Source organism: Leucoraja erinacea, chromosome 35, assembly GCF_028641065.1.
Source record: "Leucoraja erinacea ecotype New England chromosome 35, Leri_hhj_1, whole genome shotgun sequence".
NCBI classification, from domain to species: domain Eukaryota; kingdom Metazoa; phylum Chordata; class Chondrichthyes; order Rajiformes; family Rajidae; genus Leucoraja; species Leucoraja erinaceus.
This window is the reverse complement of record NC_073411.1, coordinates 7,387,697-7,521,821: the sequence shown is the minus strand read 5'-3', so window position 1 is coordinate 7,521,821 and position 134,125 is coordinate 7,387,697. Positions and strand designations below refer to the sequence as shown.

The window sequence follows — 134,125 nt, the reverse complement described above, 5'->3', positions numbered from 1 at the left end:
GTAGAGGAATCGAGGACCAGAGGATATAGGTTTAAGGTGAAGGGGAAAATAATTAATAGGAATCTGAGGGGTGACTTTTTCACACAAAGAGTTGTGGGTGTATGGAACAAGCTGCCAGATGAGGTAGTTGAGACTGAAATTATGCCAATGTTTAAGAAACAGTTAGCCAGGTACATGGATAGGACAGGTTTGGAGGGATATGGACCAAGCGCAGGCAGGTGGGACCAGTGTAGCTGGGACATGTTGGCTGGTGTGGACAAGTTGGGCCGAAGGGCCTGTTTCCACACTGTATCACTCCACGACTCTATGACTATGACAGATCAGTTAATGGAATTCAGAAAGACATGGGAGTCGTACACAAACCACAAACTTGACAAATTAAGTTCATGTGATAGGAGCAGAATTTGGCCATTCGGCCCATCAAGTCCACTCTGCCATTCAATCATAGGTGAACAATCTTTCCCTCTTAACCCCATTCTCCTGCCTTCTCCCCAAAACCCCTGACACCTGTACTAATCAAGAATCTATCTATCACTGCCTTAAAAATATCAATTGACTTGGCCTCCAGAGCCTTCTGTGATTTCCTCTGTGAATTTGGCGGAATCCAAGATCATGAGGCCAGGAAGTCTAAGAAAAGAGCACAGATTTTAGAAGCTGTGTCCATCATCCAGATCTGACATAATTTCTTAGATTAGTCCAGTTGCAGAGGAAGGCATGAATGTACAATGTTTCCAACTAGAGTAACCTAACCACAGAACCAAAAATAAAGTCTTTGTTGTTCCATTTACTTTCCTCATGCACCACACGCTCAAACTTTCTGATTGTTTTGACTTTACTTTGCCTCCTTTCTTGCCCTGCCTTAGAATTATATTTGATCATTTGACCAACATTGCTGGGTGTGGAATTCACACAGGAACTACGAGTCTTGGCTGATGCGGTTTGGTCTTCATATTTAAAGGGGAATAAAAGAGGATTATTGCTAAATCATAGACTGTTTCAACCAGAAGAATAAAAATCTATCACAGCGCAAAGGGGGGGGAAATGAATAATATAGGACCTCAAACATTTAACTCCCTGAAAACTGCTCCGCCTTGTATCCACATCACTGGACATTAAATAATCAAAGACTAAACTTGACCCATGCGTGGATTAACAACGCACTATTTGATCACAGGAACTGCAGATGCTGGTTTAAACCGAAAATAGACAAAAAAAGCTAGGGTAACTCAGCGGGCCTGAAGACTGCAACAACCAGGTTCAGGAATAGCTACTTCCCCACAGCCATCAGGCTATTAAACCTGGCTCAGACAAAACTTTGATTATTAATAACCAATCACCTGTTTTTTGCACTTTATCATTTTATTTATTCATGTGTGTATATATTTAGATTATAGTATATGGACACATTGATCTGTTTTGTAGTAAATGCCTACTATGTTCTGTGTGCTGAAGCAAAGCAAGAATTTCATTGTCCTATCAGGGACACCTGACACACTTGAACGTGAACTTGGGTCAGACAGCATCTCTGGAGAAAAGGAATAGGTGGCGTTTCGGGTCGAGACCCTTCTTCAGACAGGTGAATCAATGCTGCTTTCATCGAATAACCAATTTCAGTCCAAATTATCTGGCAGAAACACCAGGTGGCATTCCATCAATTAATGTGTAAATGATCATATCTGCACATTAAGTGATTGTACTCACAACTTTGATTCCCATTATGATCAAGCCAAGCTCTGTGGTTAATGGAATCCATATAAAAACATGATTGCTGTTAAGGAAACTTGATAATTTTATAATTGTAAAATAAAAGGTGTGATTGTAGAAACGATTTTCACACTGAAATTACAAAATTCTTTAAATGACCAGTGGACAGGGGAACCAATGCAAATAAAATGCCATTTGCCTTGAGCCACAATCGAAAAATTGTCTTTGTGTTTCACTGTCTGTCTCTTGATATCACGGACAGTGGCATTTGTTTTATTGTCCTGTGTCAGAAACCTAGCAGCCAGTTAATACTCTTGACTGATCCAACCCACCAGAAAAATAATCTTGTCTTATCCACACCACCAACAATGGTGGGGGAGTTGGGAGGTGGGAGGAGGCGAAGGGAGGCAGAGGGGAAGGGAGGAGGAAGGAGGGGAAAAAGGAGAGGGGGATGCGAAGGAGGAGGGGGAGAGGGGGAGGGGGGAAGGGGAGGAGATCAAGGGGGAGGGGATAAAGGGAAGGGGGAGAAGAGGGAGGGGGAGAACACCAATAAAAGAGGTTGCCCCCTAAAAAACACTTTGTAAAAGTCCGTGACTTTCAATGTGTCTTCCTTATGGTTCAAATGTACATTTCATGTGATTCTGCAGCTTAGCAATTCCTCATTATTTGTTTTAGTTCGTGGATCTCAAAAGAGGTCTCTGTCCTGAGGCATGCATAAAATAAAAAATAAATAGAAAATCCTTAAAAGACACTCTTCCCACTATTTTCGCTAATAAAACAAGTACCTGGTATGACTTTCACAGTTCTTTAAATAGCTTGAAAGTAATTTGGCCAATACATGACAATAAAAATAGTGACAATATTGTTAAGATGGAAAGAATTATAGGGATGTTGCCAGGATTTGAGGGCCTGAGTTATAGGGAGACGTTGGACATAGAAACATAGAAACATAGACATAGAAATTAGGTGCAGGAGTAGGCCATTCGGCCCTTCGAGCCTGCACCGCCATTCAATATGATCATGGCTGATCATCCAACTCAGTATCCCGTACCTGCCTTCTCTCCATACCCTCTGATCCCCTTAGCCCCAAGGGCCACATCTAACTCCCTCTTAAATATAGCCAATGAACTGGCCTCAACTACCCTCTGTGGCAAAGAGTTCCAGAGATTCACCACTCTCTGTGTGAAAAACATGCTAGGGCTTTAATCTGTACTGTGCAGGAGGCTGAGAAGTGATCTTATAGAGGTGTATAAATTCGTGAGGGGAATATATAGAGTGAATGCACAGAAGCTTATACCAAAAGGAAAAAAGATCTAGAGGACCTAAGTTTAAGGAGAGAGGGGATAGATTTAATAGGAACCTGAGGGGTGACTTTTACCCACGTATGCTGGTGGGTATATGGATGAGCTTGCAGAGCAGGGAGGCAGGTACTAGACATTTGGATAAATGCATGGATAGGAAAGGTTCATAGAGAAATGGGACAAATGCAGGCAGGTTGGACAAGTGTAGGTGGAACATCTTGGTTGCCATGTGCAAGTTGGGCCAACGGGCCTGTTTCCGTGCCGTACAAATCCATGCCTTGTAAATACAGCAGCCTATTTGCACAAAGCAATACCTCTCCAACCGCAATGATAAGTAACTAGGCAATCTAATATGTTGAAGATAGACTCAAAATGCTGGAGTAACTCAGTGGGACAGGCAGTATCACTGGAGAGAAGGAATGGGTGACGTTTTGGGTTGAGACCTTTCTTCAGGTCTATCTTCAGTTTAAACCAGCATCTGCAATTCCTTCCTACACAATCTAATATGGATATTGGCCAGCATATTCAGAGATTGGTCAGTCCATTGGGAGATGATTTTAATGATTCTTTGATAGCCTTGAGAAGATCAATTGATTGAATGAAGTCCCAAAATAAAAGCTAGGATCTTCTGATATGTATGATGGAGTCTAAATTTGATGGAGCTAGCAATGAACCTAAGCAACTCATAGATGAAGTCAAGGTCCAACTCAGCTGCCATGGTCAGAGAGTTCTTTAACCCCTCTGGTGATTATGCCTAGAGAGGATAGTCGTTGGCGTTTGGGATTCAGGAGGACAATTGGCAAACAAGAGAGAATGATCTGAAGGTTGGAGGCAAAACAATAAAAATGAAAAAACAAAATCACCTTGTAATCTTAAATAGTTAATTGCTGTTATTTATCAATGTCACATTGCCATGGGGTGCCACCTCTATTCCGCAACAGAGGTAGACACAAAATACTGGAGTAACTCAGCAAGTCAGGCAGCATCTCTGGGGAAAAGGAATAGGTGACGTTTCGGGTCGAGACCCTTCTTCAGACCAAGAGTCAGGGGAGAGGTTTGACCTGTTTGTACAAAATGTTAAATGGTCAGCTCGACATAGATTACAAGACCTACACCAAACCCAAACCAATTAGGAGCAGACGAGGCATTCGATCCAATTTGTGAACCCAGCTACAAAGACAGATGTGTACAGCAATTCGTTCTTCCCCCGCACAATTAAAGCATGGAATAATCTCCACCCTACTATAGTTACCCAACCAGATGCAACTAAATTTAAAGTAGCTCTTTTTTCCCAATAACCCTTTCTGGCTTAAGTCCTCCCTCCACCACCTCCAGTTTAAATTCCATTTGGAATATTTTGGAGGACCAAGAAACCAAGAACCAAGAGGGAAACTGGAGGAATGACAAGGTACAGCTATGCCTCAACACTTGGGGGCAGGCAAACCAGCCAGCCTTTTTTTTGGCCATTTGGATAACTAACCAAATGAAGCTGGAAAGAGATGGAAATTTCCACCTGCCATTTGGCCAGGTTTGGTGGGGCAGGAAAATGACACAACTCATGGGACTTTGAGTCATCTCAGTACATTTACTCTTCAGTCTCTGATCAATCGGTGTGTTTATTCCTCTATTGCCGTTCTAATTATGTTTACCCCATCACTTCTCACACCTCTACGCGCCCCTTGCAATCCTTTCCTTGCATCTATTTTTTTTCCAAGAGTGTGTGTTTATTCTTCCAACTCCGTTCCACCTTCTTTCCTTAGGAGATGGAAGATTAGACATAACCAAATCCTCATCAGTTTCCTAACAACACCACCAGTCAAACGTGCCCAATCCTTTCCAAACTTTCAATGACTATTTTCAGCTGTTCCCTACGCTCATGATTCATTCCTTATCTGTACTAAGAAGGACATTATGCTCTAATTTCAAGGCTTAATCTTGGGGTTAAATTCAACCAAAAATCTTTGATGTGGACTGTTTTTGTTTGTTTATTTGTTCACAGGGTACATTGTAACAGAACGCGCCACATTTATTGTCCGTTCTTAATCGCCCATGAATCGAGTGACCAGATAGTGGCTCTGGTTAGACATAAATAGACTAGATTATTTGAAGAGGGCACATTTCTTTCCCTTGATAATATTGAGCACCAAAAAGATTTGTGCATGGTAGATATGTAGGGAGGAACTGCAGATGCTGGTTTAAACTGAAAACAGACACAAAAGGCTGGAGTAACTCACGAAGGGTCTTGATCCAAAACTTCATCTATTCCTTTTCCCCAGGAATACTGCCTGACCTGCTGAGTTACTCCAGCCTTTTGTATCTATACATGGTCGATAGTTGGGCAGTTTTGTGTTATTTTTAAACTCTCAATATATTTACTGACTTGAATTTAAAATTTTCAGCTGCCTTGGTGGAATTCAAACACTTTCTGAATCATTGTTCCAGAACTCTTGGGCTCATCTAGTAACTTACGCATTGTGCTACCATGCAACTATTTTCAGAATTAGGCCTGACCACCAAACAAAAAATCTATCACAACTATATCAATGACTTATTCTACAGACTGAGGACTTCAGTATCAACTGGCATCTGATCAAGATGCCCCATTCACTATACAATCAGGTGACAACTGACTGGATCCTGTCAAGAGAATGAGGTGTATAAATCATGAGGATTAAACTATTCATTTCCACAAACCAAGAGCTCCACATTGAATTCCCTTCAGTAGATCGCTGCCTCACAGCGCCAAAGACCCTGGTCCGATCCTGATCTCCGGTGCTGTCTTTGTGGAGTTTGCACATTCATCCTGTCACTGCAAGGGTTTCTTCCAGGAGCTCTGGTTTCCTCTCACGTCCCATAGACGTGCAGGTTAGTAGGTTATTGCCCTTAATGTATAGTGGATGGGAAAGTGGGATAATATAAAATTATGTGAACTAGGTGATCGATGGTCAGTGAGCTGAATGAGCTGTTTCCTGCCGCATCTCCAAAACTAAATATCCTGCCTTCAAATTTTGACTCAAGGGGGTGAATTAGAATTCATAAAGTTCTGCACTGAATTATGCCGATCTGAAGGAAAGCAATGGTACGGTATTGAACCAGGAAGTTCATAACATCAGATTTCAAACCCTAAGTGACATGTTTGTTGATCAAGAGATGAATAAACTCTGCTCATTCCAGCACCTAATTGGAGTCTCAAATCCTTACTGAGTCAGTCTTCCTCTGTTACAAAAATGTATCTTCTCTATTCTTATCATTCTCTGTTCACGCATCGGGATTTTCCCTGGATCTTTCTCCTTTGCTCTGCAAACCCCTTTTAGGATAATTGCTTTTTCCTTCATTGATAGTTATTTAGTGAAATGGTTGTTTGCAGCTGCTGTGACTATCTATCACAAGTTAAAAGTTTCACAGTACTGGTTGTAAGAATTGGATATAGATCCTTTGAATCAGAGCTTCATGGGTATATGTGACCAAAAGCCCCATCATATTCCCACCTGTTTCGTTTAGTTTAGTTTAGAAATTACCTGCAAAACGTAACATAATTTTTAAAATTATACTAATGCAGTGTCAAACAAATGGATTAAATATATATGCCAGAATGTATTATGTCTGAATAAATTGTCATGAAAGAAAAATAATTCCATCACTTTTGTGAATCTGTGAAATAAATGAAAGATAAATATGTTTTTAATTCAATTATTACTTTGATCTGCAAACTATAGTTATATATTGTGAGACAAAACAGTGCATTTACAACTTTCAATGTGCTCCTCACTACCCATTATACTGTATATGAAGTATCTAAACCACTTAATACATTTAATGCTGAACTCACTCCGTTTATTAATGGTCTAACACTCTAAATTAAACTGCAGCCTGCAACCTATTCCCAGATATTATTCACTTAATCTATAAAGGTTCTGCGGCCATGAATGAGATTCCAGTCTGCGACATTTCAAGATATCAAATAATAAAGTGGGATCGATTTTCAACAAGATACTAGCTGTCTGAAGAAGGGTCTGGACCGCAAATGTCATCCATTCCTTCTATCCAGAGATGCTGCCGAGTTACTCCAGCATTTTGTGTCTATCTTCGGTGTAAACCAGCATCCGCAGTTCCGACACATACCAACGTTTAACTTGCATTCCAAGACACAGTCGTCTATGTCTAAATTATTTGAACTCCTCAGTTATATAATATATCCCAGATTCCATTATTCCCCTTTCAATGTTCAATGTTTTGCCCAAATTTTGGTAACTGCTCTGCCTTGTCTCTACATGTTCAAACATGCCTATACAACTCTTAGCGATAGTTCCTTGTCTGAATAAATATTTGTTTTAAGAATCATAGGCCTTTCAATGTTGGGTCAGTCCCAATTCATTTGGAGGAATGTTTGTTCCAGTGTCTTTATGATTTAAAAATATAGAAGAACTGATCAATTATAAATATAAATCGGAATTAGCTACATTAAATATCTACCTCAAAATGATAAAATATAGCACATCTATGGTTTATAATGTGAATAAAACTTACTTTTAATGTTATTTATTATTAATCGAGAACTTAATATATTTACAAGGAAATTCTAAAATCCACACATTGTGGTAAACAATACCATTTGTTGAGGATAGACACAAAAAGATGGAGTAATTCAGTGGGTCAAGCAGTATCTCTGAGAAATGGAATAGGCGATGCTTTGGGTTGAAACCCTCTAAAGAAGGGTTCTGACCCAAAACGACACTTATTCCTTTTCTCCAGAGATGCTGCTTGGCCCATTGAGTTAATCCAGATTTGTGTGTCTATCTGCAGTTTAAACCAGCATCTGTAGTTCCTTCCCACACAATACCACTTGTTGGTTAGCTCTTTAGCTTCAGCAGTCTAATAAAATGCTGCCCTCATTAGAAACGTGACATGTACGTGGTGAGCAGCGAATGTTTTGTAGTGATGAGGTATTTCCTTTAACCTCTTGCTAATTGATTGTTTCCTTGAGATCGCTTCCTCAGTGACACCTCTTCAGTGCCCCATGCCAAACTTTCCCATGGTATCTTCCAAACCTGAACAATGAACATTTCAGGAAATGCAAGCACAGAAATGCTCATTAGGGTCCAGCTCTGGTTTTGAGTTGCTGATTGGAATTTTTGAAGGGGGCACAACTTCCAAACAGGCTGCGTTTCCTTATCACAATTCTTGCCAATTATTGGTGGTCTTACATTAACAACTTGACATAATTGATGTCGGGAGGAACTGCAGATGCTGGTTTAAACCAAAGATAGGCACAAAATGCTGGAGTAACTCAGCGGGACAGGCAGCATCTCTGAAGAGAAGGAATGGGTGATGTTTTCGTGTTGAGACCCTTCTTCAGTCTCAACCCGAAACGTCACCGATTCCTTCTATCCAGAGATACTGCCGGTCCCGCTGAGTTACTCCAGCAGTTTGTGTCTATCTTGAAATAATTCTTTCACAATGGTGGTCTTAAATTAGGAACTTGAAGTAATCGTTTCACTATTTCTTTTTTAATAGTTTTTTAAAGATAATTTCTTATTAACTTTTTTATATTAAAATACCACGAGCAGAACTGACGCCACCGAGGTCAAGAGGTTTCTGATGCTATCCTTTGGGAAGGCATTAATTGTGCAGAAAATTAATACAGTGTCTTGGATTTAATTGTTAGGCACGAAGAGGGCAGTGCCTCCTTCAAAGCATAGAAACCATCCTCTCCATTAGCCAGGAACCAAACGAGAGAGTGTTTACAGAATGCTCATTAAGGAAGAGGATTAGAGATAAGAAAATCTAGTTGCACTGCATATACCAGATAGATAGATAAGGGGGGGGGGGGGGGGGGGGGGGGGGTGGGTGCCATGTGAGATCACACTGGCCAATTGCTGGGAGCTGGCTTCTTTGGACAGTGAGAGACCACAGACGTAAAGGAAGGTTTTCCAAAAAATTGTCAGCATTGCATTTGAATGACACCAGCCTGGTCCTCTGCAGAGGATAAAACAGCAACGCTTTGAGAAGCTGTCAAACACAGTCCAGATTGTCTAGGGTCAGCAACAGCAGACGGGAAAACACACACACACATACAGCAATAATAATGTGTTCCCTGTCACTGCAGGTTTTTGCTTGCCTGTGCCTTTTGCTACCTTTGGCAGCCGGCAGTCCCATCGACAACCGTGCAGGCGCGACCGAAGAGGAGAGCAGGTACGTGTTGCAAGACGATATTCAAGAGGAGGACTCCGTTGATTTCAACACGCTGCTGGCGAGCATGAAAGGAGAGTTTCTGAAGAGCCTGAATCTATCGGGAAGTCCACCCATCGATGCAGCGAAAGTGGAAGCACCCGAGTACATGATTGACCTCTACAACAGGTTCGCAAATGATAGGACCTCCATGCCTTCCTCCAATATAGTCAGGAGCTTCAAGAACGAAGGTAGGCAACATGTGGACAGCGTTTTCAATGCCAGAGCTGCATAGTCCCTGTGGCTTCTCTGTTCCCCGACAATCTTTTATCTTTCCCGAAAGAAAGTTATTGAGATCGGATCGATGGTGATGGACATATTATAGATAGGACCTCTCCAGAATCAAACGCTTTTTTTGTTTTGCAAGTCATATGCTAACAGTAAAAAATTGAAATCATTAATAAAATTAATTAGGCGCAACGACAATTCGAACCAATCTGCTAACTCCCAGCTCCTCCCCACTAAACTAATATGAAAACGTCCCTTATAACTTGTGGAAGAAATTTTGAAGGATGACTTTGCGGTGAATGTGTGTGTGGACTTTTTTTTTGCGTCCTCACTAACTCAGCACCGCCAAAGAAAATCGAGCATGTTGTTATTTTAAAAAGTGCATCACAATATGTCACATCGAGAAAACATTTGGTTTTGAAAAGTTCTGATTTCATTCTGCAAACGACAAACGTAGCAAGCGATCACCAAATTCAGTCTTGCTACAACTTTCCAAAGAAGATGGGTGGGTGGGTGGGGAAAGTGTAGGTTGTGTAGTGATAAATGAGCCGCTATCGAGGATGACATTTGCCTCTTGCTATGAAATGAAAAACACTGCCTGGACATTGCCGCGATGGTCCAATAATTGAACTCCTTTCGCCTCTCTCGCTTCTGACATTTAAAGTCTATTATCAATTAAACTGTTCGCAAACTGCAATGAAAAGTTGTTTGTATAGAGGCAGTGTTGTTTATACACGCATCGGCTTGTAGTTAAAGCACGTAGGAATTGAAAGTAGTCGGAAGATAGACACACAATGCTGGGGTAACTCAGCGGGCCAGGCAGCATCTCTGGAGAAAGGGAATAGGTGACATTTCGTGTCGGAACCCTTCTTCAGGCTCGACACAAAATGCTGGAGTAATTCAGCGGGTCAGGGAGCATCACTGGAGAAATGTTTCGTATGTTGCTCTTTAGTTAGCCTGCAATTGTCTTACCTTGCTAACGCAAATATTGATGTTTCCAGCAGGGATTTTCCTCCCGGTTCAGCCAGGGTGGGAAGAAGTTATAATTCACACGTCCAATCTTCAGGCTTAGATTTATCAACTAGAAGCAGTCTTTCAGTAAAGTGAAACAAGGCGACCTTACAGTGGTCTCATTCAACAAGTATGAAAAAACTGAAAGATCAAGGGGACGATGTAACTCCCATCGTTGGTTTAACTCGGAGTTTGCCAAAGTCCTGACGCATGCTTTTCGGTGTGTGTCGCGCTGAGTAACACTACCGCTAATATTCTGTCGAGTCAATGTTGGCCTTGTGGGGAAAATATACGAGTCAGAAAAGGGGAAATGAAATAAGGAAATAGGAAGCGGTTGTAACCTCCACGACTAATCCACGTCCCATTTATTCAGCACGCACACAGAAGCTGAATATCGAATGAAAATGTAGGAACAGGGAATTGCAGATGCTGGGAATTGCACATACAAAATGATACAAATTGTTGTCACAATGTGACGTAAATAACAATATTGCTCGTTCATATTGAAAAAGGGGTAACATCACGTGCCCATGTTCTCCAGAGATGCTGCCTGACCTGCTGCGTTTGATTTTAGTTTACGACTTATGTTACTCCAGCACTGTGTCCTTTTTAATGGAATGAAAATGTCAGTTTTCCTTGCGATTCTGAATCCAACCATGTAGCTAGTAGTATAGGGAACTGAATGATTATAGTCTTGCCCCATCCTGGATCTAATGCTTTCCATGACACTTCACAAAAGGTGTTCATATTCAAGTTAACAGCCAACAACAACAGTCTTAGACTAAGGATGTAACCCAGCAAGAGGAGCCAATAGTTTCCTAATCAAAACATTGAAATACTTCCGTTTCCGCCCTGTCTGCCCAAATCATTGTTTGTAATGAGAATGCTTAAGAACAACCATCTTTTTGTGTAGCCCCTTTAATGCAGCTAAAACACCCTGTGAGTCTTCATGGGTGTCAAACACGATTCAATAGAATGACAGCCATTGAACAGTACTGGACAGGAACAGGCCCTTCGGCTCACAATGTCTGTGCTGAACATGCTGCCAAGATCAACTCTTATCCGTCTGCACACAACCCATATTCCTTCCTTCCCTGCATCCCCGGGGAATCATCCTATAACAATCTAAGATTCTCGTGATACAATGAGTGCGTAATATATGCAGCCATTACAGTTGCTGTAATGACTACAGATTACACTTTAAATGTTTTTTTTTCTCAAAATATTAGTCTATTTGTACTGTGACCTTACAAAAGGATTCTTCAATGAAATACTCTTGATTTCCACATGGAATTACGCTAACATTTGAATCTTCGGTTCTGAAGCTGACCCTTTGCCCACTATTTACACGCCAGCCAATTTTAGACCAGGTTAATATCACTTTCCAGCTCTTGATCCTTTCTGCTTATCTTGTCTGGGACAACGTATAAGAAGGAAGTGCGAAGTTAGATAAAAAAATGCTGGCTATGATAGCTTTATACGCCACAGTTAATTTTAGTATTTTTGCTTCATTTTATTATATTATATACTGTATTAGAGGCAATTAGTCCATCATGTCTATCTGGCTCTCTAGGGCTTTGCCACTCCTGTAACTTATTCTCACTCACACAGCAATTAACACCACCCTGACTTTCCTACAGTGGAGGTGATTTACAGCGGCCAATTCACTTATCGACCAATACATGTCTAGAAGGTGAGAAGAAATCAGAGCCCATCAGGGAACCCCACCGGGTTGCTGGAGCAGCATAGCAGTATATCAGTGTAGCCAGCAACAAATTCCCCTTGGACTCCTTTATTGAAAGGAAAACCAACCTCGTCTACAAAACTTCATAGTATAGTGGCAACCCACAAACCATCACTTATTTGTATCAAATGATATTCTACAGAGAGGTTGCTGATCCCTTCAATAGATCTGAAGAAGGGTGTCGACCCAAAATGTCACCCATTCCTTCTCTCCAGAGATCGGTCTGTCTTACTGAGTTACTCCAGCTTCAATAAATTCACCTAACATTGCTTGTCTTAACTTTCAACTCCTATCTGAAGCTTGAACCTAGTCTCCTTCAGTTGTCACCCAAACCTCTCCAACCATGTGCCCAGTAGAGATTATTCTGTGGCCTGAAAGTTTCTTATAAATATTTTAAGTAAGATGTAATCTCAATTTTGCAATTCTCGTTTCATGTTTTGGCAAACCATTTATGTTTTCCAGACACTTCAGTCTCCAACCAAACCAACGATGTGAGAATCCATTCTCTCCTGTTCAACGTGTCTGTGCCCCGCCATGAAGAAATCACCATGGCCGAACTACGGCTGTACACCTTGGTCGATAGAGACAGGAGAATATATGAAGGTGTGGACAGGAAAGTCACCATCTACGAAGTGAGTGAAGGGGAAGTTGAGGGGGACACCGACGAAGAGCATCAAGGAAAATTACAATTGGCAAAAAGACAGATTTATGGCAGAGACAGTGGCTGGGAGACCTTTGATGTGACGGAAGCTATCTTGAGATGGTCAAAGTCTGAGCAGACCACTCACAGACTTGAAGTGCACATTGAAAACATGGAAGAGGAAGAGAATGAAGATGGAGATCTTGATATCGACATGAAACCCGAGACCAAGCACGTGCCATTACTAATAGTGTTCTCTGATGATAGAAACAGCATTAAGAAGGAGGCCATCGAAGAACTGGAGCAGATGATTGACCACGAGCAAGACGTGGTGTTTCAGAGCTTGGAAAACGGGAATCTTGGCGCCGAATTGAACGAGGAGGCCATGTTGCAAAGACGGTCAAACATGCTCTACGATACCTCCTCAAGGATCAGAAGGAATGCCAGGGGGAATTACTGCAAGAGGAGTCCCCTCTACGTGGAGTTTAAAGACATCGGGTGGGATTCCTGGATCATAGCCCCAACCGGATACGAGGCTTACGAATGCAAAGGCTCTTGCTACTATCCATTGACTGAGCATGTCACACCAACTAAGCATGCCATTGTGCAGACTCTGGTGAATATTCGCAACCCTAAAATGGCAGCTAAAGCCTCTTGTGTTCCCTCAAAATTGGACCCCATCTCAATCCTCTATCTAGATGATGCAGGTGTGGTCACGTACAAGTTCAAATATGAAGATATGGTGGTGGCAGAATGTGGCTGCAGATAGTCCAGAAGGGCAACCAGAAAAATAACTCTAATATATGTCAATTTCAAAGTATTTAATGAATAAGATTGTAAATGTGTACATCTCGTGCTGCCTATTTAAGAAGTTTATTTAAGGATGTACAGCTGGATTTCTAGATTTATAAAGAGTGCTGTTGCTGGGAAAAAAAAAATGACTGTGTTTATAAAGTCACAGAAGCTAGCTTCACTGAGAACATGCTCCCGATAACCTTACATAGAAACAGGAAGAGTGTCGGAGCATCAGTCAGTAACACAGAGGTTGGGGGATTGGAGAAGGCAACTTAACTCTTTGCCCGTGCTCCACATTGGAGTTTTTGCTTTATTCCAAGTACAGACTTTTTCTCCAACCCCTTTAAACATTTTGTATTTTACAAAGGCTAAATGAATTCTGAAATGTTCTGGTTATTTAAATTTTAAGCTTTTGTTTTGAAGTAAACAAATTGTTTCACTCTTCGATCTCCTGACAATCAGACTACCATTTGTACACCGTTAGTTAAATTTGCAGGGTTAGGATAAAGAAAGTTACCTTTCGGTTCCCATAAATGGCTAGAGTCCGCGTTCATTTTGCAAGAACTTGAACTGGGAGGATAAATAACCATTGATCGCAACAGTTTAGCAATGGGGCTGCATGGCATGTAGTTGAATTGCTTTAATCTATCTTTCAGATGTGAATTTGCAAATTTTAGGATATTATAAGCCAAATATTATTCAATAATATTATTCCCAACATCAAACAGTAGAGGAAAACTCCTACCTGTAGTAAAGAACCAAAGAATAATTGCATTTATTTAGCACGAATGCTAAACAAAAAGATGTAGAAACAAGGAACTGCAGGTTCTGGTTTACCAAGGAAAGGCGCGAAATGCTGGAGTAACTCAATGTGTTAGGCAGCATCCCTGGAGAACATGGATAGGTGACGATTCAGGTGAGGTCTGAAGAAGGGTCCCGACCCGAAACGTTACCTATTCACGTTCTCCAGAGATGCTACCTGGCCCAAAACAGAAAGAAGTTGGAAACCTGCAGTATAAACAAAATATTCTGGAAATAGTGGGGCAATTAACAACTAAGGAGCATGAAAATGTGTTTCTAAATACCTGCACATGCTGGAAATCCAAAACAGAAAATTCAGGAAGCACTCAGCAGACTGGGTGATATCTGTGGGATGGAACAGAGTTAATGTTTCAAGTCTGAGACACTTTGTCAGAACTGAGCAAGAGAGGTGAAAACGGCAATTTGAAGTTGCAGAGAGTGTGGCTGGTGGGATAAACATGACCGAGGGAATATCTAAACATGAGAGAAACAGGAATCAGATTAATGATTCAGGATGATGACCCAGTTCTGATAAAAGGATTTAAATCTGGAGCGTTTAATTGTTTCCCTCATCACCTGCTGAGTAATTCCAAGATTTCTATATTTTTCCTGTTTTATTTTCCACGTAGTAAAATATTCCATGGTAATAACGGCAACAATAACTATCAGGATAAAAAAAAGAACGTATTCAGATAGTGACCAAAAGCGTGGTCAGGAAGGTTTCACTGGAGTTTAGAAGGATGAGGGGGGATCTTGTAGAAACATATAAAATTATAAAAGGACTGGACAAGCTAGATGCTGGAAAAATGTTCCCAATGTTGGGCGAGTCCAGAACCAGGGGCACAGTCTTAGAATAAAGGGGAGGCCATTTAAAACTGAGGTGAGAAAAAAAGAGTTGTGAATTTGTGGAATTCCCGGCCACAGAGGGCAGTGGAGGCCAAATCACTGGCTGGATTTAAGAGAGTTAGATAGAGCTCTAGGTTATAGTGGAATCAAGGGATATGGGGAGAAGGCAGGCATGGGTTGTTGATTGGGGACAATCACCCATGATCGCAATGAATGGCGGTGCTGGCTCGAAGGGCCGAATGGCCTCCTCCTGCAGCTATTTTCTATGTTTCTATGTTTTAAGGAATGTCTCAAAGGAGGAAAGAGAAGGCATGAGGGAGGTGTTTTATTTTGCATATAAAGTCAGGGAATTTATAATTCCTGGGCATTTGCAGCATTGGGGAGAGTTATTGAGAAATTGGAGAATGTGGACATGGAGAGACTTCATCATACAGAAGTGAACTTTAAGATTAAGGAGATGCTGGAGCACGACTCAATGTACGTGAGTGAGCGGGAGGTGATGATTGAAGGGATTTGGTATGAAGTTGGATGCAGGAAGGGAATTTTTTTAATGCATGCCAGCAGAAATTGGGAGAATAGGAGAGGATTGGAAACATATGGTCTGAAAGAAGAAGATAATTTAACAGCAGATAAACTGGGTGGCACGGTGGAGAGGCTGGTAGAGCTGTTGCCTCAACGCATCAGAGACCCTGGTTCAATCCTGACCTCGGGCGCTGCCTATGCGGAGTTCGCACGTTCTCCCGGAGACCACGTGGGTTTCCTTCGGGTGCTCTGGTTTCCTCCCACATCTCAAAGACGTGCAGGTTTGTCTCTGCAAATTGCCCCTAGTATGTAAAACGTGAATGTGAAAGTGGGTTAAATAACATAGAACTGTTGTGAAGGGGTGATCAAAGGTCGACGTGGACTCAGTGGGCCGATAGGCCTGTTTCCATGTTGTGTCTCCAAACTAAACAAGACTACATGGAGTTGTAGTAAAACTATATCGACACCATTAGCATTTTTATGGGGAGAACCGTCTGAGTTCAAGTCTGTGTAGGTGGGGTTTACTTTCCCAAAGGTTGGGAGCCATTGACGTTCAGTGACTAGGAAGATATTAGATCAGCTCAGTTGTCCAACAACACCTTAAGATCACAAACAGTCTGGGATTGTAAGTGGGGAAAAACAGCAGGTCATGGGAATTGAAGAAAGTAGCTTCAATCTTTCCTACACTCGAGTGGAGGCAATGTTGACGCAATTTGGGCTGGATATAGAGTGGCACAGAAGCTGGGTTGTGCCTGGACGTTAACAACGTGATGTTGAAACCAGCTATCTATGTGGTGTTGCTGAGAAGCAGAAGATAGACGAGAAACAGGTACAAGGATTTCAGTGATTGCAGAAGACAACTCTGCCTGACAACAAAGCCTTCACATGGAATATTTTGCTGTATAACTGCTATCATTTCCTATGCTTCAAACCCATGAGATTATTTTCAATACAAATCAAAATACCTCTTCTGCGGGACTCTCGTTATGGGGACATGATACCCCTTCCCCTTGACTGTAAATGAAGATGACTCTCAGAAAGGGTTTCTGTGACTTTATTATGTGTTGATTTTGTATATATTTGTAAAGATAAAATGTCTTTAAATGTAAATCCATGCATAAACTGCTTTGCATTATACAAACAAAGCTATTTTTTAAATGGTAATATCATCATATTGGATTAGTTTCGAATGATAATGAGACTTGTTCAGCCTTATTCTGTTTCAAGGGAGAGACCTCCAACAGCACTATAACATGTACAGCACTGTAATAGCACTGTACCTAATAACCTCGTTACAGACCCTCGGTATCAGTAAACTTTTCACAGGGAGAGGCGCTCACCTGCTTGGTCCTTTAAAAGTAACATCATAATGGAAGATTATTGTTATGGTTTTGACTGAATGTATTTCTGCTCAATTAAGAAAAATTAATATTGACACATGTACTTCCATTTCTTCTGGGTACCATCCAAGCAGAGTAACAGGCAACATACAAACAATAGATGGACTGACCCAAGCTATTGATGATGTAGATTCACATCATCATCTTCTCCTCCAAAAATGGACTCAGTGAGAGCACCAAGCCAGATGATGCTATCATCACTTATTGATCGATGCTTCTTATCCGAAATCTATTGATTTTGATCCATTTTCAACACAGCAGGATCACGTGTTCAAAGCAGTATGTGATATTAGTTCTGATAGCAACATGGTACATGGCATCAGCTTGTTTGTTGCTCTTTTGACCATCAGCTGGCCTGCGATACTGTAGAAAGCATGTCTGTTTTATCGTCTCACCCCTTTAGTCATTGACCGTCCAATGCAGAAATTCAACCCAGAACATTACACATTTATAACAATTTTCATTTAATTCTAATTGTCGTTAATTTGTCAATTTAATGTTAAAATATATTGGAATCAATTTAAATTGCCACCCAGTCATTGTTATAACAATTTAACAAATTTTGACAAGAATGTTGCACCGTTCACCAAGATTCCTTTTTTATTTCCATAAAATCTACAAACAAGAACTCATTCATGTTTATAATCCATCTGGTGAAGTTATTATCAAACAGCTATCAAAGTTGTTAGGGAAATTAAAGATCATGGCAGGATTCTGAAATCCAGATTCACTCTTCCGACTACCCACTGTTATAAAAAGTAACATTGGCAATTCCACAATAGCGAGGAGTGTGATGAATGGCTTTGCTTCTTCACAGACTAGTGAGGTGGACTCCTCTTTATATTACTACAATTCCACTATTCCAAAATCCTTGTGTTTAAAAATCAAGTATCCCTGTTCCATTCCTGAGAATAGCCTTCTTGCAAACGTTCTTGCACAACTACAGTAATAGCACTTCCAGGTATTTCATCTGCTGCAAGATACTGCAGAATTGCAGAGCCTTCAGACCCACTGGATAATACTTTAATTTTCATGGATCCTAACAGCGATTATTTAGGAGGACGGGAATTTTCTTCTGCTTGGGTTGCCTCTTTTAGCTTCTTGTCAAAGTTGTTTGTGCACAATCCTTTCCGTCAGTTTAAAAGCAACTCTGTGCTATCACATGCTCTTCCCGATCCCTGCCAACCTGGGAACTGAAGCACCAGATAAGGAGGCGTTGGAAGCTGAGAAACACTGGGCGCTGTCACGTTATTTATACTGAACCGCAAAGTTGTCAAATTCTTGGAGAAGTGCGACTGACGTTAGCTCTTCTCTTCTACACTATACTGAGTCGCACCACTTTTGTACAAGCAGGCCAAAGCTATTTGCCATGGGTGATAAGGGAACAGCTTGTAGTGCATTCTGCACAATATGCGTGACATGGTCTGAATCACTTGAGTGAATACCAACCCCATGTAACCTTGACTATGTCTGTGTCAAAAATCTGACATCCCACATCATTTATTGGATGGTAGGATGAATTAAGATAATATCAATAATGTTATTGGTTATTATTATTTGTGTATTATTGTCACATGTACCTAGACATGATGGAAAAATTTGCTTGCGTGCTATCAAGGCAGATCATATCATGCATAAGTATGCCAATGGTAGTGGAAGAGAGAAAAATAAATCATGTGAAGAATACAATATTATAGCAACAGGGAAAGTGCTGTTTAAAAAAATTGCAAGGGCTGCATCAAGGTAGATTGGAAGACCAGGAATTCAACCTTACATGTATGAGAATTGTTCAAGGGTCTAATAACAGCAGGGAAGAAGCTGTTCTTGTATCTGATGGTACATGCTTTCACGCTTTCATATCAAAATATTTCATTTTACAAATCCAATCAAAAATCTATTTTGGGTCATTTTAAAGCAAAATCTTTTGACCTGTTATGTTTGTACAATGAATCTGAGTGGCTTCAGAAAAAATCCTTCAAAATAAATGGTTTCACGGTTACATGGACTATAGTGGAAGGTTTTTTTCCCTCTGTAAGTTCAGCCATCAACAAACTGCAAACACACTAAATTGTGGAGTCTCTATTGGACTTTGATTAAACATAGAAACCTTCCCTCTTCATATATATATATATATCTTCTGCAGACAAAGTTAATGTGCAAACTACCCTTACATTGACAAGACCTTTTGGGTAAACATTTTTCACAGGTAGAAATAGGTTTGATTACACACAATAGAGTCATGGAAACAAGCTCTTTGGCCCAATGTGCCCATACTGACAAACATGCCACATCTACACTAGTCCTACCTGCTTCTGTTTGGCCCTTATCCCTCTAAATCTTTCCTATCCCTTGAAAGGATTGCAGTATCTAGTAGTGTTACCAGCTGACAAAAGTTTAATGCATTTGTGAGGTGCCACTGTTTTCACACCAAAATAGTCCACAGTGAGGGTTACACAGAAAAGCTGGAGAAACTCAGCGGGTGCAGCAGCATCTATGGAGCGAAGGAAATAGGCAACGTTTCGGGCCGAAACCCTTCTTCAGACTTCCCTCTTAAACACTAGTCCACAGTGAGAATGTGTTCACCTGCCAACATTGCCAATAGCAGATCGCAGAGCTGTTTGATCCAAATATAGACCAGTCTACAGTACCCTCCTATCAACCATTCTGGTGGACGGCATCATTATTAATATCCTTCCCTCAGCTCCAAGAGATTATCCCTTTTCCTTACAGATTCATATAAATTAGCTGCTGGCTGGAGGAAAGTTAAATGGCCGTCGACTCTTTTTTGGATGTATTTCGAACGATGAACACCAAGAAAAAAAAATAGTGAGAAACATTAACCTTGATTTACAAAAGAACAAAAGTGCAAATTTGCAGGCCTTGTTAGATTTATTTCCAACAGATTAACAGCTGGCTAGAATAGACTACACATGAATATTGTATCAGTGCTTTAGGCTCAATGATAATTTCTGGTCTATTCGCATTTGCCTGAGGCACACTGTTACCCTCCAGATTCTAGGAGGTTTTGTTCATAAAGCAAGTATTTATTGAGCTTTTATTTTTAAGACCTGTTAAATATGAAGTGAGCTGTAAGTTATTAAATGTAAATTGTTTTCCATGGGATGAATGGAGAAAGATATAACATGATGAGAGATCTTTATTCTGTGTATAAAAAGCAGCATTACCTGTGTACGTGCACTGTTTTGATATAAAAATCTATTTTAAAACATGCAAAAAACTTTCTTCTTTATTAAACACAACAATTATTCAGTGTGTCAGAGTCCTGCAACTCATTATAGGTTGCCTCTACACCAATGGGTTCCTCATTTTGGAATTGTTTCCTCCCAGCCTAAGGAAGCTTGTTGCCTCTCCAGTCTTGATCCCCCTGCTACCTTCATCCCATTTGCAAATTACTACTATCAACAAATTCCCAAGAGTGTTTTATTGTCATATGTCCCAGATAGAACAATTAAATTCTTAAGGGCCTGTCCCACTTGGGCGACCTAATCTGCGAGTTCTGGTGAGTTTGCCCTCGACTCATACTCGCAGCATGGTCGACACGAGGTCGTAGGAGGTCTTCGTAACTCTCCTTCATGCTCGAGAGTGGTCTCCGCGTACTCGAGGCCTCAGCTAGGTCGCGACGCTTTTTTCAATATGTAAAAAAATGCCTGCAAGTAAAAAAAGGTTGCCATGGAAAAAATCGATCCTTTTTTACTCGTAGGTTTAGTCGTAGTAGGTCGGCATGTTAGTCGTAGGTAATCGAGGGTAGTCGAAGGTAGTCGTAGATAGTCTTCATCATAGTCGAAGGGAGGTCGAAGGAGGTCGTCTTCACTTTCCACTATTCGGTGTCCAATTTTCCCGAAGTTAGTCGTAGCTAGTCGAAGCTGGTCTTCAACATAGTTGTCTTCAACATGTAATTTTTTCAAACTCTTCTAAACTCGCCAATTAGGTTGCCCAAGTGGGACAGCCCCTTTACTTGCAGCAGCACAACAGAATATGTAGCCAAAGTACTCTGTAAACTATATATATATATATATATGTGTGTATGTATATATGGATATACCCATATATACATACACAAAACGTACACAAACACACACATATATATACACACATATATGCAGATAAATGCAAACAAACAAACAATAATAATGCAAATAGATAAAACCAATGCCCCTAAGTCTATGTAGTTCTCCTGTCGCTAAACACTTTAATTCTCCTTCCCATTCCCACACTGACCTTTCTGTCCTAGGTCTCCTCCATTGTCAGAGTAAGGCTAAACACAAATTGGAGGAACAGCAACTCATATTTCGTTTGGGCAGCTTACAGCCCAGTGGTATGAATATTGATTTCTCTAACTTCAAGTGACTCTCTCTCCATCCCTCCCCCACTCAAGTTGCATCAGCTTCTCGTTTACATCCAACAAACAGCTAACAATGGCCTGTTTCCTTTACCATCGTTACTTTTTTACATCTTTCATTGTTCTTTATCTTTCTACATCTCTCGTTTTCCTTTCCCCTGATTAGTCTGAAGAAGGGTCTCGACCCGAAACGTCACCCATTCCTTCACTCCAGAAATGCTGCCTGTCCCACTGAGTTTCTCCAGCTTTTTGTGTCTATTGTCGGTTTAAATCAGCATCCTACACATTGTTCAAACCTCATTTGGAGTTTGAAAAGTTTAGTGTGGGGAAGAAACTTTTCACCAAGGGACTGGATCTTTCTGGGTGGGATTGCTGGACTGTTGCCCCTGTTTGTGCCTCAAGGTGATTTTACCCCTGTCACTATTGTTGGACCAGGACTGCAGTGTTGTTATTCCCCATGCCTTGCCTCAGTTGAAGTGTTAATGCACTTAAGTTTGCCTGGACTCCGTCCCAAGTGTCTGGGCAGCGCTGTAGCTATGTTGACATTGGCCGATAACTTTTGCTTGCTCACTTGTGTTGACAAGAGTATGGGGGTGGGGTGAGAAAGTCACTAATTGTTTGTACATTGACCTGGGAAAGGCAATTACACATTCATGAGATTTATTTTTAACTCAAACTGTAACAGCCCTTCTGAATTAATGCTTGATATCATCCAAAAACCAAAGGTTTGGAAATACTGAATAAATGGATATTCAGTGACGTCTCTATAATTATAGACATTGGCTAATTATACATCTTGGGTGAAACACATAAATCAGTCCCATACCATCAAGTGCATGAGAATCTGCTGAAATAGAGAAAAATCAGGATCCGGTATCATATACAACACAAAGAGAAGTCCTCAAAGGTCCTTAATTGTGGATTATTTGTAAAACCATTTTTCCTCCTTAACACTTAAACCTCTTAAGAATTTGCAACACTTTCTGTTTTCATTGTTCATCAAAACTGGAACCAAGTGCCCCAGACCCAAAGGTTCCTCTTTCTCTGAAACACAGTAAATAGGAGATCCTAAGCTGATTTAAAACATATTAAAATAATCAAATCTTACTAAAGTGCATACTAATTGACAGATTCTGTACTGGGCGACACAGTGGCACAGCGGGTAGAACCGCTCCCTTACGATGCCGGAGGCCTGAAGTTCGATCCTGACCTTGGGTGCTGTCTGTGTGGAGTTTGCACATTCACCCTGCAGCCAGAGATGCTGCCTGAACTGCTCAGTTACTCCAGCAGTTTATGTTCTACACAAGACTCCAGCATCTGCAGTTCCCCGCGTCTACTTCTCACTAGATTTGCCTGTTTAATTTCATATCGACTCTGCAGTACATAACTGTATTATGATTTAAGTTCCCTGTTGCCACATCCTGGCAGTGCCCTGCCCAGTTCATTCTCGGCTCCAAAACCTTGGTTATCAGAATGGGTCAAGGAATGAAATAAAAATTATAAAAGAGGAGGGCATTCAATTGGATACCAAAGACAGATGCAAAAAGTTGGAGGAACTCAGCGGGTCAGGCAGCATCTCTGAAGAAAAGGAATAGGTGTCGTATCGGGTCGAATGCTGCCTGACCTGCTGAGTTCCTCAAGCTTTTTGTGTCTGTCTTCGGTTTAAACCAGCATCTGCAGTTCCTCCCTGCACAACTGGATATGAAAGAGGGTGCAGAGAAAAGTGGGTGCAATTTGGTTATGTGTATATTGAAGCTGCTATATTACGCACGAACGTTAAGAGAAAAATGCGGAATTAAACCCTGCATGAACATCTCTTGAGATGACCGTGCTTTCATTAAAAGAACAATCATACAAAGTAAATATTTTGCTAGGCGCTGGGGTGGACCCACCAGTAGGAATAAGGTCAGGCACAGTAGCACCAATAGCACATGGTCCGAGTATTGCAAAAACACATCAGATGTGCTGATAAGCCGCCACCTGGTTGGGGAGAGTTTGGGACAGAAAATAGAAATAAGGGAATAAATATAAGCTCTAGAACTGGATGGAAACTGAATTGGACATTGACCACCTCCCACCCCCTCCCCAATCCAAGGATGATTTGAGGTTTGTTGAAGGTCAGGATTTGTTTTTGTGTGTAGTTGACCATTTCTCCTGACACTCTGCATGTTCTGCAGTTATCGCTTTGTTTATGGGTGTTCCCACTATTCAGCAGCCCACTGGACAAAAAGTTTCCTCCTTGCAGATTGTAAACTCTTTCTCAACAACCTTGTGCAATGATGCACCACCACCAGGTGGCCTTGACCTGCCGTGCATCTGTAAAGTGCTTCCGCCGTTAAGGGTCTGTCTTTTTTACTCGTGGACATTTTTCATCAGGCTAGAAAAAACGTCCGACCTACTTGATGCCACAAGTACCTACGACCAGCATCACGGCCTGCTACGAACAACCTACGACCTCCTACGACCTCGTGACGACCATGCGAGTATGAGTGAAGGGCAAATTCGGCAGAGGTCGTGAATTAGGTCGTGAAAGTGGGACAGGCCTTTTAATGTGAGTGAACAATGCGATTTCATTTAGTGCATGCAAATGAAAATCTAATTAAGATCTAGATTTGATTGGACTCTGAGTAAAAACAGAAAATGCTCGCAAGACTTTTACGAGGATGTTGCCAGGACTCGAGGGTCAGAGCTTTAGGGAAAGGTTGAGCAGGATGGGACTCTATTCCTTGTAGAGCAGGAGAATGAGGGGTGATCTTATAGAGATGTATAAAATCATGCAAGGTGGATGCACTGATGTCTCTTGCCCAGAGTTGGGGAAAGGATAACCAGAGGACATAGGTTTAAGGTGCACGGGGAACGATTTAATATGAATTTGAAGGATAACGTGGTCACACAATGGGGTAGGTGGGTGTATGGGATGAGCTGCCAGAGGAAGTAGTTGAGGCAGGACTATTGCAATGTTTAAGAAACAATTAGACAGGTACAGTGATAGGACAGGTTTAGAGGGATATGGGCCAAATGCAGGTAAGTGGGACTCATGTAGATGGGGCATTTTGGTCGCTATGAGCAAGTTGGGCCGAAGGGCCTGTTTCCATGGTATATGACTCTATGACTCTATGCCTCAGCAGGTCAGGCAGCAAGTAAGAAAAAGAAGAGCTAATATTTCACGTCGAAGAGCTATATGAAAAACATTTACTCCTGAGTTGCAGAATCTGCAGATTTTTTAAATGTCTCAATTGAATGAAACTGACCTATTGGGTTCATAGACCACTTATCATCAAAGCCCAAGGGAAAAGTAAAAAGGCAAAGTCAATGGTCATCCTCCTCTTAAAGGGATAGAATACTAAATGTATGAAGGTACCGTGCTGTTTGATCACGTATGGACTATCGGCTTTAATAATTTGCAATTCTTTCTTTGAAGATCTCCATCCTTTCACGCTGGAGAACCATGCGTGTTCCTAATGCCCCTGTCCCACTTAGGAAACCTGAACGGAAACCTCTGGAGACTTTGCGCCCCACCCAAGGTTTCCGTACGTTTCCCGGAGGTTTTTGTCAGTCTCCCTACCTGCTTCCACTACCTGCAACCTCCGGCAACCACCTGCAACCGCACGGAAACCTTGGGTGGGGCGTAGAGTCTCCAGAGGTTTCCGTTCAGTTTTCCTAAGTGGGACAGGGGCATAAGATCCAGAGAGCTAAATTGTTTGAAGCTATGTTCCAAGTAGGGTCGTCCTTGGCAGGCAGGTTGAGAGGAAGGTTCCTGACAAAGCGCAGACCAAGAAGAAGACCTCGACTGTGAAACACGGGGAGGATGGTCGGTTGGTAACACAACAGCAGAGAAGGTGGAAGAAGGCTGCAACAAGGAGAGACTCTCAATCATCGTGGAGTTCATAATATTGGACCTGGGTCTATCTCTGTCAAGGACAATAAAAATATCCAAACTTATATGAGTGATCTGATTAAATGCAGTATAAGCATAACTGATCCCAATTCACATAATACTTACATTTACAAAACAATTGACTTCATTAAACATCGGATTACATAGAACAGTACATGGAACAGAACATTACAGGAGCAGATCCTTTGGGCCATAATGGCAATGTCAAACGTAATGTCAAGTTACACTAATCTCCTCTGCCTGCATATAATTCATTCCACCACCCCCCCCCCCCCCCCCCCCCACCCCCCCCCGCACTCCCCACCATTCCCTGCATATCCATGCCTATCTAAAAGCCTCTTTAATCATCACTTTTGTATCTGCCTCCACCACCACCCTGGCAGTGCATTCCAGACACCCACCACTCTCTGTATAAAGCATGCCCCTCACATCTCCTTTAAACTTCTACCGTTTGACCTCAAAAAGCTATGCCCTCTCGTATTAGACATTTCCCACCCTGAGAGAGAGGATCTGGCCACTTTTCCTGACTCTGCCGCTCACAATTTTATATACTGTAACTACATTATTATTATTAACATAAATAACTTTGTTAAACATAGAGTAAACTTATTTGTACAAACATATGATCTCATTGGATACATGATATAAATAGACATAAGAAACAATTGTAATCTCACTGTTCATTCCCAATAATGTGATCTATGGAACTTACAAGGCATTTTAAAGAAAATTGAAGAAAAATGTAAAATGTATCAGCGGGCAACAATATTTGGTTAAAAAGAAACTACTCGAGGATAATCTGGAGGAGGAGCCATCTTGGGGAGCGTCCGTTTAATTCGCTTTTTTTAAAGTTTTTAGTGAGTCCTGTGTTTCGTCCGTTGGAGAAATGGACTTTTTAATGTGGGGGTTAGGGGGCAATTTTACTTCTAGGTCCGTACCTGGTCGGTGAGGCAATTTTTCTCCGGGCTGCCCGTCGACCTGTCCTCGTGGCCTACCAGCGGGCTTGGAGCGCCGTTTCCTGGCGAGGACCACCCAGCACCTCGGCCTCGGTGGCGGCTGGAGCGCTATCGTGGAGCAGAGCGGGCGATGCCTTGCCTGGGTCGCCGCGCTGGATCGATGCGCTGGAGCTCCGGTGAGCTGTGACCGCCGAGATCAACACCTCCGGGCTGCGGGTCTGCGGAGTGGAGCGGGCGGCGCCGACTTCACAATCGGGAGCCTGGGAGCTCCAAACCGGCGCGGCCTTGTCGGCTTCGGAAGCCGCGGTCTCCAGCTAGGAAGCGGCCGTTCCCGGTAGCCCAACCGCTGAGAGGACTCTCCCGACGCGGGGGCAAGACCACCCGGTGAGAACGGCCAGGAACATCGGGCCTCCGTAGAGGCAATTGCGGTGGCCTCAATAGGCCTGACTTTGGGTGAACTTGGGGTTGGGGACTGGACATTGTGCCTTCCCCCACAGTGGTATCCATAGTGGGGGGATGATTTTTTTTGTCTGTAAGTAATCCTGTTAGTCTTTGTCCAAGATGGCTGTCAGAAGGGAGAGTGGACGCTGGCGCGCTTTAGCTGCCGCTGCTCTCTCTTCACATTGCGTTTTTGATTTTTTGTTTTTTGGATTGAATTCTGTTTTTAATTTGTGTTTCTGTGATGTCTTTATCATTTATTTTACTCTGATTATATGTTTTCTATTCCTGTTAATCTCTGTAAGGTGTCCTTGAGATGGCTGAAAGGCGCCCAAAAATAAAATTTATTATTATTATTATTATATTATAATTGACAAGTTCCACAGTTTACAATGATGTATCCCTCTTGGGATTACTGTCCCTAGCCAACAATTGGCCTACCAGGGAACCACCCTGCCAAAGATCATCTGTTGCCGGCCCCAATATGTCCTGGTCTTTTCTTGTTTCCCGTCCGCCACCACCTCCCAAAATCAGTCTGAAGAAGGGTCCTGAACCAAAACATTACCTATTCATTTTTATCCAGAGATGCTGCCCGACCCGCTGAGTTACTCCAGTTTTTTGTGTCTAATCTGCTGGATGAGTTCTGCATATTCAACTCTGACAGTCCCTTGTGTCCCAGCAATACTTGACAACTGAGAAACAAATGAAAGGAAAACCATAAATGGCAGGCCGCATTGCTCCTTTCATTAATAGGCGTTGTCTGAGTATTTTCAATGGAATTTCAATCAATATTAATAATATTATTAATACATGACATTTTTTTTTTTTTAAATTTCAAAATAGACTTTATTCAATTGATAAATATATACAATTCCTGAACCATTCAAACAAACAAAATTCATCCGACATTTTCGGAGACTATACAAATTTTTTCCAGTACAATTTTTTACATTTGTCAAATTTCACCAAACAGTCCCCCACCCGCGCCACTCTGTGGCCCCTGTCCAAGTAATAAATATATACAATGTTTACACAGTGCAAAAATTCCATCTGACATAAGCTTAAAATAATAACAACTTTCACTTTCTTTCAAAGTAATTTAGAAGATATAAAGACGGCCATAAGGTGGGAGACATCCCTTTAGCCCGGGATGAGCAGCAAATATCCTTCTTGCGTTTGCTCAAACTGTCCAGGTACTGTCCCAACTGAAAGGCCTGGATAGAGTGGATGTGGTAAGGATGACTCCAGTCTAGAACCAGAATCGGGAGGAGGAATTTCTTTAGCTAGAAGGCGGTGAATCTGTAGATTTCATTGCCACAGATGGCGGTCGAAGCCAAGTCATTGAGTATTTTGAAAGCATAGATTGATTAGTAAGGGCGTCGAAGGTTATGTGGAGAAGGCTGGAGAATGGCTTGAGAGGGAAAAATAGATCGGCCATGATTGAATGGCGGAATGGACTCGATGGGCCGAATGGCCTAATTCTGCACCTATGTCTTATGGTCTTGTTCAACCTGCCCAGGTACTAACTTCACTGCATTTGCTCAGACTGTTGCAGACTGACTGGAGGATTGAGAGCGCATCTACACCCCCACACTCTCCAGGAACTTTTAAAAGTTTGAGATTATTGTTTTGTTTGGGAGTTAACTGAAGGAGGTAAAAAACACCTTGGCAATTCCAATCAGTCATAGCAATTATTATATAATAAGATTCTGTCATTTTGAAGAAGATCTTACAATAGATTTCAGATCAGACAAACATTGGCGCAGAAAACATTTGGAGTTATAATATATGGGAGTTGGGAATTTTTGACGATAATCTTCAGATAAAATAATGATAAATGTCATGATGCAATCTGGGATAACGTTCCAGGCATCATAGCTGTCTTTGTCTACAGATAATGCATCAGGGGGCTTTACAAAACTAAATCTGAGATCAGCCAGCTAGCAAAATAATATATCATTTAATCTTTCAGCTTTTATTTGGCCTGGGACGCTTCAAAAAGTCTGATGTCCCCTCCCCATATATCATACAACACATTTAACCTCGCCCATACTTTGACAGCTAGGCACCTGTCAAAGCAAAGCCACTGTTCGGTCTGAATGGCTGTTTTTATTTCAATTTTTAGGCACATTTTAGATATGATAATTTTAATTTTTTAAAGCTATATGTATTTATTCTGTTTTTTATTAACCGCCCTGATGGGAACTGATTGAGAAACAATGTTTTCGTTTCATCTGTGTATGTAAGTACTCAGTTAAAATGACATTAAAGCAAATACTGATACTGATGTTTAAAGATGGTTTTGGTGAAAGTTGTCACCTGTTAACTCACTAGGTCTTCAACATTGAAGGAATTAGTAACATGCTTGGATCAAGGTGAGAATGTATTCTACTTATATCTCCTGGCATTAAGTTAAGGTTGTTGCATAAGTCCATCCCTTTCATAACATGAAACCTGTTGACCTCAAGGACATTTGATCACCAGAAGAGAGATTGTGTCTTTAAGTGGGTGGTGTTTCTTGCAATCAAGCCTATCGTAGCATCTTCTAATCATACGCTGGGTCCAGTGATCTTGGCATGATTGTTAATGTACTGTTTACAAGCACAGATAAAGGAAAAGGGGAAATTATACTAGAGAGAGGATTTCCTTGAAGTCATTCAAACTTCCTTTCTTTATCCCCCAACGTCACTGGTTGACTTTTACGTGAGAATGTCAGTGTAGGCATTTTAACTTATTAATTTCCAGGTCAAATTGCTTTCAGGCTTTTAAGTGTCAAAAACTATAGATTAACTATTTGAAGCAAGTATATTGGCTTCGAAATGCATTGCTTGTGCATTGAATGTAACCTGAACAGAAACCTCTGGAGACTTTGTGCCCCACCCAAGGTTTCCGTGCGGTTCCTGGAGGTTTTTGTCAGTCTCCCTACCTGCTTCCACTACCTGCAACCTCTGGCAACCACCTGCAACCTCCGGGAATCCTTCTAAACCTACCCTATTCACATACCTTTCTAAATGCTTCTCAAACGTCTTAAATGATAAAATTCGCGTCATTGTCCAAAGAGCCTCAACCCAAAACGTTGCCTGTCCACCTCCTCCAGAGATGCTGTCCGACCCACTGAGTTACTCCAGCATTTTTTTTGTAAACCAGCATCTGCGATTACTCTTGTCAGTCAATTAGCAGGAGCAGGTCCAGGTCTATCTGACTGTTACATGTCTGTCTGCGTGTCAGTAACATGAGATCCCAGTCAATCTTAGTTTGGTTTAGTTTAGTGATACAGCGTGGAAACACGCCCTTCGGCCCACCAAGTTCGCACCGCCCAACGATCATGCCTATCCACCGAATTACAGAAGTCATTGACCCACAAACCTACACATCTTTGGAATGTGGGAGGAAACCGGAGCAGAGGGAGGAAACCCACAAGGTCACAGGGAGAGCGTACAAACGCCATCCAGGTGCACCCAAGGTCGGGGTTGAATCCCGGTCTCTGGCACTGTAAGGCAGTGACTCTACCACTGCACCAATATGCCGCCCCTTATTGAGCAATCTCGACTCTACAGTTGTATGTTTTTAAATGGTGAACACAGCAAAAAGCAACCACATTTATCACTTTAGCTGCGGAGGGTGAGTAGCATCTGGAAAGCAGAATTTTCATGATGGGACAAAATTCCTTTCATTGCTCATCATAACAATCAGTCCATGGTGATATCACAAATCTTCATATCTATCCACTGTGTTTTTGATGGAGAAACGTCCTATTTTCGATCAGTAACTAGCTGACCACAGAACTATCATGTGCGCTCACAGGAATCAGCCTTCACACTGTGTTATTCCACAGTGTCCACGTTGAATGGTACAGAAAACTGATAATGAAACTCCCAAGTACAAGAACTGAATGCAAAGGCAAGGATCCTCTCCACAGCCAAAGCAAAACGTCCAAATGGACATTGCAGTTTGTGGGATCTTGTTGTGTCAAACTTGGCTATTGTGTTTCCTATGTCAGAACAGTGAGTTTAGTTCATTATTGTGTTTAAGAAGGAACTGCAGATGCTGGAAAATCGAAGGTACACAAAATTGCTGGAGAAACTCAGCGGGTGCAGCAGCATCTATGGAGCGAAGGAAATAGGCAACGTTTCGGCACGAAACGTTGCCTATTTCCTTCGCTCCATAGATGTTGCTGCACCAACTGAGTTTAGTTTAGTTTAGTTTTGGAGATATAACTTGGAAACAGTCCCTTCAGCCCACCAAGTCCACGCCGACCAGCAAACACCTGTACTAGTTCTATCCTACAAGTTCTACTGCAGTTGTACAGGGTCTTGGTGAGACCACACCTGGAGTATTGCGTACAGTTTTGGTCTCCAAATCTGAGGAAGGACATTATTGCCATAGAGGGAGTGCAGAGACGGTTCACCAGACTGATTCCTGGGATGTCAGGACTGTCTTATGAAGAAAGACTGGATAGACTTAGTTTATACTCTCTAGAATTTAGGAGATTGAGAGGGGATCTTATAGAAACTTACAAAATTCTTAAGGGGCTGGACAGGCTAGATGCAGGAAGATTGTTCCTGATGTTAGGGAAGTCCAGGACAAGGGGTCACAGTTTAAGGATAAGGGGGAAATCCTTTAAAACCGAGATGAGAAGAACTTTTTTCACACAGAGAGTGGTGAATCTCTGGGACTCTCTGCCACAGAGGGTAGTTGAGGCCAGTTCATTGGCTATATTTAAGAGGGAGTTAGATGTGGCCCTTGTGGCTAAGGGGATTAGGGGGTATGGAGAGAAGGCAGGTACGGGATACTGAGTTGGATGATCAGCCATGATCATATTGAATGGTGGTGCAGGCTCGAAGGGCCGAATGGCCTACTCCTGCACCTAATTTCTATGTTTCTATGTTTCTATGTTTCTCCACACTCCAAACAATTTACAGAAGCCAATTAACCTATAAACCTGCACGTCCTTGAAAGGGTGGAAAAAAACGGAGCACCCGAAGAAAATCCACACGGCCTTCCATCACAGTGCGCTGTGGTGGATGTTTATGTTAAATTTTATGTAGTTGTGTGTCTATTGTCTATTGTCTTGTTGCTTTTTCTTGGTATGACTGAAAATAGCAAATCAAATTCTTTGTATGCTCTTCTTACATACTTGCCTCATGAATTTCCTTGTGGTCCTTGTAAAGAATGACCTGGTTGTAAAGAATGAGGACATCTCCGATGACCTGGTATGGAACACCTCACCCTATACCTGGTATGGAACATCTCTTATATTTACGAGTCTTGGTGACTTTGTATCATTCCATAATCTGTTCGAGGTGTGGACTCCTATACATCGGCGAGGCCAAGCACAAGCTCGGCGTTTGTTTCACCTAAACCTTCCTGAACATCCGCTAAACTTGCTAAACAATTTAACTCCCCCCCCCTCCCTTTTCCCACAAATTGGAGGAACAACACCTCATATTTCACTTGGGCAGCTTACACCCCAGCCGTATGAACATTGACTTCTCTAACTTCAAGCAACCCTTGCCTTCCTTCTCTTTCCATCCCTCCGCCCTTCCAAGTTCTCCGATTAGTCTGACTGTCCTCGTATACATTTTATCTCCGTTTGTTTTGTTGTTACCTTCTCCTAGCTAACAACGACCTATTTTCCTTGAACTCCTCCCCTTTGTCCTGTTTTCACACCTTACACTTCCTTATCTCTGTATCTCCCTCTCCCCTGATTCAGTCTGAAGAATTGTCTCAACCCGAAACGTCACCCATTCCTTCTATCCAGGGATGCTGCCTCTCCCATTGAGTTACTCCAGCATTTTGTGTCTATCATCTTGATAGTACAGATCCACCACCGATTTTCCGGCAACTGATGGTCCAGTACCTCCTTTAATCCGGACAAAATGACGGGAACGCACTTGAAGTTCACTGGGCGGCCACAGGTGGCACTGCATGTGGTGCGCGCGCTTTTGGGACGTGTCCCTGTACCCCGAAAGAGTTAATCGTTTACAAATGCTTCTTAAGTTTACTAGACTTGGTGCATTTGTGTCATTCCACAACCTTGATAGTACCAGTGTCAAGAATGTCTTGTGAGTCCTTCCACTGCAAGAGATGTTGCATGAATCAACGATGTCTCAGAGATGAGCTGGAGGTGTTATCTCATATTTGTCATTTCATATTTAACAATGTGTTACTGATGAGTGGAATGTGGTACTGCCACTCCCCCCTTCCCATTGGTCTGTAGGGCCGTGATGATTCAGGATTGGAATTCCACACATTGGGCACGTCAACAGATTTTCTCAGTGCTAGAGAAGGCTAAGCCCACTGCCATTGAGAGGAAGAGGAATGTATCCTAATAAGAGAATAGGAGACAGTCACACTGCACCCTCTCACCGACACTCAATGTAACATTCAGCACAAACCCACGTGCCATATTATTTTAATAACCAGGCAATTAATGCCCGGATTCAAACGGAAGTGAGAATTACCACAGCATTACTTGGGTACTGGTCTGAGAAATGGATGTTACTCCGAATTTTCACTCTTCTTATGCCTGTCTTGAAAACGCTTAACTCTGGAATGATTTGCCTAAAATAAGAAGTTTTTCATGCAAGGCACACACATGTAGGGGCATGATTTTATTAGTTATGGGAATCTGGGGAGATGGCAGGGGAGGGAGAGAAAGAGAGGCTCTTTTTCATCTGAATTCAATGCAAATTAATTTGGTTTAGTTTAATTTAGAGATTTTGCCACCTAGAGGCAGGCTGAGTTTATAAAGCGCACAATCTAAATGCAGTCTATCTTTTCAAGGTAGATTTTAAATTGGCAAAGCCTAAATTGGGGTTGTAAAATTGCACATTAAACTCGGACACATGCAGAGAAACTAAATGAATGCTTAACAAAGGAAATTACCTCATAATTCATTTTTGCTAATGTTGATTGAAGAATAAATCTTGGTCAACAATTGGGGAACGCAAACCTTTCTCTTCTGTGAAATGGTGGTGTGGAATCTTTGGAATTCAAGTGCCAAAATGTGCAGGAAATTTACTGCAACAGTCAATCACTGCGTGCAAGTGTTCAATTTGCATTCAATTGTTCTGTGTATTTTAGTGCCAGATTGTCCATTTTAAATGGAAAATCTCATAACGTTTCTTTCAAGTTGTACAAACTCAGCTACCATTTGATTGCATCTATGAATAAGTGTATTATTGGTAGCCATAAGTTCAGGGCAAGTACACAGTTAATATTAGTTAGCTTATGCATTCATTAGAATAGGCTAAAGAGCAGAGTTGGACACTATCCCTCCACAATAAACAATGGATTTTACTTTAAGGCACGGTGGTCAAAGGGAAACCTGGGCTTAAAGCAAGAGAGGGTTATGTTAGGCTGAGAAATGGTTGTTGATAAAATCTGATACAGTAGTTGGGAATGTTTTCTGGAATTGGATGACAGCCCAACTGTTGGGACTGGGACATAATGATAGAAGGGGAGATGATAGCATGAAGGGTGCACCATTCATTAATCTTCCCCAGTTGCAGGTAGTCCCAGTTCCAGACCCATTTCCCAAACACACACGCGGCCGACATTACAATAGTGATTACATATCACAGAATCAGAGTGGTTGTATCTTCATATGACAGTCCTGCCATCCCGGGAATTAACCTCGTGAACCTACGCTGCGCTCCCTCAATAGCAATTAGCAACTCGCTCAATTATAAATAATATTACATGATAACATAAACCTAGGCAAGAATGGGATAAAAACACAAGTAGCTAAAATCTCTCCGGACATTTTTTGCACCCACAGCAAGACAGATAATGTCCCATGACATTAAATCCCCCTTTACGAAGTTTGACGAAAGAATGAGCAGTCCAACTATTCCCACTTTGCCTTGCCCTACTCTTTCCCCTTTACCTCTTTTGACCAGTAATCTCTCCTCTACTCCATTCATGACAAAGGCAAGTCTAAGCCCAAGTCGACCTGCCACATTTCCCTCATCAGTCCTTCTGTTAGTTCCTCAAAACACTTCATACTTTATTGTCTGTAAAACACATTGGGGCATTTTAAAGTCATGAAACATGAGATATTAAATGCAGGTCTGGCTTTATGAGTGAAGAGAGTGAGACAGAGTGAGCGTAAATGAATGGTTATGTGGAGCATAAACCCCCTGTCCCACTTAGGAAACCTGAATGGAAACCTCTGGAGACTTTGCGCCCCACCCAAGGTTTTGTGCAGTTTCCGGAGGTTGCAGGTGGTTGTCGGAGGTTGCAGGTAGTGGAAGCAGGTAGGGAGACTGACAAAAACCTCTGGGAACCGCACGGAAACTTTGGGTGGGGCACAAAGTTCCCAGAGGTTTCTGTTCAGGTTTTCTAAGTGGGACAGGGGCATTAAATTTTGTTTAACTAGTTAGACTGAACGATCAGCTCTGGTGCTTCAAATATGTTGTCTTTCTTCAGCGTGGACAGTGTGAATAACATACAAGACATCAATTTGGTGCTCGTTACATTCAAACGATCGATTGGTAATTTGCAAAGAACAGGATTGCCCTTCTGATTAATGGGGATTAATCTAGTCTGAATTAGGTACAAGCACCTCATTGGAAATAAATTGGGCAGCCCATGTCTGCTCTGAGATTGGTCTCCAGGCAACTGGTGTTATGGGGCACTCAATTCAACAGTTGAAAGGCCATTAACTAAAGATGTCACTAACCAGACCTTCATGTGACTTGACTCACCAGCGATCCCTGGGTCCTGTGCACACAGCTGAGTACATTTGGACAAACTGGAATTCTCCAGCTCGATGCTATCTCCGGGCTAAAGAATGTTGCTGTCAGCTCGTCCCTTACACAGTGTTCGCCTGTTAATTGGAAACTGACTTTTGACAATGTTTCAAGCACTTATCGGGAGTAGGCACTTAAAGTAGTAGATACAAATAATGCTGTGTTATATTTGCAACAAGTTGGGCCGTTTGGATTTGCAAAGAATGAATCTTAATTTGGGAAAACATCTCTGCTCCCTCCCCCCAATATCTTTAAATTGAGAAGCCTTTGTTTAGGATCAATCCACCTTATGAAGACCATCATTGAATTGAAAAAGCAGATAAGAACTAGCGATAGATTAAGTTTTAAGATTTTACGTCGATTTTAGAAATCCTAAATCTAAGCACAAATGATTCTACATTGTGAAATCCTGCACAATGGATGAGGAAACTTTGGGATTACTGGGCAAAGTTTTTTGCATTACTTAATTGAGTTTTGTTCAGGTTTAGTTTAGAGCAACAGTGTTGAAACCTGCTCTTTGGTCCATCGAGTCCACGCTGACAACCGATCACCCCGTACACTAATATTATCCTACATACTAAAAACAATTTACAATTGTTACCCAAGCCAATTAACCTACAAAGTTGTCTGTCTTTGGAGTGTGCGAGGAAACCGGAGCACTCGGGCAAAACCTACGCGGTCATAGGGAGAACGTACAGACTCCGTACAGACAGCACCCGTAGCCAGGATCAAACCCGGGTCTCTGGCGCTGTAAGGCAGCAACTCTACCGCTATGCCACCGGTTCTGCAGCAATTAAACAAGCAAGTTATTGATTCTTCCCTGTGTTGTTTCTATCTGGTGTTTTGCCAAGAATCTGGTGTAACCCCCCCCCCCACCCACCCAACCAAATATATTTCCACTTTCAAACAATATTACTGCAATTCTGCACGCAGACAGAAACTCAAAGCCAAATTATGTTTTTTTTCAGTGCAATCTGGCCTTCTATTTTTAGCACCAATACCCCCCAAAAAGCACACATTTAGTAAACTTAGTGTATTTTTAGCAATGATGTCTTGTTCAGGAAACAACGGGGGTCTGGAATTGGAACGGATTAGCTGAACGTGCTGGGAAGCATTTGACATCCTTGAGAAAAATACTCTATCGGTAGTGTGGATTTTCTTTACTGCTGATAATTCTTTTTTTTTTTTTAATTGTGGGTGAACAAACCAACACTGTGCCACCAGGTGTGGTGACCAACAGTACATTGTCTATGGGACGCTGGGCAGGATCTAACCACAGTCTGTTTAAAGAGGCATTCGGGATCTTTCTCCACCCATGCAAACTGGACACAGCGACTCACCAGAATGGAAAGTTGGAAAACGTCCTGCCAGAGGTCACCTAGGTTTGCACATGGTGCCTGATGCATGTCATCGGGGAAGATAAGGATGTTTAAATCTGGAGGTCTGGAAAATAGTCTTGAGCAGCTAGATACGTTATGCAGAATGACAAATATGTTGTCAATTGTTGAAACCGTTCATTGTTCTTTATTGATACAACAGTGAGAGGCAGAAAGGCAATCATTTTTTTAAAGAAAGCGTGATACAATAGGGTCGAATTCCAGGAATGGGGAAGCAACGATTCAGGACTTACCTGGACTTTACCTTGTCTGAACTTCTGGAAACCCACAGCAGTGGCTGCGGAGGGTTGAGGTCCCGACCACGGGGGAATGGAGGAGGACTGGCCAAATTTTGTGCCTTCCACCACAGTGATGAATGCTGTGGTGGATGTTTGCGTTAAAAATTTGTTTTGTGTTTTTGTGTGTTCTTTTTCATTGTACTGCTGCTGGCAAATTCATTTCACTTTATGTGCAAGTGACGAATAAAACTGATCTTGATATTGATATTGATATACAAGTTTAGTTTAGTTTAGTTTAGAGATAAAGCATGAAAAATGGCCCTACGGCCCAACGAGTCCACACCGGCCAGCGATCCCCGCATATTAACACTATCCTACACCCACCAGGGACAATTTACACTTACGCCAAGCCAATTAACCTACAAACCTGTACGTCTTTGGAGTGTGGGAAGAAACCAAAGATCTTGGAGAAAACCCACGCAGTCACGGGGAGAACGTACAAATTCCTTACAGAGAACACCCATAGTCAGGACGGAACCTGGGTCTCCAGAGCTGCAAACGCTATAAGGCAGAAACTTTACTGTTGCGCCACTTGCCATACAAGGGGGCTTATTTGATGAAACAGCATGGAGGGTATTAAACCTATTCCTTTCACATGGTCATTGAATATTATTGTTCACTAGAGCTCTCCTTATCAATAATAGTCCACACATAACTCCTATGGCCCATATTTTCACCCTTGTTTCAAATCCCTCTGTGTCTTCCCCATTTCTGTCCCACCATCCCAACAGCACCTACAAGAAATTAGTGCATCATATCTGAGTTGCGAATAAACTGTGAAAACTCATAAAATATCAGCCAAAGTCTTTCCAAAAGAATACTTCTGACACCATGTATGAAGTAGTGAAACAACGAGTCATTTAACATCATGTAAAGTTCTTTAACATCCATATAAAATGCAGTGAATACATGAAAGCCTCCTCATAGTATTACATCCGTATCAAAACTGACTGCCTTGCCCAGCTAACCGCATACCACAAGGTGGCATTGTGAAAACCCGACATGGATCATGGATCAGGTCAGCAATATAGTAAAACCGGGCATGGATCGGATCAGATCAGTAGTGTAGTGTTTGATCCACACAAACCATATAACCATATAACCATATAACAATTACAGCACGGAAACAGGCCATCTCGACCCTTCTAGTCCGTGCCGAACACATAATCTCCCCTAGTCCCATATACCTGTGCTCAGACCATAACCCTCCATTCCTTTCCCATCCATATAACTATCCAATTTATTTTTAAATGATAAAAACGAACCTGCCTCCACCACCTTCACTGGAAGCTCATTCCACACAGCTACCACTCTCTGAGTAAAGAAGTTCCCCCTCATGTCATGTCCCCTTGTTTGAATCTTCCCTATTCTCAGTGGGAAAAGCTTTTCCACGTCAACTCTGTCTATTCCTCTCATCATTTTAAAAACCTCTATCAAGTCCCCCCTTAACCTTCTGCGCTCCAAAGAATACGGCCCTAACTTGTTCAACCTTTCTCTGTAACTTAGTTGCTGAAACCCAGGCAACATTCTAGTAAATCTCCTCTGTACTCTCTCTATTTTGTTGACACAGTGGGTCACAAAGCATGTACAAATTTTAATGTGTAGGAAGGAACTGCTAGTTTAAACTGAAGATAAACACAAAGAGCTGGAGTAACCCAGCGGGTCAGAAAGCATTTCTGGATAAAAGGAATAGGTGATATTTCGGGTCAACTGAAGAAGGGTCCCAACAAGAAATGTCACCTATTCCTTTTCTCCAGAAATGCTGTCTGACCCACCGAGTTACTCCAGCTTTTTCTGTCCACCTACAAATGTTAATTGTTTTACTTTTGGTGGCTATGCCTTCAGTTGTAAATCCCAAAGCCCTGGCATCCCCTCCCTAAGTTTCTCTTCAACTGGTTCGTGAAAACCTTTTAGGCACATCACAAAAAAAATGCAGCTTCTGCTATTGAGCGATGCCCCTTTAAAAATGGTAAATCAATGCTCAGGTTGTAAGTGAACTCAGTGGCAGGTCACAGTGGGTCATACAGCCCCATCTACTGGAAGCAGAATCCTAATTCATTCACTTGCACTGATCACCAAACAGGTTTAGTTTAGTTTAGAGATACAGTGTGGAAACAGGCCCTTCGGCCCAGCGAGTCCTCACCGACCCGTGATCCCCACACATTAACACTATCATACACACACTAGGGAGAATTCACGCTTGTACCAATCCAATTAACCTACAAATGTGTACGATTTTGGAGTGTGGGAGGAAACCGAAGATCTTGGAGAAAACCCATGCGGGTCATGGGGAGAATTTACAACCTCCATACACACAGTACCCATAGTCGGGATCGAACCCGGGTCTCCAGAGCTGCAAGCGCTGTAAGCCAGCAACTCTACCGCTGTGCCACCGTGCCGGACAGGTTCTGTCCATTGCCGTATCCAACCTCTTATCCTATGCCCTGTAGATTTTGAGTCTGAAGAAGGGTCCCGACACAAATGTCATTTATCCATGTTCTTTAGAGATGTTGCTTGACCCGCTGAGTTACTCCAGCACTTTGTGTCTTTTTTTTGTAAATCAGCGTCTGCAGTTCGATGTTTCTACATTTCTTAAATGATACTGGTGCCTGACCTCTAGTCTTCCTTGAGCAGGAATTGAAACCAAAATCTGGGGGTATAAAACAGGTATTGTCTTCAAGTGATGAAGGAGTAATGATGAACTTTTCAAAACGCGTGACTTCATAACTAGAGTAAAATCTGTGACACAAAAAAACCCTTTGATACAACTGTTGTGAAGATGTGATATTCATCATAAATTAACAATGCACTGTTGCTAATCAATGGCATAATCAGTAGGAAATAGACATAGAAGAATGAAACATGACCAACCTTATTCATGGATGCTGGTCACAATCCAGACAAAATCGAAGCCACGCCAAACCCTCTGTCTACATTGGCCTCTTTCTATGTTGGTTCTGAACAGCTATAGAGACACAGAGACATAGAATGATACCGTGTGGAAACAAGTCCCTCGGCCCAACTTGCCCACACCGGCTAACATGTCCCAGCTACACTAGTCCCACATGCCAGCATTTGGTCCATATCCCTCCAAACCGGTCCTATCCATGTGCCTGTCTCACTGCTTCTTAAATGTTGGGATAGTCCCTGCCTCAACTACCTCCTCTGGCAGATTGTTCCATACATCCCCTCAGATTTAGCATAGACCAGTTTTAGTCATACAGCATGGAAACGGGGGGCCCTTTCACCCAACTCATCCATGCCCACCAAGATGCCCATTTACGTAAGACTCATTTCCCTACCTATGATCCATATCACTCTAAACCTTTCCTATCCATCTACCTGTCCAAATGTCACTTAACTGGTGTTGGTGCATCTGCCTCAACCACTTCCTCTGGGCAGCTCGTTCCAAACCCATGAAAAAGGTGCCCTTCAGTTTCCTAATGAATCTTTCCCCTCTCACCTTTATTCACCACTATAAGATCACCCCTCAATCCCCTACGCTCTAAGGAATAAAGTTGTCCTTGCTTCTACAAGCTTCTCCCTGTAACTCAGTTGCTGGAATCTTGACAACAGTCTTGTAAATCGTCTCTGCACTCTTTCCAGCTTAATGGCGCCCTTCCTGTAGTTGATTGACTAAAAATGTACGCAATGCTCCAATAGCGGCCTCACAAACATCCCAACTTCTAACTCGATAGACACAAAATGCTGGAGTAATTCAGTGGGTCAGGCATCATCTCTGGAGAGAAGGAATGGGTGACATTTCAGCTCGAGACCCTTCTTCAGACTCTATACTCTATGGCTTTACTGATGAAGGCCAGCAGGCCAAGAGCCTTCTTCAAGAGTCGAGAGTCAAGAGAGTTTTACTGTCACGTGTCCCAGATAGGACAATGAAATTCTTGCTTGCTGCAGCACAACAGAATATGTAAACATAATACTGATTGGGGATGATCAGCCATGATCACATTGAATGGACCGCTGGCTCGAAGGGCCAAATAGCTTACTCCTGCACCTATTGTCTATTGTCTATTGTCTAATACGGAACAGGAGATAAATGTTCAGTGTGTCTATGGACCATAGACCATATATATACACCTGACATATATATATCTATAGACCATATCTTCACCATCCTTCAGTGGTGCTGGCTCAAAGGGCCAAATGGCTTACTCCTGCACCTATTGTCTATTGTCTATCCTGTCTACCTGTTGCACCACTTTCAGGGAACAATGCATACTCCTAGATCCCTCTGTGCTGCATCACTCCCCAGGTCCCTTATCATTCACTGTGAAAGTCCAACTGTGAACCACCTTCCCAAAAAGCAACACCTACCCCAGATAAAGCGTCACAACAGGGAGCATCACTGTCTTACTTACATCGCGGCAGCAATGCAGACAGTAAAACCGGCACTTACCACACATCAACACCAGGTGGCAGTATGCTGGAATGCCAATGACGTTAAGGGAATGAGGCGGGAATTGGCTCGGACTGGCAAATTACGGTATATAATACTTAAAGGGTTGACAGTGGAGATGCAATGGTAAAGATTTAAAGACCGCATGGATGAACTCCAAAAATTGTTCACACCTGCCTGCGAATAAATTAATAAAGGAAGACGGCTCAACCGTGGCTGACGAGGGAAATCAAGGATAGTGTTAAAGCCAATGAAGAGGAATATAAATTGGCCAGAGGAAGAAGAAGAACTGGGGGAAATATAGAACTCAATGGAGGAGGACAAAGGGGTTAATTAAGAGGGGGGAAAAGAGCATGAAAGAAAACTTGGGGGGAATATAAAAACTGACTCTGAAAGCTTCTTCAGATATGTAAAAAGGAAAAAGATTAGTAAAACCAATTGCTTTGGCCCACTTTGTCCACGTTAAACGACAACCCGATCATTAATACTATCCACACACACTAGCGATAATTTACAGAAGCCAATTAACCGACAAACTTGTACGTCCTTGGAGTGTGGGAGGAAACCGGAGAGCCTGGAGAAAACCCACGTGGTCACAGGGAGAACGTACAAATTCTGTGGGTGAGGATCGAACCGAGGTCTGTGATGCTGTAAGGCAGCAACTCTACCACTGTGCCGCTATGTCACCCCGCAACTCTTTTCACAATTGTTGTTTGACCTGCTGATAGTTTCCAGTATTTCCTGTTTTATTTATTAAAGACCAAGGTCAGTCAGTATTTGTTTGGTTTCATTTGGAGAAACAGCGCGGAAACAGGCCCTTCGGCCCACCCAGTCCGCGCCGACCAGCCATCATCCAGCGGCTGCGTCAGCAGGACTGGTGGGCGGCAGCTTCGACCACCCCGGGGCGCGGTGATTGAGCCGCGGGACTGTTTTTAACATCGCCCGGTGGGGCATCGCCTCAGCGCAGAGGGAGAAGAGGAGGGAAGAGACTGCAGACCTAAGACTTTTGCCTCTATCACAGTGAGGAGATGTTGGGTGGACTCACTGTGGTGGATGTTAATGTGTGTTTATTGTTGTTTTTGTTGGTTTTATTGTATTATATGTATGACTTCTGAAATTTTGTTCAGACTTCGGTCTGAATGACAATAAAGGCTGGCTATCTATCTATCTATCTATCTATCTATCTATCTATCTATCTATCTATCTATCTATCTATCTATCTATCTATCTATCTTTCTATCTATCTATCTATCTATCTATCTATCTATCTATCTATCTATCTATCTATCTATCTATCTCTATCTATCTATCTATCTATCTATCTATCTATCTATCTTCAAATCCAGTGTTAAAACACATTTGTACTCCCTGGCTTTTGACCATGCCTGAGGCTTTGCTTCTATTTGTGGTGTTTTTGATGTTTCTTTATTTTACATGTCTTTTCCTATTATTTCTTTTGATTGTAATTTTTTTGGTGTGTATTAACCTTTTTGTCAATGATTAGTGATGTTTTAAGCACTTTGTTGCAGCTATGTTTGTTTTTAAAGTGCTCTATAAATAAAATTATTATTATTATTATTATTATCTATCTATCTATCTATCCTGTATGCTAGCAATATCCTACACACTAGGGACAACTTACAATTCACAGAAGCCAATTAACCTACAAACAACATACAAAAGTACAGCTCCCCTTATACTTCCCTGCGATTTGATGGTCCAATCATAACTGAATTAGTGGCTGTTTAGAGCAACCAGTTTCTATCTGTGCTGACTCAGAAATGGCACGGCAGAAATAAGCTATGAATAGTGGAGATATTTAAGGATTTATAAGCCCCCTTTGACACCTTTACCATCCCAAGCATACCAGTTGTAATATGTATCATCTCAAGTTATTGTTATGGCAATGATTAACATAATTAGCAAATAAGTCATACACACTGCATTATATATGAGGCAAATGGTGTTAGCGGTCATTTATCAAAATTTTGTTTATCCGATAACATCATTACATAAGAGTAACTTTTTCTGTTGCATTACAGCAGTCAGACATTACAGCAACAGCATTTTGTAAATGTATAATTTATAATTAAAGATACAAAGGTTTGCATAGTGACGATATTGTGTAAACCAGGGAATAGACATGAGAATCACAAGGGGAAAATGGGCAGGTGAAGAAAAACTCGGTGAAAGGGGAAGACTTTAAGGATTTTATGGTGAGTAGAATTGGTGGCAAGCTAATACCGTTTCGGGACATTTGACAATCAAATACTCTTGACTTGATCACACAATCAAAGACAATACATTTGATCTTCCCAATATTCAGTCAGAGAAAGTTTTGTCCTGCACAGTTTTGGATATTGGACAATTTGATGGGAGCAAAAAGGTGTTGGTGTTCAGATAGAACTAGGAGCCTCCACGTGTGGAAACTCATATTGATCCGAAATGATGAACTGGAGCAGCAGAAATAGGGAAATAAAGGATAATTATGAGCAACTTGCCGGAGATCAGTACTGAATGTGCTTAGCCATATTCCATTCCAGAACAGCACTCCTTGACTTTATTAGAAGACATTTAAGCACACATAAGCACCAAATATTAACACACTTTGAAGTAGGTGTATGGGAATTGTTTTACAACCAACTATTTGCTGATGGAATGCATCCCTTCCACAGTCAGTACTGCAGAATTAATGTTTCAGTGCCTCTGTGTATAATGTCTCCCCACTTTGATAAGCTTTTGACAGAAAAGTAAAAGTGACACATTATTATTTCCCCATTTGGAAACAAAGAGCTCAGTCCCTTTGAAGGAGTTCTTGGGTACAAGCAGTGTTGGAGGTTTAAGCTGAGGCTTTGTTCTTCGCCTGCAAGAAGTCCTTCAGCTCCTTCTCCAAGCTCATCTTGCGTTTCTCAGCCTCCTCTAGTGCACGTGTAGTGTCACACAGCTTCACTTCCATAGCTTTGTACTGCTTCTTATCCTCCTCCATCTGCTGATTGAGTCGCACCACTTTAGCCCAGACTTCGTAATTCTCTGTTAAAACGCTGTAAACAAAAGTGCATCGATTTTGTAAGAGGCATCAAAATGTGAATCGTATCAGTTTAATTTAGTTTAGAGAAACAGCATGGAAACAGGGTCCACGGCCCACCGAGTCAACGCTGTCTATTGACCACCCATTCACATTAGTTAGACTTTACTTTACTTTAGACTTTGGAGATGCAGAATGTAAATGGGCCCTTCAGCCCACTGAGTCCGTGCCGACCAACGTTCACCCATTCACACTAGTTAGACTCGTTAGATAGTTGTGAATCTGTGGAATTCTCTGCCTCAGAAGGCAGTGGAGTAAATTCCCTGGATGCTTTCAAGAGAGGGAGTTAGATAGTGCTCTTAAAGATAGCAGAGTCAGGGGATATGGGGAGAAGGCAGGAACGGGGTACTGATTGTGGATGGTGCAACTCCAGAGCAAACAAAATCATGAGAGACCTCTTCCACCCCTGCAACGGACTGTTCCAGCCGCTACGGTCAGGCAAACGCCTCCGTTGCCATGCAGTGAGAACGGAGAGGTTGAGAAGTAGTTTCTTCCCAGAGGCAATTCGGACTGTAAACGCCTTTCTCACCAGGGACTAACTGTACAGAACGTTTTTCCTTCTATTATTTATTATGTAAAATAATATGTGTGTTATGATTGTGTTGATAATTTGTTTGGTAGTTTTGTTGTTCCGCGAGCATTGCCACTTTCATTTCACTGCACATCTCGTATGTGTATGTGACAAATAAACTTGACTTGACTTGACTTGACTTGACTTGAATGATCAGCCATGATCACTGTGAATGGCCGTGCAGGCTTGAATGGCTGAATGGCCAACTCCTGTACCTATTGTCTATTGTCTATAGAACGATTGTATGCTGTAGACTTACAGTGTAACATGTAACAACACTGATGGTACATACAGGGTGTGCCATCTTATCGAACTGATGGGTGATACAAAGTGCACCAACTAACAGGATTGGCAGCACCCATGTAGTAATCACTTGGCAGTTGGCATACAGGCACCATTTTTCTGGCCCATGACTGACAGTGGGGTGGGAGATTGCAACCTTCACATGGTCCGCCCTGTTTCGACGAATGCAATCAACCTGGCATGCACAATCAAATAAGATCAAATAGAACAAGTTGTCCTACAACTTTAGGCTGTGCACGCCATACGCAAGAAGCAGAAGATGACTGACAGTAGGCACATGGTGCACAATCTAAGTCAATTGATGATTGATCTGCAGTGCGCTATCCAAAATATTTCAGAATCGACACAGTACACTATGCAGTGATAGTCAATAACGGATCCTAAAACTGAACTGATTGTAGACAGTGCACCATTTAACAGCATTGATGCTAGATACACAGCAGGTCACTGGCCAGAGAAACAAAGAACCCAAGCTAACAGTATTGCTCGTAAACACAGTGTTTTTTCTGAAGAAGAGAGATAGTAGATATGCCTGTCAACAATTGAACATTAACCCAAATTTAAAGTAGACACACACACACCATCCAATAGGCTTAATAATGGACAGCGTGGTCTCTAACAGGTTTGATAGGAGATGTACAGTGTACCATTTCATAAGTTTGACAGTAAATACATGATATACCAACAACCAAAACTGATAGTGGGTACACAGTGTTTAAGAAGGAACTGCAAATGCTGGAAAATCGAAGGTAGACAAAAATGCTGGAGAAACTCAGCGGGTGAGGCAGCATCTATGGAGCGAAGGAAATAGGCAACGTTTCGGGTCGAGACCCTTCTTCAGACAGAAGAACACAGTGCATCATCTGTTTAGAACTGGTGTTGTATTTAATGCAGCTTCGAACAATTTAGAGGCATATACCTAGTACAACATTCAGCAGAATCAACAGTGGAAATGCAGTCTCTCTTCTAACAGAAGTGACAATAGATACAGTATATCATATTTAGACACAGAAATTCTGGAGTCACTCTGGAAAGAAGGAATGGGTGAGGTTTTGAGTCAATACCCTTCTTCCTACTTCAACCGAAAAGTCACCCATTCCTTCTCTCCAGAGGTGCTGCATGTCCTGCTGAGTTACTCCAGGATTTTGTGTCTATCTTATAATAGTTGTACAGTGCACCATCCAACAGAACACAAAAAGCTGGAGTAACTTAGCAACTTTGGGTCGAGAGACCATATCAAACCAAAACGTCACCTATTCCTTTTCTCCAGAGATGCTGCCTGACACGCTGAGTTACTCCAGCATGTTTGTGTCTGCCTTCGGTTTAAACCAGCATCTGCAGTTCCTCCCAACACATCTAACAGAACTCATGATATACATACATTGTACTATCTGATGGGGTTGATAGTGTACAGAGGGTATCATGTGTTCTAATGTACTGTTTCAATTTCCAAGTATGACGTACGGGGACTGATAGTAGACACATAATGTGTTCCTTAACAGGACCCTTTGACAGGTTTGATTGTGGATAAATAGCAGGCCAGCTAACAGGGGTGTGAGGACATGCAGAGTGCACCATCAAACAGATCTAATGGCTGTCACAAAGAGCACCATATACTGTGATAGAAATGCAGGATGCCACCAAACAAGACTCGTAATGACAGTCAAGCAGAATTGAACAGAATAGATGACAACACACAATACAATTCTTTATCGGAACTGATGGAAAGTACACAGTGAACCATCTAACAAGATTGACAGTAAAAACACAATTTAGACATAGAGTGTGAGTAAGAATTTCATTATTCTGCTTTGGGACATGTGACAATAAAACACTCTTGACTGTTGACTCTCTTGACCTTATCGATTGGATGGCAAACACTATTTAGCCGGATTCATAGTAAGTACACAGTGCGTTTTCTGACAGGACTGATGGTGTGCCGTCTGACAAGATCGATGATAGCTACACAACGGACCATTTAATAAGGCTGGTGGAGGAAACATAGTGCCATATCTAACATGACTGATCCTAATCACACAGTGCACCATCCAACAGGATTAACAGCAGGCAACCAATGCATCAATGTGTAGGAAGGAACTGCAGATGCTGGATTAAACTGAAGATAGACACAAAATACTGGAGTAACTCAGCGGGACAGGCAGCACCTCTGGAGAGAAGGAATGGGTGACGTTTCGGTTCAAGCCGGAAGAAGGGTATCGACTCGAAACCTCACCCATTCCTTCTCTCCAGAGTGACTCCAGAACTTTGTGTCTAAATATGGTATACTGTATGTATTGTTACTTCTGTTAGAAGGGAGACTGCATTTCTACTGTTAATTCTGCTCAATGTTGTACTAGGTATATGCCATCAAAATTGTTAGAAGCTGCATTAAATCCACCACCAGTTCTAAACAGATGAAGAAAGGTCTCGACCCGAAACATTGCCTATTTCCTTCATTCCATAGATGCTGCCTCACCCGCTGAGTTTCTCCAGCATTTTTGTCTACAGGCAGCATCTCTGGAGAGAAGGAATGGGTGACATTTTGGGTCGAAACCCTTCTTCAGGTTGACGTCAGAAGAGACGGTAGGCCGAGGAAACATGGAAGAGGGGAAACATAGATAAGGAAGTGTAAGGTGTGAAAACAGGTCAAAGGGAATTGAAATGAAGGGAAATGTACATTAGATTAATGTTGGCTGCTTTTTTAAAAATCTCTGTTCAAAGAAAACAGATATTGTCTCAACAATGTTCTGTATTAATGTTCTGTAGTAGACACTGTGTGAAATGTCTGATCGTCAACATAAATGGAGTTGCTAAAGGATTAATGATAGTCACACAGTGCATCCTCCATCAAGGCTAATAGAATTCATGATCGATTGCTGATACTCAGTAGATTCTCTGCCAGAACTGATGCTGGGCTTTGCCTAACAACATGAATAGCTGACACCCACTAGACACTCTCACAGAATTGATGGTAGTCTCATAATGAACCATTTAACAGGATCGATGGTATGTGCCCAGAGCAACATTTGAGCGGAATGGAAGTAGACACAACAGCGCAGCATCTCAAGGGATTGATAGAAACACCTTCACAGGATTGATGGATATACTCAGTACCCCATCTAGCAGAATTGGCAGCATGATGCAGTGAAGCACCTAACTAAAGTGACAACAGGCACACAATGTACCATCTAACGGGACTGATGATGAACCTGGTGTACCATCTAATGAGAAAGAAAATAGATGCAAAATGAACCATGCAAATGGATGTGTTAGATATGCTCTTTGCCACTTATCACCAAAGTTCTCATTCTGTGTTACCTTGCAGTCCCACAGCCTACATTACTCAACAACAGACAGCTGTTCCTTTAGCTATTAACACCATAGGTCTTGAAATTATTCCGCCCCTCTGTTATTGCTTTGGTTGTCTTATCTGTTGTCTCTTCCTGTGACAAATAGACACATTCTGCTTGATATTCAACTCCGAGAAATGCTTCAGGATGTTTTGTTAACAATGTATAGGATGGAACTGCAGGCGTGGGTTTACCGAAGATAGACACAAAATGCTGGAGTAACACAGTGGGACAGGCAGCATCTCTGAATAGAAGACATGGGCGCCGTTTTGGGTCGAGTCCCTTCTTCAGTCGTTCTTCAGATATTGACATTATGTGAATGTATATTTAAGAGGGAGTTAGATGTGGCCCTTGTGGCTAAGGGGATCAGGGGGTATGGAGAGAAGGCAGGTACGGGATACTGAGTTGGATGATCAGCCATGATCATATTGAATGGCGGTGCAGGCTCGAAGGGCCGAATGGCCTACTCCTGCACCTAATTTCTATGTTTCTATGTTTCTATGTTTCTGTTATGTTCTTAGATTTGCAAGGCTCAGGGATAAAAAGGGGAATTTATGTTGACAGTTCTTGTGGTTATTGCTCTCTTTGCTGGATAGTTAACCCTTTTATAGCTTTTTATACAAATTAAAACCATCCAAGGGCCCAGTCCGCAATCCTGGGACACTCCACTACCAATAGTGTGTCAACTAAGAATGGCCCCATTATTACCATTCTTTATTTTCTCTCTTTAGGAAATCCATGTGGTTCAAATTTGGAAATTTCCCAAAGAAACACTTGGAAAAAATACAGTATTACATTAAAAGCCCCACTCCTGTTGTCTACGTGTGTGAATTATTATTGAAATATTGCACGAATATTGGAATTATTTGAAAATGGCACTAGGTTAACATTGAAGAAGATCGAGGATCTGAAGCCATAGCTCTGTGTTTCTCTGGCTACCTCTTTCTTCATTTCTGTTCCATTTTCTGTATTTATTCCTTAATCCCTACTTACCGACTTTACCCATTAAACGCTTGCAAACTTGCGGGGAAGTTGAAAGAAAGATTTGAATTTCGGTAACCCACTCAGTATGGCCTATAATACTTTATACCACAGGAGGTATTTGAATTGTATCTGCTGCTGTAGGCTATGAATTTCAACAGCTAAATTGCAAACAGCAGGCTCCTACGCACAATGCAATAATGCTCAGATCTATTTTTAGAAGCCTTAATAGCAGTTTGAATATTGGCCAGATCTCTAGATATAATTATGCTGCTCTTCATCCAAGTAGTGTTGCGGGATCTTTGGTATTTCATCTACAACAGTGCAGCCCATCCTCAGTACTGGAATAGAAACTTGAGCTACAGGCTGGAAAGGGACTCCAACAGGGAACATTCTACTTCAGGGAGTAGAGTACTGCCCACTAAGCCAAATCTACCTTGGAAAAGTAGAAATAATAGGCAATAGACAATAGGTGCAGGAGTAGGCCATTCGGCCCTTCGAGCCAGCACCGCCATTCAATGTGATCATGGCTGATCATCCCCAATCAGTACCCCGTTCCTGCCTTCTCCCCATATCCCCTGACTCTGCTATTTTTAAGAGCCCTATCTAGTTCTCTTTTGAAAGCATCCAGAGAACCTGCCTCCACCGCCCTCTGAGGCAGAGAATTCCACAGACTCACCACTCTCTGTGAGAAAAAGTGTTTCCTCGTCTCCCGTTCTAAATGACTTACTCCTTATTCTTAAACTGTGGCCCCTGGTTCTGGACTCCCCCAACATCGGGAACATGTTTCCTGCCTCTAGCGTGTCCAAACCCTTAACAATCTTACACATTTCAACGAGATATCCTCTCATCCTTCTAAACTCCAGAGAGTACAAGCCTAGCTGCTCCATTCTATCAGCATATGACAGTCTGGCAATCCCGGGAATTAACCTTGTAAACCTACGCTGCACTCCCTCAGTAGCAAATAAGGAACGGCAGATGCTGGTTTACATAAAACAACACAAAATGCTGGGGTAATTCGGCATCTCTGGAGAACATGGATAGGTGATGTTTCGGGAAGGGGACAGTGTCTGAAGAAGGGTCTCAACCCAAAATGTCACCTATCCATGTTCTCCAGAAACGCTGAGTTACTCCAGCATTTTGTGTCTTTCTACTCTGGAAAACTCAGCCAGTTGTAACAGATGCTTACCTTTCAATTCTCTCCTCATAGCTCTGCTTCTGCTCCGTCAGGTCCTGTCTTAATCCGATAACATGGCTCCGAAGTTGTTCTACGCTCATTTCTCTCACATCCAACTCTGCTTCTTCCTTTTTTCTTTCCCCCTTTGGCTGGTCCTTTTGGGTGTTTGTAGAGAGGTACTGGCTTACCTTGAGGCACGGGTTACCAGGACTCCCCGGTTCCACGTTGGGTAACGTACTCTGTTCAGGAAGCCACTCTGAGCTCGCTGAGTCCTTTCTCTGGGAATCGTCAGGATGTATCTTGGTATCATGAACGGGAGCCTTCATAATGTCCTGGGAGTAACTCCTTTTGTGTCCCTCGGTGATATTGTCTTGGAAGGACTTACGTTTGTCAAAGAGGTCAGCACCAGAACTGCCTGCAATGACAGTGTGGGCCATCTCTCCAGCTGAACTCAAGATGCAGCTACTGGCTGGAAGTGTCTGAGTCCTTTTCCTGGGGCATACATTCAAGCTGTCAAAATCATTCTCCAATGTGAAGCCAATCTCATCAACTTGGCTGGACTAGGAACATAAAGAAATTATTGTAAATACTATTAATGTTCCCTTAGAAATAAACATTTACATTTATATTAATGATAAAAGGTAAGGAATCTGTGGAATTCATTGCCACAGCTGGCTGTGGAGGTCAAGTCAATGGATATTTAGAAGGCGGAGATTGAAATATTCGTGATTAGTACAGGTGTCAGGAGTTATGGGGAGAAGGCAGGAGAATGGGGTTGTGTATGAAAGATAGATCAGCCATGATTGAATGGTGGAGTAGACTTGATGGGCCGAAAGGCCTCATCCTGCTCCTAGAACTTATTAACATAAGAGCTGAAGGGCGTGCAAGGTGTCCAGGACATATGTTGGAAGGGATTGGGCAAGGGAGGATAGGATAGTATCGATGTAAGTGGAGCAGACAGCTGTATCGAAACACCATTTGAAATCTAAATTTTCACTGCGGTTATAAGCATGGCCTGTATTGCAGGGATAATTCTCCAATTAGACCATCAGACCAGAAAACAAAGGAACAGAATTGGGCCATTCCGTCCATTCATTCTGCCCTGCCATTCAATCATGGCTGATCTATTTTCCCTCTCAACCCCACTCTCCTGCCTTCTCCCCATAATCTTTGACGCCCTTACTAATCAAGCACCCATCAAACTCCACTTTAAAAGTACCCAATGTATTAGCCTCCGCAGCTGTCTGTGGCAATTAATTGCACAGATTCATCATCCTCTGGCTAAAAAAAACCTCCTCATCTCCATTCGTTTTATTCTGAGGCTGTTCCCTCAGGTCCCAAACTCTCCCATCAATGGAAATATCCTCTCCAAATCCACTCCATATAACCATATGCACGGAAACAGGCCATCTCATTCTAGTCGTGCCGAACACATAATCTCCCCTAGTCCCATATACCTGCCTCCCATAACCCCTTCCCTACCCATCCATATAACTATCCAATTTATTTTTAAATGATAAAAACGAACCTGCCTCCCCCACCTTCACTGGAAGCTCATTCACACAGCTACCACTCTCTGATAGGTCCCCCTCAACCCCTAAACTTCAGTCCCTTAATTCATGTCATGTCCCCTAACTCTTCAAGGGATCTTTTTCCCCTGCCCTCTCAGAAAAACCTCTATCAAGGCGCAAAGACCCTAACTGGTTTTTCCATTCTATATCCATTCCACTCTATCCATGCCTTCATTATTCGGCAGGTTTCAATGAGATCCCCCTCATCCTTCTACACTCTGGTGAGAACGAGCCCAGAGCCGTCAAACACACCTCATAGGTCAACCTAATCATCTCCAACGTAACTACAAGGATCTTTTGCCCCTGCCAGAGGGGGCAGACATGGTTTTGAATTATAAGGTCACAAGATCATAAGGAACAGGAATAGCATTAGACCATTCGGCCCACAAAGTCTACTCCACCAGTCAATCATGCCTCCTAACCCCATTCTCCTGCCTTCTCCCCATAACCTCTGACACCCGTACTAATCAAGAATCTATCTATCTCTGCCTTATCATCTTGTATGAAAGAAAACAATGACCCCTCAGTTCTTTCACTCGGACCATTGGCTTGGATTATGTCCCCAAAATCATGGAGTTGGATTCAAACTCATGACTTCTGAATCAGAGCCATGAGTGTTCCCACTGAACTGGATAACCCATTAACTGGATTGCATATTATCACCTTGATATGTTTCCCAATGCCCACTGACCTCTTCTTCTTCCTTTCATGTCCATCTTGTTACAGATGTTGGCTGAATTCACAAATATATGGAGGCAAGCGTGTGAGTGAAAAGATTACAGACCAGTCACCGACTTGGTCGACCCCAGCCCACCTTCTGGCATTTGCTTAGTTCGTTCTTTCAGTCAACGTTCTTGACCCCACAGACCATCAATGGCTCACGTTCAGTGCTGAGTACCGTTAGCTTAGTTTGCCTAACCATGGACAAGTTGGATTTCTGTTTTGCGTCTACAACCTGGAAGCATTAGCCAATTCATTTTGCAGCTAAATGAAATTGTGCTGCTGGTCAGCTGGGAATGGGCTCGTTGATGACAACGCCCTATTTTGTCTGCAAGAGTGAAGACAGATAGTGTTGGTGGGTTCCTCATATCTATGAGGCATGAAGGCTATATGGTAACTATCAACCAATGTCCTAATCTGTGAACCAAACACACAGCCACTGATGATAAGTTGAGGACCTGCCCATCCCCTATCTCGATCTTCATCTCCTGGTGTTCAACCACCATTGAACAATTGCTTTCAAACGTGACTGTATGTGCACTCCCCATTTTCCTTGCCCAAACATTAGGCTCCTTGCATTCAGCAATCTAGGCTTTGGATCTCTCTTCTCGATCTTGGCCTCGCAACTCCTCCCAAATATGCTTCCCACAACCTACCTCTTTTGACTGAAGTTTTCATCAAATGTCAAATTTTGGCTGTTTCTTCCAACGGAAAAAAATTGACCATTTTGCTATTTGACCATAATCACCAACTCAATGTTAGGAAGGAACTGCAGATGTTGGCTTGTACCGAAGATAGACACAAACTGCAGGAGTAACCCAGCATATCAGGCAGCATCTCTGGAGAAAAAGGATGGGTGATGTTTCGAGTCGGAACCCTTCTTCAGTCAATGGGGTCAGAGGAAGGGTTCCAACCCGAAACATCACCCATCCCTCTTCTCCAGAGATGCTGCCTGACCCATGGAGTTACTCCAGCACTTTGTGTCTATCATCACTAACTAAATAGTAGTTGTTGACAAAGAACCTGATGTGTGAGTGTTGGACTTCTGATGGTGATTCAGAATGATTATTGTCGGCTGGTTATTGATGCAGATCTTAGACAAGTGTACCGTGTAAGCATCAGTCGTGGATTCTTCGTCAATCTCTGAAGCACCCCAGCCAACCATGCTTCGCTGCACGGAGGCTTTCTTGCTGTCTGACGTCGAAGGGGAAGGCGGTTTATCCTTGTGCTTCGGGAATAGTTCATCATGGTTGCTGATCATCACAGTCATCAGTTTCTGAATCTGTGGTGCACCTGTCACAAAACAAAAAAGATTGAGTCATTTCACTGTGCGGCATTTCTCAGGCAAGGGTTCTGTGAGACTCTCACTGCTCCCCCTTTGTGATTCTTATTCCTCACCGGCTCAATGACCTCCACCATTCCTTGGTCATCTGCTGCCGGCCCATTGTGGACCCCACCATTCCTTGGTCATCTGTGGCAATGAGCCGATTTCTTCTGACTTTCTCCAACCCCTAGTTCCCTCTCCTCCCCCCTCTACTTTCAGTCTGAAGAAGGGTTCCAACCCGAAACGTCACCCATCCTGTTTCTCCAGGGATGCTGCCTGACCCACAGAGTTGCTCCACGGCTTTATGTCTATCTTGAGTCATTTCACTGCCGAGTTTTATACCCGTGAAATTTTCGCTTGGTCTTTAGGTAAAACTAGGGACCCAAGTAACAACATACTCATATCGATCAGATATGAAATACCAAGTGAAAACTGCAAAATAAATGAGGTACAGGATCAAGGGTCTAAAAACTAAATCTCCAAACTCAATTGAAACTAAAATCTAGTGGGGCTCACATGATCACACGAATCTCGAGGCTGCAGACAGAACTAGGCGTATGTTGAAACGATCGTTGTAACTGCTTTAAGGGCCTGTCCCACTTTCACGACCTAATTCACGACCTTTTCTACTCGTGGACATGTTTCATCATGTTGGAAAAACGCCCCAACCTACTTGATGCCACGAGTACCTATGACTAGCATCACGGCCCGCTACGACCTACCTACGACCTCCCTACGACCTCCTACGACCCCGTGCCGACCATGCTGTGAGTATGAGTCAAGGGCAAACTCAGCAGAGGTCTTGAATTAGGTCGTGAAAGTGGGACAGGCCCTTGAGGCTTCCCTGATAAAACTCCCACCTTTGTACAGACTGTAGACAGTTTCCCCTCAGTAGCTTCTTCAGGTACTGGCATATTAGATGATGATTACTCAGTAATTGGTTCAGTTTGCTTAATAACAGGGCTTAAACAATAGAATACATTTTTTTGTCATGCATCCTAACAATGGCCTGGTTCCCTTTATAAATGAACATCACTTCCTGCTAAACAAACTAACCTGCTAATTCATATTATTCAAACCTTAAAAAACAATAGCTTTAAGTTCATTATTGTCAAGTGTACCAACGTTCAAGGAAAAACTGATCCAATCAGATTAGATAATATGATAGCTAAATACAATCACTTCAGGGTCAAGTGACTAGATGGGCAAAGGGGAAGATACAGAGTGCAGAATATAGTTCTCAGCATTGTACCGCGTCATTTCCGCAGATATCCTGTTCATTAAAGTGGCAACATCTTCCTTTAGTCCATGTGTGCACGACACATTAATATGTCAGCATAAACATCGAGCATTTTACTATTTTTACATTAGCGAAATGTATTCATTTAGACAATAGACAATAGACAATAGATGCAGGGGTAGGCCATACGGCCCTTCGAGCCAGCACCGCCATTCAATGCGATCATGTAGTTTGTTTGCTTGTTTGTTTGTTTGTCTTTTTGCACGAAGTCCGCGAGCATTGCCACTTTTCATTTCACTGCACATCTTGTATGTGTATGTGACGAATAAACTTGACTTGACTTGACTTGACTGATCATCCCCAATCAGTACCCCATTCCTGCCCTCTCCCCATATCCCCTGACTCTGCTATCTTTAAGAGCCCTATCTAGCTCTGTCTTGAATTATCCAGAGAACCTAGCCTCCACCGCCCTCTGAGACAGAGAATTCCACAGACTCAAAACTCACAAAGTTGTTGCTAATGTTGCTAATAGGAATATCGACCATAAAAATTAGACTTTTTTCGTTCTAATTCCTCTCGCGTCCCCAGTTAAGTCAGGATTTTTCTCATGAAAGCGACATTTCTTGGTCACAGATGGAAGAGATCGTGGAGTAAAATCCAGAGTATGTAAAGGTAGAATCTATAGGTATGGTCAGACTTCCCAAAAGCCATTGGTGTGGCCAGACATTGAGCAGGCAGGAGCCATCTCCTGTCCATTATTCCATTGTTGTTCAAGCAAGAACAGCCTTGAGTTATTATTATTGAGTCTGTAGAAGGGTCTCGACCATAAACGTCACCCATTCCTTCTCTCCAGAGATGCTGCCTGTCCTGTTTACATACTCCAGCTTTTTGTGTCTATCTTGAGTTATTATTCATGCTGAAAAGATAACATTCAGAAATGGCTAGTGTTTCACTTAAGGCCCTGACTTGCCTCTCATGATGGCCACTGGATCCTCAATCTTGGGCCTGAAGAGATTCACCCCGATAACAGTGGCCAAATTGTCCACACTCATCTTGTTAATGGCAGAGTGCAGCTGGACTTCATGGAGAAACCTGGTCAAGAAAGATAGCAGAAATATATTCACTTATCACATCATTATAGACTTTTTTGCTCTTTTTTGTTTTGTATGGATATATTGACATTTGGTCTGTTCTTTAATTTAATCAAACTCTGTAAAGCACTTTGGTTCAAATACTGGTTTTGTTGAAAAGTGCTATATAAATAAAGATTATTATTATTATTATTAACTATGTAAGGTAATACATATAAACAGGGAAACGTAATAGGTGCAGGAGTGGGCCATTCGGCCCTTTGAGCCAGCACCGCCATTCAATATGATCATGGCTGATCATTCAAAATCAGTACCCCGTTCCGGCTTTTTCCCCATATCCCTTGATTCCCTTAGCCCAAAGAGCTAAATCTAACTAACTGGGATCAAATTATCAAAGTTATTTTGTCATGAAGAAAGAATCTTCGCATCAAACTTCCATTATTCCAGAATTGTATATCATTAGACCCTGCACCCTGTGTTGTCTGAGACGAATCCTACAAAGACCGATCTTGTTTGTTCTGTTCCCAAAGTCTTCCCAAGTCAAAGAAGAAAAAATAGTTAAATCTTATCCATTTCTCTTTTTAAGGCAACATTTCAATCTGTTTTTACCACAGTATTAAACAATACATTCTAAACCCTAATCATATTGCATGAATATTAATTTTCCTATTGTTTCATCTAGTTATTTTGTTCATAATTTAAATTCATATCCTCTAGTTATTACTCTTGTCACCTCCATTGATATATGTACTGTATCACAGGCAGATGTATGAATGAGGAACATCCTTGCTGATTTTAGCTTGGCCCATCGTTAAGGTCTGAAGAAGGGTCTTGACCTGAAATGTCACCCATTCCTTCTCTCCAGAGATGCTGCCTGTCCCGCTGAGTTACTCCAGCATTTGGGTCTATCTTCAGTTTAAACCAGCATCTGCCGTTCCTTCCTACACATCCATGATGATTGGCTCAATTGAAGTCATAGAGCCATACAGCATGGAAACAGGTAACATTTAGACAGGTACCTGGATAGAAACATAGAAACATAGAAATTAGGTGCAGGAGTAGGCCATTCGGCCCTTCGAGCCTGCACCGCCATTCAATGTGATCATGGCTGATCATCCAACTCAGTATCCCGTACCTGCCTTCTCTCCATACCCCCTGATCCCCTTAGCCACAAGGGCCACATCTAACTCCCTCTTAAATATAGCCAATGAACTGGCCTCGACTACCCTCTGTGGCAGAGAGTTCCAGAGATTCATCACTCTCTGTGTGAAAAAGTTCTTCTCATCTCGGTTTTAAAGGATTTCCCCCTTATCCTTAAGCTGTGACCCCTTGTCCTGGACTTCCCCAACATCGGGAGCAATCTTCCTGCATCTAGCCTGTCCAACCCCTTAAGAATTTTGTAAGTTTCTATAAGATCCCCTCTCAATCTCCTAAATTCTAGAGAGTATAAACCAAATTTATCCAGTCTTTCTTCATTTAGACAGTCCTGACATCCCAGGAATCAGTCTGGTGAACCTTCTCTGCACTCCCGCTATGGCAATAATGTCCTTCCTCAGATTTGGATAGGATAGGTTTAGAGGGATATTGGCCAAACGCACACAGGTGGGACTAGAGTAGATGGGACATGTTGGTCGGTGTTAGCAAGTTGGGCCGATGGGCCATTTTCCATGTGGTGTGCCTCTATGACTCTGTGACACTATATTCTGATTTCCACTGTAACAAACTGTGCAATCAAAGGGTTGGCTGGTAGGTGTTTCTGGTGGACTGGCGTACCTGCAGATATAACTGAGCAGGTTGTGGTTTGCCTGAGGCAACAGCGATATTTGTTTCATCAGCTCCTGGTGCCCCTGTCAAGAAAAAAAACTTAGCATTGATCACAAAACATCAATTTTTTCTCTTTGCAAAGTTGCCATTTCTTGATTAAAAACAAGACAGAATAATATTCGTTGACACCTCGTGTGACTTAATATGAACTGTAGAGAGCAATTGATTAATCTTAGTGCCACCCCATGCAAAATGTACAAGCACTATTAATTGTTTAGCAAATTTGGATAGCATATTGAATTCATATTTTTCGATGATAATGGAAAACAGCAAGGTGGACGATCAAGTACAGGGAGACTGACAACACACCAACTTGTTATTGCTGCACATCATCTGACTGCATGCAAGGAAGTCTTCATATTGGGACCAGGGAACGACTGGTTCTGGTAGTTCTCGGAAGTACAGCTTGAACAATGAGGCCACAGTGTGCACATCTGTATCTCTGCAAGACAAGTTTCAATATATGACAATGTCGTCTAGAAATAAGCAATTGCAGAAGCTGGTTTACAACAATAAGACACAAAGTGCTGGAGTAACTCAGCTGGTCAGGAGCATTTATTATTAATGTTTAATGTTTTATGTGTCATTCCTAACTGTCACTCTATGTCATGTTGTCACTTGCGGGCAGAGCACTAAGGCAAATATAGAAAACATAGAAAATAGGTGCATGAGGAGGCCATTCGGCCCTTTGAGCCAGCACCGCCATTCATTGGGATCATGGCTGATTGTCCCCTATCAATAACCCGCGCCTGCCATCTCCCCATATCCTTTGACTCCACTAGCCCCTAGAGCTCTATCTAACTCTCTCTTAAATCCATCCAGTGATTTGGCCTCCACTGCCCTCTGTGGCAGGGAGTTCCATAAATTCACAACTCTCTGGGTGAATAGGTTTTTTCTCACCTCAGTCTTAAATGACCTCCCCTTTATTCTAAGACTGTGGCCCCTGGTTCTGTACTCGCATAACATTGGGAACATTTTTCCTGCATCTAGCTTGTCCAGTTCTTTTATAATTTATATGTTTCTATAAGAGCCCCCTCATCCTTCTAAACTCCAGTGAATACAAGCCTAGTCTTTTCAATTTTTCCTCGTATGACAGTCCCGACATCCCAGGGATCAATCTCGTGAACCTACGCTGCACTGCCTCATTCACAAGGATGTCCTTCCTCAAATTAGGAGATCCTTGTATGTGAATACTTGGCCAATAAACTTATTCATTCATTCATTCATTCATCTCCTGCATTGGTGAGACCCCACAGTTTTGATATAATTTTGTTGTTAAGTGTTTCTTAAAACGAACGTATGTAGCTGGAAAAGCACATCAAGTTTCAAATGTAGCAAAATCAATTTACTCTGATTGAACCTACTGTACCCACACACCTTTGTAATCCGAATCCATACTTCAAGTTACATTCTTGCTCTCCAGAAGCTGTCATTTATGATGAGTGAGATATGTTACCTAGAATTACCTCCTTAGTTATTTTGGCCTCCATGTTTTAGGAAGGGCAAACTTGCATTGGAAGCAGAGGGAAGGTTTACGAGAACAATTTCTGGGATGAAGGGGTTACTGAATGAAAAGAATTTCGAGGAATTCAAACATGTTGGATTCTGTCAGGCATTTACAAACGATGTTGAGAGGATATTTCTTCTCATAAAGTTGCCTAGAACTAGGGGGCATTGCTTTAGAAATGGAAACATTTAGAAAGGGGGCATTTAAGGTAAAGACAAGGAGGAATTTCTTTGAGGATCATAATTTTTTTTTGGAAGACTCTACCGCAGAGATTTGCAGGGGCAGTTATTCAATATATTCAAGGGAGAGAATGACCAATACTTTGACTACAAGGGAACAATAGGTATGTGGAGAGCGAGTGGTCGAGGCCAAGACTGGATTAACTATGACTGAATCACTAAGTGGTTTAAAAGGTTATTCAGCTGACAAAAGGCTTGAGAAATGTAATTCTGTCATACTCATGCTGTTACGCTGGAGCTCATTTTGACAGAGTAGATGACGGAAAATATATTTTTCATCTTTCCTTTATTTTTATTTCTGGTGACTTCAATTGACAGGAAAGTGGAGAGGGGTGTAATCTGATGTTGCTAATGCACACAATTGCTGAAAGATTAGATCCAGTGTCCGATATGGCATCACCCACCAACCACGAGTGTGTTGTTGAATAGTGTGATTATCTGATGAAGTGAATGCCCGGCTCTGTGGAGGAGGGTGGCAATCTAGGGTCCTTCGGCTGCTGCTGGACATGGGGGAGCAGGGTGTGGTGGAGATGCCCCTCAAAATAAAGGTAGGGATTTCACGCCAGTGGGCCACATGAGTGGCAAGGGAGTGGGGTAAAATTATGATTTGGGGAAACTGGATTGTATGTATGTACATAGCCTCCGAGAATGTCAGATGGAGTTTTTTGCAAGGTACAGGTATTGTATATATTTAGAACTTGAATAAAGTCTATTTTGAAGAAAAAATAATGCACAGAAGGAGGCGATTCTTGCCCACTTTGCCCGTGCTCATTGTAAACGCATGGGCTAAATTCCTCCTGCTTCCCATCTCATGGTCTATGGCTTTTTTGAGCATCTCCAATGCGCATCCAACCAATTTGTAAGTGCATTAATTCGCTCAGTGATAAGTTCCATTTATCCTTGACTCTCCCTTCAATCTTTGTATTAAGCACCTTAAAACAGTACCCTTTAGTGATTGATCTGCACCCCATGGAACAAGTTTATCAAACTCATCCTATGTTATCTTCTCATAATTTTAAATACTTTGATTAAATCTCCCAGAGTCCACGAAAATATTATTTCATAAGTTATAGGAGCAGAATTAGGCCATTTAGCCCCTCACATCCACTCCACCATTCAATCATGGCTGATCTATCTATCTTTCCTTCTCAACAGTATTCTCCAGCCTTCTCCCCATAACTCCTGACACCCGTACTAATCTAGACTCTATTAATCTCAGCCTTAAAAATAACCATTGACATGCTGTCTGTTGCAATGAATTCCTCAGATTCACCACCCTTAAATAAAACAGCCTATCCCCAGCAATATCCATGAATGAATGGACGAATAAGTTTATTGGCCAAGTATTCACATACAAGGAATTTTCCTTTGTGCTCCGCCCGCAAGTGACAGTTAGGAATGACACACATGCTAACTTCTTCCATGCCTAATTGGGTATTGTCACATCCGTTCTGAAATGTGTTGGCGTTATAGGAATAATGTTCTCACAGTAGTGTTTTAGATGCATACCGGTTAAAAGATGGCCGCTCTCCCGCATCGAAAGCATCCCTCAGCTCCTTCACCAAGTTGTCTTGCCCGGGTAAGCGGAAGATTCCTTCCTCCTTCAGCCCGTGCTCCCGCATGAAGTCTGCACATTTCTCCACAATAATGGGCACCAAATGTTGGCCAAACTTTTGCTCATAACTTAAAGTGTCTGTCAGACGCTGGCCAAAGACAGCTGAGGGAAGAGAAATGATGAAGTTGATACTCGTTCCAGCATCTTAAAGAGTTCAAAGATCATAGGTTTAGATTCCACCACCTTCGCAGAGAGCTGTTGGATCTCAAGGTGGAAGATTTCTTCGCATCTCCAACAGGGAAGATGAGTTTACTGCCACTACTTTTGACTTCTGATGAGAGGAATGCTGAAGGCAATTTGTGGTGTTCCTGCAAAGTTAGTGGCTAGACTGCCAACTGTGCACAAATATCGTCTTCATTGCAAATTGCAAAGCTACCAGCACAGCAGAAATAGTAACTAGGCCATTTGGCCCATCTGCTCCATCATTTGATCATGGCTGATCTATTTTTCCCTCTCAACCCAATTTTCCTTCCTTATAGACAATAGACAATAGGTGCAGGAGTAGGCCCGTTGAGTTACTCCAGCTTTTTGTGTTAATTTTCGGGTTAAAGCAGCATCTGCAGTTCCTTCCTATAGACAATAGACAATAAACAATAGACAATAGGTGCAGGAGTAGGCCATTTGGCCCTTCAAGCCAGCCCACCATTCATGTGATCATGGCTGATCATCCCCAATCAGTACCCCGTTCCTGCCTTCTCCCCATATCCCCTGACTCCGCTATTTTTAAGAGCCCTATCTGGCTCCCTCTTGAAAGCATCCAGAGAACCGGCCTCCACCGCCCTCTGAGGCAGAGAATTCCACAGACTCACAACTCTCTGTCAGAAAAAGTGTTTCCTCGTCTCCGTTCTAAATGGCTTACCCCTTATTCTTAAATCTTCTTCCTGTAATCTTTGACATCCTTACTGATCAAGACCCTATCAATCTCTGCGTTAAACACACCCCATGATTTGTCCCACACAGACATCTGTGGCAAATAACTCCACAGATTCACCACCCACTGGCAAAATAAATTCTTCCTCATTTTAATGCCATTTTATTCTGATGCTGTGCCCTCTGGTCCTAGGCACTCCCACTACGGGACACATCCACCCTACATCCACTCTATCTAGGCCTTTCATTATTCGGTAGGTTTCATTGAGATCCTCCTAAACTCTGGCGAGTGCAGCCCAGAACCAACAAACGCTACTCATTAGTTAGACACAAAAAGTTGGAGTAACCTAAACTGAAGAAGGATCTCGACCTATTCCTTTTCTCCAGAGATGCTGCCTGACTCCGCTGAGTTACTCCAGCATTTTGTATCTATCTTTGGTGCAGTTCCTTCCAACACAAACGCTACTCAGACATTAACCCAATCATCCCCAGGGTCAGCCCAGTAGTGGGAGAGTTAAGTATTTTCAAGAAGTTGTACTAATGCTTCCTTCTGCTGTTACAACTCTGCACCATACCAAGCTTCCAGTTTCTTTCCTGGAAATCGACGGGACATCAGCTTCTGTAAACTGATGTTTATTCATTGTAAATAATACACTTCTGAAAATACTTTCTGATAAATCGGATTACTTGGAACTAAGAGTAAAGCTAGAAACCTCTCAACATTTAATGTGACCAAGCCCTAGATGTTGAACAATGCTAACTAAACTTGGGTTCTCTCAACATACGATAGACCATGTCAGGACAGGCATTCGAGCTGAACGCATTATTAAATTGCAGAAGTCTTTTATCAGACGATTAATGAAAATGCTTTCCTCGCATATTACGTGGTTGCTATTTAAAGGAAATAGCGGAGGAATTAAGTTTCTATCCTAGTAATCAAGAGGCCAGCCTTTAATTTTATTTAAAACAAAAAGCAGAAGTTGCTAGAATGACTCACAAGGTCAGGGGTGCAATTTTGGAGAAAGAATGTTTCAGGTCAATGATCCTTTATTGGAAACGGGGAAGTTAGAAAACAAATTCTTGTGGACTAAATGGAGATGTTCTGTAGAGAGTTATCCAATGTGGAAGACACCCACTGTGATGGCTGGTGAGCTGGGCAGAGGCTGGAGATATCAGCCTGGAAATCTGACGTAAACGTATTATATTAGTCTGGAATAAAAGCATTGGGGTCAGCCCATCAGCCTACCACTGTGGGCTGTACCTGAGATGCTTGTCTAACATGTATTAAAGTGCTTATGTATAGTGATCCATACTGAACTGTATACAAAGATGAATTTCACTGCACCTCGGTACACATGACAAATAAAGAACCATACCATGCCCAAGCTGATTATCAATGTTCCTATCCATTTTAATCGCTATTATCTGTGCTTGTCCTGGAGTTTTTAATGTCATGTCGATTCAAATGTTCATCTGGATACTTCTTAAATGTGGTAGAGTATTATCTCTGCCCCACACAGACACCACAATCCGGATTCCAAGATAGGATTAATACGGATGCTTGCCCACTGGTCACCAGGGATGTTTAGGGCAGAATGGCCTGCTCTATGTCTCTGGTTCTGATTCCAAACATTCTCAGAGTAAAAATGTTCCTCTTCAAACCCCTCCTACACCTCTTGCCCCTTACTCTAACCAATGCCTTGTGGCTTGAGACAACTCTGCTCAAGAACAGGGAGGCATATAACCTTCAGGCAGACCAACTTGCCCAAGCCAATGTCCTCTTTTATAAATAGTGCTTTGGGACCTTTCCACCAGAGGACATGAACTCCGTTTGAAGTCCCACCTGAAATTGCGTACCATCGACATTGTTGCAACTCCCTTACCAGTCAGTAATATGGTGTAAATGATTGCATGCACATTCATGTGGATCACTTGCAGGATATTTTTGTCACAACCAGAATCTGTTTTAAACGGCAATTCAGGAAACGTTTGTGTGGATGATAGTACCTCCAGTGGAAAGATTTCCCATTGTCCTACGGATAGCTTTCACCCATTCTTCCATTTCACTCTGCGAATTGGCCATCAGCATGTGAGCGTCCTGGACGTTCCCCATCCGATCACGGTCACCATAACCTGTTGAAAGGCACCAGACGGCAGAAAGATTCAGGGGAATGTTTAGTTTAGTTTAGAGGTACAGCACGGAAACAGGCCCTTCGGCCCACTGAGTCCACGCTGAATATCGATTGCCCGTTCATACTAGCTTATTGTCCCACTTTCCAGTCCCATACACGAGGGGTAATTTACAGAAACCAATTAAACTCCAAACTTGAACATTCAAGATTCAAGAAATTCAAGAGAGTTTATTGTCATGTGTCCCAGATAGGACATTAACATTCTTGCTTTGCTTCAGCACATCAGACCATAGTAGGCATGACTACAGAACAGATCAGTGTGTCCATATACCATTATATAAAATATTTAAGAAGGAACTGCAGATGCTGGAGAATCGAAGGTACACGTAAAAGCTGGAGAAACTCAGCGGGTGCAGCAGCATCTATGGAGCGAGGGAAATAGGCAACGTTTCGGCCCGAAACGTTGCCTATTTCCCTCACTCCATAGATGCTGCTGCACCCGCTGAGTTTCTCCAGCTTTTTTGTGTACCTACCATTATATAAATATATACATACATGAATAAATAAACTGATAGAGTGCAAATGATAATGGGCTATTAATGTTCAGAGTTTTGTCCGAGCCAGGTTTAATAGCCTGATGTAGCTATTCCTGAACCTGGTCGTTGCAGTCTTCAGGCTCCTGTAGCTTCTACCTGAAAGTAGCAGGGAGATGAGTGTGTGGCCAGGATGGTGTGGGTCCTTGATGATGCTGCCAGCCTTTTTGAGGCAGCGACTGCGAAAGATCCCCTCGATGGGGATCTAAACATCTTTGAGATGCGGGAGGAAACCACATAATCTGGGGGAGAACCCACGCGGTCACAGGGAGAACGTGTAAACTGACAGAACTCGAGGTCAGGATCGAACCCCAGGTCTCTGGCGCCATGTTTATTTTAAGATACTGTTATTTGTTTTTAAATCTCTGAATGGGCTCGCCCCGCCTTACCTCTCTGAGCTGCTCCACCCATAAGCTCCTGCCCGGTCCCTCAGGTCAGCTGGTCAGCTGCTCCTGGAGGTACCGAGGTCTAGTCGGAGGCTCAGAGGGGATAGAGCCTTCTCTGTTGCTGCTCCGGCACTCTGGAACACCCTGCCGTTGCACATCAGACAGGCCCCCTCACTGTCCATCTTCAAATCCAGTGTTAAAACACATTTGTACTCCCTGGCTTTTGACCATGCCTGAGGCTTTGCTTCTGTTTGTGGTGTTTTTGATGTTTCTTTATTTTACATGTCTTTTCCAACTATTTCTTTTGATTGTTATTTTTGGTGTTTATTAACTTTTTTGTCAATGATTAGTGATGTACAGCACTTTGTTGCAGCTATGTTTGTTTTTAAAGTGCTCTATAAATAAAATTATTATTATTTATTATTATTATTATTATGTTTAGTTTAGTTGCCCTACCAGCTGTGCCACTGTGCCGCTCAATGTTAATTCATGCTTATACTTCCTCATGTCAGAGCATTCATGTACCTTATGGCTTCACATAGCCTAGATTAATTTCCAACAACAGCAGCAACAAACAAAAACAAAAGAAGAGCTCAAAATCTGAAATAAAACCAGAAAATATTTAAAAATTTCAACAAAACTTCACGAAGGTAGAGGCAGAGAGGCTTACTTTAGACTTTTACACTTCAGATTTTAGACCTTGGAGATACAACGCGGAAACAGGTCCTTCGGCCCACCGAGACAGTGCCAACCAGCGATCCCCGAAGACTATCATGATCCTACACACTAGGGACAATTTACAATTTACGGAAGCCAAATTAGACTAGAAACCTACGTGGTCAAAGCCTTGTCTCCTTTTGTGTAAACCAGCATCTGCAGTTCCTTGTTTTGACTCAATGCCATCTCTACCATTGTGTTCTAAGCCTGACGGCTGCAAGGGGCCTAACATCTGTTTTAAGCAATTGGGGCGCAGCTTGTCTGAACAACGCCCAAGTTGGTGTTTTTCATATTGCACCTCTAACACAGAGGATTCGGCAACCCACAACAGTCTGAAGAAGTGTCTGGACCCGAAACGTCACCCACTCCTTCTCTCCAAAGATGCTGCCTGTCCCGCTGAGTTACTCCAGCTTTTTGTATCTATCTTCAGTAATTTCCTTGTCATTTATTTTGGTCGCCCAATTATAGGAAGGATGTCAACAAAATAGAGAGAGTACAGAGGAGATTTACTAGAATGTTGCCTGGGTTTCAACAACTAAGTTACAGAGATAGGTTGCAGCACAGGGAGTTCTGAAATATTTGAAGGCTCTGAGCCTGTACTCCTTGGAGTTTAGAGGGATGAGAAGGAACCTCATTGAAACTTACCAAATAGTGAAAGGCCTGGATAGAGTGGGTGGAGAGGATGTTTCCACTAGTGGGAGAGTCCTAGTCTAGGACATACCTTTATAATGGAGATAAGGAGGAATTTCTATATTCAGAGGGAGGTGATTCTGTGGAATTCACTGCCACAGGTGGCTGTGGAGACCAAGTCATTGGATATTTTTAAAGTGGAGATTGACAGATTCTTGCTTAGTAAGGGTGACAAAGGCTATGCGGAGAAGGCAGGAGAATGGGGTTGAGAGGGAAAGATAGAACAGACATGACTGAATGATGGAGTAGACTCGATGGGCCGAATGGCCTAATTCTGCTCCTATGACTTACGAACATGAACTAAACTGAATTGCAACTTTTCTTGTAGCACTTTGAAGAGCATCACTCTTGGAATATATTTTCTGCATTTTGGTGATCAAGATATAATTTTAGTTTAGTTCACAGGGAGAACGTGCAAACTCCGTACAGACAGAACTCATAGTCAGGATCGAACTGGGTCTCTGGTGCTGTGAGGCACCACAGCAACTCTACTGCTGCGCCTCCACCCATATTTGGTCAACAGCTGTGATAAACCTCATCGACATTTGATTAAGGGTGGGAAACCGGTAGAGGTGCATTCAGTTCACCCCTGAGTGTTTGAGTGATCTGCAGCAATGTGTAGGTGGGATAATGGATCACAGCATACATTCTGTGCAAACATTTCCGACAGTCATAGACCCACGGTTTAGTTGCCTAGAGGCTCAGCTCAAAACTGGTCTCTCAACCAGTACGTAGAGGATGTGGTGTCCATGGGTGAGTATGAGATTATGTCAAGTTTCATTCAGCGCAATGTAGCAAAACTCTTAAACTTCGATGGTGCAAAAGATAGCATTAATGTTAGTGGGTTTGATCACTCAAAGATAGTATTGATGTAAGTGGGTCTGATCAATTTTTCCCAGTCATTAGGATTTTAGATAAAAACATTCTTGATCTTCCTTTAATCCTACATTTTACTATTTTTACATTAGCGAAATGTATCCATTTAGACAATAGAAAATAGACAATAGACAATAGGTGCAGGAGTAGGCCATTCGGCCCTTCGAGCCAGCACTGCCATTCAATGTGATCATGGCTGATCATCCACAATCAGTGCCCCGTTCCTGCCTTCTCCCCATATCCCCTGACTCCACTCTCTTTAAGAGCCCTATCTAACTCTGTCTTGAAAGCATCCAGAGAACCAGCCTCCACCGCCTTCTAAAGGCAGAGAATTCCACAGACTTTGTGTGAAGATGAACATTGAATCAAAAAAACATCTTCATTCAAAAACTCGATTTCCCCCAATGTTTGCACCGTGTCACACTTGCATCTTAGTAATCACCTCCCACCCCTCTGAGATCTCTGTGATTTGACCTTTGGCTGCTAAAATCTTAAGTTGTGGAATTCCTTCCCGAACCATGGCATAGTGGTGCATGGATAGAGCAGCTGCCTCAGGGCCCGTCCCACTTTCACGACCTAATTCACGACTTTTTTTACTTGTGGACATTTTTAATTTTCATTTTTCATCATGCCCCGACCTACACTAGTACCTACGACAAGCTACGACCTTCCTACGCCCTCGTGATGACCATGCTGTGAGTATGAGTCAAGGGCAAACTCGGCAGAGGTCGTGAATTAGGTTGTGAAAGTTAGACAGGCCTTTCACAGTGCCAGAGACCTTGGTTTGATCCTGTCTATGTTGCTGTCTGTATGGAGATTGTACGATTTCCCTATGACCACGTGGGTTGGTAGGATAATTTGGCTTCTGTAAAATGTAGATTGTCCCTAGTGTGTAGGATAGTGTACGGAGATCGCTGGTTGGCACGGACTCGCTGGGCCGGGAACCTGTTTCCGCGCTGTATTTCTAAACTAAACTAAACTTGACGTTAACTTTATCCCCTTCCTATTTCCGTCCGTTCTCCCTCTGACCACATGGGTTTTCTCCGGGCGCTCCGGTTTTTTCCCACACTCCAAAGACCGACAGGTTTACAGATTTATTGGCTTAGGCGAAATTGTAAATCGTCACGCAACATCTCTGGAGAACATGGAAACGTGACGTTTCGAGTCAGGGGACCTGAATCTGGAGAAGAATCCCCCAACCCAAAACGTCACCTTTCCATGTTCTCCAGAGATGCTGTGTGACTAACTGAGCTACCCCAGCACCATGTGTGCAATCGTGTAAATCAGCGTCTGTAGTCCTTTGTTTCTGCTTGGTCACCTCTACCATTGTGCTCCAGGCCCAACAGCTGCAAGGGGCCCAAGGAGAACAACGGGGTCCAGAGACAATGTTGACCTTGGTTGGGCCAGTGAGGGAGAAAGAAAGTGGACAATAATTGCATTACCATCCCCTGAAACTCATGAAATAGGGTTCAGTTAGCTGCTTGCAGCTTCATCATCATCTTAGAAACATAGAAACATAGAAATTAGGTGCAGGAGTAGGCCATTCGGCCCTTCGAGCCTGCACCGCCATTCAATATGATCATGGCTGATCATTCAACTCAGTATCCCGTACCTGCCTTCTCTCCATACCCCCTGATCCCCTTAATCACAAGGGCCACATCTAACTCCCTCTTAAATATAGCCAATGAACTGGCCTCAACTGCCCTCTGTGGCAGAGAGTTCCAGAGATTCACCACTCTTCTTGTTGCGTATGGCGTGCACAGCCTAAAGTTGAAGGACAACTTGTTCTAGTTGATCTTATCGATTGTGCACGCCGGGTTGGTTGCATTCGTCGAAACAGGGCGGACCACGTGAAGGTTGCAATCTCCCACCCCTTGGCTTACTTGTAGCTATGGATCTGTTCTGGTCCTGTTTTTAGCATGACTCACTTTCAAAATTGAAAGCACCCGCCCTCATTTTTACAGTTTGCTATCATCTTCGTTCAATAAAAGGAGGGTCCAGTGTATTAGTTGGTACGCAGCAGCAGCTGCATATAATGTTAGTTAATCACTCCATCTGTGGTGTGGGGCTCGACAATACAAATTCCACTTACAAAAACAACTGGTGTCTTGAAGCCTCAGATGCAATACCCAGATGTAAACTTTGCACCTCCCTCTGATGCAGAAAGAACGATATATTTTTTATCGCCCATTTTCCATTTCTAACACTCTCCCTTGTTGTGGCATTGTGTGAAACTCTGCTGCAAACATTAAAACATCCAATGTCCTTCTGGCCAGAAACATATGGTAGAGTGCCAAAAACAGACATGAAATGCTCATTGTTGGCTCCAAGACTGCCAGACTTGTGTCTGTTTCCAATGACCATGGGTTCAATTTATACAGTCAGTATTTTTGAACAATTTCCAATGTATCTGCAACCACACAATCAGGGGGAATAATTTGGTAAATAAGCCAATTTAATATGTTTTACAAATCTGTACTCTGCACATGTCCGAAATCCCAACAGTAGTCAAAGTAAACACCTCTGGACTTCATTATCGAATATTTACAGCATAGAATCAGCCTAGTAAACCTATGCCTAAGTTTGTACATGAACACCTCAGCCCAGCAACATTTCCTTCTGTTGCAACAAGGAACTGCAGATGCTGGTGAGTACACAAAAAGACACAAATTGCTGGAGTAACTCAGCGAGCCAGGCAAGATCTTTGGAGGGCAATGATAGGTGACATTTCGGGCAGAGACCCTTCATCAGATTCTTTCTTTCTCCCTGACAAATTTATCCTGCTTCCTGAAATTCAAATCTTTGTACCTCAATGTAATTCCCACATTTCAAGCATTCCCTGTGCAAAGTTAACTGTGAATTTCCAATTCAATTTATTAGTGATCACTTGGAAACATTTTCCTCATATCTGAACTCTTTCTTAAAAATGTAAGTTATCCCTTTTCTAGAACCTTTCATTTTCCCAATGGCCATCAATTATAATCAATATTGCTAGTCTTTCAATATTTTAAAGATTATTTAATCAAATGTTTAAATTCCAAACACATACTGTATTTAATCTAAATTATATTTACACTGTTGAACCAACACTTAATAGTGCCTCAATTGTTATATCTATTATTTAAAATCTTATCTCATGAAATGAAAGAGAATTCAATTAACAGCAAAGTTGACGATCATTTAAGGTTTATTTTGCAACATCATTATCAAGATGTGAAAGTTGCCAAAAACTAAAATAGGATATATGGAAGTCAGTGGATGAGAACATGGTGCTGGGAGAACAGTTCAGGGAGTGTTTCAGTAATAGTGGAGATACATCTCAGAGAGAGTTGGAGAACAAGCACATGAAAGATGGAAGGTGAGTGGTTAGCTGGTAGACCTCGGATTTAAGGAGACTTCCTCTCAACCACTCTTCCTTAATTAAGGAATTAAATAAGGGTGTGAGGGAGGTTGAGACGAGGCTTCCTTAAACCCTAGCATGATTTATATGTTCAATATTCTTGCATGTAAATATTATTAGATCAGGAATGCATTGCAGTAGAACAATGGTGGCTCAGCACTTCAACTCCTCCTCCCATTCCCAATCCGACCTTTCTGTCCTAGGCCTCCTCCATTGTCAGAGTAAGGCCCAACGCAAATTGGAGGAACAGAGCCTCATATTTCGCTTGGGTAGTTTACACCCCAGCGGTATGAACATTGACTACTCTAACTTCAGATAGCTCTCGGTTTCTCTCTCTATCCCCTTCCCCTTCCCTGTTCTCCCACTGGTCTTACTGTCTCTGACTACATTCTATCTTTGTCCCGCCCCCTCTCCTGACATCAGTCTGAAGAAGGGTCACGACCTGAAATGTCGCCCATTCCTTCCCTCCAGAGATGCTGCCGCACCCGCTGATTACTCCAGCATTTTGTGTCTCCCTTCGATTTAAACCAGCATCTGGATGAGGAGGAGATGACATCAGTTCGGACATAACTGGGTTCTCACTGATCCAGCTACTCCATGACTGATGCACAACATCGCGATGTGCCAACAACACCTCCTGATTTCATATCGGAAATCAAATCATTGAAATGGCGATTTCAATAACAAGGAAGATTAGCCACAACTAAAGCTCATTCAACATATCTATACATATACTGAAGGTTTCATACAGAAACGATCCGACACAAACTAACTATTTTCCCCATTGTAAGCCAGGAATGCAGTGCATAGTTATAGCATTCATTCCGGATGAAATATCTAGGCATTGTCTAGTGATTGAGTTGGGAATGCTCCTGGGCTTCCCAATACACAATGGGTTGAAATGAATCCCTGGGGAAACATGGTTTGATGACCCAAGAGAACAGTGAGACATACCTGGGACAATTTCAAAGAGGAACTTTCCTGGATCTTCCGGGTTTGCGGAATGTTCATTGACCTTGCAGTCCTGGAGAACAATGCAACCCTGAGGGTAAAACAGATGCATTGTGTTATAGAGCCATGTAGTCACACAGCAACTTGCTCTTGCCGACCAAGATGCCCCATTAACACTAGTCCCACCCGCCCGCGTTTGGCCAATATCCCTCTAAACCTTTCCAATCCATGTCCTTATCCAAATACCTTTTCCATGTTGTGGTTATCGTGAGGCCTTCTGGTTAAAAGTAGCAACAGCTTTCATTGTGTAGCGCATTTAGCGTAGAAGTAAGTAAGTAAGTAAGTTTATTGGCCAAGTATTCACATACAAGGAATTTGCCTTGGTGCTCCACCCACAAGGAACAACATGAATGTCCTAAGGAAGAATGTCCTAATGTTCAAAGTAGTGGCCAGTCTCACAAATATCGCTTCAGCAACAAAGGTTTTCCATCAACAATGGAAATCTGCATGGTTAAACGGCATTTATGTGAAGTTTATTTATCCAATTTTATGAAAACATGATATAGTTGATTCGCTCCATGTGTAGCCATTGCTAACCAGATGTTGAGCAAAAATCAAACATTCGGCATGTCAAATTATACAATTATTGGACAGCTTCAATTTTAACCGTTTAACCTGAAAATAAGAGAAAAGAAGAGAGAAAGAACAAGAGAGGGAAAAACGCCAGCCCTTTGATTTTGCTCAAGATTCCAGCATCCCTTGCATCTGTGCTGACATCCGGGTGGTGATCAGAAAGGAACATCTTATTTCCATTGCTAAGCACTTTTGTTACTGACAATCAATGGTGAACTACCTGTGGCTTCCCGTCCTCCTCCTCCTTGTAGTAAGTGAGGTAGAATCCTCGAAGAACGAACCACCGAGATTGCCACTGCTTCACCAAAGATCTCTTCTTCTTCAGCCAGCCCGACTTGACGGGACGGTCCAGTGTATTGGGAGACGACGGTCTATTGGAACTGTGTTCTCCTGGCATTACACTCTTAGAACGGCCTCCAAAGAAGAAGAAAGACATAACTTTTACAGGGGGATCTTTCACGTGTCTTTCCGCCCTAATACAGTACTTTAAAGATACCGAGGCGATTAGTTATAACTCGTTATAATGTCGGAAACAATGTAATACTCTGCAATGCCTCATAGTAATAATGACTGATTCAGATCGGTCTGATTGAATGAAAGATAAGTATTAATCAGGCCAACAAAAATAAGGTCTCCATAATAGTGCTGTGAAATCTGTTACTTCATCCTTTAAAAGAGCAGTGTTTAGTAACATTACATCTGAATGATAGCATTTCTAACAACACAATGCACTAATCAAGAAATAGCCATCAGAAAAGAAATCAAATAAAGATTTAGCAATGTTAGTTGATTTTATTATGTATCAAGGGAAATATTGTGCCTTTGAGATGCTGTTATTACCGTAACAAACATAACACGCAGTTACAGGGAACTGCAGATGCTGGCTAACCAACAAAAAAAAAACAAAGTGCTGGAATGACTCTGTAGGTCAGGCAGCGTCTCTGGAGGACATGGATAGGTGACGTTTTGCGTTGGGAGTGAAGAAGTGTTCTGACCCAAATGTCACCAATCCTAGTGTAGGAAGGAACTGCAGAGGCTGGTTTGAACTCAAGATCGACACGAGTTCAGGATATGCATGTTCCGAGAGTGAGGGACAAGGCAGGAAAACGTAAGGAAGCTTGGCAAAAACGGGGCCAGGAGATAACTCGGGTAGATAGCATTAAGGGCAATCCCAAGAGATTTTATAAGTACGTAAGGGGGAAAAGGGTAACTAGAGAGAGAGTTGGACCCCTCAGGAATCAAAGGGATGGAGCCACGAGAGATGGGCAAGGTCCTCAATGAGTATTTCTCCTCTGTATTTACCGAGGAGAAAGGCAAGAGGACAGAGGAACTTGGGGCAGTCTCTGGAAGTGTCTTGAGAGTAGTCATTGACATGGTTGAAGAGGTGCTGAAGGCACTATCGTGTATGAAGGTAGACAAACCTCCATGGCCTGATCAGATATATCCAAGGACGAAGTGGGAAATCAGAGAGGAATTTACGGGAGCCCTGGTTGAAGTTTCCTTGTCGTCTTTAAATACGGGAGAGATGCCGGAAGACTGGAGGTTGGCAAATGTTGTGCCTCAATTCCAGAAGGGCTGCAGGGAAAATGTTGGGAGCTATAGGCCAGTGAGCTTAACATCTGTAGTTGAAAAGTAACTGGAGAATATTCTGAGGAATAGGATATACAGGCATTTAGACAGACTAGGGCTGATTAGGGATAGTCAGCGTGGATTTGTACGTGGGAGGTCGTGTCTCACAAATAAGAAAATAAGAATTGTCGGAGTTACAATTTGAAAATAAAGCAGTGGGCTTAAAGAATTGCTCACGCTAGTGTGAGCGCGGGGAGCATGAGTACTATTGATTGCTCCAACAAGGTCCTCAATTGTACCAACAAAGGCCTCGACAAATAATACACAGACAGTTGTAGGAAAGTACTCTCAAAAATCCTTATGTAAAAGAGATATTACTTTTATAGATGAGTAGGGCCATCTGTCCTAGAATCATCAGCACCAGTTTTTGCACATGGAATTCTAGTGTTTTGATATTGAATTAGTTGGCTTCTTTATTCATGTTTGAGGGACCCTATTGAAAGTTTACGCGACCATGATTTTAATGTTACCACAACTCAGTCATTAGATCAGTGGCACAACTGAATCACTCTTCTGAAAGGCCAGTGTTTTTTTGTTGCACTCTGATCTGTGCTGTTTACAATATCACATTCGAACAGTAGAACGTGTAATTGATCTGTGGGGGTCATTGCTGTCCCAAACGGAGGAAGTGGCCGCTTAAAATAGAAACACGCTTTCCAGATGCCTACACTATCATTGCATTGGCAGGAAGCTGATGTGTTTCAACATGGGAAAAAGAAAGGCAACATTTCCCGAATCACCCTCTTTAATTCCAAACAATCCTTGTTGTAAACCTAGACATTTTGTGGATTGACAAACTGGTGAGTTGCAAGAAGAAGAGTCTCGACCCGAAACGCCACCTATTCCTTCTCTCCAGAGATGTTGCCTCACCCGCTGAGTTACTCCAGCATTTTGTGTCTACCTTCGAATGACAGCACCCCTTGCGTTTGTCTGATTTTCATCGGATCCCCTCGGTGGAGGCTGACATTTTCTCTCCAAGCCCTTGAGCTCTGAATATCCTTTGGTAAATCCCATTGCCTTTCTCCCCTCAGTTAAGCCGATCGCTAAATCCTACGCAGGGCAGCGTTAAGGGTCTGTCCCACTTACACGACCTAATTCACAACCTTTTTTACTCGTGGACATTTTTCCTCAGGCTAGAAAAACACCCCGACCTACTTGATGCCACGAGTACCTATGACTAGCATCACGACCTACCTACGACCTCATACGACCTCGTGAAGACCATGCTGCGAGTATGAGTCAAGGGCAAACTCGGCAGAGGTCGTGATTTAGGTTGTGAAAGTGGGACAGGCCCTTAAAACTCCTATGAAGTGCTTCAGCGATGTTTTCTGTAGTCAAGTCTCTTCATGAAACCATGTCCTTCTCAAGCCAAACGTTAGCCTCGCCAGCAATGCCGATGTCCATAAAAGGAATTAATTTACAGCAAATGCCACTCAGAATTTAGGAAGGAACTACAGATACTGGTTTACAAAAAAACACACACAGAAAGTGCTGAGTAACTCAACGGGTCAGGCAGCTTCTCTGTAGGACAGGAGTAGGCAGCATTTAACGTCGGGACCTTCTTCAGACTGATTGTAGTTGTGGGGAGAAAGCGGGTAAGGAAGTGGTGGGCAGGACAAAGTCTAGCAAGTGATAGGTGGATACAGGTGAAGGGTGGCAGATGGGTGGACAACGAGGGGTTGTGGTCTCCTTTTCATCTTCAGCCTTTGTCTTGAATTGTACAGCATCTAAAAGCCCTGTCCCACTGTACGAGTTCATTCAAGAGCTCTCCCAAGTTTAAAAAAAAATCAAGCTTGTGGAAGCACGCAGAACGTACGTAGCGGGGACATCGGAGCTCGGGGACGTCTCTTAGCGGCTCGTAACGCAAACGGCAGGCACTCGGGAAAGATTTTTGAAAAATGTCCACGAGAGCCCTGAGTACCTATGAGCGGCCATTACCATAAATCTCTGAGTTCGAATCAGGGCAAACTCTGGAGAACTCTTGAATGAACTCGTATAGTGGGACAGGGCTATTAAGCATCTGCAATCTTGTGTTTGCTTCAACCTAACCGCCAGATCCCCACGCACTGACCATGGCTCATCAACCGAAACAAACTCACTCCAAGGAGACACCCAAAACTGCAGTCTCTAACGATGAAGAAACATGCAATCCAAGATGGCGGCCAAGCCCGGAGACTCTTTGTGTGTTGATCACACAAGTAGATCTGCAATCATACATTACCTTCATTCCATTCTTTTGAAATTTCTACCCCAACACTAGCATTTCATATTATTCCTTTTATCGTGTATCTGTACACTGTGGATGGCTCGATTGTAATCATATATTATCTTTCCGCTGACTGGTTAGCATGCAATAAACCTGTTTTTTTTTTTTAAATGAAGCAGTGTGAAATTGTGAGCATCAGTGATAGGATGAGAATTTTTATACTGACGAATTGTAATGTTTATGTTGGCCTAAAATAGGACACCTTGATAGTGTCCTCTGTGATGTTCAAAGGAAAGACTCTGAACTCTTGAAGTGTTCACTGTATCTCGGTACATGTAACAATAAACTAAACTAACTAACACCATTAATATTCATAACGGAAATGAAAAATATGCCCCATATGCTTCCTTTCCAGTCAATGGTGTGTGACTTACAATAGGATCACATTGTTGAGTTATTTCTGTGTCGTAGCAATGTCTGGAAATTCATGGTTGATATTCTGAAGCCCTCATACTTAGGGCAATTGATAGTGAAACTTGAGATGTAAAACTCAGCTGGAATCTGGATGCCGGTTTACACCAAAGATTAACACAAAATGCTGGAGTAACTCAGCGGGTCAGGCAGCATCTCTGGAGAGAAGGAATAGGTGACGCTTCGGGTCGGGACCTTTCTTCAGACTGAGACAGGGCGGGGGGGGCATCTAAAGGTATGAGCAGGATCAGAACAAATCAGAGCCGGCACCGAAGACCAAAGAAAGGTGGAGCCCACAATGGTCAATTGTTGGCTGTGGAAGAGGTGATGACAATGATATAAATGGATGCAATCAGTGGCATCAGGACGACTAGGGTGGATGAGGGGTGGAGAGAGAGGGAATACAGGGGTTACCTGAAATGAGAGAAATCAATAATCATATTGCTGCCAATTCATAAGCTGCCCAATTTGCTTGTGGTCTCAAATGAAAAACGAACTGTTGGATGAACTCAGTGGGTCAGGCGTAATCTGTGTAGGCAGAGGGATAGTCAACAACCCAACATCAGGTCCAGTAACTGATACCTGACACTCTCTCCCTCACCAAACTCCCTGTTATTCCAGCATGGCCTGGACTTTAACTGTGCCAGAATGGTAGATTTCTGTTCTGGTGTATGTTATTCCACTGTACTAGCACACCTCCAACTCATTACTAGTGGGGGTTTTTTTGATGTTATGCAGTCATATAATAAATTTTCCAGCAAACCTGGTAGGTCTGAAGAAGGATCCTGACCTAAAACGTCACCAATTCATGTTCTCCAGAGACACCGCCTAACACGGTTGAGTTACTCCAGCCCTTTGTATCCAAAAGGAGAGAAGGAAACTGGGCCCTGGTGGGTTTAAAGAGGGACATGGGAAACATAACGTGGGCGAGTTGCAAGGAGCACAGGAAATAGCACCTGGTGAGTGTCAGGATTGCACAGGAAACAAGGCACTAGTGAGTTTAAAGGCTGCGCGGGAAATGGAGTCCCAGTGTGCTGAGGACTGGGGCTCCATTATGTTAAATGGAGTGTGGAAATCGGCACTTATAAACCAGATGCCCAGCCAAGGGGATTTCCAAATAGCAAGAGAACATATTATCAGAATGTTACTGTGTGTGGGGTTTGAAAATCTAGGACATAAAAAGTGTGATGTTGTCCGACAAACACAGAAAGGAATATCGAACCAAGGCACGTGCATAGTGACAGATCAATAGGTATGTGGAGGAAGGGACTGCAGATGCTGGTTTACTCCGAAGATAGACACAAAATAGTTGGAGTACCTCAGCGGGTCAGGCAGCATCTCATGAGAAAAGGAATCGGTGATGTTTCGGGTTGAGACAATTCTTCAGACCGAGAGGGAAACCGAGAGATGTAAAAAGGAACATAGGTGCCTAAAATAGGTCTAGGGTCTGTATGGTTCAGCTGCCCCAAGTGTTACTGTTTGTCAAGTCACTTTTATTTCTATAGCACATTTAAAAAACAACTCTCGTTGACCAAAGTGCTTAACATTGGTGGAGATATTAACATAGAAATATAGAAATTAGGTGCAGGAGTAGGCCATTCGGCCCTTCGAGCCTGCACCGCCATTCAATATGATCATGGCTGATCATCCAACTCAGTATCCCGTACCTGCCTTCTCTCCATACCCCCTGATCCCTTTAGCCACAAGGGCCACATCTAACTCCCTCTTAAATATAGCCAATGAACTGGCCTCAACTACCCTCTGTGGCAGAGAGTTCCAGAGATTCACCACTCTCTGTGTGAAAAAAGTTCTTCTCATCTCGGTTTTAAAGGATTTCCCCCTTATCCTTAAGCTGTGACCCCTTGTCCTGGACTTCCCTAACATCGGGAACAATCTTCCTGCATCTAGCCTGTCCAACCCCTTAAGAATTTTGTAAGTTTCTATAAGATCCCCCCTCAATCTCCTAAATTCTAGAGAGTATAAACCAAGTCTATCCAGTCTTTCTTCATAAGACAGTCCTGACATCCCAGGAATCAATCATAGATTAAGTACATACATAAATACATACATATAGCCCTCACTCAGAGGACGTCAAGAAAGGCTTGAGAGTAAAGATGGGTTTTAAGTCTCGGCTTAAAGGAGTTGATGGAGGGGGCAGTTCTGATGGGAAGAGGGATGCTGTTCCACAGTCTGGGAGCTGCAACCACAGAGGCGCGATCGCAATGAATCAGAAATAATGAAAAGGATAAGCATTCAAAGACTGTGCCTTCGTGAGGCCTATTCAATTATCCACAGGCTCCTCTGCACCCATTGAGTCTGCAACGGTGCACAGTGGCGCAGCGGGTAAAGCTGCTGCCTCATGGCGCTAGAGACACAGGTTCGATACTGACCCCGGCTTCTGCCTGTGTGGAGTTTGCACGTTCTCCCTGTGTATGCGCGGAGTTTCCTCCGGCTTTGATGTGTAGGTTAATTGGCTTCCCATAGTATGTAAGGAGGGGTTAAGAAAGTGGGATAACATAGAACTAGTGTGAACAGGCGATCGGTTGTCAGCGAGGGACCCCTTGTGCTGAAGAAGGGTCTCGACCCAAAACATCTCCCATTCCTTCTCTCCAGAGATGCTGCCTGTCCGGCTGAGTTACTCCAGCATTTCGTGTCTATCTTGGGATTAAACCAGCACCTGCAGTTCCTTCCTATGCATTCCTTATGCAGAGCAGCGAAGGAAATAGGCAACGTTTCCTATTTCCTTCACTCCGTAGATGCTGCTGCACCCGCTGAGTTTCTCCAGCACTTTTGTCTACCTTATGCAGAGCAGTCTGGTTTCATGCTGTATCTCTGAACTAAACTAAACTAAAAAGCTGGAAAATTTCACCAGGTATTTTCAAATGCTTTGAATAAATGCTTTGGATAGGTGACATTTCAGGTCGAGACACTTCTTCGGACTGATTGTGACAGAAGTCATCATCCGCGTTATATCTATTTTGTGTTATGGGAAAGGAAAGGCACACAATGATGGAGTAATTCATCGGGTCAGGCAGCATCCCTGGTTAACATGGATCATAGGAAGAAGGTCTCGACCCGAAACGTCACCCATTCCTTCTATCCAGAGATGCTGCCTGTCCCGTTGAGTTACTCCAGCTTTTTTGTGTTAATTTTCGGGTTAAAGCAGCATCTGCAGTTCCTTCCGATAGACAATAGACAATAAACAATAGACAATAGGTGCAGGAGTAGGCCATTCGGCCCTTCAAGCCAGCACCAACATTCAATGTGATCATGGCTGATCATCCCCAATCAGTACCCCGTTCCTGCCTTTTCCCCATATCCCCTGACTCCGCTATCTTTAAGAGCCCTATCCAGCTCTCTCTTGAAAGCATCCAGAGAACCGGCCTCCACCGCCCTCTGAGGCAGAGAATTCCACACACACACAACTCTCTGTGAGAAAAAGTGTTTCCTCGTCTCCGTTCTAAATGGCTTATCCCTTATTCCTAAACATGGATAGGTGCCGTTTCGGGTCGGGACCCTTCTTCAGACTGATTCTTTTAACCAACAACCGAGGCAGATAATCTGATCATTACGTTGCTATCATTGAAACTGGACTTTGGGGAATTCAGCTGCCATGTTTCCCACTTTATAAAGACGACAAGACGTTCTTCACTGGCTTCAAAGCACTTTGGAATTTCGTGATGCTGTGAAATGTATTCTAAAAATGCATTCTATTTTTATTGTCTTTCAAGGTTTTAAAAAAAATTGCTCTTGACTTTTCTATCACCACCTCTGATTACATATTTCCTGCACCTGCAAGACTGGTACAGATCTGTGATGGTATTAGTCAGATTTTTTTTAAATGGTATCAGTGGCTCCTGACACTATGGGTGTCCGCATCTTATACAAGAGGCTGACACGAAGAATGCAAGGCATTTGCTTTGCTCTCCCACCAGAATATTCCTCCAGAGAAGCGCGCAGCCAATGTGCCGATAACCCTCATCTTAGTAAACCCCAGTTACGGCTGTGATCACTCAACCACAGCAGGAAGTTGAGATCAGGAAGTTGCTGTCAACACGCTACATCCTTGTGCTACAGATTGTCATATCTAGATATTAAGTGTCTTTCATTTAGTTGGATTTCTGGGTGCAGGTAATGCATTCATCTCTCCTGCAGCACCCAGTCACTTCCCCCATGTGTTGGATGGTGTCCACAGTTAAAATATACACGTTGGAATCTTTCATTTGCATTCAGAAATAGCTGCACGAGGGCAAAATGTGGGCTTTTTTAAAAATGTCTTTAAATGGGGACTTCTTTCACTACTCGAAATACACCATGTATTTTGTTTCTTGAAGGTGAGACTTCCTCTTTTAGGGAGCATTTGTTTCTCTTCCCTTTTCACAGGAAGGCACAGTGGCGGTGAGATAGGCTTGTCGCCTCACAGTGGCAGAGACCCGATCCTGTCTACGGGTTCTTGTCCACCCGGAGTTTGTACCTTCTCTCTGTGACCACGTGGGTTTTCTCCGGGTGATCCGGTTTCCTCCCGCATAAGTTCATAAGTTCTAGGAGAAGCTTTAGGCCATTCGGCCCATCACTAGATCATGGCTGATCTATCTTTCCCTCTCAACCCCATTCTCTTGCCTTCTCCCCATCACAAACATCCCCCTTACCAATCAAGTATCTGTCAACCTCCACCTTAATAGTTACCCAATGACTTGGCCTCCACAGCATTCTGTCACAATGAATTCCACAGATTCGCCACCCTCTGGCTAACGAAACTCCTCATCTCCGTTATTTAAGAAGGAACTGCAGATGCTGGAAAATCGAAGGTAGACAGAAGTGCTGGAGAAACTCAGCGGGTGCAGCAGCATCTATGGAGCGAAGGAAATAGGCAACGTTTCGGGCCAAAACCTTTCTTCGTCTAAAGAAGGGTTTCGGCCCGAAACTTTGCCTATTTCCTTTGCTCCATAGATGCTGCTGCACCCGCTGAGTTTCTCCAGCACTTTTGTCTACCTTAATTCCTTTGTTTTAGATTCAATGTTCCAGATACTCCTGTGAGAGAGCGAAGGAAATAGGCAGCTTTTCGGGCCGAAACCAAGTAGATTTCTAGACATCTGAAAACGTTCTGTTTTGAATTTTACCCACTAAGTATGGACCACACGGTGGTGCAGCAGTAGAGTTGCTGCCTTACAGCACCAGAGACCAAAGTTTGAACCCGAATACGGGCGCTGTCTGTATGGAGTTTGTACGTTCTCCCCGTGGCCTGCATGGATTTTCTCCGGGTGCTGCGTTTTCCTCCCACAATCTAAAGACATACAGGTTTGTCGGCTAATTGGCTCGGTAACATTGTAAATTGTCCCTAGTGTACGCAGGATAGTGTTAGTGTGCGGACTCGGTGGGTAAAGGGCCTGTTCCGTGCTGTGTCTCTAAACTAAACTAAAGTTGTATCAACATAAGAAGTAGAATTCAGTTCAGGGGCTTTTTGTTCCCCTTTGAATACATGTATACTATTTGTTGATATATATATAAATTAGGAACAGGAAGAGGCCAGTTGGCTTCTCAACCTCTGGAACTTGCTCTGCAAATTAATTGATTGTGTGTTTAGTTTAGTTCCATTTAGAGATACAGTGCAGAAACAGGCCCGGCCCACTGAGTCCCCACCGATCAACGATCCCCACACCAACACTATCCTATACACATGAGGGACAATTTTTACATGTTTTTAAACATTTGTTTTACATTCATACCAAGCCAATTAACCAACAAGCCTGTACGCTTTGGAGTGTGGGAGGAAACCGAAGATCTTGGAGAAAACCAATGCAGGTCACATGGAGAACGTACAAACTACATACAGCCAATCACCCATGCTCAGGATTGAACCCAGGTCTCTGGCGCTGTAAGGATGTCAGGACTTTCATATGAAGAAAGACTGGATAGACTCGGCTTGTACTCGCTAGAATTTAGAAGATTGAGGGGGAATCTAATAGAAACGTACAAAATTCTTAACGGGTTGGACAGGCTAGATGCAGGAAGATTGTTCCCGATGTTGGGGAAGTCCAGAACAAGGGTCACAGTTTAAGGATAAGGTGGAAATCTTTTAGGACTGAGATGAGAAAAACATTTTTCACACAGAGAATGGTGAATCTGTGGAATTCTCTGCCACAGAAGGTAGTTGAGGCCAGTTCATTGGCTGTATTTAAGAGGGAGTTAGATGTGGCTCTTGTGGCTAAAGGTATCAGGGGGTATGGAGAGAAGGCAGGTACAGGATACTGAGTTGGATGATCAGCCATGATCATATTGAATGGTGGTGCAGGCTCGAAGGGCCGAATGGCCTACTCCTGCACCTATTTTCTATGTTTCTATGTTTCTAAAATGCAGGTTACGGGGAGAACGTACAAACGCTGTACAGTCAAGCACCCGTACTCAGGATCGAACCCTGGTCTCTGGCGCTGTAAGGCAGTAGCTCTACCACCATGCCACTGTGCCGTCCTTTTGTGATCTGATTGTCCGTGTGTACACAGTGTGTTCATTGATTGTCCACAATCAATCACCAGTTGTGATCCTGGTGTGATCTGATTATCACCGCTCATTTCACACTGTGCCCAGTAATTCCTCATCCCTTTGCTCATCAAGCCTTTATTGGCATCTAATCGCATCAGCCGCTGAATCACATTGGTCAGCTGGGCGGCATGGGAAAATGGACACACTTCTCGTTGTGCTCTGGTGTTTCCTTTAACACTGCAGCCTTATCGTCAACCCACATCCTGTCACAGCATTCAGCCAATCAATGTTCGCTTTGTACGCTGAGATCTGAAAACAACATGACTCAGACGAACGGTTCCTAGCGATATTACAAAATCACTATTAGAAAACCATCTGAATTTTAGTGATATGACTCACACACAAGCAGGCTCACTGACTTCCTAAAATAGACGGTTAAATCCACTCATCCAAGAATCACATTTCATTACTTTAGTTTAAATTAGTGTGGAGATACGGTGCGGAAACAGGCCCTTAGGCGCACCAAATCTGCACCGACCAGCGATCCCCGCACACTAACGCTATCCTACACTCACCAGGGACTATTTACATTTATACCAAGCCAATTAACCTACAAACCTGTACGTCTTCTGAGTGTGGACGGAAACCGGAGCTCCAGGAGAAAACTCACGCAGGTCACGGGGAGAACGTACAAACTCCGTATAGACAACACCCGTTGTCAAGATCAACCCAGGTCTGTGGCATTCTAATGCCCCTGTCCCACTTAGGAAACCTGAACGGAAACCTCTGGAGACTTGGCGCCCCACCCAAGGTTTCCGTGCGGTTCCCAGAGGTTCCCGGAGGTTTTCGTCGGTCTCCCTACCTGCTTCCACTACCTGCAACCTCCGGCAACCACCTGCAACCTCCAGGAACCGCACGGAAACCTTGGGTGGGGCACAAAGTCGCCAGAGGTTTCCTAAGTGGGGCAGGGGCTTTAGGCAGCAACTGTACCACAACCCCACCGTACTTCTGGACAAAACATATAAGAGTGTAGCCCAGGAACAGGCCCTTAAGCCCACAATGTCTATGCGAAACATGAAGCCAAATTGAACTGGTCCACTCTACCTGCTCCACTTAGACAGAGACTTTAAGATTTTGCCTTCCACCACAGTGATGAGGTGTTTGGTGAACTCACTGTGGTGGATGTTAAATTTGTGTTGACTATGTGTTTTGTCATTTTTTTTAAATTATATGTATGACTGCAGGGAAACAGAATTTCGTTCAGACCGAATGGTCTGAATGACAATAAACGAATCTAATCTAATCTAATCTAATCACTTGATCCGTATCCTTCCATTCAATGCATGTCCATGTGCCTATCCAAAACTCTCTTAAACACCACTATCAAACCTGCCTCCACCACTACCCCAGCAGCATGTTCCAGGCACCCACCACCCTCAATGTAAAATAAACATGTCCCTTTTAAAATTCCCACTCTGTTCTTGAAGCTATGCATAGTCATTTCCACCCTGGATAAAAAGGTTCAGACTGTCTACCCTGTCTCTGCCTTGAAGTTAAATTCTTCAGTTACTGTGAGAGAGTTGGAACTTATATCTTGTTATTACTCACCAAACATTACATTGCTGACAATAAAGTACTTTCAAATATGTTAAAGTATTATTTCTGCATCACTGTCCTGTAGTACATACATTTCATCACTATCACCTCTTAAATATTCTTTTTTTTTGTAGAATTGGAATAATCCTCTTCTGACAATGGATGTCATGTCTTAGGGTGTTGGGCCACATCTCGATCACAATCATATTGAGATTATATTGACCAGCACATTGTACATATCAGACACAGCAGCATAAGTTAAATAATAGTCAATATACTGTGGTTGACACATGCAGTACATTCCATGCATTTCATTATTGCTGAAGGTGCTTTGCCCATGGTGTTGTTGCAGTTAATGCCATGTGTTGTAACATTCCTGGTCACAGGGAGAACATATAAACTTTATATAGACAGCACCCATAGTCTAGATCGAACCCGGGTCTCTGATGCTGCAAGGCAGCTACCATCCCACTGCACCACTCTGCATAATATACTGTGATAGCATATTATTAATATTTATGATGGGTGCTTTGTTACGCAGTGTTACTTACCTGGGAGATGGCACTGGTACTTGTTAAATCAGAGTGAACATGTATGTGCCCAACGATGAACCATGAAAGAGGAATTGTTCCAGAATTTGCACTGAATTGCTGCCAACAAACCCTTTTGATGCCTTGAGTCTTGATCATGAACTTTGCAGAATGTTATACAATATTATAAAATATAATGAAGGCACACAAAATTTCAAAGCGAGTTGATAGGATTGGCAGTCATAAATGTTTCCCCAATGGCGTAACCAGAGGGCACGATTTTAAAGTAAGGCCTAGGTGGTTCAGACGTGATAAACACAAGATGTCCTTCCATTAGAGGATGGTTGGAGTTTGGATTTCACTGCAAGAAGGGGTGTTGGAGGCAGAGACTGTCACATTTACAAATACTCTAGGCACAAATAATCTAGGCACTTGAAATGTTATGGCATAGAGGGCTACAGACTGAGTCCTGGTAAATAGGATTAGTATCAATGGTTACTTGATTGCTGGCATGGACAGGATGGGTTATATAGAGTGTTTCTGTTCTATATGACTGCATGACACCAATCTCATAGTATCGTGGATTGATACATCATAGAGGGTGGTCACTAAAGCAAGCAACAATAGACAATAGGTGCAGGAGCAGGCCATTCGGCCCTTTGAGCCAGCACCGCCATTCAATGTGATCATGGCTGATCATCCCCATTCAGTACCCCGTTCCTGCCTTCTCCCCTTATCCCCTGACTCTGCTATCTTTAAGAGCCCTATCTAGCTCTCTCTTGAAAGCATCCAGAGAAATGGCCTCCACCGCTCTCTGAGGCAGAGAATTCCACAGATTCACCACTCTCTGTAAGAAAAAGTGCTTCCTCGTCTCCGTTCTAAATGGCTTACCCCCTTATTCGTAAACTGTGGCCCCTGGTTCTGGACTCCCCAACATCGGGAATATGTTTCTTGCCTCTATCGTGTCCAAACCCTTAATAATCAGCTTAAGGGTCACAGCTTAAGGATAAGGGGGAAATCCTTTAAAACCGAGATGAGGAGAACATTTTATCACACAGAGAGTGGTGAATCTCTGGAACTCTCTGCCACAGAGGGTAGTTGAGGCCAGTTCATTGGCTATATTTAAGAGGGAGTTAGATGTGGCCCTTGTGGCCAAGGGGATCAGAGGGTATGGAGAGAAGGCAGGTACGGGATACTGAGTTGGATGATCAGCCATGATCATATTAAATGGCGGTGCAGGCTCGAAGGGCCGAATGGCCTACTCCTGCACCTAATTTCTATGTTTCTATAATCTTATATGTTTCAATAAGATCCCCTCTCATCCATCTAAACTCCAGAGTGTACAAGCCCAGCCGCTCCATTCTTTCAGCATATGACCATACTACCATCCCGGGAATACCTGGGCTCTTAATTCCTATGGACCATGTCAAAACATCAATGGTAAGAAAGTGTACAGCAAGCAGGGAAATAAGGGTTTATGAGACAGGGACCAAAGTTCTTGATAATAGAAACATAGAAACATAGAAAATAGATGCAGGAGTAGGCCATTCAGCCCTTCAAGCCTGCACCGCCATTCAATATGATCATGGCTGATCATCCAACTCAGTATCCCGTACCTGCCTTCCCTTCAGCCACAAGGGCCACATCTAACTCCCTCTTAAATATAGCCAACGAACTGGCCTCAACGGCTATATTTAAGAGGGAGTTAGATGTGGCCCTTGTGGCTATTTGAGATGTTTTGTTAATGAGCTGATTTGAGATGTTTTGTGAAGACCAAGACGTGAAAGAGAAATTTAGGAAGGAAATGATAATCAACAAGACCCCAGTGAATGAAAGAGCAAAGAAGTTGGACAGTGAAATGAAGAGGGATTTGAAGACAGATATAAATTGGAAGAGAAATGGATTCTGTATAATGCACTGTAATATTTAACTCTCTGGTTAAAACTGACAGATCAGCCTGTTCCTTCAGACCATCAGTATGTACCACCACAGCAGGAGATTCAGTGCAAATGTTACATATACAAAAAGCCCATCGACAGGAATATCCAAATGAGTGAAATACTGCAGCAGCAAAGTCATTTCACATGATGCAACCGCCATTCTGAGTAACATTAAGTAGGTCACTGATCCAATCCTACTCTCAGCAGATATTGTTGCAACTAGATTTAATTTCCCCCAAAGCTCGCACACGGTCTACAGTTCAGATCCTTGTGATGTAAAGGCAAAATTGAAATATATTTTAATTGTTACAAGCAATTGTCATACATTGCTCCACGGAATACTGTGCATCAGAGAAGCATGAAGATTAATAAACCAACACGCAGTAGAATATGTAGGAAGGAACTGCAGATGCTGGTTTACACCGAATTTCGACACAAAATGTTGGAGTAACCCAGCGGGTCAGGTAACATCTCTGTTGAAAAGGCATCGGAGGGAGAAAGATAACTTCTTCAAAGACCCGAAACATCACCTATTCCTTTTCTCCAGAGGTGTTGCCTGACCCGCTGAGTTACTCCAGCATTTTGTGTCTATCCCAGTTAAATATAATACCTTGCTGCGTGCCTAACGTTGTGAATCGCACAAACTCTCCAGTTAACCTCTCTATCGGTCTATTACCAACAGATCCCTGGGAATATCTAGACATGTGCCATTTTGTCACTAATTCCCTCCACTTTGACTCCTGGTGTCTGCACTACACTACAATACAACATTTGTTGAATTGTGACACTTCCCCTCTCTCCCCCCCAATCTCACTATCTCATCTAAGTCACGAAACCAGATAAACGCATAAACTGCAACATGAGAGTGATCCCACTAGAGTCTCAGTCGTGGACCAAACTATTTAGAGAGGAGGAAATGTTTAATGGGTTAACAGACCAGGCTTATGCCCCCGCCATACCTATTCGTGCAGAATCTGTTTTAAGGTTGAAATCCCAGACGTTCCGCGGCAACTTCAGTGACATGATCTCCCTCTTCGGAAAGCGCGGAGGAGATAGCTTGTCTTCAAAGTGCACGCTCTTCTCCTCGGTTAGGGCAAGTCCCTGTCTCAGCCTGTGCAGTTGTCTGCCAGCCCACATCCTTGTTCCTGTACAACTCTTCCGTGACCAGACGCAAGCCCAGCCCGCGCAAGCAAGCAAGGACGGTGCACCCTGTGTTTCAGTTCATATATTGTTAAAGAAACCTTGCTGGAGGTTGGGCACAATCTAGCTTCTCCCACTCTGACAGCTCTTTTTTTCAGTTTCATGAGGACAGGTGCGCCAGTTGCATGGCTTGCTGAGGTTGCAAAGCAAATACAGTTTTGAAAGTCCTTGATAAGGAAGTGGGCGTTTGTTTCACATTCTCAGCTATCCAAGCGTTAAGCAAAGTGCAAGGTTTTTGCGAACTGTTACTTAACAGATCTGGGCCTCTTTGCTCTCCCTTTCCGTTCATTTAGAAACATAGAAAATAGGTGCAGGAGTAGGCCATTCGGCCCTTCGAGCCTGCACCGCCATTCAATATGATCATGGCTGATCATCCAACTCAGTATCCTGTACCTGCCTTCTCTCCATACCCCCTGAAACCTTTAGCCACAAGGGCCACATCTAACTCCCTCTTAAATATAGCCAATGATCTGGCCTCAACTACCTTCTGTGGCGGAGAATTCCAGAGATTCACCTGTGTGAAAAATGTTTTTCTCATAGATATAGATAGATATATAGATATGCCATTTATTGTCACTATACATGTACAGTGAAATTGAAAGCTGCTCGTACTCAGTGCATACATATAATTTAGTACAAAAAACAAGAAACAGAAAAACAAAAAACAGAAGGGAGAAGGGGGGGCGATAGGTGCACAATTCTGCGGTGCTATATACATATATACATATATACAGATGGAAGTCCGGGTGTTGGGCTGTGAAGTCAGTGCAAGTGTGAATTTGAATTAAGAGTAGTTATAATTTTCGGAAAGCAACTATTTCTGAGTCTATTTGTCCTGGATTTGATGCACCTATAGCACCTTCCAGAGGGCAGCAGGTCGAACAGTCCAAACGCAGGATGGGAGCTGTCTTTGATGATATTCTTTGCCCTGCTAAGGCAGCGGGAGGTGTAGATATCCATCAGGGAGGGGAGAGGGCAACCAATGATCTTCTGCGCTGTCCTAGTTACCCTCTGAAGCCTCTCCCTGTCTGCCATGGTGCAGCTGCCATACCATGCCGTAATGCAGTATGTCAGCAGCATCTTGGTCCTAAAAGATTTCCCCCTTGTCCTAGACTTCCCCAACATCGGGAACAATCTTCCTGCATCTAGCCTGTCCAACCCCTTAAGAATTTTGTACGTTTCTATAAGATCCCCCCTCAATCTTCTAAATTCTAGCGAGTACAAGCCAAGTACAAGATTTGTATTAAGATGCTGAAAGGAGTCATGATTAAATCTGAAAATTAACAAATGCAAATTAACCAACGCTAATTTAAGAGAGGGGAGAGAATGGATAAGCATGAAACACAGGTCTGGCACCAATTGCGGTGATGTATTCTTACCGAATAGTGAAAGGCCTGGATAGAGTGGATGTGGAGAGGATGTTTCCACTGGTAGGAAGGGCCAGAATAAAAGGTCATACCTAAAGAAAGATGATGAGGAGGAAGTTCTTTAATCAGAGGGTGGTGAATCTGTGGAATTAATTGCCACAGACGGCTGTGGAGGCCAAGTCATTGGGTATTTTTAAGGTGTATATTGACAGATTGTCGATTTGTAAGGGAGTCAGGGGTTAGGGGGAGAAGGCAGGAGAATGGGGTTGAGAGGGAAAGATAGATCAGCCATGATTGAATGGCGGAGTAGTCTAGATGGGCCGAATGGCCTGATTCTGCTCAAATCACTTATAAGCATGCACATCCAATTCTAGGCATTGGAGGGGACAAGAGGGCCGTATCTTATCTTCTCTTATTAAACAAGATCTGCTGCCAGGATCTTTACATGCAAGGACATCTGGTCATCCAATTTATTCACGCAGCTCAACCTTCACCGGCTGTTGGTTAAGCAAAGCTGCACTTCTAAACATCTCTTATTATGTTAAATCTCTCCATGCCCATGCTCCATGCCAATTGCTCAGTTGATTTTCAAGAACTCTTTATTTTCTTCCAGCTTTTATTGTGCTTTCCTCCAATGTTTTCATTCTTCTATTGGCGGTGTGCCTTGCTCTCAAACTCTCATCTTTGTTGTCTCTCTTTCTCTCTGTCTCTCTGTCTCTCTCTCTCGCTCTCCATCTCTCTCCCTCTCTCCTGCTCTATCTTCATCCACACTTCACACTGCCATGGCAAGGCCACCAACACAATCAAGGATCAGTCTCATCAGATCAGATCACTCCCTCTTCTCGCCTCTCCCATCGGGCAAGAGATACAGAAGTTTGAAGATGAATATACTTCCAGATTCAGGTACAGTTTCTTCCCGGCTGTTATCAAGGCAACTAACAGCAACTAGAGAGCGGTTATGAACTTCCATCTACCTCATTGGAAACATTCAAACTATCTTTAATCGGATTTTATTGAACTTTATCATATAGTAAACGTTATACCTTATCCTGTATGGGTAAACTCTGCATGGCTTTATTGTAATAATGTACCGTCTATTCGCTGACTGGATAGCAGGCAACTATAAGCTTTTCACTGTACCTCGGTACACATGACAATAATGAACCAAACTCTCTCCCTTTCTCCATCTCTCTCTTTCCTTTAAAGGTTTGCACTAAAGCTGATCTCTCAGTCCTCTTGTACACTGTCAGTTCTTGCCTGACTTTCCCCTGTGAAATGCCTTGAGTTGGTTTCCAATGTATATATATACTGTGTATACACGCAATATATTAGCAGCAGGTGTGAGGAGAGAGGAGGTGACCTTTTGCAGTGTCCATGTTCGGACACCCATGAATTCGATTCTCACAGCACTGCCCCAACCTACTTTCCAAGGGACTAAACCACAAACTTATTCCTGTGAATCTGGCAAACACGAAGACAAAGTACAGGCTCCCTCTGTAATGGGGCCAATCTGCACCCAGTCAGTGACCTCACTGCCTGACTCATTCAACTGATGTCTCCGTCTGTGTGAATGAGTAAATACCTAATACCAGGCAGTGAGTAATCACAACATCCAACCCTTCGACAGTGAGGTACAAGAATCCATTGATGGAGGGATTTCTTTAGCCAGAGGATGGTGAATCTGTGGAATTCATTACCACAGGAGGCTGTGGACGACAAATCAATGGATTTTTTTAATGGCAGAGATTTACAGATTCTTCATTAGTACGGGTGACAGGGGTTGTGGGGAGGAGACAGGAGAATGGAGTTGAGAGGGAAAGCTAGATCAGCCACGATTGAATGGCAGAGTAGACTTGATGGGACAAATGGCCTAATTCTGCTCGTATAACTTATACCAGAATACCACTTTGGATCCAAGCAGGTAATTCATTCATTCCTATTACAAAAAAACAGTTCTGCACTTGTTCATAATTGTGTATCTGCTTTGAGAGTTCTGCTTCTTCCTTATATGGTTAAAAGAGAGAATTGTCCCTGTGCCACTTAAAGGTATTGGTTTGACCCTGAGCTCAGGATTTCATGGGTCAACAGTACCTTGGTCAGTTTTCAGACTGTTCACTGCACTCGTTACCTGACTGAGGTAGATATACATTGCAGGAAGGAATATTATTGATAATGTCAGTTGTTATATCCAAATTCATTACCATTGTTATGAGATGTGGTTTATGTGTGAGTCCAGAGCAAAGTCATTGACTCTTAGAAACAAGTAACTGCAGATGCTGGTTAATGCACAAAAGGACGCAAAGTGCTGCAGTAACTCAGCCAGTCAGGCAGCATCCAGACCCACAGCAAAGTCATTGACTCTTAGAAACAAGTAACTGCAGAGACAACAACGAGAAGGCTGGTTAATGCACAAAAGGACACAAAATATCTGGGAGTCCACATGGTGAGTAAGGCTGGCAAGTAAGTGTCTCCGAGGATCCAGCCTACGCAGCGCAGCATCTCCAGAGAATTACCATCTGGTGGGGAATAGGACAACCTCTGCTAGTGATCGGCCCAACTAGAGCACTCACCCCCCTGCAGGAACTATACATGTTGCAACTCCAGAAAACAAAATCATGAGAGACCTCTTCCCCCTGAACAGACTTGCAGCCGACAGTAACGCCTCCGTTGCCATGCAGTGAGAACGGAGAGGTTGAAGGTCCTTCATCAATGGACTTAAACTTTCTCAAGGGACTTGGGTTCCGATTTATTATGTAAAAAATATGTGTGTAAAAATGTTGTCAGTTTTGGCCACAGTTCCACTTTCATTTCACTGCACCCGGCCAGTTTGTGACATCTTGATGACTGTGGTGGTAATGAAATCAAATGGAAAATTAAACACTTTTGTCACCAGAGCAGATACTGATTCCAGCTCCATCTTACATATATTTAGTGGTCAGCGCCATCTAGTGATCAGCGATCCCTGCACAATAACGTTGTTTAAAAAAGAACTGCAGATGCTTGAAAATCGAAGGTAGACAAAAATGCTGGAGAAACTCATCGGGTGAGGTAGCATCTATGGAGCGAAGGAATAGGTGACGTTTCGGGTCGAGACCCTTCCGGGTCTCGACCCGAAACGTCACCTATTCCTTCGCTCCATAGATGGCTGCCTCACCCGCTGAGTTTCTCCAGCATTTTTGTCTTCCTGCATATTAACACTCTCCTACACAAGGGACAATTATTTTACGTTTATGCCAAGCCAATGAACCCACAAACTTGTACGTCGTTGGAGTGTGGAGGGAACCAAAGTTCTCAGAAAAAAGCCCGCACAGGTCACGGGAGAACGCACAAACTCCATACAGACCAGCGCCAGGATCGAACCTGGGTTTCTGGCGCTGTGTGTGTGTGTAAGGAAACAACTTTTCTGCTGCACCACCGTGCCACCCAATAAAATGATACACAAGGTTAGGCGGCTCCATGGGCCATCAGAAAGATGCAGAGGTGCCTCAGAGTGAAGTTAGTGGACAAAATTGAAAGGGAAATTGGTGAAAGGCCTGAAAGGTGGTTCAGAGGGATCAGAGTGTGGTTATGCACAAATCATAGAGACTCAGCAAGTAAATAAGGCAGGCAAACAGTATGTTGCGTTTAATGTATGAAGATTTAAATACATGTGATGTGTTGTTCTAATTATATGGAACCACGTTTAGCCCACATATAGAACCATCTAATTATATAGAACCACATCTGTGCAGGTCTCTACTATCAATATACTTATAACCATATAACCATATAACAATTACAGCACGGAAACAGGCCATCTCGACCCTTCTAGTCCGTGCCGAACACATAATCTCCGCTAGTCCCATATACCTGCGCTCAGACCATAACCCTCCATTCCCTTCCCGTCCATATAACTATCCATAAAAAATAAACTATAAAAAAGATAGTGTATTAGAGTTGTACGGAACAGAGCCAGACTCCCTGGCCCACCATATCCAAGGCTACCTTCAGGCCCATCTGCACATAATCCAGTTACCCACATTAGAACGGCATCCTTTTGTGTCTTGCCTATTTGAACCTGTCTAAAAATGCATCTTAAACACAGTAATTGTATTTGGTTCCATCACATTCTCTGGCGATGCATTCCAGATATCAAGCATTCGCTATGTTGAAAACCTACACTTTGGATCCTCCTAAAAACAATTATCTTTCGCATTAAACCTTGAAGTATAGCCACTTGTTTTTGACATTTCCACCTAGAGATAAAGATCTTAACTACCAACGCCTTTTGCAATCTAATATATTTGTATCAGATCACCACGCAGCCTCCTTCATCATCCATAAGTGATAGAAGAATTAGGCCTTTTGGCCCATCAAGTCTACTCTGCCATTCAATCATGGCTGATCGACCTTTCCCTCTTAACCCCATTGTCAAGTCAAACTGTAATGAAAGGTATTACCTGCCTCCAAGTTCAAGGGGGAGGAGTATTATATATGTAATATAATTGGTGTTACCGTCCTCCAAGTTAAAGGGGGAGGAGTGTTAGGTATGGGATAATTAGGATAAGTAATTGGTGTCTTGTGATGTCTGGGGCAAGTACGCATGAGCAAAAAAAGACAAGGTGGCGTCCTGCAGTAAAGAAGCTTGTATGATTCCTCCCGTGTCCGAGCCTTTATTCACGACTGTTCAAAGCATCCGAATACACAACAATTGGCGACGAGGAGAAAAGAACGAAGATAAGAACAAGGCCAGCAAGAAGAATCGAAAACAAAAGTTAAAAATAGTAGTATTTGGAAACAAGTGGAACAGCACCAAGCCAAATGGTTTTGAATTGGTGCCTAAAAAGAAAAAAGGTAGGAACGGGAAGCAATAGCTCAGGGAAGAGCTAGGAAAACAAGCAGGGGCAGTAAGGGTCACCAAGCACGGTGTCAGCTTACCTGGAATGTATCCAGGGCTGTGCAGCCCGCAGCCAAGCCCAAGCAGCAGCCACAGATGTCGGGTGGGGGCCTAGTACCGTGAAGGCCACGGACAGGTCCAGAAAAGCCACCGACAAGAGGCTGAGTCTTCAGCCCAACTGGGAACAGTCAACCCGGTGGGGGGAGAAAGCAGAGAAAGCCCGACCGTGAACAGAGAAGCGGAGATAAGCCGAGTTCCGCCCGGGGCTTTAAAAAAGGGCACACAGCACCAGAAGCGAGGAAAAAGATGGAAGTTGACTTGCGGCTAAAAACTTGAACAGTATAATCTAAGACACTGTCCTAAAAACTGCCACGATCGCCAGCGAAGGCATGCAGGACTGATTATCTACAGCACCCGATTGGCAGCCAGTTTTGCACCTGCTAAAAGACTAAACTGTTAAATACCTTAAGACCTACAACATCCAAATGCCTTCAAAGTAATGGCTGAAGCAATAAATCAAGTGAAACTGCCAATTAATTGCTGAATCTGCCAAAATAAAAGGAAACAAAAAAAAAAATGGAAAAGAAGTGGTTTGGTCATTGAGTGAAATCCAGTTGAATCTGATGAATCAGATCCCTTTCAAGCGGGGAATCTGCACAAAAACATTAGAAGACTTGACACCCATTCTCCTGCCTTCTCTGAATAACCCCCGACACCCATACAAATCAAGAATCATTATCATATATAATCATTATTATAGTCTGCATCACACAACTATCTTAGAAACATGTCAATGTCTCACCTCAAAGACACTGTAATAAGCATTGTTTAACAAGACTTTTTTAGGAGAAAAAGGTCTTCGGTTTAATAGCCATAGCTCAAATTTTAAAAATAGATAAGCATAAAATGCTGGAATAACTCAGCGGAACAGGATCTCTGGAGAGAAGGAATGGGTGACGTTTCGGGGCAAGATCCTTCTTAAGTGATCTAGTTAAAATCAATTCATCCAATTGGGTCATCAAGATCAATTCCCTTTCCACTTCAGACTTGGAAGGCAGCATAATGGGTGGTTGTGTCAGCCAACCAATGTTTGCCGCATGTTGCCTACTCCAAGAATATATTCAACCACAGTCTCATGTTGGTGAGGGTTGGTGGGGAAGGTGACTAGTCCATAGATTCCCGTCATTGGTTCTGAAGTGTGGAGCAGTGCATACCCTGAAGATAGACACAAAATGCTGGAGTAACTCAGCGGGAGAGGCAGCAACTCTGGAGAGAAGGAATGGGTGATATTTCAGGTCGGAACCCTTCTTGACCCTGGTTCTGAAGAATAAGGGACCTGACCCGAAACTTTACCTATCCTTTATCTCCAGAGATGCTGCCTGGCCTGCTGAGTTAAACCAGCATTATGTGTCTATCTTTGACATAAAACAGCATCTGCAGCTCTGTGTTTCTACCTTTTATCATATTTTTTTGTGATTGTTTGTATAATCTGTAGGTATTTGTAGGTTACTCGGCATGTGAGACACAGGGCTGTGGTAATGGAATCACAAAGACTACACCAGGTAAGTTTTCCTTTGCTAAAGTTCAAACGTTACCTGGTTATCTTTATAAAAATATTGCAGCTGCAAGGTCAAAAAGAATGAATGACCGCTTTGTCATTTAATAGGATTTTTTTATTTCGAACATATATAAATAATGTGTACTCTTTAACAACATCAAATATACACATACACGTGTGTGTTAGCGCATCTATACTATATATGCATACACGCACACATATGAACACATGTGTTGAAATGTTCAATACAAATACAGACATGTACAGTAACACATGGCAGGTTTCACTTGAACTGAATATTTTATACTTCACACAGACAAATATTTAGCATTAAGAAAATAAGCAATTTACTCAAGCGCATTACCTAACTAAATGTGTGCATTAGTCCGTGCTGCAATCTAATCCAAAGGGAATGCTGTGTCTAGTCTTCAAGAGGCTTCAAAGTTAGGAGCAGCTTCCTTCTTTTATGCAGAACTGTTAAGATCACTGGGCAAGTGGAAGAACTCACATCTCATATTAGAATTTTTTTGGCTTGATGGTTGAAAATAAATCATTCATCCAAAGTGGAAGATGACCCTCATTCACCTGCTCTGACATCTACAGCTCCACACTTCACACCATACATCGCTCGGTCTACACAACTCACACTTTCATTTGTGTTGCAGCCCTTCTAATGCCCTTTGTACCCAGGTCACTGACTTTACTGTGAGGAAAGTAGAGTGCAAATTATACATGATGCCTTTTTGTATATCGAGCCATTCCACCAATAAATTTATTGCAATAGCATATTTGATTAATGCAACAATTGTTAGCGCTTGAGTGTAATTAAAAGTGGATATCTAATTTGACAACATTGTTGCATTTAGTATCCGATAATGTGTAAAGCCATGGTATGATTCCCTGCTTCAATTCCCAATCTGTGCCCTGGCAAAATGTGATTCCCTAAAGAGGGAGCAAAGAGTAGCGTTTCACTTCATTGTATTCAGCTGGAAAGCCACACTTGAATTCGGAGGCATCAGCCTCAGCAGGTAAAGCAAGAGAAATCCTATCCGAAAAATATCCTCAGGAAATTTTCAAGTTGTAAACAAAATCAGCATCAACATTACTATTTTGGATCTCAGCTCGAAGCATTCAACTTATTTGGAAACGGGGGTTTTCATTCTACAAGCTTGGTAGTCAAAGCTGTGAAATCTATACAGTGGATGCACTCACAGGGCACTATCAAAGAAAAGCAATGATTCCCTCAACAAAGCATTAGGCAGCCTTCATATTGCATCAGAGCTGTACTACTATATCTCATGTACAAACAAGGTACTGTTGATGCAGGTTTACTAAAAAGGACACAAAGTGCTGGGGTAACTCAGTGGGTCAGTCAGCATTCTTGGAGAACATGGATAGGTGACATTTTGGGACAGACTGAAGATGGGTTCAGGCTCAAAACGTATCCTATCCACATTCTTTAGGGATTCCGTCTGACCCACTGAGTTACTGCAGCACTTTGTGTCCTGCTATATAATCCCATGTTTGCTGTCCCTTCCATTGTGTGGGCATGATACCATCTCACTATGCATCAGCTCTATACAATACCTCCACCAGCTGCAAATACTGTCCCACTACTCCAGGCATTGAAATGTCACTTTACATATTTATCACATTTGTTAACAGATTTTTGAGCTACTGCAGCATATTTAACTAATTTATTTAAAAATATAGCAAACTGCATTCTGTATTCATGTTAATACATCTATCGATCAACAGACTCAGATTTTGGATATGTAAAAAAAAAAAAACATATACATCAGTAGAGTGTAAAAATGTAAAGAGTATTGGCTGGCTCTACTTTACACTACTGAATCAAGGCAAGGGGCAGAAAGACGAACCTCTCTGAGATCAGACACAGCATTTCCTCACAAGTTGTTCATCTAAAGATACTGTACAACAGTGCATGGACAATGTTTAAAGAATAAAAACATGTTTCATAGCTTCCACAAGACACTTTGCGTGACTAAACTCAAAATTAATATAGTTCTTGCAAGCACCCTCACACCCAACACCTTTGTTAGATGTTGTTTTTGTTTTGAAATATCCTCTGTGAATTAAAAAAGACATTCATGACTGCTTCCTGATTCTCATTAGAATCTCTCATACCAAGAGGGAGGAAATAACATTTCTGCAGGCACCACAGATTGCAGTGTGGAAGCTGAAGTGTTTTGGGTGTAGTGTTGACTTGCACATCACCTATATTTACCACAGGCCAGTGTGCAACTCGTGCATATCCCCTGCATGATTTACTTCAATATCTCTCCAGAGTAATCACAACACTTAGTCCACTTCTAGGTCACTTGCTCGAGGCTCGGAGAAACATCATCAAATTCTTGTACCTCTGCAACCCCATAATTAAGCTTGCAACCAAATCTCTCCCAACTACCATTTTTCAGTTTCTGATCCATGTTTTGAATCTTCTCAGCTGTCCTACCAAGGCATGTATTTGGTACATGTATTTTATGCCAGTGGACAGCAATTTCATGCCATGTATTAAGTATTTGTGCACTATTATCAAAGACTAAGGGATACTTTGGCAAAATATATACTCCATTCAAACAAACTTAAATTGCTCAATAATATTAGGGCACACTGCAAGAGAGGATATTTAAGATATTTAAGGGATTGTCATTATTTCAAACGGTTTGTGTATCACTTTGATAAACATCCTACATTGACAGCCCTGTGTGGGAGAGGCACATTTAGCACTTGTTCATTTTCGGAAGATCATTGATGCTGTTCAGATTGACACTCATGGAAAGGTAGCAGACTGCTTTTCAGAACATTATTGAGCCTGAGATAGAATCATGTCCCAGATATTCCTTTTATGAACTTAAATACACAAAATATTAATTGAAGACAGCGTGTACGGTATATAGTTTGCAGAGCTATAGGTTATAAGTCTGAATCAACAAAAACTTCAATTTAAATGTAATAGGAATATATTTTAAAAGGATACATTTTTATAACAGAGGAAAAAATAATTGTAATATCCTTCATCAAGCTGACAAAAAAAGTTGACTCATTTTATACCACACTGATTCTTCAGCTGATGTTTTAAAAACCTGATTCCTTCGCAAAGTTTGTTCAAAATATTTTCTGGTTTGTTCAAAATATTTAATAGATGCCACAACTTCACAGGCTTCTGCTCATAAATTAAGCACAAACCTTTGCAATAACTGCGTACCCTCTAGCAATATTCAATCAGAAAAGTAAACAGTAGAAATATTATTAATTCACAGTATATCAAAGTTACAGACTATCAACATTTTATGCATTCATGTATTGCAGAAATTCTGCCGTTATGTTCACAGACCAATAATGAGAGATAAAATATTTCAAAGGAAGGTTATTGCAACATACGTGTGGCTGCAAAAGGATTCGGTGTGGCACAGATTACATTATTCAATCATCAGTCTTGCTTTAAGGAGAAATCATAGCTAAGATGCTGAAATTCGTAGAACTTTCGTCAGATCACCGCAGGTGATGCTGGTACATGACCAAATCTACTCCTATTCTCTGGCCCCCACTCCCATGTAGAGAAATAAATTGGGCTTCAGTGTGCAATTCCAGCAAATGTCAAAAAACAACGGGAATTTTCTAGGTTGGCGATCTCAAGAATATTATAATGGTTCAAAGTAATTTATGCTGTTCCAAGCGCAGCAGCCTAAGTAGGACCTATCCAGATCAATGAAGCTAGTGGCTATCTTTCCCAGTGAACTTACTCAAATGATTTGAAAGAAATTAGAAAACAGTTTCTCAGTAAAAACAGACCAGACTGAGACAATTCCTGAGTTCTTCTCATTCCTATCCCATCATTATTATTGTCCTAAATCCACACTTGGTAGTAAACTATCTCTCTTTGACCCACCACATAGGAAGAAACATTGATGGAAGATCGCACCGCAGGTTCAGTATGTGGGGATCTTTAACAATTGTGCTCAGTAATTCACAATATTTCTCAACACAGTCCTCTCTCTCGCTCTCACTCTCCCTCTCACCCTGTTCCATTCTACACTCTGTGCAGCCGGACAACTAATAATACTGGAATGAAGGCTAACAAGAGGGGAAATAAAACAAGCAGATGGTAATTAGTGGCACAGCATTTGTCCACTCAAACTGGTCTCCCTCCCTTAACAATTAAAAATAGTACAATGCATGAACTGCATGGTGAAGTACATTTCACAGCAGGTCAATGTTCACTCCGAAGATGTCTACAATTAATCATAGAGATGTATCATCTCCACAATTTATATAAGGATTGTCAACACAATAGTTCTCTGTAAAATCTTTAGAGCGTCAACTACTAATTATTTCCGGTCACTTTGGGTGATACTGAATATTGGCTATTGACAAATGTTTGGTGTATTTTAAAACTTCGGTGGGGAATTCAATGTATACATTAACAGGACAGAAAACCAAAAGGTACACCAAAAAGCTGGAGAAACTCAGCGGGTCCAGCAGCATCTATGGAGCGAAGGAAATAGGCGTTGCCTATTTCCTTCGCTCCATAGATGCTGCTGCACCCGCTGAGTTTCTCCAGCTTTTTTGTGTACCTTCGATTTTCCAGCATCTGCAGTTCCTTCTTAAACACACAGAAAACCAAAAGGCTTGGGTTCGGAAAATCTTTACTTCTTAGGTTTTGTTGAAATATTGATAAAATAATAATTTGCACAAAAATAATCATCTGTTCATTCTCCCTGAATTATTGAGCCTTCTGGCATCCCTCAGGTTCATACCAGAGTCAACGAGTAACATTATATTCCACAGTCATGTTTGTCAAGTGGAATCTTCCACAACAGCCCTTTGGCACGATGTAGTCCTCAGGCGCTCCTGAGAAATGGCCGTCACTCCCTTCCCCACAGTTAGCTTTCGCTGTCGTGTGTATCAGCAAGCAGAAGGCGACCCGGTTTAGTCATGCACCTGACCTTCACTCCCATCATCGTCCCATCCCCATCTCAGATACAAGCTACCTACACCGAACTGACAAGATCGATCTCACAGAGGCTGTATGGTTAACCCTGCGTTTTCTTGGTTGGAACAAAGGTAAATCAACTGGGTCATCTGTTTGTTACCTGGTGCCTGAATGGTCATTTGGGCAAGTGAGGTGGGGGTGGATGAGGGGGACGAGGAATGATGAGAAGTGAGTGTGGGTGGGGGGGGAAACAGAGAATAAAAACAGCAAGCTTCATAGTGATTTCCCACATAGCTGAACAGGTTGTAAATGGCATCTACGTGAAGAGCAATCATCTGGTTCAGACACCAGAGGTCAAGTGCAATCTTTGAAACTATACTCCCCGAATAAATTATTGACATGAAGTGGCGTGAAATCACAATGCAGCGATTTTGTTGAAAGGCCTCACAAGAAAACAGCTAATATTACAGGTTAATATCTAAATAATACTTGAGTGCACAGATTTTTTTTTTGATTAAATATAATTGTAAAAGCTAACACTTTCCTTACTAAGTGATGGGGTCGCCAGGATCTGATAAAATGGAGATGCTCGTCTCAAAAGGACCACTTCACCCATGAACACTTCAAAAGAAAGGCAATGTTTTGAGCAGGTTTATGATACCATTCACGTTGCAAGCTGGATAGTTTGCAATAAATCGACAATAAATGGAGAATATTGCTCCTCACTTAAATCTGTTCCCGACACCTCACTGCAAACTCTCCAGCGTGCAAGTGCGACGTGTTTCTACTAGACTTTCCTCTACATCCTACGAGACAGCCAGTGTAAACATCATATTCTAAGCTCCTTCAGGTGGCTCAAGAAACCCTATGAATGCAAATGTAAAACAGCAGGTTCTTCACAAACTACATGGTCAAGGCTAGACTGAATACTACATCTACTCCACCCTAAAGCGTACATTAGAGCTGAGCAACAAATAAATCATGGACAATCAGTTGGACTTGTAACGCGAGACTCCTGCACTGGTGCAGGACAGGCTCAGATTGGGATTCAACTGGAGCAGAGTCCATGATTTATACAGAGCTCAGTGCCAGCCTCCCGATCTTTCACTGTAAACAGCAATGGCGAGTCATTTAAAACAAAAAAAAACCTCCGTGTGTCGTTTTGATGATTAATCACGGGTCAGTGGCCATCATTAATGTGCCTACTAATGAGCTGTGATCCCATGATTAAACATATTGCTACCTATTAATCCCATCAACCAGATAACAATAAAGAATGCACAGCTCTAGCTACACAAGGAGCATGGAACTCTCGATTACATGTGGAAATTCCTGGTAGGGTAATTTGGACGCACTGCGTTTGAGAGAAAGGTCACTGGCTGGACTCTTTCCTGAGGCTTTATACGGCAACCACTTCAGTGATTCTCCCGGTCCTACGCCCCTGCAGGCAGCACACCCTTCTGGAGCAGATTGGCTTTCAGGCTCTTGAATATCTGCAACTGTTGGTCCAAGCGAAGTGCCAGTAACTGCTGCAGCAGTTTACTAGGATTCGGCCCCCTAGAAAACAACCAAACAAACAGTTGAATACATTTTAAGCTCCCCTTCCCAGTTCCAGCTGCACACCCCTATTGTAGCAATGTTACAAAATTTTGAGATTTAAAAAATCAAGTCTGCAATTTATCCCATCAGATAAAGCATAACAATAAGTTTAATTTGACACCTAATTCACTTTCATATCTCAAGTAATAAAAACGTTATGGCCATTTTCATATTCGGAAATTAGCATCTTGTTCCCTATTGATTTTCTATCGACATAACAAAAAAGCTGTGATCGAGGACAGTCAAAAGCCCATAACCTTCTTAAAAATTAAGAGAACTGAATGAAATTTTTAGTTATCATAGATTGAACCATTCTGAAACAAATATAAAATAATCTTACTTGGAGGACCTGAAATTAAAGCATATAATTAGTTAGTTACCCAATTGTAGCTAATTTCAAACTTCAATTACTAGATCTAAACATCTATCCATTTCTTAATAAATGATTAACATTTTTAAATAGCCTAAGTGTCCAAATAATATTCACAAATAATTCACAATAAAACATGATTTTTAAATCTCATTTACATCAATTTATAGGCCAAATGGAAGGAATTTAGTGTTCAATTGCTGTAAATTAAAGTCCATTAAAATCGGCTTTCTAGTGGGTTCCTGTGGAACGAGCTGGTTTAGAACGTTCACATTGCGCTGGATTTGTGCCCTCAAATGCCCAGAAAAATACTGCGGGATATAAAGAGCCCAAAATGAACTATTTGCTATAGAAAACTTTATATACAGGGTTCTTAAGAAGCCCCTTTTAATGTAAAAATAAGGTACATACCTTTAATTGTTTGCTTTATAAAACCCTGGGGCTGCGAGAGGTCGCGGGTTGAGAGAGTGGTTTTTAAACTACTATAACTATTATACAAGGCCATAAAAACTAATAATACCTTTTGCGACGGGGTCTTTCAGCGATTTTCCGTTAATGATTTACTAGGCTGAACATTTTTGATTGCAACAGCCTAGTAAAAATCGCGTTTTAAACCCGCCCCCTCTAAACAGCGGCAAAATCACGCACATGAGGCTGGGACAGATTCTCAATGCCGATTCAGGTAGGTTTTGTAACATACCTACCTATTGGGAGAAAAAAAATCAACACAAAGTACTAACGTAACTCAACGGGTCACACAGCATTTCTGGAGGACATGGATAGGCGACGTTTCAAGTCGGAACCCTTCTTCAGTCTGGCAACGACCCCTTCTCCAGTCTGCAACATTCCTCCTCATCATAGACACCCAATGTGGCCTTCTATCCTCTCTGGACCAATTGTTGCCTGATCTGCTGAGTTACTCCAGCACTTTGGGGTTTTTTTTGCATCTGCGGTTCCTTGCGCCTCCCATTGGGAGGACATGACCATCAAGAGGAAAAGAAAGGCTTTCCATTTTTATTTCCTTTTGTAATTCAGGAAGTACCCACGGAGACCAGATTCCCCACCATCACCTTCATTTCACACAACCTTGGGAAAGTAGCTAACATAATAAAGGACATTCATCACCATAATCATTATATATTCTTCCCATCTCCCATCGGGCAGAAGATGCAAATGTTTGAAAGCATATACCACCAGACTCAGGAACTGCTTCTTCCCCTCTGTTAGTGGACTACTGAATGGTTCTACCATAGGTCAGGGGGTAGTCCCAATCTTCCAACCTACCTTCTTTGCAGACACAGCACTTTTTCTCGTAAACTGTAACGCTACAATGTGGTAAAATTATATTCTGCATTCTGATATTTTTCACATTGCACTATCTGTTGTACTTGTGTATGGCCTGATCCGGAAAAAGGCCTCACAGTTAATGCTTTTATTTTTGAAGATTCTGCATCAGAGTGCTGAGCTCCAGTAAGTGTTAGGAGATGACACTTTAGATTCAATGAGCAGCATTTACCTTATGAAGCTGGCAATGTAGACATTAACAAAAGTCGCCATGAGATACTGACAATCAAAGCGGTCCATAATTCCACCATGCCCGGGAATGGTGTCAGCAAAATCCTGGGTGGAGCAAAAATGAATTTGTTCATGAGTTGGCACAAGTTCCTCCCTGTTACTGATTATCTCTATGGGGACACACCTTTGTGTGGAAATATGGAAATATCAAAATATGGTGGATGTCAGTGACATGAAGGTAAAGTTGCTGCCTCAACTCCAAACAATCCTTGAGGGCAAACAATCCCTTTCGCTCACAAAAAAATTGATGTTGCAATGTAATGATCTAAACTCTGGAGTTTGCAAATTGATTTCAAAAATAAAACAGGAACTACAGGGAAACATCTTTCACTCAATTCAATATAGCACAGCCCTTCATGAATCTTGAAACCAAACACTGCAGGGAAGTGGCATCAATGCTTCAAGGTGCCCTGGGTCTCATCTTTCTTGTGGCAACAAGGCTCTCATATTATGTGTAGATGTGCTTGGGTTGAAAGAATGGAAAGCACCTCAAAAATCAAACCAACTGCCAGAAGAAATTAATCTTTGGAGCTGATGCTCGTTTATACAGTGCTGGATTCTAGCGGCTAGCTAGCTCATGTTGAGCCACTCATGGTTAAAAGGGGTTTGCATTGGACTGCTAAATATTGTAAGAAAACTGACATAATGACCCGCCCTCCATAAGTCCATAACTGGCTTGGATGCACTTGCTAAACCTTCCACCAATACCATAGCACACAAGAGACCCAATTTTTGCTCCCCAAACAATATTCTTTTGATCATAATTTCACATGCAATGTTTCCAATGGTAACTTTAATTCTGGTCTAATGTCCAAAACACGTCACAGCCAATGAAGCGAAATGTAGAAACAGGGCACTTAATTTATACATCGCTTGCTCTGACAAAAATCTAATGTGATGAGGAGATTATCTGTGAAAATTATTTTGACTGAGGGATAAATGTTTTGCCGGGTCATGGTGGGTAATAACCCTAGTCTTTTATTGAAATAATACCATAGATTCCCTTACAATATGCAGTAACATATTACAAGGTGTGGAAGTGGAATTCTCTGCCGCAGAAGGCAGTGAAGGCCAAGTCAATGGATATTTTTTGAAGCAGAGATTGACAGATTCTTGATTAGTATGGGTGTCATTGGGTATGGGGAGAAGGCAGGAGAATGGGGCTTGAGAGGGAAAGATAGATGGATCACAGAAACATAGAAAAATAGGTGCAGGAGTAGGACATTTGGCCCTTCATGGCTGATCATCCAAAATCAGTACCCCGTTCTTGCTATTTCCCCATATCCTTGATTCCTTTAGCCCTAAGAGGTAAATCTAACTCTCTCTTGAAACAACTCTCTGGGTGAAAAAGTTTATCCTCGTCTCAGTCCTAAATGGCCTACCCCTTATTGTTACCTGTGACCCCCAAACATCAGGAGCATTTTCCAGCATTTAACCTGTCCAATTCTTTAAGCATTGTATATGTTTCTATGTTCAGCTATGATTAAATGGCGGAGTAGACTTGATGGGCCGAATGGCCTAATTCTGTTCCTATAACTTATGAACGTGCTTATATTACCACCCTTCTAACCCCCCCCCCCCTACTTTCTTCCCCAAATGTTGTCACATGGCAACAAATACCTTGATCTTAAATGCTCTCTTGAAGCCGCTGGCAAAGAATCCTCCAAATGGGCTGATTAGTGATGCAAAACTAGAAAGGGCAATGCTGTGAATCTGGAAAGGGTACATCTTGATCGACCGCTGCAGAAATAAGACAAGAAGAAATACAATTAACTAGCGGATTGCAATGTTTGTTACCCATTGTAATTTTAAAGGGGTGAGTTTCAGAGTCTTTTGGCCCAGTCATACATACATACATACATACACACACACACACATAAACACTGAGGAAACGGCAGGAATGTTCATTTGTCCAGCAGGCACAGACTCAGAAATTCACTCCCTGAAACGTGATGAAAATACAAAGATTGCAATGTCATACCCAGCCTATAACGGACTGAAGAACAGTTGGGATTGTGTAATCTTGCAGGAGGAACAGCTCTGATGGTTCACATTCCACGGTGAAACTGTTGGCCTCATTGTTGAACTCCACAGGACAGACAAAGAAATTGTACCCTGCCATCACGTAGGACAGCTACATGAACGAGAAAGATAAAACAGCATTGCAATGTGGGGTACAGGAAAATACATTAATCAGGTGCAATAATACCGCAAATGCCATCCGGGCTGCTGCTACTACTTTCAGTTAAGACTATTATGCAGCTTCATTTCTTATTGACCTACTTATTGGATCTATTCATTTAATCATGAAGAAAGCCCATCAATGCCTCTACTTCCTTAAAAGATCGAGGAGATTCGTTACGTAGACAAATACTTTCTTGAACTTCTACAGGTGGACGGTGGAGAGCATGTTGAATGGTTGCATCATGTACCGGTTTGGCACTTCAAAAGCACAGGTACAAAGGAGATTACATAAAGTGGTAAACACTGCCCAGTCCATTACAGATACTGAGCTCCCTACCATTGAAGAGATTTGCAGGAGGCATTGCTTCAAATATTCATCCAGTGTCATCAGCGCCCACACCAGCCTGACCATGCTCTCATTTCACTCCTGCCATTTGGATAAAGGTTCAGAAGACTGAAAACAGAGTTCTGAAAACCGTGAACAGCTTCTTCCCAACAACCATCTGGCTGTTGAACACTACAGACACAAAATAAACCTTGATTGCAAACTGTCTTCGTTGCACGAGGGACTTTGGGCTTTTGATTGGTTTTGGACAATATCGTTTTTTTTTTAATTTCTTTATTATGTTATCTATTAAGTACCGTGCTGACAAACCTGTTGTGCTCCTGCAAGTAAGAATTTCATTGTTCGGTTTTGGTGGAATCAACAATGAAACACTCTTGACCCTTAATGACAATAGATCAGCTGGGAGGTTGCTACAAGATGGAGGCGTAGGCAAATCCCGAGAAACCAAATGTCACAAGATGGATGTTACTAGGTGTCAGCTGCTCAACATTGGTGAGACCCAAGCTTCGCCCAACACCTCCGCTCGGTTTGCACTAACCAACCTGATCTCCCGGTGGCCCAGCACTTCAACTCCCCATCCCATTCCGAATCCGACCTTTCTGTCCTGGGCCTCCATGGCCAGAGTGAGGCGCACCGCAAATTGGAGGAGCACCTCATATTTCGCTTGGGCAGTTTACACCCCAGCGGTATGAACATTGACTCCTCCAATTTCAGGTAGTCCTTGCTTTCTCCCTCCTTCCCCTCCCCTTCCCAGCTCTCCCACAGCCTATTGTCTTTGCTTCTTCCTTTCTTCTTCCCTCCCCCCCCACCCCCCCCCCCCCCCCCCCCACCCCACACCTCCATCAGTCTGAAGAAGGGTCACGACCCGAAGCAAAAGATGAGTCTTTGTCCCAAACATTATGGAGTGCACTGTATATTGTGTCTCTGAAATAAACATGAAATGAGGAAGCCTCCTAACTGATACAAGGTGCAATTCAGGTTGACGCCAGCAGAAGTTTCTAACTTCTGGAACTAATCTTCCAGTTTCCAGCATTCTTTAATCCCCGCTGCTTTTCTCAGATGACCCAATTTTTTGTTGTTGTTTGTTATACTATTCTTATACCAATGTAAAGCACTTTGGCCAACGAGAGTTGTTTTTTAAATGTGTTATATAAATAAAAGTGACTTGACTTGACCGTCACTAGCAGGGGGGTTCAAACCAAACAAATGGAATTGTCTTTCTGACTATTGACAATGGGTCATTTGTTTAAAACAGCATCTCACCAAAAGTCCAAACACGACGGTTGCAAAGAATCCTCCGATAAATCCTTCCCAGGTCTTCTTGGGAGACAGCTGCAAAAAATGGTAAAACTGATGGTCAGTTTTGCTGCAGTAACATATTATAAGGTGGTGATATTGCATATTATTGATCTGTTGGTACATATGACAATTGAACGCTCTTGTTCAAATTTAGTGTGAAGAAATGTCTGTAGTTTACGAAGAATTGCGAGGCAACCTGTGGGCAACAACATGGATAGTCTGAAGAAGGGTCTCGACCCGAAAAGTCTCCCATTCCTTCTCTCCGGAGATGCTGCCTGTCCTGCTGAGTTACTCCAGCTTTTTGTGCCTATCTTCAGTTTAAACCAGTTCTCTCCTAGTCTCATGTGTACACAACTTGCATCACAGAATGGTCACATATCCCGCCCCCCCTCTCTCGTCATTACCATCCTTTTAGAAACATAGAAAATAGGTGCAGGAATAGGCCATTCGGCCCTTCGAGCCTGCACCGCCATTCAATATGATCGTGGCTGATCATTCAGCTCAGTATCCTGTACCTGCCTTCTCTCCATACCCCCTGATACCTTTAGCCACAAGGGCCACATCTAACTCCCTCTTAACTATAGCCAATGAACTAGCCTCAACTACCTTCTGTGGAAGAGATTTCCACAGATTTACCACTCTCTGTGTGAAAAAATGTTTTTCTCATCTCAGTCATAAAAGACTTGCCCCTTATCCTTAAACAGTGACCTAGCTTTCAATGACACCACATCATATACCCACATAATCACACCCCCAAACAGTTGTTATATGTACGACCTATTCTGTTAAATCTAGAATCCACCTTAATTTGTACAAAATATACAGAAAACAAAGATATTTACTCCTATCTCTCACACAGATATCTGCAATTCAAGTAGCACCAGCAACCAATATCTCTTGAATGGTCCCAAAGTAGTCTTCATTGTGCCATCTGAAAGTGTGTGTGAAAATGTGTGTCTATTCATTTCTCCCTCATGTTCCTATCCAACTTCTCCAAACGCATCTGAATTACAAAGCCAGACATGTTGTCCTTCTCTGCAGTTTCCAGGGCTTAGGACTTAACTGGAAGTGCGGAAGGGACATGCAGCATCTCTGGAGGGAAGGAATGGGTGATGTTTCGGGTCGAGACTCTTCTTCAGAATATCAACAGATTCAAATCAACTGGCATTACATAAGTGCCTCATGAAAATTTTGCTCCCTCCAATCTATCTCATGATGTGCCTCAGAGGAACATGCTTCATTCATCTGGGTGGAACTTTTCATTTTGTGCCCCAGTACTCCTCACCGCCTCTTGGTCTTCTTACTGACCTTGATGAGTGGAGTCCGGCCAAAAAAGAATCCAAACATGTAAGCCATGATGTCATTGCAGATCACACAAGAAATCGGCACAATGAACCTGAGCAACAAGAAAGAATAGACATGTAGAGAGAAAGACTTAACAGGCATCCTCAAGATATTTATGCCTTATGAATATTCAATCCATTTTTTGTCGGTGACTTAAACCAGCAATTGCAATTTATACTGTAAGTGCAACAACACCTTGTGAAATGCTGTCTGATGGATTTAGTTAACGTAACTCTCAACACATTTGACATTGCCCTGCTTGGGAATCACTTGCGTGGATAGACATAGCATCAGAGCTCTGCTTCCCTCAGTGGATCCTGTAGTAAGCTGACTCAGATGGGGACTATCGATGCACCTTCAACCAGAGCCAGTCCATTTAAATTCTGCGGAACTGCGGCAATACATGTTCAGGACTCAATTGGAAGCATCATAATCATCAATCCTTATAGTAAATGCTGACAAAGTGGGAGCAAGATCAATCCTCAGTTGAGGCTGGTACAGTTAAGATGACAAGGCCAAACAATTGTCTTCAGTATCAGTCACAGCCACGTCCCTAGATTCTCAAAACATATTTTTGCCAGTCATACAGTGTTGAAACAGTCCTGTCAGCCCAATTTGCCCATGCCGATCAACATGTCCCATCTACACCTGCCCACTTGGCCATTAACCCTCTCAACATATCCTAACCATGTACCCGTCGAAATTTCTCGTAAATGTTATGATAGTACCTGCCTTAACAATCTCCCCCGGCAGCTCGTTCTATATACCCATCACCACTTGTGCAAGTTAAACCTTGGGTTCCCATCAAATCTTTCCACCTCTCACTTTAAACCCATGTCCTCTGGTTCTTGATTCCTATGTTTGGTTCTTGAGAGGGAGCTTGCTGCTTCTACATCAAATGTGCTGATGCTACTCAGTAATAATATCATCACCTCACATTGGTTGTACTTCAGCAGATGCTCCACAACAAAACAAAAATCCTCACTAGCTTAGACAATCACCAATTTTTCAGAAGCTCACGAGGTGCAAAATGCCTGATATAATCACAACGTAACACTCACAGTCACTGGTTATATTAGAATTTGTTGTGTGATTTGGTGGGTGGGATTTCAGTCCAATTAACTGTTGCTCGGTTTGAAGCACTCTCACGCCTGTAAATTGTAGGTTCAAACCCTATTACAGACCCGAGCACAAAGATCGAGCCCACTAATCATTGTCGTACTGAGGGAAAGAAAAATGAACTATGGAAAACTTGAAGTTCAATAAAGAACATCTCATGTTGCATCCATATAATTTGTCTGACATGATGGTGAAAGGATTGTGTCACATCTTCCTCCTATTATATGAAAATATGTGAATTGGGATCTAATTTTACAGTTGCTGATTGTCTAAGGCTTTGCAGTATAGGAAGGACCTAGTATATTGACTTAATGGGGGGTGTGTGGAACAAGCTTCCTGTAGAAGCTGTAGGCAGGTATAGTTACGATGTTTATATGATATGTGGACAGGTACCTGGACAGAAAAGGGATACGAGCCAAACCCAGGTAGCTGCATCTAACTCAAATAGAAATCCTGGTCGGCATGGATCAGTTGGGACAAAGGGCCTGTTTCCACACGGTATAACACTCTGCTTCTATTAATTCCTCTCCCAACTTTCCCTTCATCTTTAATGCGTTTTATTTCAAATTCTTTCTATAACTCTACTACCTATTGTACTTCCGCACTAGTCTGTTCTGTTTCATGCACAAGGAACTCAACCCCCATTGTGCTGCAGTTGTTCTCAATTCTGCCAATTAGAAATACATGTTAATTTGTGCATTTTAAACAATAACATTGAAAGGAAGAAACTGCTGGGCAGGCACATACCAAATCATTCCTTCAAAGAGGTTGTGGATGATGAGGTGGGACTGAGTCACGACTATTAGCAAAGTCACATGAGTCCACCCAAACTGTGAATTAGAAATGAACATCAGACATCAGAGGCAGAGGACTGCAAATGCAGAACATATTAGGTCAACAGAATTTAAACAGCCCAGAATTCAATTGGACACAAATATGAAATGTTTGCGTCATCACAGCATTCTCCGCAAAGTTGCCACAGGCACTGGGACTGAACTGTGCCAAGACTGATCAATCTTCACAAAAGCAAACGTACAAACTACTCAGTAAGCTAGTTGGGCCCTCAGCCTATTCCACCATTTAATAAAGTCAACTCCACCCACAGTAACCTTTCACCTACTTCATTAGGAATCCGTCTACTGCTGGTTTATAAGTAATCGAAAGCTGTAAAAATAGGTGAATCAGAAACCAGGGACCTGAATCTGAACAATGGAAACTACGAAGGAAGAAGTGGTATACTAGCTGTGATAGATTTAGGAATTTAACTAAACGGGTTGATGGTGAATGTGTTCTAGATAACACTTAAAGAATGTATACACAGATTATGACAATTATTCAATCCTTCCTGGCACAAAAATATGTCAGGAAAGATGGAAAATCTGTGGCGTACAAATAAAATTCAGAATAGTTTTCGATGAAAAGAGAATTATTAGAAAAAAACCAGCAGGCTTAAGGATTGGGAGCAGTTTAAATTCAACAAAGTGAGACAAAACGATGAATAAGCTGGGATGGTAGACGAGAAAGGTAAGAGTATAAAAGTAAACTTGCAGGGAACATAGCATTTAACTGTAAAAGCGTTGATAAATATGAAAAGTCAGAAATTGTATAACTATAATTGGGAAAAAATGGGAGAATAATTAAATTAATCGTTTTTTCAGACCTCGTAAAAGAGGGCTCAAATGACCTCCGGGATGTTAAGGAATCAGAGTCCAGTGAGAAGGAAAAACTGAAGGTAATGAGTACTTAATGGGGATTAAGACTGACTGATACCCAGTCTGATAATCCACATCCCCGATTATTAAAGACGTTGCCCTGGATATACCAGTAATATTGGCAGTTTCTTCAAGACTGTCAAGCAGTTCCTACAGATTGGAGGGTGGTAAACCTAACATCAGAATCCCCAATCTCTGCAATCTCGCACCACATGGATAATATGCTTCTCTTTCATTCCTTCTGCCATATGGGACAATTTCACATGTTCCAACATTACACTCATTTTTTTCAGATCTATGCCCACTGACATAATCTATCAAAATCCCTTTGTAGCTTCCCCGTGTCCACAACTTTATTTTCTATCTTTGTTCATTTCATCAGCAAAGTTGGCAATGAATCTTGGGTGCCTTACTCAGGTGACCTTTGTCTCATGAAGGGTCTCCTCCTGAGACGTCACCTATTTCTTTTCTCCAGAGATGTTGCCTGACCCGCTGAGCATTTTGGGTCTATCTTTTGTAAATTTAGAATTATGTACCACAGGACATATAGTGCCCTCCATAATGTTTGGGACAAAGACCCATCATTTATTTATTTGCCTCTGTACTCCACAATTTGAGATTTGGAATAGAAAGAAAATCACATGTGGTTAAAGTGTTTAACTGCAAAGAATAAGTTTTATTCTTGTTTCTCAGTCTCATAATGGTTTCTTTGACTTTCATTGGCACAACTTTGGTCCTCATGTTGATAAAGAGCAATAAAAGTTTCCAAAGATGATGGAAAAAACTGGAGAAAAGACTAGGCGCGGAGAGCTCTCTTATACCTGCATTAAGGAGGCATTTAAACACACCTGAGCAATTACAAACACCTGTGAAGCCATGACCCCAAACATTATGGTGCCCTGAAATAGGGGGACTATGTATAAAAACAGCTGTAATTTCTACATGGTGAAACCAAAATGTGTAAAAAAATACCCTTTAATAAAATCTGATAATGTGATTGTTTCTATTACAAATCTCAAATTGTGGAGTACAGAGGCAACTAAATAAATGATGGGTCTTTATCCCAAACATCATGGAGGGCACAGTAGAAAGATTCACAGACAAAGCATCTGTTTATAAGATAACATTAAAATTTTGTTATATCACCTATTTAACACCTTTGAAAATAAAAAATAATGGCCTTAATTAAAGAGAATGTATACTGGTATAGACCTGCTATTTCACGTACTATAATGCTGTTGGATTAATGACAATAGGATTTGCAACACAATCAGTGAACGTGCTAGCTATAATAAAAATTGGCTATGCTGGATGATCGGTTTCTCTCTCGTTCCCTCTCTGGCCCATTCCATCACTCGAGTTGAACAAAATACACTGTGCAGTGACTTATTCTGGCCAACAGTGAATGACATACCATGTAGAACTGCAGTCGGTAGTGCTTCTTCACAAGACTCAGGACAAACAGGCAGAATCCTAGGGACAAAAAGGTTGAATCTCACTGGGTATGTTATCCATTAACGAGTGAATATCAAAAAACTTTATGATGGCTTTAATTTCTCAAAACTAAACTGAAAAGCTGCATTTTGTCATTTTTCCCCAGAACTGCTTGTTCATTTTAGAAAGCCTGCACTGTGTTCTTCAAACTGTTCCAATATACGGTTCTGTTCAGAAATGTGATTCAAGTGTTTAGAAAACCACAAACCACAGAATTCAAATTAAGCAACTTGTGAACATTCTCTTCAACTGAAAATGCACATAACACATTTCCGATGACAGCCTAATTTTACCTGTTGCTATTTTGGCATGTTGCCATACAAAATAAAATGTATTAAGAGGGAACTTCAGTAAGAACATTTGAAAACCATGGGATTCTTAGATAGATTCAACCATCTAAGTATAAGGTAGTAAAGACAGGTCAGTCAGCTTCTGAAAGTGACAACCCAACTACAAAACATGCATATTCAAGTTTGATGGGTTTCTTTCAAGCATTATAGAGCAATCCTCTTTGCTTCATGGATCTCCACCATAGATTCAAAAGTAATACCAGGAGCCTAGTCTTCACTGTGCAATTGTAGTCTAGACTGAAGGTTAAAGCTATCGGTGTTGTTTTCTGTACTAATAGGGTTAAAAAATGGTAGCTCTACATGAACTGCAGACCACAACTCTTAGTTCCCTTTGAATTTATTGACAGGCTTTCTCTGTAGATAAATTAATCTGTAACTAACAGAAAATGAAGTCAATTACATTTGAAGATTAACCAGCCATCACCAAGAGTGCTTTTCCGTAAGTACAGTGTTAACTTCCTGTTGCACTTCAAAATATTTGCTGATTTAACATGTAAAATAATTGTATTTCTTTTTTATAATAATTGAATAAGATAAGAGATACTATTCAATGCATAAATAGTACATAAGATAGATTGTGGCATGTTTTGAATTGCCTGTGTTCATTTTTTGTTGAGGTGCTAACCATTGGGAAACAGGACTAGTTATTTCCTGTTGCAATTGCACCACTGTCATTTCCCTTTCATATTTCCACACATGATGGCATTCTCACGGTGTATGTTTATCTATTAACAGTGTAATATCATAAAACTATACGATGGCTTTCAGTTAGCACTCTTGATAACCTTTTTGCATAAACTTGCATCTACATGATCAGTTTTTTTTTAATTGTGCTTGTTAACACGTAGGTAGCTGATTATTGCATATGGAGTTAGTTATTGTCCTTAGCATAGATTAGATAGTACTTTGGCTTTGGTCTTAGTTTTCTTGGTTGAGTGCTTATCCTGGTGTTATAGCGTAAGTACTTTTGTGTTTTAATTGTAATTTAAAGTAGTGAATCCTGTAGGAAATGAAGAGACATTGCTGAGCATGGTTTTAATATTTTCTAAATTCCTTCTCTCAGTATTTCACTTGCATTATAAATTAAATGTTGGCTACCCTTGGCATAGAATAATATACTGGTAACTCCAGTCCACAGGTGACTGGAGCTATGGCATTGATTCTACAGTCAGCGATAGCTTGGGATTCATTTGTAATACCTAACCAAACAGAGTTACTCCATGTTGTGTTATTAGATGCTAGCTTACACCGAACGTAGACGCAAAATGCTGGAGAAACTCAACGGGTCAGGCAGCATCTCTGAAGAAAAGGAATAGATGACGTTTAGGATCGAGTCCTTTCTTTGGAATCCCCTTTCTCCAGAGATGCTGCCTGACCCGCAGAGTTACTCCAGCATTTTGTGTCTACCTTCAGAGTTACTCCATTATTCAGGAAAGACTGGGTCATGAATCTCCTCTCTCCCCCACCACGGATTTCTCCTGAGCTATTCAATCTGAATCCTTCCCATCTCAGTCTCATACTGAATCTTGTTTGGCTTTCATAGTGAAATACCCTTAAAAAGACTGACATACTTCCTGACTACTGCAGCAGCTTTCCACAGCCTCTGACTGTGAATACTTAAGACAGCCTCTGCAATGCCATAAAGCATGGTAACTATTTCTAAAAGCAAGAGTTATTCATGACGTTACACGGTTTGGTATGAGGGCAGAATGGAGAAAGCATTTAACGTGCTCAAAAAGGGAGCAATCTAATTTCTAGGCAAAATGTTCTCCAGTAAAACCTTTCAACTCACTGACAAAATGTTATACTTTGGGAAGTTTTTCCTCAGATATTGGACAGATTAAGTGGTTTGGTCGACCTTACTTTGACACGGCACAACAACATAGCAGTACCTGCCAAGTAAAGAGCAAAGGAAATGAAGCGATGGTATTTGCTCAGGATCCGGAGAGGTTCCTCCCTCTGAACCAATGCGAAGAACGTGTCTGTTACCGTCTCTCCATAGAAGAAGTAGTTTGCACATAATAAGAAATACCTTTCAGAGAAAAACAGCAAAAAGTCAAACGGTTTCCAGCAGTAAACAATATTTTTGGATACTACATTGTATTACGAAGATGGATGGCTAGCACCAATGGACTCATGCTCCTCTGTTGTCAGGCTTCTGAACAGGCCTTCCATAAACAAGGGAACTGTCTAATTCACCACTATCCCATTGTGGTCATTGGATTATCATATAGGCCGGTGAAGGAGACTATCAACAATTACAGTGGGGTCTTGATCAGCTAAGTAAGTGGGCAAGGAATGGAAAATGGCATTTAATTCAAGTAAGTGGGGAGGCACAGTGGTGCAACGGTAGAGTTGCTGCCGTACAGGGCAGAGACCCGGGTTTGATCCAGACTACAGGTACTGTCGGTACGAATTTTGTACATTCTCACTGTGTACCTGCCTCCATGGGTTATCTCCGGGTGCTTTGGTTTCCTCCCATATTCCAAAGATGTACAGGGTTGTAGGTTAATTGGCTTCTGTAAATTATCCCTTGTATGTAGGATAGAACTAGTGTATGGGTAATCGATGGTTGGTGCTGTTCGGTGGGCCGAAGGGCCTGTTTCCACACTGTCTCACTAAAGGCTAAACTTTAACTCGCATTTTCGGAAGTCAAACCAGGGTAGGACTCGTACAGCAAATGTTTGGGCCTTGGGAAATGTTTGCAAAACAGAGGGACCTCGGAGTACAAGCCGATAAGTTTAGTTTAGTTTATTATTGTTATGTGTACCAAGGTTCAGTGAAAAGCTTTTTGTTGTGTGCTATTCAGTCAGCATAAAGACTATACATGATTACATGTACATGATAATTCCATGAACGTTGCGTCACAGGTAGACAGGGTGTGAAGAAGGCATTTAGCTCACATCCCTTCATCAGTCAGGGCATTGAGTATAGAAGTTTGTTTCAGTTATTCAAGAGATTGGTAAGGCAGAACATGGAGTATTGTATGGTTTGGGATACCCTGCCATTCAAGAGTGTAACTGGGTGTTTGATAGTCATCGTCAACTTGATGGGCTAAAGGGGCTTTCCATGCTATATCACACTCTCTTACACTTCCGTGAATAATATAGAATGTTGTACTATATTAAAAAGTGCTGAAAAAATATACATGTTGTTGTTGATGACTCCTTAAAATAATATTGAGTACAAAAATCAGTACAATGAATGTGGCACAAGGGACTAATTTAGAAATTCAGTCCTAATACAAAATCTCAACCTGAAACACCAACCATTCCTTTGCCTTCACAGATGCTGCTTGACCGGCTGAGTTCCGACAACAGTTTGCATTTTTGCTCCATATTCCAACATTTGCAGTCCTGAGTCTCCGTGTCACTAATTTAATAATAAATGTCTAGACGATTGCTCGAAATGAAATGCATGTTGATAGATGCTTTCATGTATGATTAAACACCAATGAATATTAATAATAATTTACAGTGGAATTAGATGGGTTTGTGTCATCTGTGGCTCAGACTGGGTCACCAAAACGACCAATATTTTGATTACATGGAGTATCTCCTGTGTAATTAAATGTACCAAAGCATTTAAAATGAGTAACATTAAACAGAAATTTGATATTATGCCAAGAGAGTCAATATCAATGAATAATTTTATCAAGTGTTCCCAGTTCTTATGAAGGATCTTTGATCTGAAACATTAACTTTGTTTCTCCTTCCACAGATGCTACTGGATCTGCTCAGTATTTCCACCACCTTCTGCTTTGATTTCATACTTCCAGCGTTTGCAAGATTTAGATTTTCATTTGATTTATGCTCCATCATGTTTCAGAGAGAATTCGAAATTTTTAATTTCTGAGAGCATGGAGACAGTACAGATTGAGAAATGAATATCTGCAAAAAGCAATTAATCAGAAGAAAGCAATTCCACAGAATTCAACGAGCTAAGACATGTAATAAGCTTTGGAATTGGGAGATGTTGCAGAGATGGGGGGGGGGGGGGGGGGGGGGGGAGGGGTGAGGGTGAGGGTGAAGGAGACCAAGGAGGTCTGTGCAAGCAGTAGACACAAAGTCCTGGAGTGCTGGACAGGTGATGTTACGGGTCAGGACCCTTCTTCAGACCAGTGTATCTGATGTGGGCTCCTGTACATCGGCAAGACCAAACATAAACAGGGCAAACGTCTCGCTCGGTCCGCCGAGGCATACGGGATCTTACGGTTGCCATTTCAACTCCCCTTGCCAATCTCATACTGACATTTCTGACCTGGGCCCCCTCCATTGCCAGAGTGAGGCCACATGCAAATTGGAGGAACAGCACCTCATATTTTGTGTGGGTAGCTGACAACCCAGAGGAATGAACATTGAATTATTTAATTTTAAGTAACTACTACTTAACCTCCCCTACCATCCCCTCTTCCTCCACCTTCGTCATTTTACCAGTTCCACAGTTCTCCACATTGTTTCCCTCTTAAGATTTTTTTTATTTTTTTAATAAAAGGTCTCAAGAAGGGTTCCAACCAGAAACATCACCCGTCCTTTTTCTCCAGAGATGCTGCCTCGCCCACTGAGTTTCCCCAACACTTTGTGTCTATCTGAGATTAGAATGCTTAATGTAAATCCTGTTTTCTGTATTCTTAAGATCTCATTTCCAGGGGATGAGGTTGTGGGAGCAAGGTGGAGTGGGTGTAGATGTGCCATTGGTGCAGGGAGGTTGAGATTATCAAACAACAGTAAAGATAGAACCATCTTTAGCATGACTGTATTCAATACCTCACATTACAATATATGCACAAGCAAGTGGTTAGAATTGAGTCGCTGTAATGTCCATCCCCTACTCATTAATTTTCAATATACTACTATCTAGTTAAAGGCTTAGTTAGGCCGAGACGTATATCTAGATAATTGGCTTTTAAATCTCACATGGCATTTTCAATTTTTTCCACATGTGCCAGTCAAATTGTACCAAGACACCTCATAAATCTCCTCAGAGAAAATGGAAACAGAATTGTCTGGGTAAAACAGAAGAAACCTTGATCAGAAACAAAATTAAGCCTTTGGCTGTTCACGTGAAAGAACTCATGCAATAATAATGGCTTTTTAAAAAATTTCACATGATACTAAGGGCTTAATTTAACAGTAACATTCCACAAGTGTGCCTTTATGCCAAATCTTATCACGTGCTCACCAGCTAAGAGTCCGGAACCATGGCAGATCGTAGGAGCGATAAACGCTGTAACCAATGAGAATAATCTCGTGAAAGCATTTGATCTGTACACATAGAACCTAAGGAAATAATAGACAGATAAGGAATTAATAATTTCTTAGTGCTATTTGGGCCTAATCACAGGTGCTAATTGTGGCATTCGACAAAGGATTGCATCGATAGCACATTGGTAAATGTCAACACCCTTCTATAAAAATTCAATACGAGTTTGCGAGAGTCAGATAGGTTGGCATTTTCAAGGCAAAAACCTCCAGCAGTGTAACAAGCAGGCCTGTGTTCTTAAAGAGACAGTGGTGTCTGATTACTATGGGGACACTCCGCCAATCATAACCAAAATCTGTTATAAAGTGGTCCATAGTAACGAGGGTAGACTGTAATGCATTTTACAGTCAAAACCCCGCTGCCCCCAGAAGTGATACAAATTGCAGCCGTGGACTCAGTTTGTACAACTGAGCTGTAGAAAGGAACTGCATATGCTGGTTTATACCGTAGACACAAAATGCTGGAGTAACTCAGCGGGTCAGGCAGCATTTCTGGAGAAAATGGATGGGTAACTTTTTGGGTCAGGACCCTTCTTCAGACTGAGCTCTTGAGTCTGTTACAAATCTTACATCCATAAGCTGTTGTAGATTTAAGATCCATTTCACACTTAAGAGCACAAGTATCCCGGTTGACATTCAGTACTTAGGGAACATTATATTGTGAAGAAGACAAAAATGCTGGAGAAACTCAGCGGGTGAGGCAGCATCTATGGAGCGAAGGAAACGATGGAGTGAATTATAGGCGACGTTTCGAGTCAATACCCTTCTTCAGACTGATGTGAGGGTGGGGGAGGGGGGGGCAGGAAGATGAAAGGAAGAGGCGGAGACAGTGGGCTGAGGGAGGGCTGGGAAGGGGAGGAGAAAGCAGGGACTACCTGAAATTTAATGTCAATGTTCATACCACTGGGGTGTAAACTACCCAAACAGTTGGGAGGAATAACTCCAGCATGTTGTGCCTATCTTCGGTGGAAATCAGCATCCGCAGTTCCTTCCTACACATTATATTGGAAGGTGCTTTCCTTCAAAATGAGAAACATAACCGAGAATCTGCTTGTTCCCTCAGCTGCTAAAAGAACCCGAAGCTCTAGTTCCCAGTAGCAGGCTAGAATTATCCACACTGTCTTGGCCAACATTTAGTATTCTCCCAGTAACTGAAAACAGATCATTAAACAGAACATACTGGAGAAACTCAGACCAGGCATCATCTAATGAAATAAAAATACAGTTGATGTTGCAGGTAGGTAATGTCTATTCATAGCTGGGAACGTTTACAAAAGAGGCATGATTAAACTTGCAGAACAAAGAGGAGAATGGAAAGAACAAAGTGAAATCTGCACTAAAATGAAGGTCAAAAGAAACCAGATTACACAGTGTGTGGGAAGGAACTGCAGATGCTGGTTTACACTGAAGATATAGACACAAAATGGTGGAGTAATTAAGCAGGACAGGCAATAGACAGACAGCATACATTTTGTGTCTATTTGTGCCTGCATTATTCCTGCATTTTGTGTCTATTTCCAGATAACACAAGCCTGTGTCAAAGGGAAGAGACTGAAGGCAGCTAATATGTCTGGACCAGTGGTCAGAGGAGATATAAAAAGTGCTGGAACTGTGAGATGCAGAGCACGCAGCGATCAGGCTGAAGTGGGATAGAGAATTAGGATGACAAGCAACTAAAATCTCTGGGCCACACTTGTGGACTGAATAGATGTGTTCTACATGTTCCAATTTGCACACTTCCGTTCCCAACTCCCATCCCGTGCAAAGGTAGCGTTCCAATGGTCCTAACTGCCCACGCTGTCATTCAGTGCAAGGACAGGGTTCCCTTTGCCCCCCCCCCACGTTCCGCACCACCATCCTCCACTTTCAACAGATGATCCTTTACAATTTTAAAATGAGATGCCACCAACCGACACATCTTCTCCTCCCCTCCTCTTTCAGTATTTGACAGGATGTTTTCTTCCATCGCCCATGGTTCACTCTTCCATCTGTACCAATACCAATCTCCTTCTCACAGCACCTTCCCATGCAATTGCAGAAGAGGCAACCCTTGGTGTTTTACTCTCTTCCCACCATCCAAGGACACAAGCAATCCCAGTTAAACCAGTGATCATTTGCAATCTATAGAGTTAGAGTCCCGCAGCTTGGACCCAACCCTTCTGACCAACCCATCTAAGCCGACCAAGATGCCAACCTACGCAAGTCACATTTGCCCATTTCTGTCCGACATTCCTCCAAAACTGCCAGGCAGTTCTAGTGTACTGCATTTGCTGCTCACACTGTGGTGACCTCTACACTGATGATCAGATGACTGCTTTGTAAAAATCCTCTGTTCACTCCATGTAGGTGACCCAGTGTTTCCAGTTGCCTGTCACTTCAATTCCCCGTTACACTCCTACCCCGACCTCTATGTCAAAACACAAGGTGCTGTAGGAACTTAGCAGGTCAGGCAGCAGCAGGGAAGGGAATGGACAGGCTACGTTTCAGTCGGGACATCTTCTTAAGCAAGGATCCCAACCCAAAACATCACCTATCTGATGCTGCCTGCTGCACGTTCCTCCAACACGTTTTCCTTTGTTCAAGATTCCAACATCTGCAGTTTCTTGTGTCTCCGCCTTTGGCCTCTTACACTGCTCTCATGTCCCAGCATAATCTGATGGTGCAATATCTACCAGTCTTGCATGTTCCAGCCCCCAGTGCTCAACATCAATTTCGACAACTTCAGTAAACCAGCTCCACCAGTTTGTGGTTGAACCAGACAGTTCTGTTGTAAGCATGACAGCACCTGCTTTTGTGGTGGGGTTGCCCTAGGGAGAGGGTTAGCAAGAGGAGAGATCATCAACTCAATCACCTTTAGTCGATGATCCCTTATGATGTGTTCTTGCTGGTCTGGTGTGTTATAGCTCTTTTTCTCTTCCCATGCAAACGTGGCCCTGCCTAATGACATCTCCAGCACTTTCTCCTTTAGTTTCAGCTGTTACCATCGAGAGCTATTTGCCTTCAATCCCTGGCCAGCTCTGAAGTAACTCAGCTCTTTCCTGATACTGAAGAAGGGTTTCGGCCCGAAACGCTGCCTTTTTCCTTCGCTCCATAGATGCTGCTGCACCCACTGAGTTTCTCCAGCTTTTTTGTCTCCCTTCTCTCCTGATACTGTCTATTTGTCCTCCTGGATTTTCTGACCCCGTACATTCTGCTTCCACTTTATAGAACTGCTGTATTCTGTATTTTACAGCCTGAGAAGTTTATTTTCTCTCTTCTGGCCTCTTATTTATATAGTCATAGACTCATCGCACCAGTCCTGGGCTTCAGCGAAAGTGGGGATTTTTTCCATGGAAGTGAGGCGGTTGCAATCCAATCAAGTGTGTGTTCCCCCTACAGGCTCCCTACTCCCCTCCTCTCCTTTAATTGTGATTCCATGTAATGTCTTTAACAAGCCTTCAATACCTTCTCCTATTCAATACCTATCTGTATCGCCTTTTTTCTTGGTCACAATCCTATCTCTGACATTCATCTTATTCTCTCCATCTCTTCTCTGCAAATTTAAATCATTATTCTGAATTTTTTTTCCACATCTAATGAAAGGTCATTGACATAAAGCATTAAGTCAGTTTCGCTCTCCAGATACTGCCTGACCTGAATAATATCTCTCGCATTTTCTGCTTTTGTTTTAGATTTCCAGCATCTGTAGTGCTGGTTTTTTTCCACTTAAATAAAAAATCATTGGCAATTAATCTCTGCATGTTGTGGGAACTTGCAGCGCGTAAATTAACTGGCACATTTCCAAACATTTCGAAAGCAGTCAACTATGTTTTTGGGTGTTGGAAAGTTGAGAAAGGGCATTTTATAAACGGAAGTTAAATCTTTCTTGGACAGTGAATGGCAAATGACCTTCAAGATGCCAAATCCCCGTATCAGTCAGTATGATGGGAGATAAATGGAATTAAAATAATTTCCTGCTCTTGCAGAAACACAAGAGCTTGAAGCTGGTTCATTGAATGTTTATGTGGAAATTAGTTTAATGGAGGACCCCAGATAAAACAGTATACAGACTAAATACATAGAGAGCATGAATGATAAATTAAATGCAACTTACGATCATCATCAAAACCATGGGTCCTAGATAGATGATGACGAAAAAGAACGTAATCATGGCCAGTGTCAGAATTCCTCGCACCCACCAATTCTTCCATCTGTCAAAAGGAAAACATCTTTAGTTCCAACATGTGGATTAAATCCAAATCATAAATTCAATTCATTTGCTCAATACTTTAAATTCCTGATTGGGGTAGCATTCTATTACCTAATTTAGCAAGTGGAAGACCCATGGTGTATCGTGAAGGAAGCAGCTGCAGATGCTGGTTTAAAGTGACTATAGACACAAAAATGCAGGAGTAACTCGGCGGGACAGGCAGCGTCTCTGGAGAGAAGGAATGGGTGGCGTTTTGGGTCAAGCCCCTTCTTCAGAAGAAGGGTTACTCTAGCATTTTGTGTCTACACATGGCGTATCATTGGTTTTACACCTGATACTGCTTTCTGTTGACTTCAGCAGTATTACTTACACTTAATCCCAATAATTTCCCCGACATGCAAGCTAGGCATAGATCTACATCACACTTCATATGTCTGTCCAAACTGCAAGCATTAGTCTTCGTGGTCAAAAGGAATTGACTTCTAATTACGTCTTATGCCAAGAACAAACCCGAGGAACCTGATAACAAATCTTTTTCATCCCTAATATTACTATACCTTGAAGACAGTCCTGATAGAGCCTTGTTCAGCACCTCTGGAGTGTTATCAACAGAAGGAGGAATGTCCGAACTCCCCGATTCCGTTGTCACTTCACTTGTGATTGGCCCCGCATCTGGTTCCTAAATTAAAACAAGATCAGACAGTTGACAATCGACTTATTGGAGTAATGGAATACAGGTGATAAAGGTCACTTAACATGTAAAAAAAAGGTAAACTTGTTTGTAGCATCATATGTATGCCCCAAAATCCAACCTTCCACCTTCAAACACCGCGTGAGTCAACACCATTGACATCAAGACAACATCTCATCCAGCTTGGCTTTTAGAAGCCCTTATAAAATGGAAGCCAATGGTCATCAAGACATTCACACTTCATTTTTGGAAGACATATCTCAATCAAAGGATGATGGTAGTGGATCCCAGGTTTCAATTATCCCGGCCCCAGGCCTTCATTCAAGGTGTTCCTCCGGATAATCTTTCTTCATGGCTTAAGCCGGAAAGAGTGCAGAGAAGACATGAGTTGTTGCCAGGACTTGAAGGACTGAGCTATAGGGAGAGGTTGGACGGGCTAGGACTTTATTCTTTGGAATGCAGGAGGATGAGTAGTGATCACATAGAGGTGTGTAAGATTATGTGAGGAATAGATAGGGTAAATGCACAGTCTTTTGCCCAGAATAGAGGAATCAAGAACCCGGGGACATTGGTTAAGGTGAGCAGGGAAAGATTTAATAGGAACCCGAGAAGCAATATTTTCACACAGAGACTGGTGGATACATGGAACGGCTGCCAGAGAAGGTAGTCGAGGCAGCTACAATACCAACATGTAAAAGGCATTTGGACAGGTACATGGATATGAAAGGTTTAGAGGGACGTGGGCCAACAACAGGCAGGTGAGACTAATGTAGATGGGGCATCTTGGTCGCCATGGGCAAGTTGGGCCAAAGAACCTGTTTCCGTGTTGTCTCTAAACATCTTCAGCTGCTTGATTAGTTAACTTTCTTCCATCATAAGGTCAGACATAGGCAATTCACTGATGATTGCACATCATTAGCAATATTTCATCAAACGAAGATGTCCAGGCCTACGAAATGCAGTAAGACTCAGATAACAGTTATGCATAAACAGATGCCAAGGAACATTCTTGCTGCAGAAGTGTAATCCAATGACCAAGAGAGCATCCAACCACTTTCTCTTGATATGCAATGATGCTATCATCACAGTTCCTCCGACCATCATTATCCTTGGGGTCACCATTGATCAATTAGTCCATTAGGTTAGCCTGAGACTAGGCATCCTGCAGCAAATGACTCCACCCCACAAGGACATTTCAACACTTACAGAGCAGAGGGAGATGGAATACTCTGTACTTATCTGGATGAGTGCAACTTCAACAACACCATTGGCACCTAACCACAGCCTGAACAGTCATGAACTGCATGAGCATGTCATCCGCAAAATGAACTGCAGAAATGCACTTAGCATCTCCTCAACCCATGGCTTCTACCACAATGTAGCACAAGGGGCAGCAGGCATTTTGGAGTACCACCACACATAGCTTGCCCTCCGCGATGTGCAGCGTCCTGAATTGCAAATATATTACCATTAATTGAAATGATATCCTGGAACTCTCTACCATACAGCGTTGCAGAGAACCTTCTCCATAAAAACAACAATAATTCAGGAAGGTGTCTCCCCCCTCTATCTTTTCAAGGGCAATTGGGAAGAACAATTTGCCATGGCCTTTGCCAACAACATCTACAACCTTAAAAATTAATAAAATCAAAAAGTAACTTCTTGGAATTTTCTTCCAATTGTATGCTGGTTATAACTGGCTGAAGTAATCAGAACATCCAACTATAGTTCACAGGTACACAGCGGGTGCAGCAGCATCTATGGAGCGAAGGAAATAGGCAACGTTTCAGGCCGAACCCCTTCTTCAGACCCTTATAGTTCACAGGGTTTGTCATGGCAGAGAATAGAGGAAGTATACTCTCTACTAATCCCATTATGTTTGTCGAAAGACCTGGGGCATTCTTGTGATGGGCTACCACACTGTAAGACAGGGGAGAAGGAGTTTCTTTTTCGTCTCGGAAGCCTAGTCATTGAATCTCACCCTCCCTTCTCCATTCAGCTCAGTACATCCAATGGTTTTCTGAAACCTGATGGTGGCAGGTGAAGAAAATGTGCATAAAATCACAGTGTGGGCAGGAACTCAAAAAATAGATGGAGGCTGATCAGAAAAGCCCGAGTCAATCAAATGTGAAGTCTGTTTGCTGCAAACCCTGATCCAATTCAAGCTTACATAGTTACTGCACAAGATGTTGGCTAGAAATATAGGGAAAGGATTATGGGTACACCTTATACTCTTTTTCTACTCTTCCATATCTCCATTTTCCTTCTCCCCTGACTCTCAATCTGAAGAAGGGTCTCGACCAGAAACTTTGCCCATTTCTTCTCTCCAGAGATGCTACCTGTCTCTGCGGTCTTACACTACAAACCAACTGACTCACATGGCTATCTGGATTACACGTCTTCCCACCCTGCCCCCTGTAAAGACTCCATCCCCTACTCCCAATTCCTCCACCTACGCCGCATCTGTTCCCAGGATGAGACATTCCATACCAGGGCATCGGAAATGTCCTCGTTCTTCAGGGAACGGGGATTCCCCTCCGCCACCATAGATGAGGCTCGCACCAGGGTCTCATCCATACCCCGCAACACTGCTCTCTCTCCCCATCCCCGCACTCGCAACAAGGGCAGAGTCCCCCTGGTCCTCACCTTTCACCCCACCAGCCGGCAAATACAACACATAATCCTCCGCCATTTCCGCCACCTCCAACGTGACCCCACCACTCGCCACATCTTCCCATCTCCCCCCATGTCTGCCTTCCGCAAAGACCGCTCCCTCCGCAACTCCCTTGTCAATTCTTCCCTTCCCTCCAGTACCACCCCCTCCCCGGGCACTTTCCGTTGCAACCGCAAGAAATGCAACACCTGTCCCTTCACCTCCCCCCTCGACTCCATTCAAGGTCCCAAGCAGTCGTTCCAGGTGCGACAAAAGTTCACCTGTATCTCCTCCAACATCATCTACTGCATTCGCTGCTCTAGATGTCAGCTGATTTACATCGGGGAGACTAAGCGGCGGTTGGGCGATCGTTTCGCCGAACACCTCCGCTCAGTCCGCAATAACCTACCTGAACTCCCGGTGGCTCAGCACTTCAACTCCCCCTCCCATTCCCAATCCGACCTCTCTGTCCTGGGTCTCCTCCATTGCCAGAGTGAGCAACACCGGAAATTGGAGGAACAGCGCCTCATATTCCGCCTGGGCAGCTTGCATCCTGATGGCATGAATGTTGAATTCTCCCAATTTTGCTAGCCCTTGCCGTCTCCTCCCCTTCCTTAACCCTCGAGCTGTCACCTCCCATCCCCCTGCCCTCGGGCTCCTCCTCCTCCCCTTTTTCCTTCCTTCTCCCCTCCCACCCCCCATCAGTCTGAAGAAGGGTTTCGGCCCGAAACGTCGCCTATTTTCTTCGCTCCATAGATGCTGCTGCATCCGCTGAGTTTCTCCAGCAATTTTGTGTACCTGCTACCTGTCCCGCTGAGTTACGCAAGCATTTTGTCCAGCTTCAGTGTAAACTATCATCTCTAGTTCCTTCCGACACATGGGTACCAAGGCTCTGAGCCATGTGGAAAAACTGTGCTTGTACTGAATCTGCACAGATTTCCCGAGTAGTAAATATTTAACCTTTAACTAGGTCAAGGTTTCGAACAAACAGATCATCTGTGGGGAGCAGCTGGCGACAGCTTGACTTGTATGTGAAAGGGGTTGGCAGCACATTTACCATGACATCATTCTGCCTTCCAACAATCTGAAAAACTGGTGAGGGGATGGGGAGAGGGATGAGAGAACTGGGAGGGGGGAAATCAGGGAACAGGGAGGGCAACCAGAGAATGGGAGCGGAGAATAGCAGGTAGGTGGGTGGACAAGGGAATGGGGCAACCAGCGAATGAGGGGGGGAGAACACCAAGGAATCGGAGGAGGGGGAAAGACAGTGAATGGGGGACATAGAAACGGGTGGGGGTGTGAAAAAAAGGGGAAAGGGGCAACCAGAGAATAGAAGGGAACACCAGAGAATGAGGGGGGCATCAGGGGATGGGAGAGGGAATGGGGAGGGCAAGGAACGGGGGGGGGTGGGGGTGGGACACAATTTGGGGCGAGAAAAGAGATTGAGTGGGAGAAAATGAAATATGGGGGGGGGGGGGGGGGGGTATAAAGGAATAAAGGGAATGGGGGGAAAGGGAATGGGGGGGAAAGGGAATGGGGGGGAAAGGGAAAGGGGGGGGGAGGGGGGGGGGGGGGGGGTAAAGGGAATGGGGGAGGGGGTAAAGGGAATGGGGGTGGTAAAGGGACTGGGGGAGGGTAAAGGGAATGGGGGAGGGTAAAGGGAATGGGGGAGGTAAAGGGAAAGGGGGAGGGGCGAAAGGGAAACGACAATGGGGGTTTGTAAAGGCAATGGGGGGGTAAAAGGCAATGGGGGTGTAAAGGCAATGGGGGGCTAAAGGGAATGGGGGGGGTAAAGGGAATGGGGGGGGGGTAAAGGGAATGGGGGAGGGGGTGAGAAAGGACAAGTGGGGCGAGGAAAAGGGGTGTAAAGGCAGTGGGGGGATGTAAAATGGATGGGGGGGGGGGGGGGGGGGAAATAAAGGGAATGGGGGAAATAAAAAGGAATGGGGGGGGTTAAAGGGAATGGGGGGGGGGGGGTAAAGGGAATGGGGGGGTAAAGGGAATGGGGGGGGGGGAAGGGAATGGGGGGCGGGGGTAATGGGAAGGGGGGGAGGGTAATGGGGGGGCTAATGGGGGAGGGTAAAGGGAATGGGGGGGGTAAAGGGAATGGGGGGGGGTAAAGGGAATGGGGGGGGGGTAAAGGGAATGGGGGGGGGGTTAAAGGGAATGGGGGGGGGGTAAAGGGAATGGGGGGGGGGTGTAAAGGGAATGGGGGGGGGTTTAAAGGGAATGGGGGAGGGGGGGAATGGGGGGGTAAAGGGAATGGGGGGGGGTAAAGGGAATGGGGGGGTAAAGGGAAAGGGGGGGGGGGGTATAAAGGGAATAATGGGGGGCTAAAGGGAATGGGGGGGGGGGTAAAGGGAATGGGGGGGGGGGTGAGAAAAGGGAATGGGGGGGGGAGAAAAGGGAATGGGGGGGGGGGTAATAAAGGGAATGGGGGGGGGGGGGGGGGGGGGGGGTAAAGGGAATGGGGGGAGAAAATAAAGGGGGGGGGGGGGGGGGGGGGGGGAATGGGGAATGGGGGTAAAGTGTTAAAGGGAATGGGCAACTAAAGGGGGGGCCTAAAGGGGAGGGGGGGGGGGAGTTAAGGATATGGGGCAACCAGGGATGGGGGATGTTAAGGGATGGGGGAAAACAGGGATGGGGGGGGGGGCTGGGCCCGAGTCCGGGCCGGGGCAGAGCGCCCCTTCATCCCGCACGCGTCGCTCACCAGCAGATCCTGCGAATCATCGCGGGCCCTGCGCCTCAGCTCCGCCATGTCGCTCTCCGCCCGTCCGCTGCCGCTCGCTGCCGATCCCGCGCCTCCGCTCCGGCTCTCGCCCGCTGACCAACTCCAGGCCCCGGCAGCGGGAGTCACAGAAAGCCGCACCTCCTGGGCGAACCGCCTGGCATCCACCCGCACTGTCTGTCTGTCTGTCTGCCGACCGACAGCTCCGCTCCTGTCCTGTCCTGTCCGGTCGTCCCGGCCGACGGGGGGCGATGACGAGCACCCGCTAATGGTCCTCCCAACACCAGGGGTCGCGGCAGAGCACCTCCCACCAGGGGAGCACCCGCTAATGGACCTCCCAACACCAGGGGGCGATGGGGAGCACTGGCCCATGGTCCTCCCAACACCAGGGCAATGGTCCTCCCAACACCAGGGGGCGATGGGGAGCACTGGCCCATGGTCCTCCCAACACCAGGGCAATGGTCCTCCCAACACCAGGGGGCGATGGGGAGCACTGGCCAATGGTCCTCCCAACACCAGGGGGCGATGGGGAGCACTGGCCCATGGTCCTCCCAACACCAGGGGGCGATGGGGAGCACTGGCCAATGGGGAGCACTGGCCCATGGTCCTCCCAACACCAGGGGGGCGATGGGGAGCACTGGCTAATGGTCCTCCCAACACCAGGGGGGCGATGGGGAGCACTGGCCCATGGTCCTCCCAACACCAGGGGGCGATGGGGAGCATGGTCCTCCCAACACCAGGGGGCGATGGGGAGCACTGGCCAATGGTCCTCCCAACACCAGGGCAATGGTCCTCCCAACACCAGGGGTCGGGGCAGAGCACTGGTCAATGGTCCTCCCAACACCAGGGCAATGGTCCTCCTAAATGCAGGACACAGTGAAACTTGGGCAACTTACAACCCAGTGGTATGAATATTGACTTCTCTAACTTCAAGTAACACTTGCTTTCCCGCTCTCTCCGTCCCTCTCCCACCCTAGTTCTCTGACTAGTTTCACTGCCCTCCTGATTCATTTTCTTCAAGTCAAGTCAAGTTAAGTCAAGTTTATTCGTCACATACACATACGAGATGTGCAGTGAAATGAAAGTGCCAATTCTTATTTGTGTGCCTCCTGGTCACCTTTCCCTCAGCTAACAATGAATCATTCTACATTTTGAATGATGATCATCTGCTTTGATCTGCCATTTTCACACATTACCCTTCCATATCTCTAATCTACCTCTCCCCTGACTCACTGTCTGAAGAAGAGTCTCAACCCGAAACATCACCCATCCCTTCTCTCCAGAGATGCTCTCCAGAGATCTGTGAGTTACTCCAGTATTTTGTGTCTATCTATCTGCATTGTGATATGGTTGTCGAATTGTTCTCCAATTGCATTAGAGGTTATATGGATCAAGTCGAGTTTAATGTCATATGCACCAGTACGGTGAGATAAAGGTACAATGAAAATCTTTACAGACACCACAGGAGTAACTCGCCGGGACAGGCTGCATCTCTGGAGAAAAGTAATATGTGACATTTCAGGTCGAGACTCTTCTTCATTAAGAATGTAGCTGTTCCTGAACATGGTTCCATGGGGCATCAGGCTTCTGTGCCTTCTGCCGGATGGTAGTAGCAGGAAGAGGGCTTGGCCCAGATGGTTACGATCCTTGATGATAGACGCCACCTTCCTGAGGCAACATCTCATGTGGACGCTTTTAATGTTGGGGAGGACTGTGTCCATGAGTAAAAAACAAACTGCTGGAAGAACTCAGACAGTATCTGTGGTAGGAAATGTACAGGCAACGTTTCAGGTCGGGACCCTTCTTCAGGCTGATGTAGTAGAAATGAGATAGCTGGTAGAGAGGTGAAGTGGGCCAAGGGCTGGCAAGTGATAGGTGAATCTAGGTGAAGTGGTTGCTTGACAGATGCCAGATGGGAGGGGGGAAAGGCAGATGGTAACCAAAGTTGGACCGAACCATGGCTGGAGATAATAAGTGGGGAAGGGTGGGTGGAAAGGAGAGCGGAGGAAAGGGAAGGGGAGGGGATAAAAAAATGGGGGATCTGGAATAGTGGGAGGTGGGTAGTGGGAGCAGGACGAGTGGAAAGAAAGGTGCTTAGGGTGGTGGTAGAAGGATGCTGGATAGCAGATCATTTGTTGCTCCAGATTGCAGCACCCTCTGGTGTCTAAGTGGACTCTAATGCATCTGACAGTTTGTTGTAAATTCTAATATATAACTATACAATATCGCTATTTCCTTTCAACTGATGAACAACTAACTGACAGCAAAAAGGTTAGCAGACAATTCTTACATGCCAAAAGGTTAGAAGACGATTCAGACATGAACAGATAATGTTTGCTCATTGTACATTTCCGATTAGACCTTTGAGCAGTAGAAAACGAGCAAATTAAGCAGGGACTAACACAGTGTTTTACAATCTAAAAGATGTTTACATCGTTTGCTTTGAATTTGCAACTGTCAATTTTCAGGAATAAGTCTTAATATGTGCAGAAAATAACTGCAGGTACTGGCTTACACACGAAAAGCTGGAGTATCTCAGCGGGGAGAAAAAGATTGGGTGACGTATCGTGCCAGGACTTTGCTTGAGACTCAATTAATATTAATATTAGGTAGACAAAAATGCTGGAGAAACTCCGGGTGAGGAAGCACCTATGCAGCGAAGGAAATAATAATAATAGTAATAAACTTTATTACGGACTCGAGGTCCAGACAAGGGGCAACATTACATTAAAAAAATGCATTGCATATTAAAAAATATATCATAAAGTACATATAAAATCTTAGTGTATCACTTATAAAAGCATCATAAATTATATATTTTTTAAAAACACAATACAT

At 42.9% G+C, this 134,125-nt stretch overlaps 3 protein-coding genes across 3 annotated transcripts; 1 reads left to right on the top strand and 2 right to left on the bottom strand.

Annotated features, from left to right (window-relative positions):
- Positions 1-8,936: 8,936 nt before the first annotated feature.
- bmp10 (bone morphogenetic protein 10) lies at positions 8,937-19,718 on the top strand. Its single transcript, XM_055662204.1, has 2 exons — positions 8,937-9,424; positions 12,679-19,718. Exons 1-2 carry the CDS (start codon positions 9,091-9,093, stop codon positions 13,623-13,625), a joined length of 1,281 nt encoding a protein of 426 aa, XP_055518179.1. The 5' UTR covers positions 8,937-9,090; the 3' UTR covers positions 13,626-19,718.
- A 23,587-nt stretch (positions 19,719-43,305) lies between these two features.
- arhgap25 (Rho GTPase activating protein 25) lies at positions 43,306-89,775 on the bottom strand. Its single transcript, XM_055662201.1, has 11 exons — positions 89,375-89,775; positions 73,784-73,977; positions 72,934-73,021; positions 65,193-65,318; positions 62,210-62,417; positions 59,264-59,396; positions 58,904-58,977; positions 57,010-57,131; positions 54,584-54,768; positions 51,197-51,744; positions 43,306-44,758 (listed from the first exon to the last, which is right to left on the bottom strand). Exons 1-11 carry the CDS (start codon positions 89,550-89,552, stop codon positions 44,557-44,559), a joined length of 2,058 nt encoding a protein of 685 aa, XP_055518176.1. The 5' UTR covers positions 89,553-89,775; the 3' UTR covers positions 43,306-44,556.
- A 7,734-nt stretch (positions 89,776-97,509) lies between these two features.
- On the bottom strand, positions 97,510-131,520 carry cds2 (CDP-diacylglycerol synthase (phosphatidate cytidylyltransferase) 2). Its single transcript, XM_055662198.1, has 13 exons — positions 131,270-131,520; positions 125,773-125,894; positions 125,120-125,216; positions 120,947-121,044; positions 117,658-117,797; positions 115,336-115,394; positions 112,957-113,039; positions 111,055-111,142; positions 109,711-109,779; positions 107,899-108,051; positions 107,538-107,657; positions 105,859-105,962; positions 97,510-103,930 (listed from the first exon to the last, which is right to left on the bottom strand). Exons 1-13 carry the CDS (start codon positions 131,315-131,317, stop codon positions 103,807-103,809), a joined length of 1,305 nt encoding a protein of 434 aa, XP_055518173.1. The 5' UTR covers positions 131,318-131,520; the 3' UTR covers positions 97,510-103,806.
- Between the last annotated feature and the right edge of the window lie 2,605 nt (positions 131,521-134,125).

Bases quoted from the DNA above. Each gene is read 5' to 3' on its own strand.
- bmp10 (XM_055662204.1), top strand. From the start codon at position 9,091: ATGTGTTCCCTGTCACTGCAGGTTTTTGCTTGCCTGTGCCTTTTGCTA. The intron at 9,425-12,678 runs GTAGGCAACATG...TATGTTTTCCAG, and splicing joins CAGGAGCTTCAAGAACGAAG to ACACTTCAGTCTCCAACCAA.
- arhgap25 (XM_055662201.1), bottom strand. From the start codon at position 89,552: ATGTGGGCTGGCAGACAACTGCACAGGCTGAGACAGGGACTTGCCCTA. The intron at 59,397-62,209 runs GTATGCATCTAA...CTTGTCTTGCAG, and splicing joins GAGCGGCCATCTTTTAACCG to AGATACAGATGTGCACACTG. The intron at 51,745-54,583 runs GTACACTTGTCT...TTATGTTCCTAG, and splicing joins CCACGACTGATGCTTACACG to TCCAGCCAAGTTGATGAGAT.
- cds2 (XM_055662198.1), bottom strand. From the start codon at position 131,317: ATGGCGGAGCTGAGGCGCAGGGCCCGCGATGATTCGCAGGATCTGCTG. The intron at 111,143-112,956 runs GTATGTGCCTGC...CTTGTTGCTCAG, and splicing joins CTCTTTGAAGGAATGATTTG to GTTCATTGTGCCGATTTCTT. The intron at 109,780-111,054 runs GTCAGTAAGAAG...CATTTTTTGCAG, and splicing joins GCCGGACTCCACTCATCAAG to CTGTCTCCCAAGAAGACCTG.